This window comes from Malus sylvestris, chromosome 7 (genome assembly GCF_916048215.2).
Source record: "Malus sylvestris chromosome 7, drMalSylv7.2, whole genome shotgun sequence".
In the NCBI taxonomy this organism is placed as follows: Eukaryota; Viridiplantae; Streptophyta; class Magnoliopsida; order Rosales; family Rosaceae; genus Malus; species Malus sylvestris.
The window spans coordinates 21,823,822-21,968,000 of NC_062266.1; the positions used below are offsets into that span (position 1 = coordinate 21,823,822).

General features: G+C 38.0%; 9 protein-coding genes and 2 pseudogenes across 16 annotated transcripts; 2 read left to right on the forward strand and 9 right to left on the reverse strand.

The window, feature by feature from the left end:
* Nucleotides 1-5,735: 5,735 nt before the first annotated feature.
* Nucleotides 5,736-13,414, reverse strand: LOC126628225 (phragmoplastin DRP1B). Of its 2 annotated transcripts, XM_050297836.1 has the most exons (17): nt 13,143-13,414; nt 12,975-13,038; nt 12,786-12,890; nt 12,587-12,688; nt 12,272-12,322; nt 12,104-12,165; nt 11,864-11,954; nt 11,395-11,459; nt 10,883-11,077; nt 10,553-10,672; nt 10,321-10,391; nt 9,981-10,206; nt 9,570-9,620; nt 9,198-9,426; nt 6,271-6,410; nt 6,029-6,153; nt 5,736-5,988 (listed from the first exon to the last, which is right to left on the reverse strand). In XM_050297836.1, exons 1-17 carry the CDS (start codon nt 13,269-13,271, stop codon nt 5,961-5,963), a joined length of 1,854 nt encoding a protein of 617 aa, XP_050153793.1. In that variant the 5' UTR covers nt 13,272-13,414; the 3' UTR covers nt 5,736-5,960. The 2 variants fall into 2 exon arrangements, with proteins under 2 accessions (XP_050153793.1, XP_050153794.1); XM_050297837.1 differs by having other exon boundaries at nt 5,736-6,153.
* A 1,498-nt stretch (nt 13,415-14,912) lies between these two features.
* LOC126628229 (uncharacterized) lies at nt 14,913-15,608 on the forward strand (annotated as a pseudogene).
* A 3,760-nt stretch (nt 15,609-19,368) lies between these two features.
* Nucleotides 19,369-19,727, reverse strand: LOC126628230 (cytochrome b-c1 complex subunit 9, mitochondrial-like). Its single transcript, XM_050297843.1, has one exon. It carries the CDS (start codon nt 19,653-19,655, stop codon nt 19,467-19,469), a length of 189 nt encoding a protein of 62 aa, XP_050153800.1. The 5' UTR covers nt 19,656-19,727; the 3' UTR covers nt 19,369-19,466.
* A 20,247-nt stretch (nt 19,728-39,974) lies between these two features.
* On the forward strand, nt 39,975-42,751 carry LOC126628224 (phosphatidylinositol 4-kinase gamma 4-like). 2 transcript variants are annotated; one of them, XM_050297834.1, is made up of 3 exons: nt 39,975-40,234; nt 40,330-41,970; nt 42,185-42,751. In XM_050297834.1, the coding sequence occupies exons 2-3, from the start codon at nt 40,603-40,605 to the stop codon at nt 42,569-42,571; spliced, it is 1,755 nt and encodes a 584-aa protein (XP_050153791.1). In that variant the 5' UTR covers nt 39,975-40,234; nt 40,330-40,602; the 3' UTR covers nt 42,572-42,751. The 2 variants fall into 2 exon arrangements, with proteins under 2 accessions (XP_050153791.1, XP_050153790.1); XM_050297833.1 differs by having other exon boundaries at nt 39,975-41,970.
* A 1,132-nt stretch (nt 42,752-43,883) lies between these two features.
* LOC126628223 (uncharacterized) lies at nt 43,884-55,628 on the reverse strand (annotated as a pseudogene).
* A 1,649-nt stretch (nt 55,629-57,277) lies between these two features.
* Nucleotides 57,278-61,394, reverse strand: LOC126628227 (E3 ubiquitin-protein ligase SINAT3-like). Of its 5 annotated transcripts, none has more exons than XR_007625323.1 (5): nt 60,948-61,392; nt 59,436-59,822; nt 58,669-58,999; nt 58,053-58,152; nt 57,278-57,991 (listed from the first exon to the last, which is right to left on the reverse strand). XR_007625323.1 is itself a non-coding variant. In XM_050297839.1 (4 exons), the coding sequence occupies exons 1-4, from the start codon at nt 61,146-61,148 to the stop codon at nt 58,103-58,105; spliced, it is 969 nt and encodes a 322-aa protein (XP_050153796.1). In that variant the 5' UTR covers nt 61,149-61,392; the 3' UTR covers nt 57,278-58,102. The 5 variants fall into 5 exon arrangements, 3 of the variants coding, with proteins under 3 accessions (XP_050153796.1, XP_050153797.1, XP_050153798.1); XR_007625324.1 differs by having other exon boundaries at nt 58,636-58,999; XM_050297839.1 differs by having other exon boundaries at nt 57,278-58,152.
* Nucleotides 61,395-63,578: 2,184 nt separating this feature from the next.
* On the reverse strand, nt 63,579-66,252 carry LOC126630376 (UV-stimulated scaffold protein A homolog). The gene is made up of 2 exons (XM_050300493.1): nt 65,963-66,252; nt 63,579-65,579 (listed from the first exon to the last, which is right to left on the reverse strand). Exons 1-2 carry the CDS (start codon nt 66,140-66,142, stop codon nt 63,822-63,824), a joined length of 1,938 nt encoding a protein of 645 aa, XP_050156450.1. The 5' UTR covers nt 66,143-66,252; the 3' UTR covers nt 63,579-63,821.
* Nucleotides 66,253-71,778: 5,526 nt separating this feature from the next.
* Nucleotides 71,779-73,647, reverse strand: LOC126629888 (aspartyl protease family protein 2-like). The gene has a single exon (XM_050300035.1). The coding sequence runs from the start codon at nt 73,509-73,511 to the stop codon at nt 72,048-72,050; it is 1,464 nt and encodes a 487-aa protein (XP_050155992.1). The 5' UTR covers nt 73,512-73,647; the 3' UTR covers nt 71,779-72,047.
* An 11,378-nt stretch (nt 73,648-85,025) lies between these two features.
* LOC126627786 (cyclic pyranopterin monophosphate synthase, mitochondrial) lies at nt 85,026-86,877 on the reverse strand. Of its 2 annotated transcripts, none has more exons than XM_050297337.1 (3): nt 86,779-86,877; nt 86,256-86,389; nt 85,026-85,947 (listed from the first exon to the last, which is right to left on the reverse strand). In XM_050297337.1, the coding sequence occupies exons 2-3, from the start codon at nt 86,358-86,360 to the stop codon at nt 85,357-85,359; spliced, it is 696 nt and encodes a 231-aa protein (XP_050153294.1). In that variant the 5' UTR covers nt 86,361-86,389; nt 86,779-86,877; the 3' UTR covers nt 85,026-85,356. The 2 variants fall into 2 exon arrangements, with proteins under 2 accessions (XP_050153294.1, XP_050153293.1); XM_050297336.1 differs by lacking the exon at nt 86,779-86,877 and adding an exon at nt 86,461-86,750.
* Nucleotides 86,878-88,703: 1,826 nt separating this feature from the next.
* Nucleotides 88,704-92,073, reverse strand: LOC126630536 (protein DEFECTIVE IN MERISTEM SILENCING 3-like). The gene is made up of 7 exons (XM_050300650.1): nt 91,846-92,073; nt 90,927-91,017; nt 90,428-90,671; nt 89,835-90,026; nt 89,441-89,761; nt 89,150-89,351; nt 88,704-89,016 (listed from the first exon to the last, which is right to left on the reverse strand). Exons 1-6 carry the CDS (start codon nt 91,864-91,866, stop codon nt 89,174-89,176), a joined length of 1,047 nt encoding a protein of 348 aa, XP_050156607.1. The 5' UTR covers nt 91,867-92,073; the 3' UTR covers nt 88,704-89,016; nt 89,150-89,173.
* Nucleotides 92,074-117,967: 25,894 nt separating this feature from the next.
* Nucleotides 117,968-120,664, reverse strand: LOC126629563 (transcription factor MTB1). The gene has a single exon (XM_050299642.1). It carries the CDS (start codon nt 120,123-120,125, stop codon nt 118,284-118,286), a length of 1,842 nt encoding a protein of 613 aa, XP_050155599.1. The 5' UTR covers nt 120,126-120,664; the 3' UTR covers nt 117,968-118,283.
* Between the last annotated feature and the right edge of the window lie 23,515 nt (nt 120,665-144,179).

Sequence of the window (144,179 nt, forward strand, 5' to 3'; positions counted from 1 at the left end):
CATATTTCAATCTTGTCACTTAGTATTACGGTCTAATGTTATTCTTTTTCACTTGTAAGTAACAGGTCTTAGATTCAATTCTGGCCAAAAGCGAATTTGAACTACATTATTACTAGCCTATTGGGAGGCTAAACTCACTTCCTCCCTTTAATGTAGATAACACAATACAACAGGGATACGACAATTATAAATATATAAATATATCTAAAACATTATAAAATAAGCATTCAATTATTATACTACTCATGATCAAATTTATTTCAATAAACTTCAGATATTTAAAAGGATAATCCACCAAACAACCAAACTAGTTTCCAAACTTGAAAAACTAGAAAGAACATCCAAATGAAATTTAAAAAAAAAAAAGAAAGAGTATCATTTAACTTCCATGACGTTTCCCACTTTAACCAAAGTAGTATCCAGTGATGGTTCATCAAGTGAAAGGTTATTGTTGGAAGAATAATGCAAGCTTTTGTCTAGTTTTGATGGATAACAGCTCAGCTTTCAGCAGCTTTCGGCTAGTTTTAGTGCTAGTGTTAGCTGTTTGTTTTAGTCATGGTGCATTTCTTATTTAATGATTAGTTTAGGCATAGTTAAGTGATAATATTCCCTCATCATTGTAAAGCCAGTTAGTGGCTTAAGTTAGAGAGAGTGGAGGTCATCATTATGCTTGCTTAGCTGCCATTGTCCTCTACCTTTTGTCCTCCATTTTCTTTCCCGTTTCTTCTTCTATATATGTTTGATCTTGTAATTGTTTTATATATGAAATATACATAAAAATTTCAATATGGTATCAGAGCAGGAACTTTAAATTCCTGACTCTAGTAATCGTTTCCGCTAAGTTTCTTTTGCTCTAAGCCAAGATGGCTGAATAACTCTCTGAAACTGAAAGCTCGATGGATGCTCCAGCATTTTCTGACGTTGAGGTCAATCCTAATCAACGTCTCAGTTCTGTTTTGTTGAATGAATTCAACTACTTTCCCTGGAGTTGTGTAGTATCTCTTGCACTTGGAGGAAGATCAAAGATTGGCTATGTAAATGGTGCTATTGAAGCTCCAGTAATCACTTCTTCTATATACGAGTCGTGGCTGTGCAAAGATCAGTTGGTCATGTCTTGGTTGCTCAATTCAACAGAGATTGCTGAAATTTTTAGTTATTCCGAGTCATCCATGCATCTCTAGAAGCAAGTAGAAGAGATGTATGGAAATCAAAATAATGTTGCCCGTGTCTTCCAGCTTAAGAAGAATCTGGCAAGTCTACAACAAGGAAGCAAAGCATTTGTTCAACACCTTGGCAGTCTTACAAACATGTGGAATGAGCTCGATGTTTATCGTCCTCATACCACTGATGCCACTGTGTTGATCAAGAGAGCAAAAGAAGACAAGATTTTTCAACTCTTGGCAAGCTTAGGTCCAGAGTTCGAAGACCTCAAAAGTCACATCTTAATGAATGCTGAACTCCCTTCCTTCACTGGTGTGTGTGCCATAATCCAAAGGGAAGAAGTAAGGAGGAAAGTCATGAATCAAGAGACTAAAGACAGCGTTTCTGAGACTAAGGCTTATGTCTCTAGCAACAAACGTCCTAAAGGAAAAGTTTACAAGAGAAAAAGACCAGATTTAAAGTGCAGCTACTGTGATTCTCTTGGCCATATAAAAGATAGATGTTGGATTCTTCATACTGAATTGAAGCCTAAGTTCTTGAAGGAGACAAAAGGTCCAGAGATAAAGGGTACACAAAAATATCTGAACAACAATAGCTACAAGGCCAACCATGCAGCTACCTTGTCGACAAAAGGAATGGTGAATTTCACTACCAATCCTACTGCATTAATCAATGATTTTGCAGCATATCTCCACATCAAACAGGTGCTTAACAATAGAGATGAAGCTCCCGTAGCTGAAGAGAAGAATCACACAGCTTTACTTGGAAAATTTGCTGGTTTTCTGGCTAAACATGACCATGTTTCACAAAAAGATATCCCAGGTATTTTCAGTGCCTTCTCTACTGCCCTAAATGCTAATAATGAACATGATTATTGGATCATTGACTCAGGAGCCACGGATCACATGACAAATAAAATTAATAACTTACATGATTTTACAAAAATGACAAATTTTTATCAAGTGTCAGTAGCTAATGGGAAGGGTGCCACAGTTGTAGGAAAAGGAAAAATCAACTTATTGTCAAAACACATAGAGTTAGCAGCCCTTTACATACCTTTTTTTCCTTTTCAACTTCTATTAGTATGAGCTATCACCAATTCTCTAAACTGTCTAGTCATTTTCTCCCCTCACAATGTCATTTTTCAGGATATCATCACCAAGAGAACGATTGGTGAAGGTTTCTTGTTGAATGGGCTTTACTACTTGGCTAAAGACACTAAGAATCCCAAGTTTTTTCAAGTCAGTTCAAGTGTTTTTCAAGACCAACAACTTTGGCATCAACGTTTGGCACATCCTTCTGATAAAGTAATGTCTTTTTTGTTTCCAAAAATATGTAAGGACAAGTTAAAGTGTGATGTTTATCACTTGTCTAAGTTTTCTAGGTTGCCTTTTGATTCTTCCACTTCTATAGCTAGCCATCCTTTCGAAATCATTCATTCAGACATTTGGGGTCCAATACTAGAGTCCTTTGATATAAATACTTTGTAACCTTTGTTGATGATTTTACAAGGATGACTTGGTTGTATCTTTTGAAATTTAAGAGTGAACTTTCAAATGTTTTTCAAGATTTTCACAAACTGGTTGGTACTCAATTTGCATAAAAAATTCATATATTAAGATTCGACAATGGCACTGAATACATGTCCCATAACATGTCTCAATATCTTAGTATTCATGGCATACTACACCAAACAACATGTGTTGGCACACCTCAACAAAATGGGATTGCTGAGAGAAAGAATAGATACCTTCTTGAGAAAACAAGATCAATCATGTTTCATATGAATGTGCCAAAGAAATTTTGGTCACAAGGAGTACTTACAGCTGCCTACCTAATCAATAGATTGCCTAGTAAAGTACTCAGTTTCAAGTCTCCATATGAAGTGCTGAATGACAGACAGAGTGATCTCTCACACTTGAGAGTTTTTGGGTCCACTTGCTTTGTTCACAACCAATCTCTCCACCATGATAAACTGGATCCTCAAGCAACCAAATGTGTTTTCTTTGGTTACTCATCTACCCAAAAGGGCTACAAGTGTTAAAATCCAATCACAAAGAAAATAATGGTTTCAAGGGATGTGAGATTTGATGAAAACATGCTCTACTTCTCCAAGAAACTAAGTGATACAGATCAGGGTGAGTTTTTGAGTGACATGTTTCCATTACCTAGTGTTCCTCTCTATCAAGAAAGTCCCATTTCACGTAACCCACCAACTCTATTGCATGAGCTACCTTCATCTCAAACCACAGATATTGAACCTCAAGTTCCAATTCGCCGAAACCCTTCTAGGGTTCGACAGCCTCCACTTCGACTACATGATTATGTCACCTACACTTCTAGGTATCCTCTTACAAACTTTGTTTCCTATAAGCAGTTTTCCCCCTCTCATACTTCTTTTCTTAGTACCTTGGACAATACTCATGAACCACAAACATTTCAAGAAGCAAATAAACTTGAAATTTGGCAAAAAGCGATGAGGGATGAACTGCAAGCTCTTCATGACAACCGAACCTAGAGTGTAGTTAAACTTCCCGAAGGGAGTTGGCCGCCGTTGGGTGTACAAGACTAAGTTCAACTCAGATGGGACGATTGAAAAGCACAAAGCTCGTTTGGTGGCTCGTGGATTTACTCAGACTTATGGCTTGGATTACAAGGAAACATTTGCTCCCGTAGCCAAAATGAACATTGTAAGGGTTCTATTATCAGTTGTCGTAAATAAGTCTTGGCCTCTTTATCAAATGGATGTGAAGAATGCTTTTTTGCATGGGGAATTAGAGGAAGAAGTGTACATGAAACTACCACCCAGACATCCTCAATCAGATGACCCTGACATGGTTTGTAAACTGCACAAATCCATTTATGGATTGAAACAGTCTCCACGTGCATGGTATGCAAAACTGAGCTCCATTCTTGAAAAGTTTGGCTTTCAAAGAAGTAGTGTTGATTCCTCACTATTTGTTCGTGATGGCTTAGTTGGAAAAGTAATCGTTTTAATCTACGTTGATGATCTTATAGTGACAGGTGACAATGCTGAAGAAATTCACTCTCTCAAGCTCGCTCTTCAAAACAAATTTGCAATCAAAGATTTGGGACGTCTCAAATATTTCCAAGGTATTGAGCTTGCAAATTCACAGGAATGCCTCTTTCTCAATCAAAGGAAATACATTCTTGATCTTTTGAAGGACTCTGGCTTAATAGATGGTAAACCTGCACGTATTCCTTTGGATAGCAAGCTACAACTTAGTACTCACAGTGAAGCTCTCTCTGATATTACTAAGTATCAAAGACTTGTAGGAAAGCTTATTTATCTCACAATCACGCGTCCTGATATCTCTTATGCCGTGAGTATTGTGAGTCAATTTATGCATGCTCCTACATTAGCTCATATGCAAATTGTGAAGAGAATTCTTCGTTATCTAAAAGGGTCTATTGGTCGAGGACTCCTTATGACAAAAAATGATAGCACTGCCATCATGGGATATATAGATGCTGATTGGGTTGGGAATTCTCTTGATCGCAAGTCAACAACAGGTTTTTGCACCTTTGTAGGTGGCAATTTGGTAACATGGCGCAGCAAGAAGCAAACTGTCGTAGCTTGATCCAGTGCAGAGGCCGAGTATCGAGCTATGGCCTCCACTGCGTGTGAACTTATTTGGCTGAAAAGCCTTCTGTTGGATCTAGGCTTTCCCAGCAATGAACCTATGTCTATGTTCTGTGACAATCAAGCTGCCATGCACATTACTTCCAATCCAATCTTCCACGAGAGAACAAAGCATATTGAAGTGGATTGTCATTATGTTCAAGCACAGGTTCAATCCAAAATCATAACCACCTACTATACTCGCAGTCATGATCAGTTGGCTGATATTTTTACCAAATCTATTCCTACGGTTCTGTTTCTGTGCATTCTGTCCAAGCTTGGCTTAAGGGATCCCCTAGATCCAGCTTGAGGGGGAGTGTTGAAAGAATAATGCAAGCTTTTGTCTAGTTTTGATGGATAACAGCTCAGCTTTCGGCAGCTTTCGGCTAGTCTTAGTGCTAGTGTTAGCTGTTTGTTTTAGTCATGGTGCATCTCTTATTTAATGATTACTTTAGGCATAGTTAAGTGATAATATTCCCTTATCATTGTAAAGCCAGTTAGTGGCTTAAGTTAGAGAGAGTGGAGGTCATCATTATGCTTGCTTAGCTGCCATTGTCCTCTACCTTTTGTCCTCCATTTTCTTTCCCGTTTCTTCTTATATATATGTTTGATCTTGTAACTGTTTTATATATGAAATATACATCAAAAATTCAATAGTTATCAATTTCAAGCATCCCGACACTTTCTTCACCCAAGTTATCAAGGCCATCTCCTCAAACATCCCACAATTGAGTAATACCATCATTGTAGGTTGAGCTATTATTATTGGGCAAAGAAACTTACGTACGTAGGAGCAGAATCTAATTTAATAATTTTTCGTATGTTAAACTTTGATATGTAATGTTTTTTTTTCTGTTCTCACAACGACAAAAAGAAAAAAAAAGAAAAAAAAAAAGCGGAAAGGTGGAAGAAAATTTTAATTGCCGAAAAATGTCTAAACTATATCCCTTAACAGAAAATGATAACAAAACTTTAATAAGCTCTTTCTTAACAAGAAAGTTAACCCAATAGAATAGAATGAGCGTCATTAAGATGATGACAAAATTCCCTAACACACGAAGCCAAGGTAATTAATGAAAAAATAATTAGTAACTAATCATGAAGCAAACCAATTACTGCCAGCCTAATTACTATATTTTAACTCCTAACAAAGCAATTATTCTCCTCTCTCTCTCTCTCTCTCTCTCTCTCTCTCTCTCTCTCTCTCTCTCTCTCTCTCTCTACTTGGACCAAGCAACTGCTTCAATCTCAGACTGGGCACTTCTGTACAACTCTAGCCTCTTTGCAAGCAATGTACGCCTCTGCATGACCGCCGGATCCTCGTCCAGCAACTTAGCCAACTGCCTTGCCTGCAACGAAAAGAAAATAGTTTCGAAAATCTTATAACTCTAATTCTACCGGCCTTAGTTTCTTTGTTCTTTTCAAATATTTTCGTAAATTTCACTCTTCTAGGGAACAATCCTCACCTCCTTCGCACCCAACTCTGCAAAGAAATGATCGAGCAAGATGCGTTTGGCCTCCCGTACTTGACAGTAGACGATGGACTTTGGGATAGCAATCCTTAAACTCGAGCAAACCATGTTGACATAGTTTAACACATTGTGTCCTGTTTGTTTCAAACACAAAAGAACCACGATCATCAACGCAACCACATAAACTGATAAACCTAATGATGATGGTAGAATGAAATGGTTATCAAACAGGCCATTAATTGTTGTGATTGGCTCATAGTTTGAGTTGGCAACAATTTTGATAGTTTAGCTTTATGTGCTACAGGGAAATGGTTGTAGCAAAGTGTTGTCTTTGTGTTTGTTTGCACGTAAATATGTATGCTTTCTATGCATGAAAAAGGTCTTCTTTATGTTTTCCATTTGCATTCTTCACATGAAGGTGGCGTGTGGAATGATAAAGGAAAAGCAAGGTTTGCTTTTTACTTTGGAGACATAATCATCATGGAAGCCTTAATAGCTGGGGGATGAAAATGATGGCCTTTATTTAAATGCAAGGAATTGCTTGCATTGGATATAAAAGGAATGCTTTCCGAGTGTGAAGAAAAGAGGAGTGCATCCGGAAAACACAGAGGGAAAAGAAAATAGAGTGAGAGTGAGAAACTCTTGGGGAGAGTGAGGCTCTTGGAAAAATTCTGTGAGTGTACAAGAGATTGGGGTTTGGGTTATGTCAATTTAACTCATGTATATTTTGTATTAGTTATTCTCATAGTGAAGAGCAATATCTCTCCGGGGACGTAGGCAGGTTTTTGCCGAACCTCGTAATTCTCTTGGTGTCTTTATTTCTTGTATTTTAAATTGTTCAACTGTGGGTTTATAAGTTGGTGAGATAACAGGTCAAAGCACAACAATTGGTATCAGAGCTTTGTTGGAAGCTTTGGTTCATTGACGGTCCAGATTTGTTATTCACCATGATGACTACAAACATGTCATTTTCAGTTGAGAAGTTTAATGGGAAAGGTAGTTTTACTCTTTGGCAGATGAGAGTAAAGGATGTCTTGACTCAACAAGGCTTGGCTAGAGCTTTGAAGGGAAAAGATGGGAAGCCTCAAGAAATGACAGATGACCAGTGGGAGGAGCTGGAGGCGCGTTGTGTTAGCACGATTCGACACTGTATAGCTGATAACATTATCAATAATGTTATGGATGAAGATTCTGCGCCTACACTTTGGGAGAAGTTGGAAAAACTCTATATTGCTAAGAGTTTGACCAACAAGTTGCATTTGAAGCGGAAACTGTACAAGCTGAAGATGGATGAAGGCGGGAATCTCATGGACCACATGAATGAGTTCAACGGATACTTGGATCAATTGAGGAAAGTTGATGTCAAGGTTGAGGAAGAAGACAAAGCCCTCTTACTTCTTACCTCACTTCCAGATTCGTATGAAAATCTTGTGACAACCTTACTGCATGGAAAAGATACAGTAAGTTTGGAGCAGGTGCAAGCTTCTTTGGTGTCTTATGATACACAAAAGAAGAAGACCATTGTTGATGGTGGGCACGACACTGCTTTATCTGTTCAAGGTTGGAATCGTGGAAGAAAATTGGGAGAAGGATCTGAGAGAGACAACAGGTTCAAATCCGGTTCCGGAGGCAAGGGTCTACAATGCTACAACTGCAAAGAATTCGGGCATAAAAAGATAAATTGTCCTTTGAGAAAAAGAAAGGATGATCTTGGTCCGAGTAGTAGCAATTTTGTGGCAGAAGACTTCGAGTATGCCCTCTAGGTACTCGAAGCAACACTTCTCTTGGTGATGTTTAGTCTCGAGTGTTGCAAAGGATTTGCAGCAGGTGGAGCTATGAGATTCACAGGTGATGAGATGGTCTTGAAGGAAGAGAAGTGTGAGGAATATTTGTCTGGCTCGACGGGTGTTGCTGGAAATGGGTGCACTGACAAGTTTCCAGGTTGACAATGAAGAGGAGGAAAACCTGCTGGAGGAGACGAGGATATGTCGAGATCCTGTCTGAAGCTAAATGGTGATTTTTAGCTTGCAGCAGCTGCACATGCATTGGCAGTGACTGAATCGGAACAGGACCAACGAGGTTGATTCAGGGTGTGTATGCTGATACGTAAGGCCAATGAACTTTGGTGATGGGTGCAAGGATTTTTGCATGGTGTATTCGCCAAGGTGGAGATTGTTGTGATTGGCTCATAGTTTGAGTTGGCAACAATTTTGATAGTTTAGCTTTATGTGCTACAGGGAAATGGTTGTAGCAAAGTGTTGTCTTTGTGTTTGTTTGCACGTAAATATGTATGCTTTCTATGCATGAAAAAGGTCTTCTTTATGTTTTCCATTTGCATTCTTCACATGAAGGTGGCGTGTGGAATGATAAAGGAAAAGCAAGGTTTGCTTTTTACTTTGGAGACATAATCATCATGGAAGCCTTAATAGCTGGGGGATGAAAATGATGGCCTTTATTTAAATGCAAGGAATTGCTTGCATTGGATATAAAAGGAATGCTTTCCGAGTGTGAAGAAAAGAGGAGTGCATCCGGAAAACACAGAGGGAAAAGAAAATAGAGTGAGAGTGAGAAACTCTTGGGGAGAGTGAGGCTCTTGGAAAAATTCTGTGAGTGTACAAGAGATTGGGGTTTGGGTTATGTCAATTTAACTCATGTATATTTTGTATTAGTTATTCTCATAGTGAAGAGCAATATCTCTCCGGGGACGTAGGCAGGTTTTTGCCGAACCTCGTAATTCTCTTGGTGTCTTTATTTCTTGTATTTTAAATTGTTCAACTGTGGGTTTATAAGTTGGTGAGATAACAGGCCAAAGCACAACCCATTAATATGTATCGTTTTAAGATTCTACCTCCCAGTTCTTGTTAAGTGATTCAAATCTTGGATATGATTATAGAGGTATTTAGTATTAGAGAGCAACTCACCAACCCGCCGGAGGTACGAATCATTATATCTGTCGAAGAGTGAGTGTGTCGGATTTCCACCCTTGTCAATATCTTGAGGAAGCTTGCGGAAAAAGTCAACTGTTAGGTAGCCACATTCCATATCTACTAGCTGCAGAGTAGCTCTCTTGCTTTCTTCTTTCATCCTTTCCAGCGACTCAAATGCTGCATTCGCAACTTCTACCCTTAAAGTGGGATACTGCTTTAGTTCCTACATACCAAAGAAGAACCATCCATTAAGAGAAAAGATTAATCATGTTTAGGGACAAATAAGGAATGATAAGCAATGTTGACAAGCTGTCCTAAATTCCTAATTTATGGACAGAATTCAGGAATACAAGGTAATGAACTTACCGTAGTCTCGTTGATAGATTTCTGAGCCAAATCCTTCAATATGCCATGAACCTGATATCGTGACAAAAGAAAATCAAGCAAAATGATTTGAAGCACTGACACAGTATACATGTTTGCAATGAAAAAATATTATGCTAGCACCAGCAGCAGCACTGGCAATAACAGTTGGAGAATTAAAACAAACAAAAGATTGTGCGGAATGAAAATACAAAAATCAACATCTCCTTATTAACACATTCGTGTGCGCATCCCATGCTGCAAAGAAAGCATTTTCCCTCAGGTATGAAAATCTTTTGGCCACATGGAAACTAAGACACTAGCTTACTCGTGCACTATCAATCTAAGATGAAGAAAAAAAACTCCCAGGGTTTATTGCCTATGGAGATTACATGCAAAGATATGTATGCATACCGCATCAACAGCCGCCTCTGCAGGACCTCTGATGCAGAGCAATGAAGATTCGATAAGGCGACGGTAACCTTGTTCAGGAGCAACTAGATGAGGTTGGTATCCATCTGCTTCAGTAATTAGCTTTCGGATGTTATCCATTGAAAGATGCTTGTCAAACTGCAACCGCTTCAAAGCAGCTGGAAATTGATTGTCAAACACTCCATAAACTTTCTCACCACCAGAGCGCCTGGAGAAAATGGAAATTATCATAAATCCCAAGGTTGAATAAGGAAACCAAAATGAGATGAAAACAAACTTTCCAATTAACTTCAAATCGGACAATGATAGCACAAATACATACACGCCATCTAGATGTTCTTTAAATATCTGATCAAAAGTACGAGAGATCTCCATGATCACATATAATTTTCCCTGCATGTGAAAAAAAACCAATGAAACTGAAATTAGCAATGCTTATTGTACTACATACAATACAACAATACAGACCGCCCAAGAAATTTTTGCTAGGTCTACATATCATGGTGAAAAGTACAGGATAAGCCAAAAGGAACTATTTATATGTATATTCTTACCCCAGTATCAGCAGCAATAGGCTTCCCGAGTCGGCTTAGTTCTGCCTCTAGTTCACCAATAGTTTTGCTGACAAGAGACTGAAGGCCTGGAATTCGCGACTTTATGACAACTTCTAGATGCTGAAAGTTTGATGACATATAGCGATAGGTACGAAGTTCATCAGTAAAACAAAACAAAACTGACCCACCATTGCAAATATATCATTAAAAGGAAGCAGACTGGATTTCTTAAGTATGTTCTCTAACTTTATAATCTATAAGAGCATAATTGTGCGTGAAAGCTCAACAACTGAGCATGTAAAATGCATTTAGGATAACAAACCTGCATACCTTAGAAAGCACCCTGCCCAAATGCTCAGAGCCCATCCTGTTTGCAAGATGCCTGTACTCTGGGCTACTAGAAAAATATTCACGCTCTCTACGCCTAGCAGCAATCATATCAACACTCTTGTTTATATCGGCTTGGGAGCGATTGACAACGCCAATCCAGGGGAACTGTAGCTTATATGATCTTCCTTCCAAAATCTGAAAAGTAAAAGTAAAGTAAACCCTAGAAACTGGAAACTCTCAATGCAGGCAGCCATAATGATACTGTAACGAGACTTTTGAGTACAAAACATATCATGAAAACATGCTTGCAGCATTGATGATCTCAGAGCACCACCCTTACAATTTACTCAGAACATTAGGTTTCACAGAGGCCTAGAACAAGGGATCTGAAAACATGACAATAAAATGTCACCGAGCAGGTAAACTGCTTGATTCCACATCTTAAAAGCATTTGCTTTCTTATTTTTCTTTTCCTTTTTCCTCTTTTGTCTATGAATTCAGAAGTGACTTACATCAACTGCATTTGTACCCTGGTCCATAAGATCAATCTTCGTCAGAACTCCAAATGTCCTCTCCCCTGAGAAATGGGAAACCAAATTTAAAATCAATGTGTGTAAATAATACTCCTAATTAGTGAAATATGCCACTTTTGAAATGACATATGTTTTGATCAACCGAAGACGAGAGCATTTCTCAAAACCAGTGGAAACAGAACTTAAAACTTGAACATATGAAATCTTGATATCCTTTCACCTCACTGCTGCAAATTAAAACCATCTTCTTGTCTTTTTTGTTCCTTTTCACATCTTCCACCCTTCCAGTTTACAAGTTGTCAAATTTGTTCACCTGCTCAATCTTTTTTTTTTTTTTTTTTTTGATCTTTGGAATTAAGTAGGCTTATTAATCATCCGCACCATGTATTTTTGGCTAGAAGGTGAAAAATTCATGGCAATTCCATAAGGAAACATTTTATAATCTTACCTTTAGGGTCAACTTCACGAGAGATCTTAATTGCATCAGAAGTAGCGAGATCTTGGTTGGCAGGGGAAATTGCCAAAATAATACAGTTGGGCTGGCAAGAAAAGGCATATTATTCCAATAAATTAAGCATATTTCATCTCATGAAACATAAACTCACTCAATACCTCATAGAAACACAAAACGCAAGTCTCATAATCTAATAGCTCATAAATGTTCTCAACAAAACAGTAAGAAGATTACCTTCTCGATGAAGGACCTAACCATGTCGTCAATGTCCTTCACGGTGCTCTCTGGTTGACCATCTACAAGACCACAAAATTGACACAACGTCAACTTAACTAAGGTGCCAACTTCCAAGGGAATTTATCCAACGCCACTTGAAAATGCTTAAAAAGGAATTTAACTCACCAACAGCGACTTTCGTGAGCCCAGGAAGATCGATCAATGTCAAGTTCACAACTGCCAAGATAAACAAATCATATAGATAAATAGAACAGATTTGATAAAATCCTAGTGAAGATTACCGTGAAAAATTTAGTGAAAGAGAACTAAAGCGATTAGAAAAACTTTGTGAGCTCCAGAGTAAGTAACCTCTCTTTCTTTCCTTTTTTTTCTTAACCTTTATCTCTAAATTTGTTATGAGCAATCAAACCAGTTAGCTGCATTCTGATTTTTGGGAATGTCAAATCCAACGATTCAAGGTTTTCGACAATTCTGTCTCACCGTTAGGGGAGAAGATACTAAGATGGATAGGAACGGTAGAAATCGCCTTCGAGCGGCCCGTCTCTCTGTCGGTTTCATCAGATATCTCCTGCCTCACAGCAGCTACACATACACAACGAAACAAGATCAGCATTTGCAACGCAAGTCAAGAAACCAAAACAATTTGCAGGAACAACGAAGAAGAAGAGAAGGAAATTACCAAAATCAGTGAACCGCTTCCTCGGGAGGTGCATAAACTCAGCGTATTCTCTTCCTTCGTCGATCTTATGCAGCTGCAAAACCAGAGGACGCCTCGTAACAATTCCTGCACGCAACGTGTACGAATCAAAAGCAGGAAAACCAACGCGTCCGGGTAAGAAACAGAAAACGACGGCGTTTCATGCATTACCTGAACCGCGAGGAAGAAAGTCCTTGCCGACGACGCTCTCCAACACCGAAGACTTGCCGGAGCTCTGTCGAAGCAAGAAAGAAAACGAGAGACCAGAAACGAGAAATTCAATGAGATTGAATTCAAGAAAGCGTGAAATATGAGAGGGAGAAGTGAGAAATGAGAGACCTGGCCGCCGACAACGGCGATGGCGGGCAAGGAGTCCCAGAGAGTGGGCATGGCGCCCTCCTCACCGTGGTCGCCGAGGGCTGTGCACGCCCGCTGTATTTTGTTCACCAGCGATATCAGATTCTCCATCGTACGGACGATTCGGATCGCTGAGTCGAGTCGTTTTCGAGGATCAGTAGGAGATGGGAGCGTCGAGAGAGAGAAATAACCGGATTTTGGAGGTTGGAGGTTGGAGAAGGAAACGACGGGAAATTGAATTTTGGGTCGTTGGTGCGAAAATTTTCCAAAGATTTGAAAATTGGGCCAGTTTTGGATTAAAAGCCCAAAAAGATGCTTGACCGATTCTACCGGAGCTGATGCTTAATATGGACTTTAAACGAATTCAATTTTTGGCCCAACTCCTAACCTATCCAAAACCGCCTTGGAAAATTTTGGTTTTCCATATTCGTCTATTCAAATTATACGGTCTGGTGTTATTTTTTTTAATTGTAAGTGATAAGTTTTTTAAGTTCGATACTAATTTATTTTGCATCTCATACCTTGGCGTAAAATGTAGCGTATTGTTTATTGTATCAATGTCACAATTATAACCATTTATGTTTAATTATCATCTAAATCTCTGCAAGAAAAATCAACAAAGTTTAAGATCGTTTAATTGTTTACATATATTAAATAAATAAATGGTTCATCCTCAAAATTTAGTAGCTGCAAAAACTGTCAAATATGTACAAAAGACTATATGATATTCAGTTTGTTTTAAGTTTTATTTGCCAAAGCAATCCTTTAATAATAATAATAATAATAATAATAATAATAATAATAAACAATCTTTATTAGGCCATCTCCAATGGAGTACCATATCGCCCAAAATGGCTCCACCTAAAAACCATCTCCAATGAAGAGCCAAAAAGAATCTCCAAAAAAATTATATGCCAATTCCTAAGGGCTTGCCAAATGTAACCTCCCTTTCTGACATTGTGTTGGGGGTCCACCGTGTACAAACTGATTGGGCTGGTGCACTGGTTTTGCTTCAGCGAGGCATCGTACATCAAATATCATGCACTTCCAACAATTAAGCCATGAAATGTAATATAAAGAGGGTTAAAACCAACTCATGCACTGCCACTTAGTACTACAGTCTAGTGGTATTCCTCTTCCCTTGTAAGTGAGAGGTATTGGGTTCGATTATTGCCAAAAGAGAATTTGAACCACATTATTACTAGCCTATTATAGGGTTTAACCCAGTCCCAACAAAAAGTAACTCATGCACTACTAGAGATTGAAAATTATAATCCCACACTATGACGAAATATAGTCAAACCATTAGAGATGCTATAATAATTGAGTGCACATATGAACACATATATTGCCCATTTTGCAATAGGTGTCTATTCGCACACCCCTTTTTACTTCTCACACTCCTTGTTAATTTGTGTCCTTCGATCTCTTTTAATTCATTCAATCCAATAGCCGAAAATTGAGAGAATGTGTGGGAAATAAAAAGAAATGTGTAGATAGCACACCCTTTTTTTGCAATTTCCAATTATGGTTCCAATACCATTCATGTATCAGTGACAATGGACAAGAATGAAGTGCGGAACATTCATGTATCAATTTCCAAAATGTCAAAAAACTAGAAAAGGAAAAAGGTACTTGGACTCTCTCTCTAGCATATTCCTTCCTCATTTGGATGTCCAACGACAATACCATAAAATCTACCCAACCGACTTCTTCTCCGCCATAAATCTTATCCCATATAAATTCACCAGTCATTCACGACTCAGCTTCCACTTTCTCGCACCTTTTCACATCATCTCTCTCTCTCTCTCTGAAATGTTAACTGCAACCCAAATCTTCTGATGGACACAGCTGTAACGAAACACAAACTCACTTTCTTCAATCTCAGCCCCTTTCCCACCACCACTGCCCCAGCAACCTCCTCGTCCTCCTTCTTCAGACTCTCTCCATCTAGAAAACTCATAACTTCAACGTCTTCAATCTCATGCTCTCACAGACTGTCTTCCAATCTAAGATACCAAAACTCAAATGGGATTCTCTTAATTTTCCCCTAAATCTCATTTGGGTTTTGGTCCCGGTCCTCCAAAGCATCAGAGTCTTGGCCTCCTCACGGACCCAAAAGCGAGTTTCTTTCCTACAAGCTTACAGGGGGCCAGAGAGTTTCGTGGAAGCAAAAAGCAATGATTTTTTACACAACAGCGGGATTGGGGTGGCTCTGCTAAGTGCGACGACCAATGCCAAGGTGAAAATTAGTCCTTTTGTGGCATAATTGGATGCCAATCCGACCTTCGTTTTGGGGTTTTCGCATGGTTTATTGCGCAGTCTATGAAAGTTCTGCTGAATTTCTTTGTGGAAAGGAAGTGGGTGTAAGAGTTTTTCATATGTAAGTTGATCAAACTATTTATTTTGGTATGTCACACAAGAAGTAAATAAAGGATTATGATATATTAAGACTTAACACATGGTTTAATCAAGTGAACTAATATAATTAATTCTTCGAATTAGAGTTAGTTACAAACTATTAAAAACTGATGGTAATTGTCTCTACGATAGGAAAAGCAGTTGTCGTATAAGTGGCTTGATCCCTCTTCTCAAATCAACGTCTTTCTCTTATGATTGCTAGTCCTATTGAGAGCACTTAACGCTAAAGGATTTCAGAGAAGTGAAGATCAAACATTCATCAAAATTGTGATGTCTTCCACTGCAAGTAAGTCCCATAATAGCTTCTCCATTTAGGGTTTACTACTATATACACAAAGTTGTGAAAACGTAGATTAATTGTTTGATTGTTATGATCTCTGAATGATGATTAATAAAGGTTTACATGTGGTATCACAGCCACCAATTCAAGTATTAATTTCGTTTGGAATTTATTGGTTTTTACCTACATATTTCCGCTGCAATATGCTTAATTATGTATGAATTCAGTTTCTGCACTATGTATTCCGCTGCCTTCAATTTTTTACTATGCTTCTATGTTGGGGGTTCATGATTCATATATAATACAATATGCTTCCTTCTGTATGAGATTCCACACTAGTTTCCTTGGTTAAAATGCTATTGCCTACATAACATGCATGACATAGTTGTAGAATCGATAGGGCCAAAACCAAATTATTGACCTAAATAATAGATTTACGAAGAATTTGATCATTTCCTTCAAGAACATAAATACTGGGACCCTAAATATTCAAAACCCCCAAAAAGCACTGGAAATTTTGATCTTCATAGTGTCGTTCTCTTTTCGGAAAGGTATCATAAGCCCAAATCAGAGCACAGACAAACAATTTGGAAAATTAGCGTTGGGTCCTTCTACAAAATTTTTTTTTTTTTTTTGTAATTTTATGAAATCATTTGATGTTTAAATGAATCACCAAAGTGTTTTATTTATTCTTTTTCTCATATGATTTCAATAATGATGATCAGTTTGTGGTTTATATAATATTTCCAAAGAATGACTCTACTAGGTCGGTTATAAACCATTGTATTGTCAGTTATAAAAACATGTAGTGTGTTGATGCACAAAACTGGAGGGGTCTTGGAACAACGTAAATCTGACCGTGAATCTGCATGAAAGTAAAGAACACAAGATGTATCGTGGTTCACCCCAAGGTTTGGGCTACGTCCACACTGATATTGTATTTCTTGAGAGGATTGTGAGGGAGAGAGTATGAGGATCCTCATGGCCTAGGAATTGGCCTCTCCTAATGAGGAGAGGGAGGAGTCCTTTTATAGAATAAGGGCTCCTCACTTATTACATATTTGCCCCTTCCTTTATTACATAATTATATTTGAGTCCTCCGAGTATTTATACGAGATCTAAATACGGAGGCCCTAAGTATGGTACAAACAGTAGTCCCCCAAGTCTTCAGTCAAGAGAGTCTTTTGGCTGGAGACTTAAAATTCAGTCCATGTGTGGGCCGAAGTAACTAGATGTCGTCTTGAACTAATACTTGATATGAAGCGGTGCTCAAAGTGAAATGATGCTCAACTAGAAGTAGCACATGTTGCGACCCTGCTCTGCTTGTGGCTTATGTTGCCTTAGTTGGCTCGGCTTGTGGTGTTGAAGGTGAGAGATTCCCTTTTATAGAATAAGGGCTCGCTCCTCAATACATAAATGATGGGCTAGAGTTTATGCTCGTGGCGAGGCGATTGCTCAGTAGGTGGTGATGCTCTCTAATGATGGTAAGGGAGTCATTTTTATAGGATAAGGGCTCGCTCCTTAGTACATGAATAATGGGTTTGGAGTGATGCTCGCGGCGATGCTCTCTAATGAAGGTGAGGGAGTCCCTTTTTATAAAATAAGGGCTCGCTCCTCAGTACATGAATAATGGTTGCTCTCTAATGAAAGTGAGGGAGTCCCTTTTATAAAATAAGGGTTCGTTCCTCAATACATAAATAATGGGCTAAATCCCCCAAGTATTTTTCATGAGGCCCAGTTGAGGCCTAATATATGGTACATAATGTAGTCCCCCAAGTCTTCGGTCAATAGAGTCTGTTGGCTGGAGACTTCAAATTCAATCCATGTATGGGCCGAAGTGGCGGTTGTTCGAAGGCGGTATTTGTATACCCTGCACTGAATCTTTGTAGGTGAAGCTTTAAAGCTAGAGCTCTGTAAATGAAGCTTTCGAAGTTGGAGCTTTTGTAAATGAAGCTTTTGAAGTTGGAGCTCTGTAAATGACGTTTTTGAAGCTAGAGCTCTGTAAATGATGCTTTCAAAGCTGGAGCTTTTGTAAATGAAGCTTTTGAAGCTAGAGCTCTGTAAATGAAGCTTTTGAAGCTGATTGACATGAGTGATGCTCATGAATGTTTATATGAGTGATGCTCATGAATGTTGACATGAATAATGTTCATGAATGTTTATGTATGATTGACATGAGTGATGCTCATGAATGTTTATGTATGATTGACATGAGTGATGCTCATGTATAATTTTTTGGAGTACTAGGCGTACTTTTGATCACCTGGTTAGTGATAATAGCGGTAGGGTGCCGAATAAATTTTTTGGAGTACTGAGCGTACTTTTGATCACCTGGTTGGTGATAATAGCAGCAGTGTGCCGAATAAGTTTGAAGTACTGAACGTACTTTTGATCACCTGGTTGGTGATAATAAAGGGCTTGGCTCTTTTGGGCATATGGGCCTTTGCCCTCCACATAACATTCCAGCCCATTATTTTGGGCTTGATGTTTTTTTTTATTATTATTACCCTCTGATGGGGTTTATACAGATGTCTCCGAAAGATAAAAAAAATAAATCACATCATACAAAAACAAGAAAAGTAAATCACATCATTCTGGTGGGGTGTTTATTCCTTACTTTTGCTTTCTCTTGTGCTTTCTCTTTTCCCTTTTAGCAGATGGCAGACAACGCTTCCGTATTGGTTGAGGAAGTGCGCGGGCAATTCAATGCTCAGCATAGGATCCAAAAAGATCAAATCCCATACCAGTTATATCTCCAACATTGTCTCCGACATTATCAACTATCATAGCTAGGTTTCTTGGGTCATCCTCAAGAATATTTCTTTCAACCTTGCCGACAAGATTTGCACCGACATAAGCATCTTTGGTATATATGCCTCCTCCTTTTTCTTTTTCTGCTGTTTAAACACAAGCTGGTGTACTCCAGCTGTAAAAACCCCATCAGAGTGCTTTTCTTTCTTTCCATTTTACCTTTATTCCACTTTTGCTTTCCTCTTTTCTTTTCTGTTTTTGTTTCTCCCACTCCATTTCTTTGTCTTCAGGACCCCACCTCAATGACCATTTGTTATCACGTCGTGCTTCATGTGCAAAGGTATGGCCATCATGCCACCTTTCAGATGCAGGCAGTGGCCTATTGTCAGTTGTGTCTCTCACTGGAACACTGTCAACACGGCGTTCTGGTTTCCTTCGGTCTCGTCTACCACCAAGCAAGCTAATTTCTCTTTCCTATTCAAACCAACGACGGCTATTTTCACTTTCAGTGGCAGGCTACCTCCAATCTTTTTTGTCATCAGATCCTTCCAAACGCCAACCTTCATTCTGGTTGCTATCAGCAGAGTTTCCGAAGGAACTTAGGCCACGCATTTCCAACTTAGACTCATCAACAAGTTATTTAAAAAAATCAAGGGCAGTCCGTAAATCCGTTGTAAGTTGGGGGTTCGGCTGAGTAGTTCTAATGGAACATCTGTAGGTGGTTTCAACCCTACCGAGTGCAAGAGTGTTCCTAAAGCATAATTGCATGCTCCAACCTTCGATTATGAGAACTTTAGAACGGTTAAAGAGAAGCATCTGTAATCTCATTCTTCTGATTGCTTTGTCCCCAGAACTTAAATATCTTCATATCGTTTCCTAACATTCTTGTACTCCCACAGCTTATGAACTTCATAATCTACAGCCCGCTCGCCAAGGAAGGCTCCAGCGATGACGAAGGTGACGTAGATGGAGTTACGGCGCATGATGACCCTGTATAGACTTTCGAAGAGGCCTCCGCCACTCCTTCGAGCAGCTGAATCCATGGCGATCTGCGCGAATCTGTTTCCGCCTCCTTCTGATATAATCTGAGCTGCGAGGTGGAAGATTTTGTTCACAACTCTCGCGTCGTCCTCGAAATTTAGGGCCAAAACTAAGGTGGGTTTCTTCATTTGATGTTGTTTGGAGGTCGAATCCGCCAAAATTTGAAGATAAATGAGACTGCCATTGGTTTGGTGAGGTGGGTTTAAAGGCTTGAGCTTGTGGGGAATGTTGGGAGGCGAGGAGAGGCTCAAAATGTGCTGTAGGAGAGAGTCTATAGGAAATGGTGAAGCTCGCGACTGAGGAGACGGTGGCAGCATTGTTGAGTTGAATTTCACAGGAGAGTTTGGCTGCATTGGTCTGTTTGCTGGGATGAGATATACAGGTCGAGATGGAAAGAGTGTACCTTCCATTGTTCCAGATACATGGGATATCTGGGTTTTGTTATTGTGGATGAGATGAAGCTACATGGGTGTGGAGTTGAGGACGGGCCAGAGGAGATTGGATTTGGACAGGAGGAGAGATGAGGAGAGCATTTCTACAAAGAGAAAGAGAGAGAGAGATATATGTATATCTGAGAATTGTGAAGCTTGTTCGTAGTTGTTGCCATGATGGGAAGCTGGAGCGGAAATCACGGGTTTTCTTGATTTTGAAAATTCACGGTGAAGGTGAAAAAATGAAAGAGAACCGACACAACTTTTAGTATCGTTTCCCACAGACGATGCACAAAATCGAAGGGGTCTTGGAACAACGTAAATCCGACCGTGAATCTGCATGAAAGTAAAGAACATAAGATGTATCGTGGTTCACCCCAAGGTTTGGACTATGTCCACACTGATATTGTATTTCTTGAGAGGATTGTGAGGGAGAAAGTGTGAGGATCCTCATGGCCTAGAAATTAGCCTCTCCTAATAAGGAGAGTGAGGAGTCCTTTTATAGAATAAGGGCTCATCACTTATTACATATTTGCCCTTTCCTTTATTACATAACTACATTTGAGTCCCCTGAGTATTTATATGAGATCTAAATATGGAGGCCCTAAGTATGGTACAAACAAAGTGCATGTAAATCTTCTTGCCTAAAGGTGTGGTATTTATATAGTGTTACATAATTTTGTGCTTGGCTATACAAAATAAGAAACCTAATGTTGCTATATAGACAATTTCTTACCTAAAGGTGTAATTGGTTCTATAGATTTTGAGTGACACCATGTCACTAACTTATGAATCATAATGCAGATTTCAATATGTTGAGTCTTATCAACATAGAGAAACTGAATGGAAACAATTTCAAAGCTTGGAAGCAGAAGATTGAAATTCATTTGGGGATGTTGGAGTTTGACCTAGCTTTCAGGTTACCTCAACCAACTGCAATCACTGAAGAAAGCACACCGCTGCAAATGGATAGTTTTGCTAAGTGGGAAAGGGCTAATCAAATGTCCATTCTCATAATGCAAAATGCCATGGAAGATCACATGTGATTTGGCTAAGGATTACATGGAAAAGATCGAGGAGAAATTCAAAAGGTTTGACAAGGTTGAAACTAGAATGTATCTCTTCGAACTCTTCAATGCCAAGTATGATGGAGTTGGAAGCGTCAAGGAGCACCTGCTCAAGCTTGTTAATCTTTCCAACAAGCTTAATGCCATGGACATAGGAATAACATATCAGTTCTTAGTTCACATGGCATTGTTCTCACAGTCGAATGATTATAAGCAGATCAAAGTGAGTTACAACACTCAAAATAAGACCTGGGATATAAATGAATTGATTGCCATTTGCTGCCAAGAAGAGGAAATGATGAAGAATGCTAAGCATGATACTATCCATCTTGTCCATGTTGGGAATATGAATGGAAAGATGCCTGCAAGCTACCATAGTTCCAACTACAAAGGCTCCAAGCCATTTGCACAAAATCCAGGTTCTTCTTTTCCTCCAAAGAAAATTATTAAAAGATGGTTTTTCTTATGTTGGTAATGACAATCAAATTTAGTTTTTCTTTAAAAATCAGTTTGACAATCTCCTTGGATATGCATTTCTCAATGGTGATATTTGGCAAATTCAGTGCACTTACTTTCATGAATGTCTTAATATTGAACACTCTGCATCAAAAAATTGCTCACTAATTAAACTTCTTCCATGCTTTGGCATAGAAGACTTGGGCACATTTCGAAAGAGATGATGATAAGATTAATGAAAGAAGGTGTTTTGTCAAAACTTGAACTTAATGAACTTGAGAATTGCATAGACTGTTATGAAGGAAAAATGACCAATTCAACCAAGAAGTCGAAAGCCAATAGATGTAATGATCTCTTAGAGATTATCCACATTGATGTGTGTGGACCATTTCCAACAAGAAAATATGTGGAAATTCTTACTTTGTTCTCTTCATTGATGATTTTTCAAGATCTACATATCTATATTTAATTTCAGAAAAATCCCAAGTTCTTAACTGTTTTAAAATTTTCAAACTTGAAAAAAAATTAATAAGAAAATAAATATTGTGAGATCAGATCGTGGAAGGGAATTTTTTTGGCAGATATACTGAAAGTGGACAACACAAAGGTCCATTTGCACTGTTTTTACAACAAGAAAGGATAATAGTAGAGTACACCACGCCTGGAACCCCATCTCAAAACGAAGTTGCAGAAATGAGGAATCAAACCTTGAATGACATGGTTCGAAGTATGTTGTCACATTCTCAGTTGCCTGAATTTTTTTTTGGGGGGGGGGGAGGGAAGCTATCAAAACAGCTAACTACATATTGAATAGAGTACCAACTAAGGCAATGAAAACCACTCCATTGGAGGCTTAGACAAGGACAAAACCAAGTTTCAATCATTTTCACACTTGGGGATGCACTTGTGAGGCACAATTGTACAATCTTAATGAAAATAGGCTGGACTTGAAGACTACAAGTTGTTTCTTTGTTGGATATTCTGAAAAGTCAAAGGGCTTTAAGTTCTATTGCCCATATTCACATACAAGGTTGGCTGATAGCAACAATGCAAAATTTATAGAAGATTTTGGTTTGCCTCATTCACAATCGAGGCAATCATATGTATTTGAGGAGAAGAAATAGTCACCAACTCAACCATTACTTAATTCAATCACTATTCCATTGTCAATGTATAGTGCTGCAATTCCAGTTTCATCATAAGTTCGTGATCTCCCTAATGAATTTGAAACAGTGGCTTTTACATCTCAAAATGTTGGTGAATTGGAACCTTTGACTATTTCACATCCACCAATAATAGTGACGGAAACACCAGCCATTTCTTCCCACAACCCTCCACCTATGTTGAGGAAATCCACAAGAAACAAGAAATCTGCCCTCCCTAGTGATTATTTGTGTTATCTGCAAGAAGTTGAATATGACATAGGTGACCATGACGATCTGGTGACTTATAAATAAGCAATTGAGAGTGTTGATGCACAAAACCAGAGGTCTTGGTACAACGTAAATCCGACCGTGAATCTGCAAGTAATGTAAATAACACAAGATGTATAGTGGTTCACCCCAAGGTTTGGGCTACGTCCACACTGATTATGTATTTCTGAGAGGATTGTGAGGGAGAGAACCTCTGTAATGTGAGAGGGGATGTGAAAGGGTGAGGGGGCTTCAGGCCTAAGAGTTGGCTTTCTCCAATTGTGAGGGTGAAGGGTCCTTTTATAGAATAAGGACTTCTCACTTATTACATTTGCCCCTTCCTTTATCACATAATTACATTTAAGTCCCCCGAATATTTGTACGAGATCTAAATACGAGGCCCTAAATATGGTATAAACAGAGAGTTCACAAAGTGTTCTTTGGAAAGCTACAATGGTAGACGAACTGGATTCAATGGCAAAGAATGATGTTTGGTCTTTGGTTGAAGGTTCTCTCGTCCTTAAACCAATTGGCTGCAAATGGGTGTTTAAAACAAAACATGATGCACAATGAAAAGTTGAAAGGTTTAAGGCCCAACTTGTGGCTAAAGGTTTTACACAAAGGGAATGTGTTGATTATACTAAAACTTTTTCCCCTCTGTCTACCAAAGATTCATTTCAAGTTATCATGGCCCTCATGGTTCATTTTAATCTAGAGTTGCACCAAATGGATGTTAAAACTACATTTATCAATAGGAGTCCTAATGAGGACATCTACATGAAGTAGCCACGAGGATTTGTTGAAAGGGGGAAAGAGAATCAGGTATGTAAATTCAAAAAGTCTATTTATGGACTAAAACAGGCTTCTAGGCAATGGCATATAAGGTTTGATCAAGTTGCGTAATCATTTGGTTTTGTGGAAAACAAGATTGATAACTGCATTTACATGAAGCAGCATAAGTCCCATTTCATATTTATGGTTCTTTATGTTGATGATATACTATTGGCAAGTTCAAATATGCAGTTGTTAAATGAGACTAAGAAAATGTGTCCAATAGTTTTGATATGAAATAATTGGGGTGAGGCCTACTATGTTTTAGGCATTGAGATTATAAGGGATATGATGAAGACAATGTTGGGGTTATCGCAAAAGAATTACATTGATTGAGTTCTCAAAAGGTTTAATATGGAGAATTCCAGTGGTGGTGATGTTACCATTGCCAAAGGTGACAAGTTTTCTCTTTTACAAAGTCCCGTGACTGATCATGACATCCAAGCTATGAAAGACAAGTCTTATGCCTCTCTAGTTGGTAGTGTGATGTACGCACAAGTTTGCACTATGCCTGATTTGGCTTTTGCACTAAGTGTGTTGGGGAGATTTCACTAGGACTGATCATGAAAACATTCCCCATGATGCATAAACCCCTCTATGTTAATATTTTCCTTACAATATATATATATATATATATATATATATATATATTTGTTTCATGCATTACACAATTATATTTGTTATGTGGAATTTGAGAGTAAATGTATATAAAATAAACTATAAGCAAATCTAGGGTTTGTAAAACCCTACTTATGTCGAAAACAATTTTAAATTTCATGGGCACCATGTGGCACCACCATTGAAGCACCCACCGTGGCACCATGGACCACCGATGGCCTGAAGCCCAGTCGAGTGGATCACACGACAGCACTATTTGGGTTTGCTGCACTAACCCAGACATCTCAAGGCCCTAGGGCCTGATCTGACTAATGGACCTACAATTCATTCACACAAAACCAAAAGCCAGCAGCCTTTGGCTCGACGTCCCGCAAGTCCCTAGCCCACTAGGCTTCGTTCCCCTTGCCCCGGCCTACATGTCGTAGCCTTTTTGGTTGTAAGGCCTACGCCATAGCCCATTGGACTCGGCTCCAGCCTCGGCTGGGCCTCGTGTAACCCAAAGCCACAAGCCAGCTTTGCTGGGTTTGCCTTCCTACGCGAACCTACAGACCAGTAATCTGTTAAGCCTGAAACCGTGCCACCCCATTCGGCCCAACACACTAGCCTTCACGACTGGGCTTACCCACTTGAACTAGCGGCCTGCTATTGCAACTAACCCAAGCTCTTTTGCTCATGGCATCCAGCCTTAAAAATGACCTGCAGCCCATTAATCTGATAATGAATCCAAAATTATTGACCAGAAGATCACTTTTGGACATTAACAATTCAATAATTTATTTTTATATTTTGAACCGTTGACATACTTTTGTAGTAACGAAGCTCTCACACTTGAGTTCCCGAAGAAACTTAAACCCACTATATTTAAATTAGTATATTTTATTTTGTGTTTCTTGCAGGAACCTCTCATTATGAGCTAATTGTTCATAAAACTAAATTGAACCTGTAGTTTCAAATTTAGTGCTTTTGAAACCTGAAGTTTTCATTCAAAACATACCACATGAAACCTATAGTTTTCATGCATAAATTAAACCAATACATGTATGTAGAACCTATATGTTCTATGATATATGTCTATGGCTTACCATATGACTAATCACGTTTTTTCCCTCCGTTTTAAGGACATGTCGAACTTGAACAAGCTCGATTTCTCCGCTCTAGAAGTCTCGAAAAGAAACTATCTGAAATGGGTTCAAGACATGAAGCTCCATCTTACTGCAAAGGGTATTAGAGCCACCATCGAGGCACCCGTCACCAACAAACCTGTCGACGAAGCTCAGAAGGCTAATGCAATGATTTTCATTCGAAGACATATCCATGATGCACTGCAAATCGAGTACCTCTCTGAGGTGGACCCACGCACCATCTGGCTTGCTCTGGCCGACCATTTTGATCATCAAAAGACACATACTTGCCTAAAGCAAGACACGATTGGCAACACCCTCGCTTCCAGGACTTTAAGTCCGTGAATGAATACAACTCTGAAGTTTGTAGAATCCGTTCACTGTTGAAATTCTGCAAAGTGGAACTAACCGAATCAGATCTCCTGGAGAATACCTATCCGACCTTCCATGCCACCAATATTGTCCTGCAGCAACAATATAGGGCACAGAAATTCACCAAGTTTTCGTATTTGATCTATATTTTACTTCTTGTTGAAAAGAAAAACTAGATTTTGATGAAGAATCATCAAGATCGACCGACTGGCTCGAAATGTCGCACCTGAAGCGCATGCGACCAATTCTAGCAACCATAAACGACGAAAGAATCATCGTGGATGTGGCAATGGCTTATGGTCAATAGAGTGCCGCACCTAAAGGAGGAAATGTGCTACCGTTGTGATCAAGGGATCATTGGTCACATGTATGCCGAGCTTCCCCTGAGGCTATTGCCAAGTATCATTCCCATCGTGAATCTAACTTTGCACATGTGGATCATCCGGAAAATGCAACTACATCAATGAAGATATCGAATTTTTAGGAGGTGTCATCTCTTATGGATGAATAAATTAGACATGTTTTTAGGTTGTTTACCCTTAATGGCCGAACCCACTAGGAGTGGCCGGCCCTTTCCCCCCTATTTTTCTAGGTTTATGGTTTAATTTTGAACTATTTTTCTAAGTATTTGGAATCATTTGTTTGGTTTTGGTTTGTTTTGAATTATGAATTGTTATTTGAATGGATTTTATTTTCTTGAATTGCTTAATTGAATGAAATGGAAAGTCCCTGTGTGTCAACCTCGGTGCTTCGTGGCAAGGTAGACTAGCAAACATGCCCAACCTTTACTCACAGTCGAGAAAACACTCCCAACAAGATTGCTTGCTCCAAAATCGAAGAGGCACCGCCCTCCGAATCTCGAGAGCCAGACTCCCAACATGATTACTTTCTCAAAAATCGAAGAGACACCGCTCTCCGAATCTCGAGAGTCAGACCCCCAGCAGGATTGCTTTCTCAAAAATCGAAGAGGCATCGTTCTCCGAATCTCGAGAGCCAAATCCCCGACAGGATTGCTTGTTCGAAAACCGAAGAGGCACCACTTTCCCAACTTCAAGAGCTGGATCTCCTTGGATAAAGCTTGTCTGTAATCTTCACACGCAACATCAGCTTTCCAGATACCACAGACCACTTTTTCAAAGTGCTCTGACAGAGTTAAAACATGTGAAGCTGGCAGCTCCCACTACCGTGCTATGACCAAGCAGGGTAAAGGAATAGCATTATTACTTGATGTTAAGGAGACTCCTATATATGTCGACCTCCATCCCCAACGGACAGGCAGATCTGCAAAAATGCTCAACCCTTCCTCTTATCTGAGAGGGCACTCCAAACGAAGCCTTTCGAAATATTCAGCTTTCTTTCCCCCTGATAATACCTCTGTAAACAAGCTATACTAGAGCAAGAATATCTCATATCATCAGGGTTAAAAGCAAGAGTATCCCATATCATGCTTTTTCCCTGTCTTTTCCTTTGGCCTTGTTCTTACCTGCAAGACAAGGAGAAAGAGAGCAATCAGTCAGCACTTGGAATCAAGCTTCCAGCCAGGAACTGACTGCCTGGAACCCCTTACCTGATTACTTACCTGGCATTGCTCTCGAGTACTCATCTTCATCATCTTATGCTTCCAGGGAAGATACCGCATCTGCCTGAGGAACAGATAGGGCAAGTGAGAAGGATACAAGGAAGCATGTGGAGACAAGCGTAACAGCACACACGTGCCGATACATCCACTACTCTGTCAAAAGCAAAAGTATCCCATATCAGCAGGGTCGAACGTACTCTAGATTTGATAGACTTGTTTTGACCCTTAAATTCTTCAGTCGGCCTTATACTCTGGAGGAAACCAGAAAACCCTCCAGCCCAGTTCAAGAATAAGCATGTGGAAAGTTACTTCTTCAAAAGCAAAAGTATCCCATATCATCTCTTCTCATTTTTCTTCTCTTTATCCTTCATGCTGCCTGCAAGATAGGGAGAATGTGAACAATCAGTCGGAGCTCTGATTGCTTACCTTGTCTGTCACCTCTTTCAGCAGATCCCCTAGCTCGGCGACTTGGGGGACTCCTACCACATGGTTTGTATCGCGCTTGACCGAGCCTGAAACTACAAGTAAGCTTCAAGTGAAATTGATACATTACCTTGTGCATCTCCACCAGTTACAGATACCACCCCTGGATGGAGGAAGAGTACTTCCAGAGAAGATGTTACATCTACCTATGAGACAGATAAGGCAAGTCAAGACGATACCACACTCCGGTACTTAGAAGTTTCGTGGTTACGAGATCATTCTCCTACAATATTTCCTAATGTCATTTGTACTAAATCATTCACTTGTACTCACTAAAGGAGAGCTTGAACCTATGTACTTGTGTAAACCCTTCACAATTAATGAGAACTCCTCTATTCCGTGGACGTAGCCAATATGGGTGAACCACGTACATCTTGTGTTTGCTTTCCTGTCTCTATCCATTTATATACTTATCCACACTAATGACCGGAGCAATCTAGCGAAGATCACAAAAAGTGACCGCTTTCGCTACCTAGGATCTATCTTGCAAGAGAACGGAGAATTAGATGGAGATCTCAACCATAGAATACAAGCTGGATGGATGAAGTGTAAGAGTGCATCCGGCGTGTTGTGTGACCGTCGTAGGCCACTGAAGCTCAAAGGAAAATTTTATAGGACGGCAATAAGGCCAGCGATGTTGTATGGCACAGAATGTTGGGCGGTGAAGCATCAACACGTACACAAAATGGGTGTAGCGGATATGAGGATGCCTCGTGGGATGTATGGGCACACGAGAAAGGATAAGATTGGGAATGAGGATATCCGAGGTAAAGTAGGAGTAGCCAAAATTGAAGGAAATATGAGAGAAAATCGGTCCCGGTGGTTTGGACATGTGCAAAGAAGGCCTACTGACACTCCGGTTCGAAAATGTGACTACGGGACAGAGGTTCAGGGTCGAAGGGGTAGAGGAAGACCTAGGAAAACTTTGGAAGAGACCCTAAGAAAAGACTTGAGTACTTGGATCTAACGGAGGACATGACACAAAACCGAGCGCAATGACGTTCTAGGATTCATATAGCCGACCCCACTTAGTGGGACAAGGCTTTGTTGTTGTTGTTGTTGTTGCTTAATTGAATGAATGGACTTATATTTCTAGGCATGTGACCAATTCAATCAATTTATTTCTAGGTATGTCTAGTGGGGAAGCTAGTTGTCTGGTAGATAATGTAACCACGCACACCATCTTGCGTGAACAACACTATTTTACTAACTTAGTACCCAAGAAAGCTCATTTGACAACTCTCTCATACCCATCCAACATAATTGAAGGATACGGAAAGGCCCGTATCATGTTGTCCAATGGTATTATCTTAACCATTAAAGAGGCACTCTATTCTCCATGTTCTGGAAGAACGTTGATAAGTTTTAGAGATGTTCGAGATAATCAATATCATATTAAAACCACTGAAGATAATGGTTCTGAATTTCTTTATATCATTTCGTATGAATATGGCTAGAAACGTATTCACGAGAAGTTAGAACGTCTGCTAAGTGGGTTGTACATCACAAAAATTCGCGGCATAGAAGCCCACAGTGTGGCCGGCCATATGCTTGAGTTCCAGGACACTTTATTGTTTTGGCATGACTGTTTGGGACATCCTAGACGTGACATGATGCGAAGTATCTTCAAATCATCTCATAGGCATTGGTTACATCCCTATGTTGGACTCCTGCCAAGCAAACCATGTTCTTTAGGGAAGTTGAATACTCAACCCTCACATACAAAGATTATTCACGACCCCCATAAGTTTCTTCAGATGATTCAATGAGACATTTGTGGACCTATCCAACCAACTTGCGGACTATTTAGATACTTTATGGTGTTAGTTGATGCATCAACCCCAAGGCCATATGTTTGCCTGCTGTCCACACGCAACGCTGCTTTTGCTAAACTCCTAGCTCAAATCATTAAGCTAAGGGTTCACCACCCTGCTTATCTGATTAAGTCGATTTGACTGGATAACGTTTGAGAGTTTACTTCACAAACTTTTGACGATTATTGCATGTCAGTAGGGATTAATGTGGAACATCCTGTACCCCATGTTCACACCCAAAATAGCATGGAATAAGCTTTCATAAAGAGCCTTCAATTGATAGCTCAGACTTTGGTTATGAGAACCAAACTGCCAATATCTACCTAGGGCTATGCAATATTACACGTAGCTATGTTGGTCCACCTGAGGCCCACCGCTACTCAACCACATTCACCGTTACAGTTGGTCACTGGATACGAGCCTGACGTCTCACATTTACGGATGTTTGGGTGTGCCATTTATGTGCTAATAGCGCCGCCACTACGTATCACAATGGGTCCTCAGAGAAAAATGGGAATCTATGTCGGTTATGATTCGCCACCAATTGTTCGCTATTTAGAATCCTTGACAGGAGATATCTTTACCGCACATTTTGCGGATTGTCACTTTGATAAGACAATCTTCTCATTGTTAGGGGGAGATAAGTATGCTAACATTCCTGTAGAACACCGCGAATTGTCGTGGTATGCTCCCACTATGTCTTATTTAAACCCCCACACTGCCCAGTCAAAAACTGAGGTGCACCAAATTATAGATTTTCAGAGCATTGCTCAAAGCATGTCAGATGCTTTTAATGATCTAGCAAAGGTGACAACATCACATATACCCGCTGCAAACACACCTACAAGGATAGATGTACCCCGCGTACGTCAACAACCCGTCTAGGAAGGTTGGACCATCCCCAAAGGTGGGGAGACCGCACCTTTTACGCGGCAAAGTACATTGGCGGCTAGCCAATCATCTACTTCAACCTTGAAGCGTGGCAAACCGCTTGGTTCAAAGGATTCACAACCCCGGAATAGGAAAATGGCACCAACTAGCGACCCTAATTTGAATCCGACCATCGCTCACTTATCCGTTTCAACGCATGAGGTTATTCTAGATTACGGTGATTAGGCGTGGCAAACGGGTCGTGTCAGTCGTGTTCGTGTCGTTTTCATGTAACACATGTTATCTTAACGGGTCGTGTTGTGTCACACATGTTATCTTAACGGGTCCTTAACAGGTCGGGTCACTTAACCCAACGGGTAAAGTGACCCGACCCATTACGACCCGTTAAAAAAAAAAAATTCTTAAATTTGCACATACCACACATTGTCACATAAATATTACTTCAAAACATTAAAACACATTTGTCGTTTAAGTACTACATCTACACTCGAAAATAAGAGCCTCATAAAAATACATCCATACACTACTAATCTATTACAAATATTAAATGTGCAAGGATATGCAAAATGCAAGCGTTTTTGTTTTCAAGGTTGTGAAGCCTTTCTCAAAAGTTTAAACCTTGCCAAAGGAACTCAAAGCTTAATGAAAGTGATCCACTAGTGTGTTTATTCGTACTTTCATTAAGTATAACATAAGATTTTGTGGTATCCACTAGTGTAAATATTTTAAATTGAAGATCGAATTCATTCATTGTATTCATATAGGTTCAATGAGTGTAGTTGTAAAAAATCATCAAAATCGGAGTTAAAATAACCATTAAATTGTGATTTTTCATTTATAACCGTCGAAAAGTTTTGTCCTGTTACTTAATCTTTAAATGTTTGTTTTTTGCAATTTTTGGCGTATGCGATCTCGAAGCATATACAAAAAAGTTTGACGGTTGGATCGTTGAAACTAGTTTCGTAGAATGCGTATCCCATCAAAACAATAGATTCACTAACACTTAAGAGTTTATTCTTACTTTCATTAAGTATAACATAAGATTTTGTGGTATCCACTAGTGTAAATATTTTAAATTGAAGATCGAATTCATTCATTGTATTCATATAGGTTCAATGAGTGTAGTTGTAAAAAATCATCAAAATCGGAGTTAAAATAACCGTTAAATCGTGATTTTTCGTTTATAACCGTCGAAAAGTTTTGTCTCGTTACTTGATCTCTGAATGTTTGTTTTTTGCAATTTTTGGCATATGCAATCTCGAAGTATATACAAACATGTTTGACGGTTGGATCGTTGAAACTAGTTTCGTAGAATGCGTATCCCATCAAAACAATAGATTCACTGACACTTAAGATTTTATTCATACTTTCATCAAGTATAACATAAGATTTTGTGGTATCCACTAGTGTAAATATTTTAAATTGAAGATCGAATTCATTCATTGTATTTATATAGGATCAAGGAGTGTAGCTGTAAAAAAATCATCAAAATCGAAGTTAAAATAACCGTTAAATCGTGATTTTTTGTTTATAACCGTCGAAAAGTTTTGTCCCGTTACTTGATCTCTGAATGTTTGTTTTTTGCAATTTTTGGCATATGCGATCTCGAAGCATATACAAACAAGTTTGACGGTTGGATCGTTGAAACTAGTTTTGCAAAATGCGTATCTCATCAAAACAATATATTCACTAACACTTAAGAATTTATTCATATTTTCATTAAGTATAACATAAGATTTTGTGGTATCCACTAGTGTAAATATTTTAAATTGAAGATCGAATTCATTCATTGTATTCATATAGGGTCAAGGAGTGTAGCTGTAAAAAAGTTTCAAAATCGGAGTTAAAATAACCGTTAAATCGTGATTTTTTGTTTATAACCGTCGAAAAGTTTTGTCTCGTTACTTGATCTCTGAATGTTTGTTTTTTGCAATTTTTGGCATATGTGATCTCGAAGTATATACAAACATGTTTGACGGTTGAATCGTTGAAACTAGTTTCGTAGAATGCATATTCCATCAAAACAATAGATTCACTAACACTTAAGAGTTTTTTCATACTTTCATCAAGTATAACATAAGATTTTGTGGTATCCACTAGTGTAAATATTTTAAATTGAAGATCGAATTCATTCATTGTATTCATATAAGGTCAAGGAGTGTAGATGTAAAAAATCATCAAAATCGGAGTTAAAATAACCGTTAAATCGTGATTTTTTGTTTATAACCGTCGAAAAGTTTTGTCCTGTTACTTGATCTCTGAATGTTTGTTTTTTGCAATTTTTGGCGTATGCGATCTTGAAGCATATACAAACAAGTTTGACAGTTGGATCGTTGAAACTAGTTTCACAAAATGCGTATCTCATCAAAACAATAGATTCACTAACACTTAAGAGTTTATTCATATTTTCATTAAGTATAACATAAGATTTTGTGGTATCCACTAGTGTAAATATTTTAAATTGAAGATCGAATTCATTCATTGTATTCATATAAGGTCAAGGAGTGTAGTTGTAAAAAATTATCAAAATTGGAGTTAAAATAACCGTTAAATCGTGATTTTTCGTTTATAACTGTCGAAAAGTTTTGTCTCGTTACTTGATCTCTAAATGTTTGTTTTTTGCAATTTTTGGCGTATGCGATCTCGAAGTATATACAAACATGTTTGACGGTTGGATCGTTGAAACTAGTTTTGTAGAATGCGTATCCCATCAAAACAATAGATTCACAAACACTTAAGAGTTTATTCATACTTTCATCAAGTATAACATAAGATTTTGTGGTATCCCCTAGTGTAAATATTTTAAATTGAAGATCGAATTCATTCATTGTATTCATATAGGGTCAATGAGTGTAGCTGTAAAAAATCATCAAAATCGAAGTTAAAATAATCGTTAAATTGTGATTTTTCGTTTATAACCGTCGGAAAGTTTTGTCTAGTTACTTGATCTGTGAATGTTTTTTTTGTAATTTTTTGCTGATGCAATCTCGAAGCATATACAAACAAGTTTGACGGTTGGATCGTTGAAATTAGTTTCGTATGATTCGTATCCCATGAAGTTCAATGGGGTGTGTGTGTGTATATATATTTATTTATTAAGTAGATTTAAATCTATTTATTTTGTATGTATAATTATTATAGTTTTTAGGGGTATAAAATTTAATATATATATATATATATAACTATTATAGTTAATATTTTGGGGGTATAATTATTATAGTATATATAATTATTATAATTATTATAGTTAATTTAATATATATATAATTATTATAGTTTTTAGGGGTATAAAATTGTTAAATTAATATATATATAATTATTATAGTAGTTTTTTTAGGGTTATAAAATTATTAAATTAATATTCTGCTTATCGTGTATCGTGTTACCCACGTGTATATCCGAACCAACCCGTTATCTTAACAGGTGCTTATCGGGTTACCCGATAACGACCCGTTTCGTTATCGTGTCGACCCGAACACCTGTTAATTTCGTGTCGTGTCGTGTCGAGTTATCGGGTCGTGTCAGGAATTACCAGGCCTAACGGTGATGTTGTAGACAAAACATGTCGGCCTCCCGAGAATCGTGAGATTTCGGTCCACTATGCAGTATTTGATGAGATTTGGAATAGGAATAAGATGATCTTCGATGATGCATTTACGTACTCAACAGCTACTGACATCATGCTTAGCAATGACATTGAACCATGTTCCGTCGATGAATGTCGACGTAGAACTGATTAGTCAAACTGGAAATAAGCAATCCAGGTCGAACTCGATTCGCTCCTGAAACGTAAAGTATTTGGATCTATCGTTCCTACACCACCACGTGTGAAGCCCGTTGGCTACAAGTGGGTTTTCATGATGAAGGGTAATGAGAAGAATGAATTAGTGCGATACAAAGCACACCTCGTAGTGGAAGGCTTCTCTTAGCGCCCTATGATTGATTACGAGGGGACGTATTCCCTTATAATGGACGTTATAATGTTCCGCTACCTTATCAATTTGGTAGTTTCCGAAAAACTGAACATGCAGCTTATGGATGTGGTAACTGCGTATCTCTATGAGGATCTAGATACAGAAATATACATGAAAGTTCCAGAAGGACTTCCATTGACTGGTTCAAATAGTTCTAGACCACAGAACACTCTCTCAATTAGGTTGAAGAGGTCACTCTACGAATTGAAAGAATTCGGACGAATGTTGTATAACCGTATGAATGAATATTTGACAAGTCAAGGTTATGTGAACAATGAATTATGCTTATGCGTGTTCATAAAGAAGTCATATTCCGGATTTGCAATCGTTGCAGTTTATGTCGATGACATGAACCTCATCGGGACTCACGCAAAGCTTGAGGAAATTGTTGTACACTTGAAATCAAAAGTTGAGAAAATGATCTTGGGAAAAGTCGATCATGTCTCAGCCTAGAGATTGAGCATTGTTCGGATGGAATCCTAGTATGTCAATTGAACTACACCCAAAAGGTGTTGCGTCGTTTTAATGAGGATAAAGCGAAGCCTTCGAGTACACACATGGTCATTCGGACTCTAGATGCTAAATGAGCTCCCTTCCGTCCAAAGGAGGATGAGGAAGAGATTTTGGAACCCGAAGTTCCTTACCTAAGTGCAATTGGGGCTTTATTGTACTTGGTTCAATGCACTAGACCCGACATCTCCTTCACTGTTAATTTTTTGGCTAGATATAGCAATACGCCCACACGCAGGCACTGGATTGGTGTTAAAGACATTTTCTGCTACCTCAAGGGTACTACGGATTTGGGCTTGTTCTATACCCGTGAATCTTCGAGTGTTGCCGCCCCCTATAGTTCTCGAATTGATTATTGCCTTGTTGGTTACACAAATGTTGGATATCTGTCTAACCCACATAAGGCACGTTCTTAAACGGGTTATGTCTTTACTATTGAAGACATCGTTATACCTTGGAGGTCTACCAAGCAAACGCTAGTTGCGATTTCCTCAAACCATGCTGAGATTCTCGTCCTACATGAAGCATCGCGTGAATGCTTTTAGCTAAGAGAAGTTATGGAACATATTCAAAACACTAGTGGTCTTACATCAGTTGTTGACCTTCATACGACGATCTTTGAAGACAATGCAGCATGTATCGAGCAGTTAAAAAATGGATACATCAAGGGAGACAACACCAAACACATAGCGCCGAAATTCTTTTACTTACACTAGCAGCAGCAGCATCAGAACATTGAAGTCAAGCAAATCCGTTCCCAGGAAAACTTGGCCGATCTCTTCACCAAGTCATTGCCCAAGTCTACTTTTCAGAAGCTCGTCCAAGGAATCGGTATGCATAAATTATCTGAGTTGAATCGCTTGTAGTTCTCTTGAAGTTATGTCTAACTTAGAGGGAGTATCTAGAAGCATACTCACATGATCTTAATGTACTCGTTTTCCTACGATTAGGAGCATTTTTCCCACTAGGTTTTTGTTACCTAACAAGGTTTTAACGAGGCACCCATCATGGAATGATCATACTCCGTTAAGTTCACTACTTTCGTCCTGTTTGACGTTTGTTTTAGACATTATGCAAACTTATCACTTTTCTCCTTAGTCTATAGGTTTTCCCCATGCCTTGGGTTTTACTATAGCGAGGTTTTATGAGTTTTACTACAAATGCATGCTTTCTTAAAGTTGAGACTTGCGTTCACCCGTTGTGCCAATGACTTCATCAACTATTCAACCTTATCTGCTGAATATATGATGCGATGGTTTGTTGAGTATTTACACACTCAAGGGGGAGTGTTGCAGTCATATTCAGAATATGAATGTAATTGTGTAAATCCTAGTAGATATGGGAATGTATCTTATATTCCTATTAGGAGTTGATTACCTATTAAATATTGCAATCTAAAGGGAAATGTTTTTAACTATCCTACTACTATAAATAAAGTCACAATGGGGTGATACAAATACACCTCACAATTAAATCACTCTCTCATCTCTCTAATTGTCACCGGCCCTCTCTCTAAACCTTAAGATCGTTCAATCAAATAGGCCTACAACACTTTTAAGATTTTGGACTGAAATTAAACATTTGGCCTACTTAAGGTCCCATCCATTATTTTTCAACTAAAGGCCATAATGGGTAGTTAATTTGAATGGAATGAACAGTGGGCAAGCTCAAAGATTTCAAAAGTGCTTTACATGTGGCATTGTGGGCGGCAAACACTCTTTAACATTGAATAAGTTATCTCAGTCAATTTTTACAGAATAAAAGATGCTTTTGGATGGCATTGTATTAGCTTTGAGAGGATAAATGCTTAAGTTGCATTGTAAATTCTTATCCTGTGGTAGAAGTCACATTAGCAATTAGGAACAGAGATGATTGTTTTGAGAATAAAAAGCTAAATTGAAAGAAATACATGTTTTATAAAAGGTAGCAAAAAGGCAAAAGACAAGGACACTCAACTCACAACACAAAAAGACTTTAAAACTCTACAGCCTACGTTTTCCAATTTTCTTTTATAATTCAACACCTTTGCAATTGTATTTATGTTTAAAGCATCACAAGTACTGACAATGGGTCCACGTCGAAAAATCTTTGGAATAAAAACTTATACATGTACTTATTTCATTGGCATGGTATGCCACCTTGGCAGTGTACACATGCTATGTGAGTCATTCTCATTTATTTCTCTCATCACGTAACTGAGTGTAAAAGAAATATACATCAATAGAAAGGTAATCCATCGATGTGAGAAATTAAGAGGGTAATCACAAAGTCTTGAGACCATGTGATGAGAGAGACAGAGAAACGAAAATGACAATTTTTTAATGTAATTTAGGAGTATATTCTTCTTAAACTTTCTCTTATCACGTGACTTTTGACGAAACATATGCAAGCAAGTGTGTTACTCATTTTACCCAAGCCCAAATTCTTTCCAAAATTGGACTAATAAGGCCCAATTAGTCCTGATTACAAAGTCCAAAATGATAATTATACTTGATCCACCCACTTTAACATATTCTCAAAAGACTAATGTTATGTAGACTAACTAAACAAATTATGTAATGTGTCACTAATAGGAAATAAGTACATTAATTAACACTTAAATAATAATCCAATCATTAACGATCATGTCATATGATTTACAAAACTTAGTTTAAATAATTAATCTCCCTAATATTACCCTTCTCAAAAATTATTATCATAACTTTTTAGTCGAACACAAAGTTGTTTTATATATAATCAAATACGAACAAATACATTAACAACGACGGTGGAAGTACTGAAAAGTCAAATTGGTTCATGGAGTTGAATATCAGAGTGCGCAACGAACAAGACTAACAAATAATAAGAATATCAGAGTGCACAACGAACAAGACTAACAAATAATAAGAATATTCTTAAACAAACTGAGAATGCCGAAACGGCTACAAAACCCTAAGAAACTACATTGTGGCTAACTTATTCTCTAATGAATAACAAAGCACCCTATTTATAATAAACTAACCCTAATCTCTAACAAAACCTAATTCTAACGGGCTAAGCCCATAAAACCAAACATTCAAATAAACCAAAATACTAATATTTTCTAACACCCCCTGTCAAACTCATGGCGGTACACGACATGAGTTTGCCAAGAAGCAGATGTGGATGCAAGCCTCCAAATTCCGATGCCAATGCCGATGTCGATGTCGATGCCAATACCAATGCCGATGCCGATGCCAATACCAATGTCGATGCCGATGCCAATGCCAATACCAATGCCGATGCCAATACCAATGTCGATGCCAACTTCCGAACAAACAAACAAAAAATCCAACCAAAATTTGTTTTTCCCTTTGCCCGCATGGGCCTCAAACAAGCAACCAATTTTTTCTTGTTTCTTCCTTTTTTTTTACTCCCCTTTTTTTCCTTTGCAGCAATACAGACTTGCGGATACTCTTGCAGGTTGCGACGTTTAAAGGTGCAGAAGCAGAGTCACGGGACAAAAAACGAACGAACAATTTTTTTCTTCTTGCAAACAATCAATACCAACTAATAATCTGAACATGAACGACAACGGAAACGAGCAAACAGATACCAACCCGAAGCAGATTAAATCCCGAAGGATCAAACCTGCTCTGATACCAAGTTGAATATCAGAGTGCGCAACGAACAAGACTAACAAATAATAAGAATATCAGAGTGCACAACAAACAAGACTAACAAATAATAAGAATATTCTTAAACAAACTGAGAATGCCGAAACGGCTGCAAAACCCTAAGAGACTACATTGTGGCTAACTTATTCTCTAATGAATAACAAAGCACCCTATTTATAATAAACTAACTCTAATTTCTAACAAAACCTAATTCTAATGGGCTAAGCCCATAAAACCAAACATTCAAATAAACCAAAATACTAATATTTTCCAACACATGGACCCGAATGTCATGGATGATCCCTTCTACTGACATCACCTCATCAGTCACGAACATGATCTCTAAAGCTAATTATTATTCTAATTCTCTAAAAGCTTTCGGGAAAATAAAATAATAAAAGAACTCAATTCTTTTCTCAAATAATGGCAAGTCATGGATTGGTGGCCTCTCCTCAGTGCCAGCCAGCGGGGGGATTAGGTCATCCAAAATTTTATTTTCTATTGTTTCTGGTAAAATAGGGCAACTTTGTATTTCAAATTTCAAATAATGTGGCAATAGGACCCTACCAATCACTAAACGTTTGAATTTGAAATCTGACTTTCTTATATTCAAGTTCAACAAAAATGATAATTGAATCCGACGGTCTTTGTCTTCTACGCACTCATTTTTACTTTATATAATTTTTTAATTTTCGACTATCGAATCAAATAAATTAAAAAGGATAAATGATTAAAATTAATAAAAATATATGAGAGACAAAAATAAGTATGAATATAATTTTTTTTTTTTTTACCCGGTCGTTTATGGTTATTTTCAAACAAACTCATTGGAAATGGATTCTCTCTTGAGCATCTGCTCAGGATCATACTGACCCACATATAAGGGCCGTTGATTGAAAATCCAACGGCTACAATTATTATAACTTTAAAAAAATTCTCATATTTATAGCCGTTAGATTTTCATCTAATGGTCCTTGTGTATGGATCAGTAGGATCGTAAGCAAATGCTCAGGAGAATCCATTTCCAAACTCATTCACCGATTAATCAGGTGTAATACACGTGGCCCCACGCAACTGAAAGGGATTTTAACTTGGTGAGCACTGCAACCATCTGTTCTGTAGTAATGCTTCTGCGAACATTCCCAGGGCACTTTGATAAAGTCATTATTCGTCGTCAAAATCCAACTCCTCACATCTCACAGGCTGCTACACGCGTCTTCCTACCCTTTCCTCTCTCCCATTTTCCCTCGGTTTTACAGACCCTAGCTGCTACACGACAAATCGCCAATCGAGCTGAATTCTTCTCGGTCACTCCCTGCTTTCCGGTTCTTCCTTCTTGCTAAGAATCGTGATCCATCTTTGTTGTTCATTTACCCCTTTTTTTTTGGTATTTTGTTGGGTCCGATTTCAAGGGTTTTTGTTTTGCCGATTGGTTTGTGGGTTCTTGGATTTTTACTTGGGATTTGTAATTTTGGTTTGCAGGTGATGGATTTATAGGGGTTGGATCCGTGGGTACTTTTTCCCTTCCCGTTTGGAGGGGAGGAGGGTATTCAAGTTTGTTCCTTTTGCTGTATGGTTTGAGAAAATTGAATCTAGGGTTTGTTTGATCATCTGGGTATCGATCGGGTGGTCAATTTAGGGTTAGATGTGGCTGCATTCTTGTAAATATGTGTATAGTTTTTGTAGGGTTTGAAAGTTCTGCATTGATTTGAAGAGCTCTTTGACTTTCTTGGAAAATTTAGAATTAAGAGCATAATGTCGTCGGCCGTTATTGCTGCTCTTACTCCGGTTCACAGTGAGCCCGCGTTTCCCCAATCGTGTATGTCTTCGGATGAATCGATATTGATATATCTCTCTGTGTCTGGGTCAACTACTCCTCTGAGTGTTTTGGGATCGGACTCTATTGAATCAGTGAAGCTTAGGATACAAACCTATAGAGGGTTTGTTGCTAAGAAGCAAAAGTTAGTTTGTGGAGGTAGAGAGCTGGCTAGGAGCAATTCCATACTCCGGGAATACGGGGTCACTGATGGGAATATTCTACATTTGGTCCTTAGGCTTTCTGACCTTCAAGAGATCAATGTCCGAACGACTTGCGGTAAAGAGTTTACCTTCCATGTGGAACGTGGTCAAGATGTTGGATATGTGAAGCAAAAGATTGCGAAGAAGAGTAAAGAGTTTGTTGATCTAGAAGAACAAGAAGTTGTGTATGATGGAAAACTACTTGAAGATCAGAGACTTATTGATGACATATGTAAGCATAATGATGCTGTCTTACATCTGTTGGTCCGGAAGTCTGCAAAAGTTAGGGCCAGACCAGTTGTGAAGAACTTTGAATTGTCAGTTGTGGCGTCACAGTTGGATGATGGGAAAAATTATGAAGTTGGTGGAGATAATGTGAAGCGACAATATGATGAGCATGACTTTAAGAGAGATTATGAAGTTGTGCTGAGAAAACCTCCTGACAGGGGATTTTTGTTGGAGCCTGTCATTGTTAACCGCAAGATTGAATTACCTTCCCAGATTCGGGATATGGTTCATGACACGTCTGTCGGACTAGATAGTGGGAGTTATCCAATCAGGTCCATGGAGGGTACAGGAGGAGCGTACTTTATGCTAGACTCGTCAGGTCAAAAGTATGTATCTGTTTTTAAGCCGATTGATGAGGAGCCTATGGCTCAAAACAATCCGAGGGGGCTGCCATTGTCATTGGATGGTGAAGGATTGAAAAAGGGAACAAGAGTTGGAGAAGGAGCATTTAGGGAAGTGGCAGCTTACCTCTTGGATCATCCAATGGGTGGATATCGCATGCCCTTTGGCAATGCAAAGGGCTTTGCTGGGGTCCCCCCTACATTTATTGTCAAGTGCTTCCATAAAGTGTTCAACCATCCTGGGGATGCCACTGTTAAGATCGGGTCCTTGCAGAAGTTCATGGAGAATAGTGGAAGTTGCGAAGACATGGGCCCTGCTGCTTTCCCAACTGAGGAAGTGCATAAGATTTCTGTTTTAGATATCAGATTGGCAAATGCGGACAGGCATGCTGGAAACATTTTGCTGGGCAAAGAGGGTGAAGATGGCCAGACTGTGCTGATTCCAATTGATCATGGCTACTGCTTACCTGAAACAGTAAGTACATTCGCTGCAACTTTTATTAACTGGCAGTGATTTGTCTTTGTTGTCATTGTTGTTTTGTGTTTGGAGTTTCTTTTCTCGTTTTCATGAAGTTTGTCGCATCTTATATTCATCAGCTCATTGCCATGATATTATCTAGGAGATTTATTTTCATTTTATTTTCTGATATTGTAATACTAATTTCTTGTGTATTATCTTGTTCCCGCAGTTTGAAGACATTACATTTGACTGGTTGTATTGGCCACAAGCACGCAAGCCTTATGCTGACGAGGTCATCGATTACATCAAATCACTGGATGCAGAAGAAGATATTGCCATTTTGAAGTTCCATGGATGGGACATGCCCCGAAAATGTGCCCGCACACTTCGCATTTCAACCATGCTGTTGAAGAAAGGGGCAGAGAGACAGTTCACTCCCTTTGCTATAGGAAACATAATGTGCAGAAAAACCCTGAACAAGGAATCCATCATTGAGGAGATAGTGCAAGAAGCAGAGGATTCTGTGCTCCCGGATTCAAGTGAAGATTCTTTTCTTGAGACCGTGTCCCAAATTATGGACCGTCGCCTTGAAGAGATTGCAAGATCACTTTCGTAATGGGATGCTGAATCATGTGGAGAACATAGGTATATAAAGCGTGTATATGACCATGTGATTAGCGTACATATGTTTGCCCATACACCTTCAATTCGCATCCGTTTTCTCATTATAGACCACAGTTCCTTTCGTATTCGTGCTTTTCATTACAGACCAAAATCCAGTTTCGTTTGACTTGTACTCAAGTTTGTGGTTCGTTTCGTGATAATCTCTAATCCGTTTGTGTTGAAGACAGAAATTTCATTCGTTAGGTTTGGGATGTTTTTTTGTTTCATATGAGATGAGACAAGTATTTTATATTTTGATAAATGTTTAAGAATAAAATAGGAAAATGGCAACGTGTTGGCATTGGGTTTTTTTTTTTTTTTTAATAAATAAATTTTGTAAAAAAGGATAAGACGAGATTAGCTCTTCGTTAACAGTTGCGTGTCAGGAGGTGGTTGATACAATTAGAACTGTTTCGGTTTTAATGAGTTAAATGAGCTTTCTGATTTTGTTGGAAATCTGCATGTTGATGCGGAAAATCTACAATCCAATGCTATAGTGAAACGTATCATATACGCTCATCACTTTTATCTACTCCGTTAAAACTCCGGTGCACTAAACACTGTAAGTTGAATTCTGAGAAACCTGAAAATAACCCTGTAAGTTGAATTCTGAGTATTGGTTTGGTACTGAGGTGCTTTTGAAAAAAGTGAGTGTCAAAAAAGCTAGAAGCTAGGAGCTTTTTTGTGTTTTGGTAATCTTTCAATTTCAGTTTTTTTTCACATTTTTGGGTATGATGCACGGATACTTCTGTTTCGTCCCGTATCCCGTATCCGATACTTGATCGGATACGATACTTGCCCGATACTCTCGGATACTCGTCTGAAATGTATCCTAGTTGATGGACACGAATTTGACATGATGGATACGTGTATCTTACATTTAGGATACATGTATCCGGCTTTTAGGATACATTTACACTTTCAAAAAAGGTAATGAGGAGGAGAAAGTTAATAAGAGACATCTATAATTGAAAGTTGTTGAATACAAAGAGCTTCCCTCTAATTAAAATCATGAATACGACTCTCACACTTCTTCTACTGTATAAAAAGGATTAGATTTTGAACTTTTCTTCTCTAACAACTCAAATTGTACTTAAATTTGAATGATGAATTATCTTTTAAAATGTATATTTTTGTTGCTACATACATTTTTATTTGCCGTATCCATAGCGTATCGTATCTTAATTTTTAGAGATTTTCCGTATCGCCGTGTCGTGTCGTATCGTATCGCCGTATCTATATCCGTATCCATGCTTCATAAAGGTAATTGCTTGGCACCAAGTCATGGAGCTCCGGCTACTTGTACAGAGTTTGTCAGGCGTTTGTGCGTGCATCCAGAGTAAGAATGTGGAGTTTGACATTACCATGAACTTCTTTCATGGTTGAGTACTATTGTCTCTCGGAATATGTAAATGATGAAGCATCACCTTTCTTTCTTGTTGGGCTTCTTCAGCATTTTCTTTGATCTTTTTCTGCAATCAAAGATATAGAGATGTAAGAAAATGTTCATACTCACAAAATAAAATGCAATGATATAAAATAGCACGAATCAATGCTTTGGTGTTCTGTGCTTGTTAAGTATTGCATGGAAACAACCCCATCAGAATGAAGGACTTCTTAGCGGGCTTGCCACTGAAACCAATTGCACTCTTCATTGTTTGTGTTGGTCTTTTTCTGCCATCAAGACAGTCAGGATACAAAAATGTGACCACTTCAAAACAGAATACAATGAAATCGTGTCCCATGGACCCGGTAAGTATTGTATGGAAACAACTTTATTAGAGTTAAGAAATTACTTCATAATAGGTTTGCCGCTGAACTCGAATACACCCTTCATCAACGAGCTTATATCCATAGAGCGTTCCCGCATGATACTATCATGGTGGATTTTGCTCCCAATCTCACTGATCTGTTCCTCTACTTCTTCCAAAGTTTGGTCCACATTGAGCGGAAGCTCTCCTTTCCTAATGACAGTTACACCGAAGCCATTTGTTTTGGCTTCCCGAAAAACATCCTGGAGAGAAGATAAGTGGACATTCAGATAAATCGGTCACCCACCTCAACAACAACAACAACAACAAAGCCTTTTCCCACTAAGTGGGGTCAGCTATATGAATCCTAGAACGCCATTGCACTCGGTTTTGTGTCATGTCCTCCATTAGATCCAAGTACTCTAAGTCTTTTCTTAGGGCCTCTTCCAAAGTTTTCCTAGGTCTTCCTCTACCCTTTCGGCCCTGAACCTCTGTCCCGTAGTCACATTTTCGAACCGGAGCGTCAGTAGGCCTTCTTTGCACATGTCCAAACCACCGTAACCGATTTTCTCTCATCTTTCCTTCAATTTCGGCTACTCCTACTTTACCTCGGATATCCTCATTCCTAATCTTATCCTTTCTCGTGTGCCCACACGTCTAACGAAACATCCTCATCTCCGCTACACCTACGTGTTGATGCTTCACCGCCTAACATTCTGTGCCATACAGCATCGCCGGCCTTATTGCCGTCCTGTAAAATTTTCCCTTGAGCTTTAGTGGCCTACGACGGTCACACAACACGTCGGATGCACTCTTCCACTTCATCCATCCAGCTTGTATTCTATGGTTGAGATCTCCATCAAATTCTCCGTTCTTTTGCAAGATAGATCTTAGGTAGCGAAATGGTCGCTCTTTGGTATTTCCTGATCTTCGATCCTCACCCCTAACTCATTTTGACCTCCGTTTGCATTGAACTTGCACTCCATATATTCTGTCTTTGATTGGCTTAGGCGAAGACCTTTAGATTCCAACACTTCTCTCCAAAGGTTAAGCTTCGCATTTACCCCTTCCTGAGTTTCATCTATCAACACTATATCGTTTGCGAAAAGCATACACCAAGGAATATCATCTTAAATATGTCATGTTAACTCATCCATTACCAACACAAAAAGGTAAGAACTTACGGATTGTTAATGCACAAAAGCAGTGAGGACTTTAGTACAACAGAAAGTATTAAGTTTGTGATCTTCGCTAGATTGCTCCGGTCATTAGTGTGGATAAGTATGTAAATGGATAGAAACAGGAAAGCAAACACAAGATGTACGTGGTTCACCCAGATTGGCTACGTCCACGGAGTAGAGGAGTTTTCATTAATTGTGAAGGGTTTACACAGTACATAGGTTCAAGCTCTCCTTTAGTGAGTACCAGTGAATGATTTAGTACAAATGACATTAGGAAATATTGTGGGAGAATGATCTCGTAATCACGAAACTTCTAAATACCGAAGTGCGGTATCGTCTTCACTTGCCTTATCTGTCTCATAAGTAGATGTGGCATCTTCTCTAGAAGTACTCTTCCTCCATCCAGGGGTGGTATCTTTAACTGGTGGAGATGCACAAGGTAATGTATCAATTTCACTTGAAGTTTACTTGTAGTTTCAGGCTTGGTCAAGCGCGATACAAACCATGTAGTAGGAGTCCCCTAAGTCGCCGAGCTAGGGGATCTGCTGAAAGAGGTGACAGATAAGGTAAGCAATTAGAGCTCCAAGCAATCAATCCCAGATCAGAAGTTTGATTTCGAGTTCCGGCTGATTGTTCTCGTTCTCCCTATCTTGCAGGCAGCATAAAGGATAAAGAGAAGAAAATGAGATGAGGTGATATGAGATACTTTCGCTTTTGAAGAAGTAACTTTCCACATGCTTATTCTTGAACTGGGCTGGATGGTTTTCTGGTTTCCTCCAGAATATAAGGCCGACTGAAGAATTTGAGGGTCAAAACAAGTTCATCAAATCTAGAGTACGTTCGACCCTGCTGATATGGGATACTTTTGTTGTTGACAAAGTAGTGGATGTATCGGCACATGTTCTGTTACCATTTTCTCCACATGCTTCCTTGTATCCTTCTCACTTGCCCTATCTGTTCCTCAGGCAGATGTGGTATCTTCTCTGGAAGCATAAGATGTTGAAGATGACTACTCGAGAGCAATGCCAGGTAAGTAATCAGGTAAGGGGTTCCAGGCAGTCAGTTCCTGACTGGAAGCTTGATTCCAAGTGATGACTGATTGCTCTCTTTCTCCTTGTCTTGCAGGTAAGAACAAGGCCAAAGGAAAAGACAGGGAAAAAGCATGATATGGGATACTCTTGCTTTTAACCCTGATGATATGAGATATTCTTGCTCTGGTGTAGCTTGTTTGCAGAGGTATTCTCGGGGGGAAAGAAAGCTGAGTATTTCGAGAGGCTTCGTTGGGAGTGCCCTCTCAGATATGAGGAAGGGTTGATCATTTTTGCAGGTCTGCCTGTCCATTGAGGATGGAGGTCGACATATATAGGAGTCTCCCTAACAACAAGTAGTAATATTATTCCTTTACCCTGCTTGGTCATAGCACGGTAGTGGGAGCTGCCAGCTTCACGTGTTTTAACTCTATCAGAGCACTTTGAAAAAGTGGTCTGTGATATCTGGAAAGCTGATGTTGCGTGTGAAGATTACAAACAAGCTTTATCCAAGGAGATCTAGCTCTCGAAGTTGAGAAAGCGGTGCCTCTTCGGTTTTCGAACAAGCAATCATGTCGGGGATCTGTCTTTCGAGATTCGGAGAACAGTGGCTCTTCGATTTTTGAGAAAGCAATCCTGCTAGGAGTCTGGCTCTCGAGATTCGGAGAGCGGTGTCTCTTCGATTTTTGAGAAAGTAATCATGTTGGGAGTCTGGCTCTCGAGATTCGGAGGGCGGTGCCTCTTCAATCTTGAAGCAAGCAATCTTGTTAGGAGTGTTTTCTCGAATGTGAGTAAAGGTTGGGCCTGTTTGCTAGTCTACCTTGCCACAGAGCACAGAGGTTGACACACAGGGACTTTCCAATTATCCAGTAGTGGTCCTGTTCCTTTACCCTTGTGGGTAATAATATGGTAGCTAGACCTTCAAAATTTATGTGTCTAAACTTTGTTAGTGCTGTTTCTTTGCTATTCTTTTACCCTTCTTGGTCATAGCGATGTAATGGGAGCTGCAAACTTCACGTCTCTAAACTTTGTCAGAGATCTTTGGCAAAGTTATATGTGGTACCCGTGAGCTGATGTTGCGTGTGGAAAGTGGATGATTGAACAGTAACATTCACGTGCTTTCTACTTCACCAGAAATCTTCGACAGAATGCCCATAATTTCCGCAAAGTTGAGTGCATGTGACAGGTGCTGACAAGGCTGAAAAAGCAGGTGCCTCTTCGATTTCTGAGTCAGCCCTCGTGGTCTCTGAGCAGCACAGCTTTTGAGAAAGCAAACGCCTCTTCGATTTCTACGATCGGCCTTCGTGGACTTTGAGCAGCCCAGTTTTTGAGAAAGCAAACGTCTCTTCAATTTCTGAGATCAGCCCTCGTGGTCTCTGAGCAGCCCAGCTTTTGAGAAAGCAAACGCCTTTTCGATTTCTGAGCAGGCGCCTCTTCGATTTCTTAAGCTCCGTCGAGTGCAGATTTTTATAGAGGCTGGCATTAAGTTCCAAAACACACTTGAATCTCCACCAGTAGAAGCTCCCTTCTTGCATTTCTAAGATCTTGATTTGTCCGACCTCTTCTCTCTTCAACATCTTTGAAAATGTCTGGCCCCTCCGACCGTCGTTTTGACTTGAACCTTGTTGAAGAGGCAGCCACGCCTTCTCCAGACAACATATGGCGCCCATCCTTCTTATCCCCTACTGGTCCTCTTACCGTTGGGGATTCCGTAATGAAGAATGATATGACCGCTGCGGTGGTGGCCAGGAACCTTCTCACTCCCAAAGATAACAGACTACTTTCCAAACGGTCTGATGAGTTGGTTGTTAAGGATTCTCTGGCTCTCAGTGTTCAGTGTGCAGGTTCTGTGTCTAATATGGCCCAACGCCTATTTGCTCGAATCCGCTAAGTTAAATCATTGGCGGCTGAAATGATGAGTCTCAAACAGGAGGTTAGAGGGCTCAAGCATGAGAATAAACAGTTGCACCGGCTCGCACATGACTATGCTACAAACATGAAGAGGAAGCTTGACCAGATGAAGGAATCTGATGGTCAGATTTTACATGATCATCAAAGGTTTGTGGGTTTGTTCCAAATGCATTTATTGCCTTCGTCTTCTGGGGCTGTACCGCATAATGAAGCTTCAAATGATCAATCTCCGATGCCTCCTCCTTCTAGGGTTCTGTCCAGTACTGAGGCTCCGAATGATCCCCCTTCGGTGCCTTCTCTTTCTAGGGCTCTACCGACTGTTGAGACTTCTCCTAAGCAATCTTTGTGAAGGCTCCCTCTTGTTTGTTTATTTTGACTCATGTATATGTACATATTTGCAACTTATCGAAGATATCAATAAATAAGCTTTGTTTCATTTCAACGTATTGTGTTAAATACACCAAAGCCTTCTTCACTAAGTTCTTTGAATTTTTCTTTTGTTGAAGCTTTGTGAGTGGAGCATGTAGATTGAGGTAGTGTTCCCTTAATTTCCCGAGTGAGGAAAACTTCTCGGTTGGAGACTTGAAAAATCCAAGTCACTGAGTAGGGTCGGCTATATGAATCTTAGAACGTCATTGTGCTCGATCCTGTGTCATGTCCTCCGTTAGATCCAAGTACTCTAAGTCTTTTCTTAGAGTCTCTTCCAAAGTTTTCCTAGGTCTTCCTCTACCCCTTCGGCCCTAAACCTCTGTCCCGTAGTCGCATCTTCTAACCGGAGCGTCAGTAGGCCTTCTTTGCACATGTCCAAACCACCGTAACCAATTTTCTCTCAGCTTTCCTATAATTTCGGCTACTCCTACTTTACCTCGGATATCCTCATTCCTAATCTTATCCTTTCTCGTGTGCCCACACATCCAACGAAGCATCCTTATCTCCGCTACACCCATTTTGTGTACGTGTTGATGCTTCACCGCCCAACATTCTGTGCCATACAGCATCGCCGGCCTTATTGTCGTCCTATAAAATTTTCCCTTGAGCTTTAGTGGCATACGACGATCACACAACACGCCGGATGCACTCTTCCACTTCATCCATCCAGCTTGTATTCTATGGTTGAGATCTCCATCTAATTCTCCGTTCTTTTGCAAGATAGATCCTAGGTAGCGAAAACGGTCGCTCTTTGGTATTTCCTGATCTCCGATCCTCACCCCTAACTCATTTTGGCTTCCATTTGCACTGAACTTGCACTCCATATATTCTGTCTTTGATCGGCTTAGGCGAAGACCTTTAGATTCCAACACTTCTCTCCAAAGGTTAAGCTTCGCATTTACCCCTTCCTGAGTTTCATTTATTAACACTATATCGTCTGCGAAAAGCATACACCAAGGGATATCATCTTGAATATGTCCTGTTAACTCATCCATTACCAACGCAAAAAGGTAAGGACTTAATGATGAGCCTTGATGTAATCCTACAGTTATGGGGAAGCTTTCGGTTTGTCCTTCATGAGTTCTTACGGCAGTCTTTACTCCTTCATACATATCATTTATAGCTTGGATATATGCTACTCGTACTCCTTTCTTCTCTAAAATCCTCCAAAAAATGTCTCTTGGGACCCTATCATACGCTTTTTCCAAATCTATAAAGACCATGTGTAAATCCTTTTTCCCATCTCTATATCTTTCCATCAATCTTCGTAAGAGATAGATTGCCTCACAAAATAAAATGCAATGATATAAAATAGCACGAATCAATGCTTTGGTGTTTTGTGCTTGTTAAGTATTGCATGGAAACAACCCCATCAGAATGAAAGACTTCTTAGCGGGCTTGCCACTGAAACCAATTGCACTCTTCATTGTTTGTGTTGGTCTTTTTCTGCCATCAAGACAGCCAGGATACAAAAATGTGACCACTTCCAAACACACCATGAAAACCTCCATAGTTGCCTATCTCCCTGCTCACGTGTCCATTTAAATCTCATCCTATAAATAACTTCTCCATCTGAGCAATTCCTTGCACCAAGTCTCCAAGGTCTTCCCAAAATTTCTCCTTCGAACTCGTATCTAACCCTACTTGAGGTGCGTACGCACTAATCACATTGATGAGTTCTTGTCCTATTACAATCTTGATTGCCATGATTCTATCTCCTACCCTCTTGACATCAACAACATCTTGTGTCAAGGTCTTGTTCACGATGATACCAACACCGTTTCTCGTTCTATTTGTGCCCGAATACCAAAGCTTAAACCCTGAGTTTTCTAGATCCTTTGCCTTAAGACCAACCCACTTAATTTCTTGTAGGCACATAATATTTATCCTTCTCCTCACCATAACTTCCACTACTTCCATAGATTTTCCCGTTAAGGTTCCTATATTCCATGTTCCTAAACGCATTCTACTCTCTTGAACTCTACCCTTCTGTCCTAGCTTCTTCACCCTCCCCCGTCTAATATGATCAAAGTACTTCTTTTGTGTGTCCTGTGTAAAGTTGATAGGAGCATATGCTCCCAAACAACTTTGAGTGGAGTCGTTAGAAAAGAAGTTTCTATGGCCCCCTTGCTCATTTAACACTGCATCTAGGTGCCGATAGAGATACAGCGACCCTTGCTCACTTATCACTGTGCTCGGGCCACACAGCGCGCCACTTACGGGTGACGTCCTAGCTTTAGCGCGATTTCGTTCTGGATTCATTTTCATAAGGATTCGACGTAACCGAGGAGTGCCGGCTATCGACTACGTGACGCCCTCCCCCTCCTCCTTTATCCGGGCTTGGGACCGGCAATGTAAGATAAACTTACACATGCGGAGTTGTCACCCACCTCAACATATCAATAAAAATTAGACTGAACAATTGCAAAGGTAGAATTGAACATATGAAAACTATAGAGCATTAGATCTCAAGTCTCGACTTAAAATGAAAAAACATTACAAGTACTGTTAACCGAGTGATATTGAAAACACAAATCGCAGTTCCACCTAAGTTGGAGAGAGAGAAGAAATAAAATTGTGAATTGTATTTCTCAATAATATTACACTTGGTATATATATACCATCATTTACATATATCCTCACTACTTATCTTACTAGCTAAGTAAAGTAAAACAAACTTTACTTACATATATCCTCACTACTTATCTTACTAGCTAAGTAAAGTAAAACAAACTTTACTTAACTACCCTTAACAGGCCTCTCTTGAGAGAAGATAATTTGCTAAGACTATGAAGTATGAATTGCACGGAAATTTCCAATAGCTGCAACTGAAGAATGATGATCTACCGGAAACATTACATTCAGAACTGAAAACAAATTAATTCTTTACCTTAGGTTGCTGGGCAACAACAAAGGCATGGCCATTCCCAAGTGTTTCCATTTGAGCCTGGATGACATAACCAAGATTTTTGCAATCATTACAGTCCAATCACATGGTATGGCTTTGGTTCCAATTCAAGATCCGCAGCCATCTCCACTGAATATAATCCAATCCCTTATTCTTCATTATCAACTGTGTACAGCTCAATGCACTGGAAAATACAAGAGAATTAACTACTGGTTGAGTATCGGTAAAAATATCTATATAAAGCTTAGAATCAAGGCGGACAAATATATTGGGAATAAGGATTAGAGGTTTGAAACTCAGGACCTCCTGGAACTTTAATATAGTGTGTTAGACAACTACTTTCAGAAGATGAAACTATCAGGGAATGAACTAACAGCATAAATCAAGCTTAAAAAAATTGCAGAAAACTCGAAGTGCATATCTAGCTTACCAGCACATAAGGAAGATCTAACCACCACAAGTAATCTTCTTTCTTATCTTCTGCATATTCATGGTATTTGCTCACAACAGCTTGTGGCCCAAACAATTCCATCTCTCTCTTAAGCTTGCTGAGTTTCTTTTCCATGAATTCCTTACTTTTTTCAGGCATTCTGTCCATCAGATCAGCACTTCCTGTATTTCTTTTTCAGTGATCCATCGATCTAAACCCTTCCCCATGTCCCTCATAGTGGATTTAATTTCTGGGTCTGTCTCCGCGTTGTAGGATTCCAAAAACCCCTGAGACCATTTTTCTGTGTGTTGCCAAAACTCCTTTCCTGATTTTTTTCCAGCTCTAACAGAACCATCACTCCCTTCTATAATTGTCTTTGGACTTCTAATATCCTTCTTATTTGGGTCATTGGTTATGGGAGTGGGAGCAATATTCTCATGGGATTGGGATCCTGTTGAGTTTTGAAGAAAGTTCTGCTCGTCTTTATTCACCGAAATCCCATCATTCTCAGCAAAAATTGCCTTCCGCTGCTCTTGGAAATAATTCAAGAATTCGGGACTCTTTTCTAATGGGGGACCTTTCCAGCGGGGTATAATTTTCTCTAGTGGATCATAGATGCTGATACCGTCTACAAGGAAAGCAAAATATTAGTCCAGGCAAAATATGTGTATTCAAGAAAAAATCACATATTTAATCTTCTATTTAGTTGGCAGGATTTAAACCTAAAAGCTACCATGACTACAGCCCTCCATTTTCATGTCCAAGAGAAATATCATATTAACAAACAATTGGCCTGACAAGCGGTCAATGAATCTAGTTATGTAAGGAACCGGTTTAGCTAACAAATACAGAGAGAAAAGTAAATTACAATCAGAAAAACCTATGAGGCCGATCAAACTGGTTGCAGTAAAAACTTGAAACATCTCACCATGGTTAGAATGCTATACAATTAAATGACCCCTTTCTGAATTCATAAAATTTCAAAATCAAAACAAAAGCATCTATATCTTCCTCAATGCTGAAAACTAGAGCAATAGGTATGAGTCGAAAAATTACCTGCACCATAAGTGAGGTTTTCAATGTTCGAATGGAGTAACTCATGCAGTTTCGTCAGGTTTGTACTCTCTTTCTCAACTTTCTTCTCAAGACCCTTAAAAAATGCATCCTTATCTTCAGCATCCATCATATGAAACGGATCCCTTCCTGCCAACTCATTGTCTCGGACTTGAAGGACAATTTCCCTAAGACTATCATCTTTCATCCATTCAAGTTCACTGTCATCTTCTTCGTTAGATCCAAGCTGTGTCATGTCCGAACTCATAATTGATTCTTCATCTGCTTTTCCTCTTGAAACCATGTAATTATCTCTAAAACCAACTCCAATCTTCTTAGCTATAGGTTCAAATTCATTAAAGTTTTCCTCCATCCACTTCTCATATTTAACAGATGATTCTATCATTGAATCACTGTTACTATTTTCAGTAGATGGAGGATCTGATGTTTCATCTGGAACCACAGAAGCTAAAACATTGTTGACCACGAACTCTCCCTGGCTTCCATTGTTACCAAAGTCTTTAGCACTTTGTAGCCTTCCAAGAACATCACTTCTAGGGACAGGTTCAAACCGGAGCTCTTCATTTAGCTTTGTTTTGTCATCTTTTGTAGAAAGATACTCCCTAGCTTCTTTCACTGACCTTATGACCCTTGGTTTTACTTGCAGGGAATCATTGCTGGACTTTCTGGACTCCCTAAAAGGAGCATTGTCTGGTAAGTGTAAATTCTGTTCAGACTCTGTTACATCCTGGTTAGTGCTTTCCCGATCATCTGAAACCTCTATATTTGAAATACTAAAAGTTTGATTATTCCCATCCTCAACAAAGTCTAACTTTTTACTAGAAGAAGTATCATCACTACCCTCATTTTGCCTGAAATCTCCATTTACAAGGTTGGGTAGAATATTTTCTTGCGTCTCCATGCCGTTTGACAGCTTCTGTTTCATCCGAAATTTCATTTACAGTTTCATCTGAAATTTCATCATTTAGAGTCTGAATATTGTTTCTGTCCCTATCCCTGCTCTCAATTTCTCGTGCTTGCCTGGCCATATTTCTGATTTCCTGAACTTTATCATCAAAATCTGTATACACAGCAGTGGTCATGGAACTTGTAGAAACTTATAGAGCCAGGTTACCATTTGAAGATTTTCCTCTCCCAATAACTTTCATACGTTCTTGCTCTCAAGGCTAGGCTTTTTAAAGGAACCCAGTGGCAGTTCCAGAGCTGCTTGAACAACTTCCACACTGCTCGGTTCTAACATCTCTTTCCCCTTTCTTGCTTTGATCTTTCTCCTCATCATTTCCTTCTCCAATTCCGAGTACCGCTCTTCTTTATTTCCAAAAGTGAATAACTTCTTCAATGCCCACAACACAATGAAACCATACAACACCAATCTCCCAACTCGAGATAGCTTTGGTATCAACTCCGGTCCGAGAGTAAAACCCTGAATCACCTTCACAAGACCCTCATCCTCATTAACGAACTTGGCTATGGAACTATTCCTCGGAATCCCATTGTTCCCTCTTTCCATCTCTCTAGCTAAACTCTCCGACTGCAAAATTTTCAAGTTCACCTCTGCCGAGCCCTCCAGTTCCCCTCACTCAGCTCCGCTTCTCCTCAAGATTTCATCCTCATTAACCGAAACTGCTTTCACATTACCATCAGAATCGTGCACAACAGTGAAAATATGACCCGAACCGATGCCCCAGTACTCAGTATCCCTCACTGTTATACTGCTCCATCCAACTCTCCAATTTACTCAACAAAACCGAATCACCAAGACGTTTCGAATTCAATTCTTCTGCATTACCCGTTTCAGCAACACTATCATCAACAACCCCATTACCAAATTTACTCTCTTTCACACTCTACACTGACTCTCAGAATCAACAACATTACTATTCAAAAACTGAAATTCAGAACTTGGGGTTAAAGGAATGGAATTCTGGTTCACCCTTGGGCCGTCAGTGATCTTCTTCCTCAGCGAGTTTCTGCGGCTGGTAAGCCCACCGAACTGCGCGAAAGCTTGAAACTTTCTGCTGTTACAGGAGAGTAAATAGATGGAAAATGATGGGGTTCTGTAGACATCGAAGGTGGGAATGTTGTATCGAAATTGGGTCTTCTTGTTCGGAGAATTGGCGGGAAATTTGGAAGGGAAAGGTGAAGAAAGAGAGGGAAACTCCATGGATGAAGATTGAGAGGTTACATAAAGTGAAGGGATTCAGAGCTTTGGCGGAGAATTTGGAGAGGTTTTTCAGCATGTCGTCACACGTCGTTCTGGAAGGAGAACGACATGTAACATATGTCGTTTAATTAGAGATTTCAAAAGCTTTATAGCAAGTTTTCGGTGAACAAATATGATGTTTACTTTACCTTTTATACACTCAACACATTACTATGCCATATGTGGAGAAGTAGTTGCAGTAAAGAACTTACATATAATATAACGGGAATGATATTGTATTAGTATTTTAAGTTTATCCTTTACTATTATGTGTTTACATGATTAGTTTGAAATACCGCCACAATGACATCTCGTTGCATGTAAGTTTTTCTCGTAAAATTTATGTATATAGTGCTCACAATGCAAAAACGTCAAATTCTCCTGCCCACATGGACAACTAACGAAGATGAAATACATGTGAAGGATTGCCAATTAAGTAAAAACATTCTCCCTGTTACTGGTGTAGATTTTGTGGTCTTATCTTACAGCTTAAACTCCACACCTAGGGCTAGCAACCATGGCCTCAACTCTGATATTCTCCCTCCTCATTTGATCACCATACCTCCGTCGTCCAAGTCTTCTCCTGAGACACCAGTCCAAGGTTTCGAGGCATCAGCGCACCGATCGATAGAGACCATGGAGAACTGATTGATAGAGACTATGGAGGCTACATCATGAGGTACAAAGTTGATCCTGCAAACACAGACATGGCCAGGGAGACCATGATGCTTGAACATGATGGATTAAGTGGTAACATTAACTAATGTCGAAACCATACCACCATCCACCAGGAGTTGTGGGACTTAGCAGAGAGCCTTCTTCACTTGTCTGTCAGATTTCGTACCCCCACCTCTCGTATAGCATTTCATCCGAAAATAATGGCACCTACAACAACAGCAACGTGAAATTTGGTCTGTACTATCTTAAGCTTAGAGGGCATTAGCGTCGATGGCGCAATGCTAAATGTTTCGAGTTCAGTTTTTAATATGACCGCAGGTGGAGATGGAGGTGTTTTCGTGGACTTATACCATATGCTTGCATTTGAAGCTTTTCGTGAGCTGGAGAAGGTAATCGTAAATGCCTTATCCGATTTCCATAGTTTGTTACGATGATAGCCGGTTTCAAGTGGATAAAACGCCGGATATTGTGTTTCATTTCACGGGACCGGAGTTTCCGGTGAGTGCGGATAACGCTTGGGCTATGAATTCTCAAGGACAATACTGCCTGGTTCCAATGAAGTTTGGCCTTTCGTGGCAGATCTTTGCTACTTACACAAATGGTTCCCAAATCTTGCCTGTACTCAGCAAACATGGCCTGATACGGTACAGCGCAATCTACTCCGATGCCTTCGCATCAACATCATCATCTGCCGATCAAGTGACGATCACAGATTGATCTAGTGGGGGAAAGAGAAGCTACTGACGTTTGATCCAATCGAACGATGTTTGAGTCATGAGATCATGGATAATAACATGGGGATTAGATCCTTTGTTGCAACCATGCAATACTGCCCATCAACGACCACGATGATGCCAACAACCGTGGCAGCAAGATCGAGTGGTCGTTTTGTTTGTGATCCAATTCAAGGATGGAGATTTGAAGACTTTTGTATCATGTGTTGGCTCTTCTCTCCAACACATTATATTGGGGGTGGGAATTGGGCTATGACATCCAATTGGAGGTCATAATTTGGTGTCGCACTCGCTATTCAGGAAAACGGAATTTGAAATCTCTCCCTTACAAGTAAAGAGAAATGTGAGCCTTTTGTATATACAAATCGAAATTTGGAAACACATTAAGTTCGAATATCATTAAAGCTGTGACCTAATCTGAATTGTTTATGATCTATTTATATTTCAGGCCTAGTGTTTTCCAGCAAAAAGAAACAAATTCCAACCTCACACAGACGTACATATATTTTCAAGTTCCTTTTTCTTGTTTCTCTCAACCTCCCACGGAAAAAGAAGCACGTAGAGTCATCAAAATGGCAAGGAAAACACTCTCGGAATAGAGGGAGTCCCCGGCCAACCCAGTCCGATCCACTACTGTACAGCAACACCATCTGATGATCATGAGACGATCGACCTATATCAACTGCACTAAACAAACGCTGCTGCTGATGAAACATACGGTATTTGAGCTTCGAGATCGTTTGCCATCAAAGACTGCAATGGCAACCCCAAAGGATGCAACATTGAGTGCTGGAGAGACTTAAAGATTACGTATCTTATCTCCGCTTTTGCCCCCAACTCATAGCAAACATGATGGTTGAAAGTGAAACGATGACTCCTCACTGATCTACTTGTTTAGGTTTCATCTGACTCAACTTGAGCTTTGTATATCAAATAAAGTCAAGTAATTCCAAGACAAGCAAAGGAGTAATTTCCCTGTTGAGTATTTGTAGATCATAGGATAAAAGCTTATGGTTTTTCTATCTTTGGCATTGATACATACCTACCAAGTATATAAACTGATACCCCAAGCTCTAGCTGTCTCACCAACTGCTTATCAGTCAGTTTCAAGTATATAAACTGATACCCCAAGCTCTAGCTGTCTCACCAACTGCTTATCAGTCAGTTTGAACTGCAATCGTACACGGTACTTCACAAACTTTCGCCCCTGAAACGTAGAAAAAATTATAAGCCTAGGGGACATAATGGATTGTTTCATAACTTAGGAACTAAAGTGAAAGCTGTCAAGGTTCTAATCATCATAATTTTCCCTTCGTTTTACCTTAACAAGCTTTACCCTAGGATACACCTGTCTGTCTCACCCCCTTCCTTATCTCTCCAGTTAAACAACGGCGGCATGAGCCGTGCTTTGACTATAATGCCATTGAGCAAAGTTCAATTGGTTTTTGAGAAATTATGGACAGCTGTCATGATTGTTAATCTAATACAAATATCAAACTCTAACCAAGACTCCATCAAGACAACAGTTTCGTGTTTCAGCTTTAAGAGGATAACTGGAAGCTTAACAGACTAAGTACAAAGCCTCCAGCATTGAAACGTTATAATCCAATAAAAGAATCCTTAAAATCTAAATTCACTAATAACATTAAGATAAAATTTAGCACACAAATGAGGGAAAGAGATATCCAACCAGGCTAGCTACAGAGAGGTATGCAGGTCCCACCTTCTGGGTTCTGCTGTTCCTTCAATATTCGTCCTGTGACCCGCAGCTTCAGCTCTTTCCTATCCCCACCAGAGAAGAAAAGCGCCATGTTGCGCTGTATTATGAGGCCATCATGGCTGTCTCTAACCTTCTTGTGGCTATCCCTTATGCTTCTTGGGTTGCCCTCCCAAATCAGCTTTCGGCCATTTCCTCCAACCTCCAGGCTGTAGCTGTAGTTCCGAGCTTCTGCTTCATCCCCCATGAACCGGAGAAATGCCATGTAAACAGGAGCCATACCAAGCTGGAAGGCTTCAAAATGTAGACAGAAATACTGACCAAAACAGTGGAAGACCTATCAAGGATGAAAAATAAGACAATTAGTTTGCTACCATAACAAAAACCAAAGCCTACATCTTCAATCTGCAATATAGTCACAGTTGATCCATCTCAAGTATTGCTATCAAAGGTCCCATGATTCCTATCGTCCCATATTAACTGGGAAAGTTAAACCAATCAACTAATTCATGCACTTTTAATTGGGATAGTTAAACTAATCAATTAAGTATTTATATTCTAATTGGGAAAGTTAAACTAAACAAAGTCTTATTCTCAATGGCTAATGATGCAATTCCAGTATTAACTTCACTTATTGCCCCCATAGTGAAAGTGATGGTTTCTTGATTTATGCAACCTCTGCCTACTAATATCTAACGTGAGGTGAGCAAACCAAGCAATTTTCATTCAGCCACGAGTTTTATACAAAGAGGGAGAAACACGTATGTACTTACAGTTAACATCCATGTGGCATTTTCTACTTCACGAGGATTAGACTTTACATAACGATGATTAAAAGTGCATCCGGAATGCATGTCCACCTTGTGATCATCCCGGAGGTGAGAAACAAGGAATGGAATATCCCCAACAGTGGAGCAGTCTGATCCAGCATATGGACAGTTGTATGGTCTGAAGTTACAGACAGCCTCGTGTTTGAGTTTACTATAATAGGGAAATATCTCTGGGCACCCTAGAGAGCAATACTTGCAGGGCAGTTCAAGCGATTCAGCAACCTTCTCCAGTGCTAGACACCTTATGTCACCAAGCTCCTGTCTACAAGTTGGGCACCGGTTATGCACCCTTGCTTTACAGGTGGAACAAAGGGTATGCCCATTGTGACACTGCAGAAACAAATAGTTTAGATTTATAAGCCATAAAGGTCAACTAATCCTAGATGAATTTTACAAGCAGCTACATATTATTAAAAGAATCCCCACGCTTAGCCATCCCAAATAAATCTAAGGATAGCGATTCAGTGAGTATCCCTTGATTTCAATAAGCTCCAGAGTAGGTGGGGTAGGTCTACTCATCCGAACTAAGCTACATAAACATCAAAACATGTCAACACCCCCAACACTTAAAATGAAGCCCGTGCGATGTATTACACCCCCAGCATAAAGTTATGTGACTCTATAGCCTCTACAGCCATGAGAGATGTAAGAGTATGTGTGTGAGGCAGAGCAAAGTGCTCTAACAAAACAACTAATAAACTTCTGTCCTAAACCCTATTAATGAATATATAGAACGGATCGGTGCACCCAATTTCAAGCATGATAGCTTTACACAGATAAAATTTCTGTCCTAAACCCTATTAATGAATAAATAGCATGAACTTGGTGTACCCAATTTCAAGCACGATAGCTTTACACAGATAAAGCACCCAAAGCATCTCTATCAATTGGTGGTAGTGTTACCGCTCCCCACCTGTCAGCCTGCTTCACTTGACAAACTAACTGATAAATATGTCCAAACTAGCATATTCACCAACTCCAGGAAGTATCACGTAGACAAAATATTTTGAACGAAATCTGATTCTGTTCTTTGGTATTCCCTGTTACTAGGAACTCCGGAAAAGCACTTATAAGTGAAGCAAGTTTCAAAATCTTACTAGCCAAACCAGAATTATTTTCGATTGTTGTTTGCCTAAACAAATAATAGAATCCTAATTAACAAGGATTCATTTTTCTTTTCTTTATAACCAAATTCAGAAACTGAATATTATCTTTCACCTTCTAAATAATAGAATCCAATAAACCTACCAACCAAAACCCAGAAACACAATCACCCCTTAAAATTAAATCCCACAAAAAAAAAAAAAAAAAAAAAAAAAAACTAATCAAACTCAATAAATCATAATTCCCTAGCATTGACCCCAAAAATTCAAAATCTTCAAAAAACAAAACAGGCAAAACAAAGATCAAAAGAAAAAAGGAAACCAATTGAGGAAATTGCAAGAAGGGGCGAACCTGATGGATTGGAGGGTACATTGAATTGGTACAAACAGGGCATTCAAGAAGCTCGTGGACGCTGGTGGTGCCGGGAATGTTACTGCCGGTGTTGCTGTGCGCCTTCGGAACTGAAACAAACTGGTGAATCGGACGGCTATGGATCTCGTCATCGTCAATCAAATCCAAAGACGCAAAACTTTCAATGATGTCTGATTCCATTCTTCAATGGAGACAAAAAAAAAACAGCAACAATTTGGAAACCCAAAATTTAAAAAATCAAAATTTGGGAAAAAGATGAAATCTTTCGATTCTTTGACTGATGGGTATGATTCCCCAATACACAATTATACAATATTGAATAAAAAATTGGAAGGGTAAAAAAAAAAAAGGGAAAATCCTGGATTGCAATGTGTAATAAGAAACCCAAAATTTTTATTCTTTTTCCACAAAAAGGTGCGCTTCTTCTTCTTCGTTGGTTTTACAGATAGAGAGACAAGAGATGGGTCACCGTCTAGATGACATCAACCGTCTGATTAAGATCAGACGGGTATCAAGTGTCCGTTCAATATTCGGTTAAGGGTTTCTGAGTAGCGGTTTGATATGATTGGTAGGTTAATAGAATAGCGAGGGGATTTAATAGTAGGGTAGGTTAATTTAGGGAACTTAATTTTTAACTTTTCTGATTTGGTAATTAGCTGTTGTTAATGTGGAATTATGGGTTTTGTTTTAAGTTTTAACTGATTTTTTTTTTTTTTGGATGAGTAGTAAAAGACCACTAGCAAAAGGGCTGTTTTTATAACTCGAATTGAACTTGTGATCTTTCAATCACAAAAAAAATAACTTTTATGTAACGTCAAACTCGATCATCATAAAATGAGAAGCCTTGTTAATTAGGTTCGGCCTTTTTAGTAAAAGAGCAGGGAGACAAGGGGATGAATCTCCGGTTTATGTGGTGTCATTTCACTAACTCTAATTAACTTTCACATTAAATGTTAATTTTTCAATTTTGAAAAAAAAATTAATCAAGATTAAGTGAAATAACATGTATTAATTGATTAGGTGTATGGTGAGCATACATTATAGTTTATGGTGGTGAGCAAAAATGCTCCATTTTTTTTGAATTTTTTGGCCGACTGTGGGTCCTATTTTATCCTTATAAAAGTTGCACACTTGTTTGTGTTATTAGGCATAATTTTTTATATAAATTTTTTTACATATGGATGTTATGATGGCAGATTTGGTAACACATTGTTTTGTGATTAATTTTGAAGCATGAGTTGATTATGGTTTGTAAAGTGATACCTTGTTGAATAAGGAATGTGGACTTTTTCACAATTTTATAATGACTTGGAAATGATGTTGAAATGCAGCTCTATTGAATTTATCATGTCAAATATAAATACAGATATAAGTGTACTATGAACATAGAAAATACAAGCAAATAATGTGAAAATTACAGCCAAAATACTAACCAATCATGCCAGCCAATTAGCTACTACAACCCTCAAACAACAAGTGAAAAATAAAATCGAAAGGTTCATCGAACCAAAAGCAACGGGCAACGCCATGTGGCTTATCAACCAACTTCAGTGATCTCCGACAAAAAAACTTTCAAATATCCAACATGAACAAAAGAATTACTCCTCCAATGGTGCTCACAACACAAATATGTTGTAAACTTATATCCAACAATTCAAGGTTGAATTGGATCCTACTGTAAACCATGGATACTCATTAGTTTCAAAATCGATTGAAGCAATTATGTAATTTAATTAGGGTTTAAGTTTTAAGAGATCCAACGTATCTTGCATGGTGACACACACACACAACTTGGTGACAATTTTGTTTGCCAATGATATCTTCATATTATTGCATAAATTAAGAGTTAGTGCTGCAAAGGTGACTTGAACGTTTCTAAATTCATGGTCACATGCTTGGAAGCCTTTTTTTTTTATCTCATTCATGACGTAATCAGATCAAACTTATCAATTGGAAATTATTTAACTAAAGGAATTTTCTCTTTCCGTACCGTTTGACATGTTTGTTGTCAAACAGAGAATCTTAACTAAATATCATACACAATTTACCTAATTAACGGTTAATACATAGGCTGACAACATAACATTTCAAATTACTTGATCAAGCAAAAATCGAGACATGATTTTCATGGGAGAAGACAAATACATAATGTTGATCAAAGTTAAAAAAATAAATAAATAAATAAATAACAAAGGCGTAAAAGGATGACTTGACCTCAACGTTACTACCATTTTGTTTTGTGCCGCCATAACAAGTAACTATCCAAAAAGTAGGTGAAGCCGAATATTCTGTACCTTCTGTCTGGTTATGATTCATTGATTCTTGTCGGCAGACAGGATAACCAAACTGGAACAAGCCACACTTTACACATGCTTGTATTAGCTGTTATTGTCTATGATATGCAGCAGCAGCCACGGGAAGCTGCCACACCTTTTCATCGAGAGCAACTTGTATAGCATGGGCGGTCACGTGCCAATAATACAAGGACACATGAAGAGAAATTACGATATATATTTGTATTATTAGCATGTGACAGTATGCCCGTGCAGCCGTGCTATACAAGTCATCCTGTCCATTTAGAACAAACCACAACAGATATTGCACATGAAATAAAATCAAACTTCTTATTTATTAACCTCCCTTTTATGCATACATTTTGAAAGAATTCAAATCCGAAAATTAACATATGTTACAAAACCGGCCGAAAGACAGCTTCCCTAATCATTCACTAATTAGGGGAAGTCCCTAATTGCTTAAGTCAAGAAAATGTGTGTAACAATTTACAAAAAGCATGTAAATCAATCAGTAACAATCCTCTTAATTAGCCAAGAAGCAGAGAAATAGGGCGACCATTTACCACTGATTCGGGAAGGCTTCTCGGTAATTTGCATCCTCGCCCAATGTAAGTTGTCTTACAGTTGCAGCACTTGCTCGTGTATTCAAAATCCTCCGAGCTAATCTATCTTTTGGTGTCTCTTTCTTCTGCAGCATGGAGGCAAGGGTTTTCTTTTTGTTTCTGAATGACGGGTTCCTACTAGTACTTGGCTCCCAATCTTCTCCAATAAATGCAGATTTAGAAGTTGAAGCGATTGCAGAATCCCGTAAAACCGCTTCATTGTGTTCTCTTATTTTGGCAAGCTTGGCACGCTTCAGTGCCTTTTTATCTATTTCTCTCTTCCTTGCCAACTCTTTATCTTTCTCACGAACATTATGCACGGCTTGTTTCGTTAACTGCTCTACTAAATTGGTCCCTAAATCAGGAGCTTTCTCATCTTTTGGAGGGTTCTGATTCAGTGGCTTTCCCTCATCATCTCTGGGAATAACAGGTCCATGAAATGGGCAAATTCTCAAGTCTCTTCTCGGACAAAGTTTTCCATTGCTTAATGGTGCTCGGCATGGCTGAATTTCAACCTGCTTTTCTTTGTACACAGTAGCCTGAAGATTTAATTCCGCAATCTTTTCTGCTGGAATAACTGCATCCTGATCCACCCTGCCCCAATGACTTTCAAGCTCCAACCCCCGATGGTTAGCCAATACATCCATCTTTGAACCCCAACTGGCCAAATGATTGCTCCAGGTCACCTCAGGAGCTTCAGCCAGAAGCTTACTTCTCAGAGGGTCTGAATTGCTTCCCCCACCTTCATGACTGAGCCTCTTATTGGCATCGCTCTCCTTATCATGGCGTTTAGGAATGCTACCTTGCACCTCCTTGGATGTTGATGCCACAGCAAGACCTCCAGTTCTGTTATTGGGAAGATTAAAATTCCCACCCTCAGTTGTTTCGATCTTGCCTTCCTCCCAAAAATCTTCTTCCTCATGCTTTGCAATGTTTGAAAGATTGCATCCCGATTCTTCACACTTCTTCTTGACTGATTGAATATTATTCCGGATATCGATGAACTCCTTCAAATATGAATCCCTGGATCTGTTATCAGTCAGTTCAACTTTTACAAGAACAAGGATCCATTCTTGCACTGCAGTCAAATGCTTTACCAATATCTTGTAAAGCTCCCGCAGGGCATCAAAAACCACTTTGTTTTCACTATTCTCATGAAGCTTTTCTCCTTCTTCCAATGCTTGTAAGCGCAACTGCCGGAACTCATAAGAATGAAACTCTTCGATATCTTCCTCATCTAATGGACAAAACGGCACACCTTCCTCTTTAGGGCGTACAATTTCTAAACACTCCCCAATCTCATCAACAGTAGATTGAATTTCTTCCTTAATTGACACAAAATTCTTTTCCAAAATCTCAAACTTTTTCAACAAGATCTTTCTTGTCTTCCTCTCCCTTTCCCTTCTCTCCTGCTGAAGCCGAGTCGCAGTTTCTTGTAGATTCGGGAACTGATACTTAAGGGTGTTCTTAAGGTAATCAAACCCTAACCTAATCTGCTTATAGTGAACCCCAAACGAAGAATTCCACTTCTCCAAAAACTCTATTGCCTTCTTACGCAGAGCAGTTGCAACATTTGCCGGAGGTGGGAGTGACAAATGTATTCTAAATCCAACACTTAAAGTCAATAACTGATCCAAATTTTCCACAACAAGGGTTCTAAATAGCTTTGATCTCATAAAAAGCTCATCAATGATAAGAAGTGTGAGGTAGCGCACCTGCAAAATTTATATATTTCATCAAAAACTTCTCTCCCATAATTCAACTGATAGTACCAATCTGAATCCCTAAACTTTTAACACCCACCCAAACAAACAGAGATTAAACAACAATTTCTAACCAAATTGAACAGCTTACTATCCAATTTTTTACCATTATTTCCTATAATTTCAGAAAAATGAAAAGGATACGTAATTTAACAAGATGTTGATTGGTAAATCGAATTTTCCCTTTCAAATTTTCAAAATTTCTCGGCAACCAAACACAAGCTAGAAAATAAACCCTAGAAAAATACACTACAAACTACAAACAGCAACGGAGAAATTAAATATAAGGATTCGAATTTTTACGGAAGAAAGAGAGTTTCTATGCACAAAAGGACCTGAGAGTGTTCGCGCTTCATAAGATCCATGAGAATACGAGCGGCGAGTCGGAGCTCCGAATCGGAGTATCGGACAACCGACTTGATGGCCTTGAGGAGGCGTGGGTCGACATCCGGTTCGGTCGAGATCGTCGCCGTCTCTATCAAAACCCTAACCTTCCCTCCTTCCTCTTCTTCCATTGTTTCTCAATTCAACCACGCAGAGATTGGAAGCTTCTTTGAATTTTCAAAGTCGAGGATAATATACTTTGTGGATTTGGGTATTTTTCGCGCTGAGCAAGAAAGGGTAAAATGTCACAATCTGAATTTATGAGGGGCACTATATATATAAGAGACTTTGCTATTTAGATCCTCCAAATTTTTTTAAATTATTTTGTTGGATAAGATGTTTTAGAAATTTGCAAATCCGAAAGTCCGCTTATTCCAGTTCTTCGACCCAAAAGAATCTAAGGCCCATCTTAAATCAAAAGAATGTGAATTTAATTTAAGGATTTTAGTAAAAAAGGCTTCAGAAGTTTGAATCTTAATCAAAAGAATTCAAACAATTTTATTTAATAGTTAGGCAAAACTCAATATCAAACCAGCCCAACTAAAATAACTGACTAAGTTTTCAATTTTTCCCCTGACAATTTTTGGCCTAGTTCATTTTCTTTTCCATTAGTTGTGTGACGTCGCACAACTAACTTGTATATAAAGTGTGATTGTTTTCAAATAGCTCAGAGCTTAATAGATTTGGGCTCACGAACTGTACCAAACACTTCATTGTTCTTATCTTGCTTAATCCAAGCCAAGTCAATCAAGCTTAATTTTTGAAGCTAATCCAGTCTGAACTAGTTCACTGTAATTAACGAGGCCTACAAGACTTGGGGACCAAGGCACACCTCTCTTGAAAGTTAGTGGACCTAGAAATGGTTGGTCCAATCCAGACTCGTTTGGTTTGGGCCCGTTAGTTAATAAGGGTACTCGGGACGGCAAAAACAAAAAATGTGTCCCGCTATTTCCGACATGGATCTGGTGAAATTGAATTCCCCATGAAGGTGCAGAGTCGCAATGGCTAGACGCTAAGACCCTTCTTACTCAAATGTGTATGATAGGTGTGAGGTAGTGACAGGTGTGAGGTAGTGACACACTATAACCAATCCGAAAAGACCACTGTTTCATATAAGGATGCCTAACTTATGCATCGATAATTTGCGCAGGGAGAGGCGGTGACTGTTTTAGATTTTAAGGAAAACTAATGAAAATGGCTTGAAAACTTTAAGTTTTAACGATAAAGACAAAATAAAGGGTAAAGTGAATAGTACCATGATTGACTTTTTAGTGTAAAAATATAGTTTTTCATTAAAATAAACAATATCGGGATCTTTTCATTAAAGTTCTCTAGATTTTAATGTTGCAGGTTAGTATTTAACATGGTATAAAATATCAATGATATCGGAAATATCGGTAGTCCAAAAACATGGAAATTTCGAGATATTATCGATATTGATAAAAATTGAATAAAAACCACGGAAATTGTAAGAAAAACTTGGAAATTTTTATTAAAACTTTGGAGAATGTTTATTTAGTCAATTATCTATTAGTTTATCAAAAAAAATAGAAGGAAATGCATTACATGATGGATTTAACTTATTTAAGTTTATTATACAGCGAGCTGGCAAACACTGTGAGTGTAGAAAATATATAGTAATTAATGAAAAAAAGATTAAACACACCATAATCATTTATATATAATGATTTACTACAATATTTTACACTTTATACATTGCATATATGAGTGATTTAGTAACACATAAAGTTCCTATGAGGTTCAAAATATTCACTATCTTCATCATCTCTATGTGTAGAGTAAGTTTATTGTGAAGAGTATTCATCAAATGATAAATCCCCAAAATAATTTTGCATGTAATTGTTAACATGTCACTCATATAAAAGTGATATATGGTGGTTACGGTGTTGGATGAGTAAAATGGGAGGGGTTCAAATCCCCTTTGTGTTTTTTTTTTCCTCCCTTTTTCCCTTTTTTTTTCCTTTTTTTTTCTTCTTTTTTTCCCTTTTTTTTCTTTTTTTTCTTTTTTTTTCCTCCTTTACATCAATATTTTCGATATTTTAGCGATATTACACTGATATTTTGACAAAATATTGCTGAAGTGTGAGCGAAATTATCAACATCGATATTTTCCGATATTATCGATATTTGTACGATATGTACATGTATATATTCCGAAATATTCGTGATTCGAAAAAACTGATATATCCTCGATATTTCGTCGATATTATCGATATTTCAGACTATGGTATTTAAAGAATGATTTAGTTGGTGTTTTAGATTTTAATGCAGCAGCCTGCAGGAGATTAGTACTTTGTTGGCTCATCAAAGATCGGATCAGGTTCACATGTGTTGGGGACAGAATACTAGGTTGATGCATGTATGCTGTTCTTCCACGTTTCTCTAATAAACAATACAAAAATGAAAATAATAAATAAATAAAATTAAGGCTTAATTGAGTTTTATTAGAGATCGTCTCATAATATAAAACCCGCTCCCTAATCTCTCAACACTGTCCGTGGACCGTGATGATGGTGTTGAAACAAAAGAAAAGCCATGTGCTCATAAATGCATACATCAAATTTTATGTTTTGCCTTATTGCTTCTCTCTCCTCCGAATCTCGCTCATCTTCATTCTTCTCTTATTTAAACGGTTACGATTAAGTCACTTAAATATCTTATTTTGAATTTTTTTATTTAAAAAAAAAAGACAGAAGGGAAAGTGTGAGAGGAGGGAGCCCGCTCAAACTCGCCTAAGTTGCGATTCTCACTTAGAGAGTAATTACATAACTTTCATTTTGCATTTTTTTTTCAATAAATTTTAAGAGACTTGTGAAATACTTAGATGAGCACACATTATATACTTGTTCTCCATGTTTTCATTATATTATAATATTTTATGATCTACATGTCATTCTATTTTTGCAGTTTATGTATCCCAATGAAATCATGTATTTTTTAAGTATAAACAAACACTTATTTATATGATGTATAATAAATTTACCTAAATCCACATAGTCTACCTAGACCCTCGCTTAGACCCGCCTAACCACTTAGGCGTTGTGCCCCAGCCCACCGCCCGACTAGCACCTAGCGTTTTTTAGAACCTTGATTGGTATTTATCGAAAAATCGAAGTATTGTGTAATTTACTAACTATTAAGATTCATGTGAGAGTTCATATTCTACAAAACAACACTAAATCATACGTACCATACACTTAACGTTTTGGTGAAATATTAATAGCAAATTTATTTTAAGTATGGGTGTAATTTTGGAAATTGGATCCGCTTCAGACCTTAGTGTTCGGAGCCTAGAGATCAATTCATCTGGGCCGCACATCCAACGGTCCTCATTAACTCGTTTTTTTTGCCCACCACACAAAACCAACGGCTCTAATTTCCTTTATACACCAATCAGCGGTCCAAATGATTTGATCCATAGGCTCTGGACACTAACGTCATGAGCGAATCCAATTCCGTAATTTTTTACTTAAGATGGGTGTTTGTACATATATCTACCTATCTACGGACTACAACGACTGTCACTAACTTAGTCCATGATCCAGTTTGCAACTAGACAAGGAGGGGAGGACAGTGGGCACCACCAAAAAACAAACCCTTTAATAGCATTAAAATATCAAGCGTAGGGTCATCACCAAAAAACACAACCCATGTTCCAATGTTGCCTGCACATAAATAATTACTATGCTTTGTATTCACCCTAGGGATGGGCACGGGCCCAAAATTGGAGGGACTGGATCGAACCCGCTTGAAAATACAATGGGTCGGGACGAGGCGGATTATACTATTTTAAAACTGAGAATCGAACCTAGCATGGCCCGTATAAAACAGGTCGAATCCTACAGGTCCAACGAGTACATTTTTTTCTTCTTCTAATTTTCAGTTACCTGATTCCCAATCTAATTTCACTCGATCAAGTTCTGATTCAAGTTCGAAATCAAATTGTTGAATAGGAAGAGGGCGCTGTCGGAGACAAATCAGAGATGGTGATTACTGCAGAGGAGAGGGGAAGGAGATAAAAATAACATTTCATAAAACGATTGACTCGATCACCATCAATCTTTCGTCCTTCAAAACCCTAATTTCTCCCCCTCAATTTTCATTAATGGTGGAATCCACCGTCGCCAAATCCAACACCTACAACCTATTCATGACCTTTTTGGAGGGAAAAATCCTAACCCTAAAATTCACAACCCTGGAGATTCCCGCCACTTCCATCAAGCACCTCCTATACAAAATCACCAAAATACCCATCTAGCACCAGCGCCTCGTCATCGGGACTCGACAACTTTAGGATGATTTCGTCATCTCGTGTTCCTCCTCCGACGCGCCGTACTTCCCAACAGTGCATCTTCTGCTCCGGCTCGTCGGTGGAAAAAGGTGGTTTCGAGTTGTTACTGCATGTTAATGCGGAGAAAAAGCTTGAGGAGTGGAGGGCTGCGGAAGAAGAGAGAATGCTCGAAAAGATGGCGGAGGATTATTTGAAGCGTATTGAGAAGAAGGGGAAAGTGGGAACTGGGGACGATAAGTATGGGAATGGGAGAAACGGGTCAGGCCGGGGCCCTATTTCTTGGGACTTTTGGAACCGCCCCGCCTCGTTAATTTCTTGAACCCGTCTTGCCCCGTTTGTGTTTCATAATTTTCAGATTCGCCCTATGCTCGACCCGCCCTGCGGGTGTAGTGTAGTACTCGTTTGCCCACCTCTAATTCACCCTCCCCACCACTTTTAACTTTTAATTTTCTTTTACACCTACAATAAACCCAACATATCTTCGAGGAGATAATGTTTCTTTCCTCTTTACTATCCATCCTAGCTTACGTGTAATATTTCGGGACACATACGCTTATGTGACATAATTATTTAATTAAATTGAAAATTTTGAAATTTATTGTGAAATACGGTGTGAATGCAACACATATAAATGTAGAAGGGAGCAAATTAAAATAAACTTAGGTGAAAATTAAAAGTTTTAGATGAAAAAGTATTATAAAGATGAAAAGTTTTCTTCATGCATGTAAAATGTTGTCGAATTAAAACGTTTATATATAGAGATATGTTTTTTTGTATGCTCAGAACAAATACAAAATAAAAAATGATAATACAATCTCTCTCCTTTCTCTTTATTTGTATTTTCATTATCTGATACAATTACAAAAACAAACGTTCTCTTTCATGCTTTCCTACTATAACAAATTTTCTTGTTCAATTATTCATAACATTAAATATTATCGACTAATCTAATCATAGCGCGTAAAATAATAAAACATGACGTGACCTTTTATTCTACCACAAGGGAGAATTTTGCGAAGTTTCCATGTGAAAGCCAGTAAGCAGGAAAGAAATGGAGGAAGAAATAAACAATGGGAGGAAGTTGGCACACAACACAAGGAAGGAGACAAGCCAAAGGTACCGTACGTGATCGTATTGCATCTTAATCTTTGGAAAATGACACCGTCTTTTCTTCTGCTCACACTCCAATCAGCAATCAATCACTAGGTGCATCCATGTGCTCCTCTTGACTTGTGTAACTCAGATGACACCTATTTTGTCATTCTCTCATATCCAAACGCCCCCACATCCCAGAAAATCTTCCCTACTCCATAAACCGCCTCATGATTTTTCATGTAATCGGAACACAAGTTGATAAGTAAAAAGAAAATAATACCGCTAAACTACCACTAAACTAAAAACTAATTGCAAACGAATTCTAATCCCATGACCCATTAAAAAACGAAGCGTGTCAAATAATATCGAATTTGAATTACCCATATATATTAGAGTAATAATTCATGAGTAGATAATACATGGGAAAAAAAACACGTGGGCATTGTAACTTGTAACCTGTAATAAGCAACACAAAACATCTCAAATCCTACTCTTTCAACAAAGCAAATCATCATCCTAATTCCAGCAAGGAAGGTTTGCTTTTCCCCGCTTTGATTTATATTAAATTAAAAATATAAAAATAAAACTCAGGGAAATTGGGCATTTCCTGTTGCCGCTACCAAAATTAATTAAGCGCACCCACGTGGAGAAAACCCGACCCGGGAGCCCGCCAGGTCATACACCACCCGGAAACCTTGCTGCTGGATGTTACCAATTATGGACAACCCGCCCATCGTACCCGCGAAAGCAAAGCAGAAGCTGCCGCTACTGTCCACTGGGATCAGGTAGTTGGTTGCCGGAAGTGAAACGTCCGCGTTTCGGAAATGCAGCACGACCGTGGGGACTTTGACTTCGGTCTTTCCGGACAAGTCGAAACACGTGTCGAACAGAGAGAACTCGGGCCCACGCTTAAGCCCCGAAGTACCGGCCCGGAAAGCATCGCGGAGAGCATTGTAAGCCGATCGGGTCAATCGGGTCACGGAAGTGCCCGAATCGAGGATGACCCCTCCGTTTCCTGCCGGGTCGAGATTGAAAAGCGATGCCGTGATACCCCGGACACGTGTCCCACCGACACTGATACCGATGAGCTCGACGTAGTAAAACGTGTCGAGTTTTGGGTTCGCGAGGAGGGGGGTGAACCGGGCGGTCCGGGAAACGGCCGAGTCACCGAAGAGGACTGAGGACGGTTTGGAAGAAGAGGACCGGTCCACTAGGCAGTAGGAGAATTTCCGGTTGAATTGGGAGCCGGTCTGGGCCGGAAATGATAACTTCCCCCGGCCGAGTCCCAAAAGCCCCGCCGCACCGACGAAGAGGCCCTCGTTGTCGTGACCGCATCCGATCGCCACGCGTCCCACTTTGGTGCCGCGAAACGTCAGCGTTTCGGTGGAGAACTCGCCGACAGTGAAGGAACCGTCCCCGTAGGAGACTTGGTAGAGGCAGGTCTTCTTGGAATTGCAGCCCGGCGAGTCGAGTTTCCGGCAGAGGGGGGACCCACAGGGGATTGTGGCGAAGGATCCGGATTTACGTGGATCGAAAATGGGGTCGGTCTGGGTGTAGCACCGCTTGCAGGGGGCGCATTGGAGCCAAACGACGTCGCTTCCGGTGTCGAGGACCATGTAGACGTACCTGGGAGGCGTGCCGACGCCAAGGCGCGTGAAGTACTCGCCGCTGCCCTGAGAGAGTCCGGAGACGACGGAGCTGCTGAAGCCCGTGACAGGCACGTGACCACCGCCTCTGGTTGTTCTGTTTGGGGACGCCGCGGCGGCGGCGAGGGTGGTAAGGGCTTTGACACGGAAGGCGTCGCGCTGGAGGCGGAGGTGGAAGAGTTGGGTGGGGGTTTTGTTAAGCGCCATGGCGTCGATGTGGTGTAATTGTACGGAGAGAGTGTTTGGGGTTGTGGCGGTGGCGGAGGGGGAGTTGGGGTGGAGTTGGGCGGAATCGGATTCGGAGACGGTGTCGGACCATGAGAGGGTGGTGGGTGGGGAGGGGAGGGGGTTGAGGAGGAGGGTCTGGTGGTCGAGGGCGGAGGAGAGGGAGAGGAAAATGGCGGAGAGGGAAAGGAAGAGAAGGGGAAGTATTGCTTTCCCTTCCATTTTGGAGACTGGAGTGTTAGAGAGAGAGAGAGAGAGAGGAAATGGGAGTTTATAGGAAAGTGGGGGTGGAGAGAGGAGGCGTATAAATAATTGGAGTGCGAGAGTGCGGGTGTGAATAGTGAAAAAGGCGGTTGTGAGAATGGAGGAGGGAGTGAAGTTAAATCAGTTTTTTTGGTGGGGAGGGTAGAGATGTGAGATTATGAGATCTATTATGTTATCTAGGAGGGAAATAATGGATAAAGATCCTTTTCAAATTCTTTTTGCGGAGATTTGGAGGATTAATTTATTGTGTTCGTTTATCGTATATCGTACGATTAATTTTCATTTGGTACGGTTAATTTTCATTTGGTACTGTTTATATTTAACTTTAAATACAAAATTTAAAATGATTTCTGACCGTACGATGTACGATGAACGGATACAATTGATTAATCCTCTAAATTTGTACAAAGAGAATCCGGTAATAACATAATCATATAATGTGTTATACCAGAATTTCAGCAGAATTTATATATTATTAAATTTAATTATAAAATCAGAGTTGGTAATTTCATATCTCTACTAATTAATAAAACACTCATTGTCAACCAAAACTCTATAAAATTATCAGTTTAACCCTCTAATTAAAATAAAACATGAATAAGAAATATGGGGTAGAAATGTAATTTCACACAGCCAAATTTTGCCTTTTTTTTCAAAGCCTCATCTACATTAATCCTGTAACATCCCACATCGCCCAGAGGAGTGGATCCTGTAAACCTTATATGTATATTATCATATCTACCTAGCACGAGGCCTTTTAGGAGCTCACTTGACACACTCCGACCGAAATCGAGACTTGCTAGCCGTCATGTGAGAGTGACATAGCCATATGCGCAAAGCAGAAGCGATAAAGAGTAAGGGAATACTAACAATTTAAAACCAAGCAACTAACAATCCCAATTAAGAAATGATGCTATTGAGAATTTAAGTGTATAAATACACTTTCAGAGCAATAAGAAAGTCTAGTTACAGTCAAGTAGGACAATTACTAAAATACAACACCCGAAGGTGAATCCTACTTTCTCGGATTCTGTCAGAACACCATTGGATTCCTCGTGGCCACCAAACTCTGCTACCTAAGACCTGAAGGGGCGAAAAACAAAGTTGAGTGAGTCAGTAAAACACATTTACACGAAAACCTTATTTTCCTTTGAATATACTAACCCCTCACCGTAAAACAAGTATATAGTTACTTTTCCAGAAAATATAATACATAAATATGTATATAAATATATCACTTCAATCATGCTTTACATAATCATAATAATATGTATGCCATGCCAAGATAAAGTAAGCCATTCAAGTAAGAATAATTTCATAGAAATATAACATGCTAGCCGGAACCCCTGTGGTAGTCTGTACGGCTGAATTCATAGCTCAAAAGTCAATCTAGCCGGAGTCACTACAATGACCTATACAGCAATGAACTGCACAAGAGTCGGAACCAAATGAAAAGGTTTGTACGACAATAATGGGTGTAATATAGTTATGCTCAATACTACTTTCACATAATAGTCGGGCGATAAATCGATAGTCACCTACGAGTCGGAACAGTAAATAAAGTCTGTACGACAAGACTGTGCACTTAAATTGGATCCCATATGAGCATATAATGCGAGAGGTGACATAATAAACATGCATGTATCATATCTTTGGCTAATTCACAATCACCCTAGGTGTAGTTTTATAAGCTCAACATTATTCAATCACATATTACATCATCGACAATTCACATAACCAAACATACTTACCTGGGCTTACCTGAGTCTCCACAGCACCATGCAACAATATGCATAGTTATGATAATGCATATACTAAAATATGAGGCATATATGACATGGCATTTAAATCACATTTCCTTTAAATATGTTTTCTAGGAAAAACGTCAAGTATATATATATATATATATATATATATATATATACTGAAAATAACTGCCCACTCACTGATATGTCGATGGGTCGTAGCCCCCGAGCCTCGATTGATTACGCTTGTCCTGAGAATAGGCCTCACTTATAGGCGTAATAACCGAATAAACGTTATTTAACGTACATAATCAACAATAAGTAATAATTTCTCATATATTGCTCAATTTGGGTATATGAATATACCATGGTGACCTACACAATCTCAAGATCATCCCCAAATTTTTAGAATATTTTTCTGAGCTCCCACGCGCTGGCCAAGGCACTGCCAGATGCGCCCCCCCACGTGCGGCCATGTGCCAGGCACACTGACGGTGTCAACTGACGCCGTCAAGTATATTCCGGAATATTTCGTTTATTCTTTAACAAAACTTAACGGCATGACCTAACGCCGTTAGAATATTCCGTTAAACTTAACGGAATATCCTCTCGTCTTCTACCTTCAGCTCCAGCGACTGTCGCCGTCGCCGGATAACTGGGTAATTTTCAAAACTCTATAACTCATTCGTTTTTCATCCATTTTCTACGAAATTACCACCAAAATGAAGCTTAGGACATAAGGAAGAGAAATATACCACTTTAAAGCCCCAAAGTCGACTAAATCACACCGGAAAAATTCCACAAAAATCGGCCAACCCTTGAACTCGTGATCCCGACGTCCAAAACACTCAAACGATACACCCCGAGCTTCGTGACAACTTTCTAAAGCTCCTTGTGAGCTTGAAATCCCCTAAAAACCTCATAATAAAGTGCATGAATAGTACCTCATTCGGGGTTAAGGTGTTGATGCACAAAACCATAGGGGTCTTGGAACAACGTAAATCTGACCGTGAATCTGCAAGAAAGTAAATAACACAATATGTATCGTGGTTCATCCCAATGTTTGGGCTACGTCCACACTGATTATTGTATTTCTCTGAGATGTTGAAGAGGGAGAGAGAGAGCTTCACTGTGAGGATGAGAGCTCTAAGAGGGTGAGGGTATGACCTAAGAATTAGCCTCCCTTAATGAGGAGAGTGAGGGGTCCTTTTATAGAATAAGGGCTCCTCACTTATTACATATTTGCCCTTACCTTTATTACATAATTACATTTGAGTCCCCTGAGTATTTATACGAGATCTAAATACGGAGGCTTTAAGTATGGTACAAACAGTAGTCTCCCAAGTTTTCAGTCAAGAAAGTCTTTTGGCTGGAGACTTGAAATTCAGTCCATGTGTGGGCCGAAGTAACTAGATGTCGTCTATAACTGATACTCGATATGAGACGGTGCTCAATCTAAAATGATGCTTAACTAGAAGTAACATATGTTGCGAGGCTGCTCTGTTTGTGGCTTATATTGCCTTAGTTGGCTTGGCTTGTGGCGTTAAAGGTGAGAAAGTCCCTTTTATAAAATAATGGCTCACTCCTCAATACAAAAATGATGGGCTAGAGTTGATGCTCGTGGCGAAACGGTTGCTCAGTAAGGTGGCGATGCTCTCTAATGATGGTGAGGGAGTCCCTTTTATAAGATAAGGGCTCGCTCTTCAATACATAAGTGATGAGTTAGGAGTGATGCTCGCAGCGAGGCGGTTGCTTAACTGGCGACGATGCTCTCTAATAAAGGTGATGAAGTCCATTTTATAAAATAAGGGCTCGCTCATCAGTACATGAATAGTGGGTGCTCTCTAATGATGGTGAGGGAGTCCCTTTTATAAAATAAGGGCTTGCTCCTCGGTACATGAATAATGGGTTAAGTCCCCCGAGTATTTTTCATGAGGCCTAGTTGAGGCCCAATATATGGTACATAGTGTAATCTCCCAAGTCTTCGGTCAATAGAGTCTATTGGCTGAAGACTTCAAATTGAATCCATGTATGGGCCGAAGAGGCGGTTGTTCGGAGGCGGTATTTGTATACTCTGTACTGAAGCTTTGTAGGTGAAGCTTTGCAAGTGAAGCTTTGAAGCTGGAGCTCTGTAAATGAAGCTTTTGAAGCTAGAGATTTTGTAAATGAAGTTTTTGAAGCTAGAGCTCTGTAAATGAAGCTTTTGAAGCTAGAGCTTTTGTAAATGAAGCTTTTGAAGCTAGAGCTCTGTAAATGAAGCTTTTGAAGCTGATTGACATGAGTGATGCTTATAAATGTTTATGTTGATTGATATGAGTGATGCTCATGGATGTTGACATGAGAGTGATGTTCATAAATGTTGACATGAGTGATGCTCATGAATGTTTATGTATGATTGATATGAGTAATGCTCATGAATGTTTATGTATGATTGACATGGGTAATGCTCATGTATAATTTGAAATACTGTGCGTACTTTTGATCACCTGGTTGGTGATAATAGCGACAGGCTGTCGAATAATTTGGAGTATTAGGCGTACTTTTGATCACCTGGTTGGCGATAATAGATGCGGGGTGCCAAATAATTTTTTGTAGTATTAGGCGTTCTTTTGGTCACCTGGTTGGTACTATTTTGGGCTTATGGGTCTTCGCCCTCCACACAACATTCCAGCCCATTTATTTTGGGCTTTGCCGTTTTTTTTATTACCCTCTGATGGGGTTTATACAGATGTCTCCGAAAGATAAGAAAAATAAATTACATCATACAAAAAAAAAAAACAAGAAAAGTAAATCACATCATTCTGGTGGGGTGTTTATTCTTTGCTTTTGCTTTCTCTTTTCTTTTCTGCTTTTGTTTTTTTTTCTTTTGCTTTCGTTTTCTGCTTTGCTTTTGCTTTCGTTTTTTCTCAGCTCACTTGATTGCTTTTGCCTTCTTCTTTTCTCTTTTCTGCTGCACCTATCTCCGTCTCTTCACCTGACAGACAAAAGGAATCACGATAGAAATAATAATATGAAGCTTTATCTTTTTAGAGTGGGCATCTTCTCAAAGGCAACTCTGTTCCCCTTTCCAGCGAGACCGACATGTCATCCAAAGAAATCAAAGGCAACTTTGTTCCCCTTAGTCATGGCTCACAACTCTCCCAACGTGAACTTGTCAGGCACAGTATGGGCATACTTACTAAACATGTTCTCAATGTTGGCTGGGCTATACCTTCCTTATATGTCATATGTCTCGGAATCGCTACCGTGCTTTGCCTTGTGAATGTTATAGATGTATATGGGAAAGAAAGGAGAAGAAATCCACCCTAGTAAAAGATTCCCACTGATAGACGATGCTGTTGTCGTCCTGGTCGAAAAACGCAATATGCTGCTGAAGAACACTCATGTTATGGTGCTGATGGCCAACTGTTCCTGTTGGATGGTTTGTGTCTGGAGTAACCAATGCTCTGGGCATATCTGAAGTTGGGGGTGTGTCAAAGATAAAATAGAGGGTGCATAGGTTGCCCGGACCTAGTTCTATTTGAATGTGAAGGCCGAACCCGACTGCAACGAAGAACCTCAACGGCTAGAGCTCCGGCGGCAGAGAACCGATTCAAAACGGTACCCTTGGCAGGAACTGGAGCCTCGAAGGGAGATCCAAAACCTGAAGAGGGAACAATCGCGGGGGACGACGATGGGGGAGAAGGTGGGGAGTCAACGACGGGAGATGAGGAATGCGAGGTCGATGATGCAGTGCTCGATGGAGAAGAAGCAGCGGAAGCTTGTTTGGGAGAAAGCGCAAGAGACTTGGCTGGAGACGATGCAGAGGATTGCGCCCCCGTCGAGGCCAGCAAGAATGACGCCATTAGGACCCAAAACGACGCCGCTGAAACAAGCCATTTGTAGAGAGAGAAACTCAAACAGAGATTTAGAGAGAGAAAGAGGAGAATCTAGTGAGGGTGAGAGTTGAGAGGCGAAATGCTGATGGTGTTCGGATCAAATGTGATTTCTGACATGCTTGTGGTCCTTTTCATCGGAGGCCTTGGTCTCTTCCCCAACAACATTTTTTCTCTTCTCTGTTGAGATTTCTAGCAACGTCAAAAGGCTACAACTACAATTCTCTCTAAAATCTAGAGAGAGAGAAAGAAGCAAGACGAAGAGACAGAGAGGATAAGGGAATGTGACTGTGTTTCCATCGATGCCGCCGTGACCGGGGGCTGAAACGAAAGATCTGGGTTTTGCAGTGACTGTGCAGGTGTTTGGTTCTTGGGTTTCTGCAGATTCACGGTGGAGGTGAAAAATTGAGAGAGAACCGACATAACTTTTCGTGTTGGTTCCCACAGACGGCGTCAAATGTTGATGCACAAAACCGGAGGGGTCTTGGAATAACGTAAATCCGACGTGAATTTGCAAGAAAGTAAACAACATAAGATGTATCGTGGTTCACCCTAATGTTTGGGCTATGTCCACACTGATTATTGTATTTATCTGAGATGTTGAAGAGGGAGAGAGAGAGCTTCTCTGTGAGGATGAGAGCTCTAAGAGGGTGAGGGTATAGCCTAAGAATTGGCTTCCCTTAATGAGGAAAGTGAGGGGTCATTTTATAGAATAAGGGCTCATCACTTATTACATATTTGCCCCTACCTTTATTACATAATTACATTTGAGTCCCCCGAGTATTTATACGAGATCTAAATACGGAGGCCCTAAGTATGGTACAAACATAAGGTTTTCACGTGATTTTGAAGTATTTCTTACCTGAAAAATGGTATAGATGAACTCAGGAGGTTACAAGGATTCTAAATCTCACCTTTTTACCTTCGATCCGTGCTTGAAAGTTTGGTCTCTAGATTGTCCGTACGTTTTGTACGGAAAAGAAACAGAAAATCGAGAGGGATGAGAGAGAGAGAAGACACGGGGAAGAGAGAGAGAGATGATGTATGTGTGTCTAAAGTCACTAACCAAACCTAAGAAAATCTTAGTTCTAATTGGGTCACCAATCCCAAATAATTAAACCAATACATATCACACACGTATTATTCAACGTCCGAGGGTATTTCCGTCTTTTCACAATTTCAAAAATAACTTCCCGGGACGGGCTGTGACATCACTAGCTTCGGGTTTCATACGAACTTCGAAGTTAAGCGAGTTCGAGCAAAAACATTCCCATGATGGGTGGCCCACTGGGAAGTTCTCGTGTGAGTTCCCATAAACAAAACTGTGAGGGCGTGGTCATAACCCAAAGCGGACAATATCGTGCTAGGCAGAGTGGAGTCGGGTTGGAATGTGACAAATCCTAACATATCTCTAATTAAAAAAATAAAAATAAAAATAAAAATAAAAACTTCCCACTTCCACATTCTTTATCACTATCTTCATTTCTCCTTCTATTTCAAAAACACAAAATAAAAAAATTTCTTACACATTTTGTGTGTGCCCATATGCTAGTATATGTTATGAGCATGTTATTTATGGACAGATGCCCTCATCACAAAATTTATTTTCCAAGACAAAAAAGGATTTGAAATAGACAGAAGTGATCCTAGCGTTTAAGTGGTTCATTCGTTTGGGTTGGTAAAAGTCGGGTTTGTATTAAAAGTGAAGTTATAGAGACTATTTATTCGAATTGAATTATGTAGATCGCGTCATGTGACAATTGATAATTGAAATTTTTGTATAAATCATTAAGAAGGTATTCAACCATATTTTTTGTTTAAATCATTAAAAGAATGTATTCAACCATTAATCATCATATTACGTGGTTTACAAAATACGGTCTAAAAAAATGAGCTACCTTCCATTTTTCTTGTATTATGATTGTTAATGAATGCTTATATCAACAATAATTAATTGAGGTAATTAGATTGAGTTCACCTTGCCGGAATAATAGAGAAAATTTCCCTAATATGGTGTGGTTGCATAAGACATTGTGTGATAAAAAGCAAAATCCTTTCATTACCTTGCTTTTAATCACATGGAACCTTTGTCCCATATTTTCTCTCATCTAATCTTATATATAGGCAGTTGATGATAGGATTAAAAACCGTTGGACCATATTTTTCACCTTTTCAGAACAGTGATTCACATGGCAGTGGGTTTTCGTTTCAGTGCGTGTTCTCATCTCAACCCTGGTCCCATTCCGAAATGAGTAAGGCGACCTGGATCATACAAGGACAATCCGCTCCGACTCGAGGTGGTTACCGAAAGGGTCCTAAACGGGTCAGACTGAAGTACTAATAAGAGTATGTGATCCTAAACAAGTTCTTTAGAGCACTAGCACTAAAGATTTGTTTTTTCAATAACTTCAACGGTAATTGATAAGTTAACGGGATATATTCAATATAATATTTCTTCGTGTATGTTTTTTACAGATGATATAGTGATGATAGATAAAACGCATGAGGGAGTAAATGTGAGGCTTAACCTTTGGGGGAATGTATTGAAATCTAAAGGTCTTCACCTAAGTAGGTCAAAAACAGAGTATATAGAGTGCAAGTTTAATGAGAATTAGTGGTTCAAATCAGATAGGGGTAAGGATTGGGGATCATAAAGTATAAAGAGTGAACGCTTTCGTTATCTTGGATCTATCTTACCAAATAATTGAGAATTGGATGAAGATCTCAACCATAGAATATAAGCTGGATGAATGATGTGGAAGAGTGCATCAAGTGTATTGTGCGACTTTCTTATGCCAATAATGCTCGAGGAATTTTTTTGTAGGACGACAATAAGGCCATAAATGCTTTATGGCAAGGAATGTCAGGTGATTAAGCATCAAAACATTCTAAAAATGAGTGCAGCAGAGATTAGAATGCTTCGTTGATGAGAAGGCACATGAGGAAAGATAGGATTAAAGACGAGAATATCCAAGGTAAAGTACGAGTGGCTGCAATTGAAGATAAGATGAGAGAAAATTGGTTAAGGTGGTTTGAACATGTGAAATAAAGACCTACAGATGCTCCAGTTAGAAAATATGATTATAAAATAGAGGCTCGAGGCAAAAGGGTAGATGAAGGCGTAGGAAGATAGGCAGAAACTTTAAGAAAAGACATGGATCACTTGGAGCTAACAAAGGACTTGGTGCAAAACCAAGCACAATAGCGCTCTAAAATTCGTCAACTGACCCCACTTAGTGGGATATACTTTATTGTTGTTATTATTGTAACTCCGACAGTAGGAGATAGGCTTTATTCATTAATGAAATAAAAAACATGAGTTAGACGTAATACTTCGCCCCAATTACATATGTTATTTAAAAGAGCATCCTGAATAATATTAAATAGCTCTTCAAACCATTTCAAACGCAGTTTGTTAGTTAAAGAGAATCTTGTCTTTTGATGTGTGACTCTGTTATATTTTTATTTATTTATTTGTTAAATTGGATACTTCATACTAGGACCGAAGTCAAGAGAGAACAAACGAAAACCAACGGCAGGCTAACAAGAAACAACATAAAAACGAGAAGTGGGGGAAAGGATAGAGACATAGCGTGCAAGGCCAGCGTCGTCCCCTTACATACTCCAAAACCAAGAAACTAGCTAGGGGACATGGAAGACCGTTCTTGTTTGGGATTCTCGCAAACGAAGATGGGTGGTCTTTCAACCCAAACATAATCTTTCGTCTCATAATACAACACAACAAAATCTACTGCTTCATTGGCTGATCTTGGAACCCAAGACCAGATGCAAGCTCGGAAAGATTTATTCATGAGTTACACAATGCTTGACTTGGAGAAGTTTTTCATTGTGACGGGAATACCGGGTGGTACACCACGTGTTTTTATAGAAGTGGTGAGAAATTTTATCTTTTAAGTTATTAACTTGTTAACACACATATTACACAATTTGTATAATGACACATGATGTACTACCCCGTCTACATATCACATTGAAAAATCACTCCTCGACTTTAACGTGATAATGAAAATCATGGGTGCATGTGGATTACCCAGGACCAAAATCCAACAATCTCGGCAAGATTTAATGTTGGTTGGTTGGTCATATATAAATATGACTCGTGAATCATTTAACAAAAAAAAAAAAAAAAAAAAACGACTCGTGAATTCTGATGCATCATTCAATTTAATCATCTTCATATCTAACTAATCCATTCCCTCCAAATTGTTCATTATTTGTTTGACTTCGAATTAAAAAGAAAAAAAGAAACATGAAATTTCCATGTAGCTATTACGATTATTCTTGTGATGGAGCTTCTTGCAAGTTGAAAAACGACGTTGGTGCTTCCCGTGGTTCTCTCTCTCTCTCTCTCTCTCTCTCTCTCTCTCTCTCTCTCTCTCTCTCATAATATAGTATATTTTTATAATTGACGGTTAACTCAAAACAAATATATCTGATGTTGTATTTGTATGAGTCGAACTTAAAACATCCTCAATCAAGTAGAGACCAAATATTACTTGATCAACTCGGTTGTAAGCAAAGATTAAGTAAACTAAGAACCAAGGGTCATAAGGCTCACTTCAAATTTCATTTCTATCAATGCATTTCTGATTTTGAAGTTTTGAATTTTTTTTAATATATTGAGCCTCATCAAAACTATAATTTGTTTTTTATCAAAAACTTTTATGCAAAAATTATGAAGCCTTCACATGTAAGAAGCCATTATTATGTGCAAACAAGTTTAACATATGTGCAATTTATTTTTCTTAATAAATTATATATATATATATAAATAAATTATATATATATATATATATATATATATATATATATATATATATAACTACTATTAGCACTCAAAAAAAATCTTATTCTACACTTCTTACGAGTGTATTTTAATTTCTAATTATACAAAACTTAGAGTGAAAAATGAAAATTTTAAAATATCAATAGCAATTTCTAATATATATATATATATATATATATATATATATATATATATATAATTCAAACTGTAATTTACAGATAAATAGAATTCTCTCTTTAGTTTAGATGCAAAAGTGTCCTTTTAATGAGCATCAAGTATTTTTGCAAGATTATACCTAAAATTCTAGAAGTTGTTTGACTGAAGTGAATTTTTATATATTTTTTTCCGTATGAAAACAGTGTAACTACTGAGGTGTAAGTGTAACATCTGTTCTCTTGATTCCGGACAAAAAGGCCTGGATAAAAGAAACACACTCTGAAAAAGAAGAAATAAGGCTTACCAGATTGGACAAAATTTGCTTGAGATATTAACTTCTTTTCAGATGAAGCCTGCTTACATAAAACCGTGTGGGGGCAAAAGCAGGCACTTGAGCTAAAAAGAGCAGGCGAGAAAAGAGGAATCATCAACTGGAAAGAGCACTAAAGCGTGGCAGAGACCATAAAACCATTCTTACACTTCCAAGTTTACCCAACTAGATAAGCTTTCTAAACCAGCCAAGCCCTAATTCAATAAGAACACTACGTCTTTTAACTGCAAATCATAGTCCGACACATGAACAAGAAGACTGTCAAGTTGCACTAATAGTTCTTGTAATTTACTTTTTCGTCTCTGTAGTCTTTGTTATTACTCATTTTCGTGGCTTTGTAGTTTCATTTTGTTTTCACTTTAGTTCAATCCATCGGTTAGGTTGATTCTTCCATTCAATTTGTTACACATCCTCTCGTTTGAAAAACCCAAGTTGGAAGGAACTTTGTCTCATTTGACAGATTGGACTTGCAATGCTAACTGAACGAAACTACAAGGACTAAAGTGCAACAGAAAAACCTATAAGAATGAAAGTGAAAATCCGAGTAAACAAGAAGGATTATTAATGCAATTCAGCCAAATAAAAATACCTCATTAAAATCACCATTCAAAAAATTTATGCACATACGTCAAACTCCAATTCGTGTACGATGAATGACTCCTTACAATAATGAGCCAAAAGTATTGCAGCTAGCCATTTATTTTTTTCATTTTGTTTGGTCACAACTCACAACTAGCTTTCACTTGAGAAAGGAAAGATACCCAATTCATACTCCACGTTACCCAAAAATGGAGTGCTTTCATTACAATGTGGCATCTTGCACAAAAGCATTAAGTTGCAGACAGTGACATCCTGCACTATAATCTTCTGCACACACATCACTGCAGCATTACTCCTCCCTGGACCAGTCCCCACTCTTCCCACCAGTTTTACTCTCGAGTCGAATATCCGTGATCTGTATAGATTTCGAAGCAGCCTTGCACATATCATACACTGTTAGCCCAGCAACACTCACTGCTGTCATTGCTTCCATTTCAACCCCTGTTTTCCCTGTTGAACTGGCTTCCGCTTCAATGTCCACGCTGAAATCCTGCGGATTTAGTGACAGATTAATGCTAACATGGGTCAGTGGTATGTTGTGGCATAGCGGGATGAGATTACTTGTGTGCTTTGCTCCACTTATTCCAGCAATTTTCGCCACGCTAAGGACGTCACCCTTGGCCATCTGGTTAGCTACAACCAAATCAAACACCTGCTTTCCAAGAATTACCTTGCCGCTCGAAATGGCAGTTCTCTTACTGCTTTGTTTGGGAGAAACATCCACCATTTGCGCTTCCCCTGTACTGCCAATGTGAGTTAGGACAAGTTCGTTTTCGCCCTCTTCTTGAGGTGCTAATTGGGGTTCTTGAGCCATAGAATCGTTATTTGGAAAACTTGGGGGTCCACTTGCTGGATGTTCACCAAATACCGATTCCATTTCCTGAAACCAGGATATTGTTAATACATGGAATTATGTTGCAAGATGCCTTATTGAAGTTCTTCAAAAGAGAGTTTTCGACATAAGGTATCGAGTAGAACAACTACGAAATACTTGTCGAGATCAATAAGAAAGCTCAAATTGAAGTTCTGAATATAAGATAAATTTTATGGCAGTGGATTTCATTTTCCAATCCCCATTGTCTGCCACCGTGGGCGTAATTGGTTGAATCTAATAGCAAAGCGAAAAAGGAAGGCAGTTCATTTTCGTAACTCAGCATTCGTAAATAAGAAGCATACACAATACATTACCTTATTAAGCTCAGCAATAGTTCTTGCAAGATCATTGTTAACGCTGTTACTACTAAAAAACCTTCTCGAGCAGAAAGATGATACCGCGAGCCTCCGAAGAAACATTTCTGGTACAACTCGACTTCAAATTCCAGCTGCAAGTAGTGGAACAATATCAAACTCTATTTGGCCTTTCAACAATGTAGAAAGACAAAATCATACTCACATCAGTTGCCTAACGTTTTGGAAGACATTAAACTTCATTTGAATGCAACATTTTTGCTAAAAATATGAATGATTGAGTGAGAGAGATGCATAAATTACAAAACCCAGTTCTCAGTCAGGCAATTCATCAAACACGTTATGGTCATCAGGTTAAAAACTACGGAAATCGGGAATTCACACGGAAAAAAACAACTTAAGCATCTGTGTTCATTGGAAGTGAAAAGAAAGTGCGAGGAAATTATAGTTAGCCACGCTTAGTTCGTCGTGTCTACCGCTCTGCGCAATAACATGGAGCTATGTAGTAAAAGCACGCACGTACCTGAGAGGAAGAGAAAGCAGCGATTGGCCAAGAACACGGTCTTTGCTGGGTTTGCTTCGCTTTTTTCATGAGGGCTTTGCCAAATGGGCATCACGAAAAGGCCCAAGTTTTTTTTTCCCTTTTTTTTTTTTTTCTTTTTGTAATGTTATTGGCACTGCAAAATGTCTTTTTTTGTTCTTCTAAATATCGAAAATTTAGAGTGACAATAATAATACTTTTTTTTTTTACAACAATAAAATATTTACGAATATACTTATACAATAAAACGTTCATCCACTCACAACAAACCATAATACCCACAATTTCGTGTGAAGACCACTAAAAATTCATGTCGTTTTTTCCTATGTGAAAGTCGAACCACTAAAAACAGAGCAATGCTATTTACACACCTCTTATTACCTTTCACATATATCAATTAATTTAGGTCTTTTGATCATTTTCAATTTATTTGATTCGAGGATAAGAAATTGAGAGTGTGAAAGATAAAAACAAGCGTGTGGATAGTACCACCCACCAATGAAAGCGGAATGAGAGTAGGCTGAGTGTTGTGTTATTCCAAAACAAATTCTTACAATTGTAAGAAAACTTTAATTCAGGGAAGAATTTAAGAATTCTAATCAATTGCTGAAAAATAGAGGAGGGATGTATGGGAATTTTATTAAACTACGTTACTTAGGTATAAAAAACCAACTACTTCACGGATTGTTAGAAAAAACAATTTTGAGAGATAATTTCCAAGAAATCTGGCATGCTCTTTTTAGTTAATGTTGCATATAGTTAGGATTGTTGATGTTTTTGCATCTTTGTTGTAATTTATGCCCCGTGACCGTGAGAGTAATCAGACAATGTGTGTTTCTTAAATATACAGCAAAGGTTCTCGATATTCATGGCTATAATTTGTATTATCTTTTGCTGACTAATAAGCAATCTATTAAAAAATGTATGAATATTTCAAATGCAGTTAATTTATAATAAAATTAAAACAAAAAAAATTCTCCCATACAATCAATTTTTTCTTAAAAAAGATTGTTTTATTGGCATCTCACATATTATTGAATACTCCTCACGTAAAAATTCATTGCGAATGACTTGCATGCTCGAATATGAAATGACCATTTGGACTCCATAAGGTTTTGAAAACCAATTTTTCCTTTTTCTAAGTACACCCCAAAGTTGTCACTTAGTGCTATGATCTAGTGGTATTCCTCTTCACATTTAAGTGAGAGGTCTTAGGTTCGATTCTAGCCAAAGACAAATTTGAAGTACATTATTGCTAACCCATTGTAAAGCTCAACTTACCCCCTCTCCTATAGTGCCGATAATATCGTTTGTTAAAAAAAAAAAAAAAAACACCCCAAAGTTAGATAACCTATATCCTAATATTCTCTTTCTTCAAGCTCTCAAATCCATTCACACCTTCCATTGTAGTACAAAACCCTAATCACTAAAACCACAAACACAGTAATGAAGAAAAGCTTACTTTCAAACGAATGGAATATGAAATTGACTATTTAGAGGCTCTGGATGACGTATATTTTTTTCTTAAAAAAAAAAATTCAATCAATTTATAAATTATTTAAGAATGTTTTCTATTTTTTTCTTAAGATGGTGGGGGTGCAAATTCATTCAGGTTTTAAGTAGGAAGATTGAAGATGCTATCCTCCAGACTCGTCATCCATGGAGATTATCACATGGTACTTGGTTAAGAAAAGCCAAGTAATGCATTATATTGGACTTATATGACCGTAACAATCCTCTACTCAGGATAAGGAAACCAAATGACAGAATTAAGATATTTTTTCAAGGCGTGCGTGGAGTGTGAAGGTAGTTTCGGTAAATAAATCGCGTGTGTTAAAATATTTTTAACTGAAAAGTAAGCATGGGGTATTTTTACCGAAAAAGTAAACGTGGGGTGTATTAAAGAGTTTGAGGCGAAAAATACTGATGCCAGTGTATGTTTTTATTCTTCATGGAAATGGAAAAAGAATCCATAATTTCTAAGGTTACAATACGATTACAAACCAAACATGATTTGAGGATGAACACAGTACAGGTTCAAGCCAACCGATAAGCAACGGACGGAGAAAATCCACACTTTGCTGCTTTTCCAATGTGGTACAAAGAAGGCACAAGAGGCAGCAATTGAAAACAAAACAATCCAACCGATCTGCGGATGCCTCCGTCGTGGCCTAAAAACCGACCAATCTGCCGATGCCTGCCATCTTGGCCTGAATGCATCTGTTATAACCGATACACGAAAAAGTTAGCGAGTAACATCCAGTCTATAACGGTGGTACACATGAATAAATTTGCAATGATAAAAGCTCATGAATTATATGTTACAGTTTTCAAGACATCCTTGGGGCAGTACCAGCGGAAAGGAAAATTCTTGGAATCACACTTGTGCCAAGTTTGCCTTTGCGAAGTCCAACAATTCTTGTTCTCTTTGCATATCCTCAGCAACATGCTTTCGCTTGAACTTCAGCTTCTTGATCATATCCTCAGTTTCGTCGTAGTTTGCAGTCATACTAGATTCTCCGGATTTTGCAAGAAATTTGATCTCTGTATCTTTGCTGATGAGAGTAGATAACAATTTTATAAGAAAAATCAGTATTACCATTAGACAAAAGTTTTGTGAGTTTTATTTTAAATCCAAACTAACCTGCTTCCCAGGATGAACACGCCACTCTTTTTAATAATCCCGCCATCTAAAGACAGTGCTCCATGATTTATGCATGGGAGAGCGAGAAGCATCTCTGCTCTGGTTCTGAATATTTGGAGGCGAGAAAAGAGACTATAGAATAGTGTCTCTCTGAGACCATGCCCACTGCTGGTAACATTAACTAAGTTATTGCCATCCAAATTGATCGTGTTCACTGCATAATCAAGAAAGCCGCGCGGACACTCCCCATTTGGTAGCTGTGGTTTGGGAAGAGCAAGCTTCCTTTGTGGATCATCAGCTACAAATCCCCCAACATATGGACTAAAAACAAACAACGGTTAAAAATGTGGTAAGTAATAGCAACTTGAAAGAAAACGTTGAACGGGTTTCTTGCCTCAAATCATCTAGACATATGACCAGAAACCGCCCTTTTATGCTCTTCCCAATAGAAGCTCCTAGACCATGTATGCCAGCGCTGGTGAGTACTGTCCCATCCCCATCATACTTCTCTAGAACCATAACGGCTTCACTTGTCCTGCATACAATTGCTAGCATAGTTTCCAGTCCCAAGTACTCCGACAGAAGCCTAGTTCAAAGTTACAGGGAAGCACATATCAGACAAGGTTGTAAATAGTGGCCTTCATGGGTCAAAGGTTAAATCATAAAAGCAGGCCGTTAGTTTTCAAAAGGCCCCCATATGCACCCGACATACTAGTTTGGCCTATTATTTGTCTGGTTAAACAAGACCAATGATGTTTCTTTTTTAAATCAGAAATTATATCAGTTACAGTAAGTTTGAGCAGTGGCAGAACCTAAAGCAGGAATGAACTCGACAATGCAACCTACTAATCCGTTATCACGAATCCTTTAATTTGGACGATCAATAAAGCCAGTCAAGGAATATAATGTGAAGAAATTTTGACTCAATCCAGCGAAAAAGTTCTGTTTTATACCAGGAGAAAGAAATGGATAATAAGAAAATCTGACCTGCTAAGGTTGTCATCCTCGACTCTGCCAAGTGTGGCAACAATGCCAACAATACCCAGCACATCCTTTGTCAGAGCCAAATTCAATGCCTGACTCGCATGCTGTGATTTTAACAGTTTCAGCCTGCACAATAAGCCAGCCGCGGATTTTTCGTGCCGCAATATTTGGTCTTCCTCCTCAGCAGTAGGACCGTTTTCATTTGTTGTTACAGTACCATTGGCCGACTGATGCTTTGCAAGACTCACTGGAAAGACAGTCGAGGTTTGGTAGTGTCATATCTAGAACATACTAGACAGAAAAGAACAGATGAATTGTGTAGAACACGGTTATGTCCTGCTAATTTAACACTAGGCCGAGCTGGAACTTACTCAATGTGACAGAACTTTCTTTTCGACAAAATCAAAATGAATAACCCTAGTTTATTACAGAAAGTACCCGAAGCATCGTACTTCAAACTGCGATTTGGATGGATAATTAGAAGGAGAGGGAGGGCGTTTACCTTGCAATTCCAGTATAGATTCACCTAAGCAGTTTATCTCATTCTGAAGGAACTTAATATTATCCTCGTGCCGCTTGATTTCTAGATTATTCTGAAGAATTTGTTAAAATGAAATAATGAGAAATTGGTTGTTATCGATTCAGCATATGGCAGAAGTTTGCAGAAATCATTTGTGCATATCCAACAACGACTCAAAACCGAGTATCAGTAACACACACACATATATATAAATATACAAAAGTACACAACTTTACATATCACAATTCACATTGCATTGCCACATTCTCACACCATGCTACCTCCCGGACATGGCTACGGTACATGCATTTATGTAATACATTTACCATCTAACGGTCATATATGCAACCAAAATAAAGAATTATCATATCTGACCGTTGTATGGTGAATGTATAGATTCACCTTCCATTTACTTACCGATATTCCAATTTTTTTTTAAGTTTAAACCAAAACCCATATGAATCTCAAGCATATATTTCTGCTATTCCTTTTCAAATTTAATCATATCTGACCGTTAGATGGTGAATATATAGATTCACCTTCCATTGCTCACCCATATTCCATTTTTTTTTTAATTTAAACCAAAACCCATATGATCAAGCATATATTTCTGCTATTACATTCCAAATTTTATCTAGGTTTTACACTCCAAGTAAATAAATCACCTTAAAATTGTCCACACAATAACCAACTTGCAAATACCCATAAAATTTTTTATACCACGAGACTAAATTACAGCAAAAAAATTACAGTGAAACATTCTGGGCACTTAATAATCCAAAAAGAAAAGCTTTTACTTCAGTTCATGGTAAAAATTGAGAACTCTGCAGCAAGAAAGATTCAAAAGCGAAAGCAGTGGAGAAATAGGAAATAAGAGCAACAAAATAGGCAGATATATAACCTGGTGGTTGGGTTTTGACATGCCGAAGGCGAAGAAATTGACTCTCAGCGGCTCTCTGATTTTTGCTCTGTTGAGGTCTCGGGCAGCTCAGAGTAGAATGGCAGCTTTGTGGGTTTTCTGGAACTTGCTTGGCATTTTTCTTAGAGCAAGTTCACCGGTTTTAGGGGTAATGCAAGGCCAAGGACAAGCATTGAGATTTGTCCTCTAAAAATAATTATTTTGTGCAAGTTCACCTTTTTCAAAGAAGAAAGAGTATGGACAATAACGATTACTATTTATAAATATATTTTTTATTTTACGTTTTTTGGGTTTTGGGTTTTCTTTATGAGTCATTATTACCTAAGATTTTTAACCACTTTCGATGTGTCATTTGTCATTATCCATTAATAACATTAGCTAAGATTTTGTTAAGATTATCGACCATTTATGTAGTATTATAACACACCCTGACTTAGATCAAGGCGTGACGGCCAACACGCCTTGATTTAGGCCCGGGCCGGAATGTGACAATTACGTGTTCTTATCCAATCTACTGATTCCACATATTTTTTTTTCCATAAAAGCCCTTTAAACCACCACATCTACTTCATCCTCCGAACTCTCAACTCATAGATTTTTTAAAAAGAAAGTTATTTCAACAATGGATAACCTAAGTAGGTTGCAAGAAAATGAGCAAGAAGAAGAACAACAAAGAAGGAGACGTGCCCAAAACTAAGGGCATAAAGAAGCATCAACTCGTCAAGTGCTGCAAGTGGTCGTAACAATTGATCAACACATTGGAGAAGCAAGTGGTTCAATTAAGAGAGAGTGAAAATGAAGCATGCTTGATAACGTGTTGTGAGCAATTTACTGAAAGGAGAGAGGGAGGTGCAGCAATAGAGAGAGAAAATGAGAGAATACGGCTTAGAGAATTTGTAGATGTATTGGTGCCTTTATTTATAAACTATGAGGAGAGAGAAACTTACTCACCAAATAATACAAAAACCTAATAGGAAAGCATCACTTTACATATGAATCCTAAACCAAATTTACCGTGAATTTATACAATCACACATTGTTAAATATTAGTTAAACAATTTTGAAGTTTTTATGATTTTTTAAGAGAACAATTAAGGGTTTAGTGTTTTTATTTTTTTATTTTTTATTTTTATTTTTTATTTTTATTTTTTTAAATTAGAGTTTAGTGTTCATAAAAAGCTATAAATAAATACAATGGCTTACCATCAGTTGTATCCTTTTTATTTAAAAAAAAAGACAAAAAAAAAAAAAAAAAAAAAACAAGAAAAGTACTTGTAAACAAAGATTTGTAGATAATGTTGATAGAGACAGATGATCCATAAAATCAAGGGAAAACTAATGGAAACACCCTAGAAAACTTTTATTTAACCATAAGGACAAGTAATTTCAAAAAATGGCAATGTTGCCCTTGAAAACCTTCTGACAGAACAAATAAAAAATATCCCAATCTCCATCATCCATAAGAAGTCACATGCTCTTCATCAAAGCAAATACAAAAACTCCAGGAGAAAAACTATGTAGCAAGTTCACATGCAAAGCAAAAGGAGACAAGCAAGTTCACATGCATTAATCAAACAAAGCAAAAGTCAGACCACGTTCCAGAAATAGTGTTGACATTTTCAGCAATAGTAGAAGCAAAGTGACAAATACCAAGGAGATGTCCACACCATTCATTTTTAAAATTTTTATACCACTGTATACTCATTTAGTCTATATAAGAGGAATTCCATTCATTATAAAAACCACCTCAACATCTCAACACCTCAACACAATACTCATATCATACTTCAACCTGCAAACATTCAAGCATCCAAAACCTTCATAGCATACTTTGTAAACACTTCTTTGCAAACATTCTATATATCAATAAAAGTTCAAGTGTACTAGTCTTAAGTAAACTTTCTTTTATTTCTTTAGTGTGTTTGTTTAATTAAGACTTCTAGTCCAAAATAGGGAAACACTATTGTAGTTATATTATTAACCTGTTAAACTGATGATCATATTTTGTTCGAGTATTTTGTTATAGCTGAATGTTTGCCATACAAATAACTGGACATTAATCAGGGTACCTCTGAGTTCAGCCTTTAAGTACTGTGAGTGGTCGTCATGCTGAAACACGTCGAGTTCCATGTGCAAGGTTTTATGTCTAGTTGTTATAATGGCCATTCGACTATTTAACAGGGTCTGCTATCCGAATCTGGTATTAGAGCCAAGTTTAGCATTTTAATAGTATAATTATAATAGTAAAGTACATTGAGGACGAAAGTCATTGAAACAACTGATATCACACTTGTTTATTTTGTATGAACAACATATACTATTGTCCTTGTAGACCTTGTCAACCACAATCACCAGGTATTTATTGTCCCAGACACCCAACTATAACTAGCATAAAGAGAAGATTAGCATATATATCCAAAAGAATTAGCAGGTCCTTGAAGAAGCATAAGTTTTATCTTGGTTATCTTGAACATCCTTCATTTATTCGTAATTATAACTAGTTGTAAATATAACTAGTTTAGAGACATATCAAGTTTTAGAGACATTGAGAGAAGAAATAGAGTTTCTAAGAAACCAGTTAGCAGTAATTTTAGAAAAAGGTAGACTGTAGTTTATGATAGATTATCTTAATTTTGAAATTAGTGAACCTCAAAAAAGAAAAATAACCTTGGACCAAAATAGTTTAGTTTGTTATTTTCAATTGAGAAAACATAATCATATTTTGCATAGTGAAGAAAATCCACAAGCTAATAGTATTGTAGATCTTATTATTAGTCAAGCAGAAAATATAAAATTAGAAAATAATAAGCATAATTATTTGTTAAACCAGTTGTTAGAGTATTTTCAGAAAAATTTCATAAAAACAATTAGACAAAATTTAGATTATTTTACATCTTAGTTAGAAGATAATAATAAAAATATTCAAATGTTTCCTAGCTAAAGAGAGATAAAAAAGCTTGTTGATCTCATAGATAGTAAGCCTAAGCAGGTAGAACTTAGATTATTAGAAATAGTTGAGCAGTTAAAATTAGAAGTTCAAAAAATTCAATTAGTGCAAAAAGAGTTGAGTGAACGAGTAGATAAGTTGCATAATAAAGTAGATAAATTATTAGTTTAATGACCGATTCTAGAACTAGTAGAAAATATATCCAAACTTTGAAAGAAACTAGTAAGCTAGATAAAGAACCAGTAGGTTTAACAGATTTTTCAACACAAGTAGCCAGTAGTAATATTCCCATTAGGCAAAATAATTTAATTATTCAATTAGTTTTAAGTTTGGCTGAAAAATTAGATCAAGTTGAAGAACAAATAGCATAAATAAATCAAGTCTTACATAAAGCATCTTCATCGCTTCCACCATCTTTGTTTAAAAAATTAGAAAATTTAACTTTAAGTACAAATAATCATATTAGAAGACCTAAGATAAATCCTTTTGATAACAGAAAATGGAACTTTTTAGGAGAAAAGGAAAAGAAGTAGTTAGAGCTGAAGATATTTATCCAAATGAAGAAGAAACATAAGAATTTATTAGAAGAAGTTTTGAGAGAACACAGAAAAATAAATATAATTTGTATGAATTAGGCTTATTTGAAAATAGAAGCAGAATTGTAAGTAGAATCAGTCAACATGAAGTCAACTGTATTGATAAAGAAGTTACACTTAATTTAATTAGTAAAGAATCAGTTACTCATTTGAGAAAATCACATTTCAGTCTGATTCACATAGGAACAATATTAATTGGAATATCAGGATTAACCAGAGCATAAGTAGGCACAAAAGCTTTAGTATACATATATGATGATAGATGAGATAATCACCAACAAGCAGCAATAGCAACAACTGAAGTATACTTAAGTTCAAACTTAGCAATCATATGATGTATTCCAAATTATGTTATGACAATTAATGAATTTAGTAAATATATTAAAGTAAGCATAAGAACAAAAAATTATAATATGAAAGGAGAGTATAAAAATTTGTGTATTAGCTTAATGTATATTGGTAAAGTGTCTGATAGATATAATCATAAGTTTAATTTAGAATTTCAAATTTTAGTTCAAACATTTGGTAGTAAACATGTAAATATAATAGAAGCAAAACTCGTAGATAATAGCTTTTTAGAATGAACTCAGTGGACATTACCTAATTTACAAGTAGCAATAAATAGACAACCAGATAAAGTTCAAATATATGAAACTAGTGCAAGTCAAGCAACAATTAGGTTTAGTAATTACAAGCAACTAGAAAAAATAGAAGAGGATGAAAGTGAGATCGAAAATGAGAATATTTATATGGCTTTTGATAATTTAGATATTAATTTAGTTGAGCAAAATTTTGACCATATTGTAGATAAGTTTATAGAAGATATTGATTATTTAGATGAAGAACAATACTTAGAAAAATATAAGACATATGATTTAGGACTATATAGAATTTCAAATGAAGAGATGAAAAAATTAATCGTAGAAATAAGAGTAGAACATATTTTAGGATCAAAAGAATATAATAATTTATTAGAATTGAAAGCAAAATGTAATCCAGCAGAAGAAAGTAGTACATCAGGAGTACAAAATCCAGGATACACAGGTAGAATTGATCAACAATTTTTGAGACCAATAAATGAACAATATAAAGAACAAGCTGGAATAGATTATGTTGAAGAAACTATGATAAAAACCACCTAGAAAAAATAGGATTCCATATCTGAGAGAATTAGAACAAATTAATATAGCAGGAAATATATTAAATTTAGATAATGTAGATCCACAAGATTAAGAAAGAACGATTGAGAGATGAGAGAAATGTTGCGTACATGTAGCATTAATGCTAGATTTTAGTAATTCACAAAATATGTTAGATTACTTTGAGCATACTTTAGATGATTTAATTTTTGATTATTTTTAGTCATGGAAAGTTCAAAATCCAGAATAGCATCAGACAGCTAAAACACATTTTAACATTGATGGTTTTGTTACTTTGATTAAACAGGAATTTTTAGATCATAATAGGTTAGATGGCAGAAGCAAATAAGAACAAATAAGAGCAATTAGAAATTTAGAACAATTACAAATTTGTGATTTACAATATATAGCTGAATATACAATAGACTTCTTTAAATATTTAGAAAGAACATGTAGAATTAGTGATATTAATTTACTAGATACTTATATGACAAAAATAAAAGGATCAATAGGAGAAAAGATTTGGAATGAATGACAAAAGCATCCAAAGAAAAAATGATATTGCAGTAGGCCCTAGAATTCAACAAGTATATGATATACTTAGACAATAGTGTAATCAAATAAAAGCTAAGAAACAAATTAGGAAGCAATTTTACATGAATTGTAAAAATATAGATTTACCACAACAATATGGTTGTCATAAGGAAAATAAGCATAAGAAAATATACAAAAAGAAATATAGGTTATACAAACCCTACAAACAATATAAGAATTTCAGCATAAAATCTTCAAGAACATATAGGAAAATAAAATATATTTCAAAACAATTTAGGAAAAGAAGTGCCAGACCTTGGATTAGAAAATATAAAGCACCAAAATATAAGAGTAGTTGTAAATGTTATTCATGTGGAGAGACTTGACACATTAGACCTAAATGTCCAAAATTAGGAAAACAATCAAGAGAAAAAGTACATTTGATGGAGTTGTTTAAGTTAGAAGAAGATGAAGATATTTAGTCAGTATACATTTTAGATGATTTAAGTGATAATGAGAGTATTTTTAGTATAGAGAGCATTAACATGATAGACTCATATTCTGAAGATTCAAGTAGCACAAATAGTGATTTAGAATATTATATGTGTGCATTCATAGAAGAACAACATGAAGAAAAATATATATACATTCATTTAGGTTGGCCAGAAAAATGTCATAAGTGTAGTAAATTAGTTGCAAATAAATATTATAATACATATTCAATATTGTGCGAAAAGTGTTATAATAATAAGTTATTAGAAATTAATTCAGCAGAATCACAAGAAAGTACTGAAATATTAGGAAATACTTTTCATAGTATAGAAAAGCCAAAAAATAGTTCTTTAATTACCATAAATTGTGAAATAGAATTAACAAAAGAATATAAGATACAAATAACAGTTATGATAGATATAGGAAGCACAAAAAGTGTCATAAGAGAAGAGTTAGTACTAGAAAAATATAGAGAAAAATTAGCAAAACTAGTGAGAATAACACAGTTTGATGAAAGACCAGTTTATTTAACAAATTGTATTAATAATGGGTCTATTAAAGTAGAAAAACAACAATTTAATTTACCATTAACATTTGTTTCACAAGTAGGACTGTGAACACGTATTTTTCTTGAAACAAACGAGACAAGAACACGTGCACAAAATAATATTTTGTATTTGATGATTTTGGGTTACAATCTCTCTCAATTTTGATCATCTGATTCGATCTTCGTAAGATGTTGATTTGTGGATGTGCGATTGATCCAAAGGGCCGTTGGGCTTGATCTAAGGATGAACGTTCTTCAAGGGCTGTGGGCTTGATCTTGAAGGTGGATTTGAGCGGATCTTCAAGGAGTCGTTGGGGCTTGATCTTGAGGATGAGCGTTTCTTCAAGGGCCGTTGAGGCTTGATCTTGAATAACGGTAATGAATGGATCTTTAAGGGCTTTTGGGCTTGATCTTGAAGAACAATGATTGACGGATCTTCGAGGGCTTTTGGGCTTGATCTTGAATAACTATGATGAACGGACCTTCAAGGGCTTTTGGGCTTTGATCTTGAAGGACGGTTGAATGTGTGGATTTGTCGACGTTGTTGATCCAAAGGGGCTGTTGGGGCTTGATCTTAGGATGAACGGATGATGAACGATGAACACTTTCTTCAAGGGCCGTCGGGGCATGATCTTGAATTGGTGGAAGTTCTTCAAGGGCCTTTGAGGCTTGATCTTGAAGGTGGATGATTGTTGATCCAAGGGCCATCGGGGCTTGATCTTGGAAGAACGATGAACGAAGAACGAAGAGGGCTTTCTTGATTCTTCGGGAACCTGGATGCTTGAGAGCTTCGGAGTTTCAGAGCTTCAGAGCTTCAAGGTTTTGGTGTAATATGAATTGGTTATAAATTGGTTCTGAATTCCCCTAAAATGAATGCATTGGCTTTCTATTTATAGAATTTTCTAAGGCCTAATTTTGAATATAATATGTAGATGAAATAAATCGTTTTCTGCTAGGTGTTGACATGCGTCCTATTTGATGACTTTTCCGATTTATTTTGATTTTTTCGTTTAGTCATACGCTACGTGTAAAATTTATGTGACACGTGAGCGTTAAAATTGTAACTATTGGTCAACATTTATTTCACCGAAATTTCGATGTCTACAAGGACCATATCCATTCATTTTAGGTTTAAATTTTTTGAAAAGTTTACAAGATTTTTTATTTATGAATCCTAACATAACATTTTTCAAAAGAGATATCACAATAACTGACCAAAGTAATACTGTAGAAGTTTACAAAAATATAAGTATAGAAGAGCCTAGTGGCCAAGATAGTTATTATTTAGAAAACTCAAAAGAAAATTATGAGCATAATAACATAGAAGGGTTTGATGAAGAAATATTTGAACATGAATATCCGATTTTAGAAGAAGGAACCCGTATAGAAATATTACAGTTAGATAAACCAAAAAGTTTAGAAGAATTATTACAATTGGCGAACAAACTAGAATCATAGGAGAAGATCCACAGTTACATTAAAGTAAAAATAAAATACTAGCAAAATTAGATATAATTAATCCATATTTAACCATTAAGACAGCTGATATGCCTTATAATTTAACAGATAAACAAGAGTATGAGTAGCAAATTAAAGAGTTGTTAAATTTAAAAGTTATTCGACCCTCTAAGTCTAGACATAGATCAGCAGCATTTATTGTGAGAAAACATTCAGAGCTTAAGAGAGGTAATGCTAGAATAGTTTATAATTACAAGAGATTAAATGATAATACATATAAAGATAGTTATAAGTTACCAAATAAGGATAAGTTTATAAATAAAATTCAAGAGGGTAAATATTTTAGTAAATTTGATTGTAAATCATGATTTTGGCAAATACGATTAGCAGAAGAATCAATTGAGTGAATAACTTTTACTTGTCCAAAAGGACATTTTGAATGGCTTGTTATGCTATTTGGACTTAAAAATGCTCTGTCGATCTTTCAAAGAAAGATTGATCAAATTTTCAAGAAATGTGATAATTTTTGTAGTGTTTATGTAGATGATATTTTAGTACATAGTAAAAATAGAAATGAACATAGAAAGCACTTAGAGATAGTTTTATAAGAATTTATCAATAATGAAATTGTGATTAGCAAAAATAAATGGTATATGTGATGTTAGAGTTTTAAGTATAGTACGATGTGGTCTTAAGGAGGAGAAAGTCTAAAAAAATCCCCCTCTCTACTTAGGATTTCCAAAAAAAACAATTTAATTTTTAAGAATAAAATAATAAAATAAGATATTTTGAATAAAATTAGTATTTAATGTTTTCTTAAATCCCTCCACCCAACCTCCTTCACATCATCTAACGTTCCAATCCGTGGAGCCACACCAAAAATTCATCCCACGGTTCCCAACCTCTCTCACATAACCCCAGCCCTAATCTATGTCAGACATAATGTAAAAAAATTAAAAACAATTGAATGCTAAGTGTTGGGACACACACACCAACACATCTGATGCATTGGAAAGCTTAAAGCCTTTATTTTGGTTTTTTTTTAGCGTTTCTTCTTCCTCCTCTCACTTCTTCATCTTTTATCTTTCTTTTGCTATGTAATTTTCCTCCTCAGATGTGGTGCAAGTTTGCAACCTTAACTGTTCTCTCTCTCTCATCCTCCCTCTTCTCTTTAGATCTTTCATTTTCTACTAAAGATACAACACCGATTGGAAACGAAAGATACGACGCCGACAACCACCGAAGACCAAAGATTCAATTCGCTAGAAAAAAACCTACCGCCTTGGCCACCACCTAGGTCGCCGTCTAGGCCACTTAGACCGCCTAGAGAGCGTCTAGGCGGGCGCCTAATTCCTACCCGATTAAGCCGGACAATTTGGCCCAAATCGCGGCGGCACTCCCCGCCTAGCGCCTAGGCCGATTTTGAGAACATTGGAATTTTCAGATAAGTTAGAAGATAAAAAACAGTTACAAGCATTTTTAGGATTTTTAAATTATGCAAGAAATTTTATCCCTGATTTAGGAAGAAAAATAGCAGTATAACACAGTAAAACTAGCAAAACTGGACAAAAGTATTTTAATATAAGGGAAGAAATTACTAAACTTAAGCCATTAACATTACCATTAAATGATAATTACAAAATAGTTGAAACAGATGCTTCATTATTAGGATGGGCATGTATACTATACCAAAAAAAGCATAAGGAGTCTCCAAAGTCTGACGAACAAGTTTGTAGATATTCATCAGGAAAATTTAGTGATGTATAGTCAGGAAAATTAACTCACTTGAGGCATTTTATTTATTTTTACATAATGAAATATTTACTATTAGAATAGATTGTCAAAATATAGTTTATCATTATAACAAAATACATGTTAATAAACAGACGGCCCGAAGATGGGTTAATTTTATTGATTCAATTACAGGAAATGGTTTTAAACCAAATTTTGAACATATAAAAGGTAATGACAATACATTAGCTAATATCTTATCAAGATTAATTTGTTAAACATGAATGAAATATCGTGGACCATCATCCTTAAATGGCACAAGACCACAAGGCAGAAGATCACATTTCAATAACAGAATGATGCACCATGGACCTCCACCATTCAATGGTTTCCAAAATAGCATAAACAGATTAACATAACCACAAATACCAACTTTCAACTTTAATAGCAATATTGTTGAAGGAATCAGAAATCCAACTCTGAGGTATAGGTCAAGAGTATTAGGACTTTCTGATAGGCAGCAGGTTCTCCTATATAATTTTTAGAATATCCAAATCAAACAGCCAAGCATGAGGTTAGGTCATGAAAAATTAATTAGAGCTTTAGAACTAGAGTTTGATAGTTTTAATTTTAGTATCCATTAAAAGCCAACATCATATTCATTCTCTTGAGCACAACCTTCAAGTCATTTCTAGGGACCATGAGTTATTACTTAGTAAGTTTACCAAAATGAACCAAGAACTCCAATATCTTATAATGCAGCAGAAGGCAAGTGACACCCTGAAAAGAGAATTGAAAATATGTTTAGAAACTAATCAGCATAAGAATAAAGAAAAAGATGTTATTGAACCCATAGAACAAGAGGCTAATGAGCCCATAGAAGAGATTAAGATTGAACTCTTAGAAAAAGACAAGCATCATCAAAATAATGAGCAGTATTAGCATCTGAGTGACAAAGAAAAACAAGAAATATATAAAAGTTTTCTTAGGAATATATCTTTAGACTTAATAATAGATGATATCCTATTAGAAGAAATTTCAAAAGCAAAATTAAGAATAATGCCACCAGATATGCAAAATGAGATCATGAGCAGAGCATTACAGTCCATAAAAGAGTTACAATTACAATTAAAATGTGCTTTGTATCAATCCATCTTTGATCCAAAATCAGGGATAGATAAAATTATTACAAAGATGTATCCACCATGTCTTTGTGATAGTACATAAAATTGTATTTGTAAACCAGAGGTTAGCATAGCTGTGGCCAGGATTAACATGAGAGATTTTAGACCATGGCATTTTAGTTATGAGCATTAGAAAAAGCATAATGTGGTAGAAGTTACCCCTGCCTTATTATTAGAGTTTGACTATCTTAATAAAATATTCATTAACCATATTTCCCAACTAGAATTATTTCCTAAATAACTTATAAAAGTAGCAGAAGATTATCTGGAAAAGTGGAAAAAAAATTGCATAAGTTTTATTAGTAGTCATGCAGATTGGTATGTACATATGCATAAGGAGAAAGCTAGGCATATAGCCATGATCAATAAAGAGTCTTTTAGACTATCCCCTATCTTCTCATATAGGTGGACTCATTCATACAAAAATATTCTAAAATTTCGAGGGATCCACATGCTAGCCTTAGATGAGTTTGAAGATTTTAGGTATGATATGGTATTAGTAGCAGAAGAAGAAGAAATGTATATTTACAGCAAGACAAAGATCAATCATTAACCCTATTGGAAGCCTCAAAATTTTAAAGAAGAAACAGCAAAAATGTACTGCAAGGTGAAAGAAGATAGAGAAAGAGACGCAGAGGTAGTAGAAAGCGATGAACAGCACTGGAACAATTTGACAGAAAAATAGCTGCATAACATTGACAACATGATAGAAGCATTAAGAACTTGCAACAGATTAACATAAGTTGAATAGCATAATGTAAAATAATGTATTTCCAGACAGAAATGTCAACATCATTGTGAACCCCGCTACAATAATAAAATAATGGTATAAGAGTAAATAAAGAAAAAAGCTTGATTCATCATAGACTTTTCATACAAAAAATGTCATTTTGATTAAAAATGAATAGTGTTAGGCCCTTTTCGTTATAACTCCCTAAAATCATTGCATCATGTGCTGTAAGATGATGTAAAAAATGAAAATGCTCACACCAATGCATTCAATGGTCGTTAGACTTTGTTTGTACCATACTTGACCAATCCCGAAACTACTAAGCACCGGTCATTGTTATACCGTCAAGGATCCGGAAGAGTTTCCCTCCAACCAGGAGGCCAATCACAGCGCGACACGTGTTGACATCAGAAGCCAATCATAGGCGACACGTGTCAACATCAGAAGCCAATCATAACATGACACGTGTCAATGTCAGAATGAAACTAGAAACTCTCTTCTATAAATAGAGATCATTCTCTCACAATATTTCTTAAGGTCATTTGTACTAAATCATTCACTAGTACTCACAAAAGGAGAGCTTGAACCTATATACTTGTGTAAACCCTTCATAATGAATGAGAACTCCTCTACTCCATTGACGTAGCCAATCTGGGTGAACCATGTACATTTTGTGTTTGCTTTCCTGTCTCTATCCATTTACATACTTATCCACACTAGTGACTGGAGCAATCTAGCGAAGGTCACAAACTTAACACTTTCTGTTGTACTAAAGTCTTCGCTAATTTTGTGCATCAACATTTGACATCGTCTGTGGGAACGACACTTATTCCCATTCTCTTCAGCTTTGCCAAGCTGGTTTCCACCATCCGCACATTCTCTTTTGACCAGGCATCCCTTTCCAACATGGGGAGCGAAGGAAGCCACAACACATAGAATGACACCTCTCTTGCACCTAGTGCGAAGCAACGAAAGAAGGAAGGAAAAATGGTTGCTCTTCAAGCTAAAGTCGATAAGCTAGAAGCTCAGAACAACAAGATAACAATACAGAATGAGGTCATCTAGGAGCAGTATGAGAAGCTTTTTGAGACGCTCCACGAAACTAGGCGTACTCAAACACGCGAGCTCGTTGCCCCTATGGATATCAACCATCATTTGGGTGCCTCCCAACACGAAGGGTCACCTCCCTTCGACATGGGTATCCCTGATGAGGAGTGAGCTAATCATCAAAACATTGATCAACATGAGACTTCTCTCAACCCAGATGCTTCGACCCGAAATAGAAAAAGTGGAGGAAGACACCTACTTGCAGAAGGGTTGGAAGGATCAAAAGTCGTTTATCGTGACTGCTGAGACTTCCTAAAGCAATGTCGAGAGAATCCCCTCCACATATGCTCGAAGATCAATGACCCAAGGGTTTCTGAAAGACTCGGTCCCCTCCCACGACCCAGGCCAGCTGCCAATCTAGGGAAGGAATATGAAGGTACGGGGGACTCTGAGGTATTCCGACAGACTCGCCCTAGAAGTCAGTACGGCGAGTCTAAGAAAAAACCACACGCCCATGCTCAAACTTTCCTACTTATAATAGGCGATAGAGACTTAAGAAAGAAAATTCCAGTGGTACATAACTCCACTCATGACCCACTTGTCCTACAGCTCATTGAGGAAGTAAACAAGTTGAAGGCCGAACGTCAGACCGAGATACCTGACTGTAACCAACCCAGGCTTGGCCCTCTCACAAGAAGGATCCTCGACACCCCTTTCAAGCGAAGACAAAACAAAAGCTTGGTTTACAACTCTATACTGGAAGGGATGACCCAATTGAATACCTTAACTTCTTTGAGTCCACCATGGCATATCGGATGCACACCGACGAAGAGCGATGTCTTCTCTTCCCCTCTACCTTCTCTGGTGGAGCTCTAAACTGGTATTGCCGTCTTTCACCTGAGACAGTAGACTCATTTGAGGAATTGAGGAAACTGTTTGTCTCTCAACACATCTTCCAGACCATCACTTGCATTCTGCAGATGACTTGTACACTATTCGCCAGAAGCCGAATGAGTCACTACGAGAGTATGCCGGTCGCTTCAGCCATGAGTATTCTCGCTGCACTAAGGCAGATGACAAGACCGCCCTCAAGGCATTCACGGCAGACCTACATGATTGTTTCTTCAAGTACATGATCAATGCCAACACTTGGAAGACTTACTCTGAGATGATGGCACATGCTTACAACCACGCCTCCGCCGAAGCAAGGACATACCAATGGAACCTCCATATGGTTAACCCTTATCAACAAATGGAAAGTGGAAGTCAAGTTTTACTAAGTGAGGAGATATTGGCCATTCAAACACCCATTGCATCATTTCTTGCCTCATTTAGCTACTCGTTAAGTCACCAAACGTATCTGTCTCTAGGTAAGAGGAAGGATTTTTACTCTCAGCAAGCCCATTACAACAAGAGGGATAAAAGTTCGTATCAAGACAACCAGGGGTGAACGTACCGTTGACTATTATGACTATAGGGCCAAGCCTCACTCTTTCAAAGTGGAGGACTAGGTACTGAAGGAAATGCTATTATAAGAAGGTATACACATTACAAATGTTTTGACTCTTAACCGCTTAAGATCTTTTGTCACACAAGCCATTCTGTAAATATTTAAAGAATAGGGAATTCAGACAACTTCTTCTGAGTCTTTTACGTTCCTAGCACTGGAACACTTGGTCTACGTTGACCTACCCTTATACTCCAACTCAGAGATTCAACATGCGTACTTTGACACAAAGTATATGATACTAAGTGTTACAACCAACATGGTTCACATATCAAAAGCATGGATCCCTTCATGCATAGCAAAACATTCATAAGCATCACTCATATCAATCAACATAAACATTATACATTCCAACACATTCATACATAAACATCATACATTCCAACATATTCATACATAAACATCATACATTCCAACACATCCATACATAAGCCAACTGTGCTTCGAAAGGGTTCAACATACTTTGTGTCTTCGACACTTGCTACAAAGTGCCTCGACACCTGGCCCTTATTCTCACAAACCAGGTGATGAAATGTAAAGAAGGAACTCATCTTCATGCCACCAACTAGGTGATGAAATGTACAACCCGTACTCTCCTTCATGCCACCAACCAGGTGATGAAATGTACAACCCGTACTCTAATATCATTTGGAAACTTGCCACTCATGCCACCAACCATGTGAAGAAGGAACTCATCTTCGTGCCACCAACCAGGTGATGAAATGTACAACACGTACTCTCCTTCATGCCACCAACCAGGTGATGAAATGTACAACCCGTACTCTAATATCATTTGGCAACTTGCCATTCATGCCACCAACCAGGTGAAGAAAGAACTCATCTTTGTGCCACCAACCAGGTGATGAAATGTACAACCCGTACTCTCCTTCATGCCACTAACCATATGATGAAATGTACAACCCGTACTCTAATATCATTTGGCAACTTGTCATTCATGCCACCAACCAAGAGAATAAGGAACTCATCTTCGTGCCACCAACTAGGTGATGAAATGTACAACCCGTACTCTCCTTCATGCCACTAACCAGGTGATGAAATGTACAACCAGTACTCTAATATCATTTGGCAACTTGCCACTCATGCCACCAACCAGGTGAAGAAGGAACTCATTCTCATGTCACCAACCAGGTGATGAAATGTGATGAAAGGTGATGAAGGAACTCACTTTCGTACCACCAACAAAGTGATGAAAGCAACTCACCATTCATTCCACCTACTAGAAAACGAGTGGTACAACTTGTACATGTGAACTCCTAGCATTCACAAATAATAAAAAACCCTCAAGCTTGACAACTCAACTAGGGGATCACTTATGCCCAACAAGAGTTATAGTCACCAACAAAGTCTTATTGCAAGCCAACAACAACTTCAGTGCATGGCATACGAAGATCAAGCTATTCAGCCCTCTTGCATCTACTTCAGACATTTCCCCTCTGTAACAATGCAAACATTACAACTCGTAGAAAGCTTCACACTTTTGATCAAGACAGTGTGAAGCAAAACCAATTTATGGTGCCAACAAGAGCTTCATCAAAGGAGTTTAACCACAATTCTCAAAAGCTTCACACATTCTTGATCAAGACAATGTGAAGCAAAACCAATTTATGGTCCCAACAAAAGCTTCATCAAAAGAGTTCAACTACAATTCTGAAAAGCTTCACACACTCTTGATCAAGACAGTGTGAAGCAAAACCAATTAATGGTGCCAACAAGAGCTTCATCTATGGAGGGCAACCACAATTCTCAAAAGTTTCACACACTCTTAATCAAGACAGTGTGAAGCAAAACCAATTTATGGTGCCAATAAAAGCTTTATCAAAGGAGTTCAACCACAATTCTCAAAAGCTTCACACACTCTTCATCAAGACAGTGTGAAGCAAAACTAATTTATGGTGCCAACAAGAGCTTCATCAATGGAGGGCAACCACAATTCTCAAAAGCTTCACACACTCTTGATCAAGATAGTGTGAAGCAAAACCAATTTATGGCGTCAACAAAAACTTCATCAATGGAGGGCAACTACAATTCTCAAACCTTCGAGGCAAATTCAAGACTGTTCGAAACAAATTCAATTTATATGGTTTATCCAAACCTTCGACTACTACAAGGTGTGGCTTGCATCACAATCTCTTGCTCAACAGTATAGAAGCAAAATTTGTATATGTTGTCTCTCCCACATTTTCAAATTTCTAGTTTCCCTAACAAAAAAAAGGAAATTCGACAAAGCTTCATCAATGGAGGACAATTACAAATTCTCAAAAGCTTCACACTATCTTGATCAAGATAGTGTGAAGCAAAATCAATTCGTGGTACCCAACAAAGCTTCACCACAAAAGCTTCATCAACAAAAGTTTCATCAATGGAGGACAACTACAAATTCTCAAAAGCTTCACACTATCTTGATCAATTAATGGTACCTGACAAAAGCTTCAACTCCAAAGCTTCACCTACAAAGCTTCAACTCCAAAGCTTCACCTACAAAAGCTTCAACACAAAAGCTTCACCTACAAAGCTTCAACTCCAAGGCTTCACCTACAAAGCTTCAACACAAAAGCTTCACCTATAAAAGCTTCACCAATAAAAACTTCACCACAAAAACTTCACCAACAAAAGCTTCATCAATGGAGGACAACTACAAATTCTCAAAAGCTTCACACTATCTTGATCAAGATAGTGTGAAGCAAAATTAATTCATGGTACCCAACAAAAGCTTCAACTCCAAAGCTTCACTTACAAAGCTTCAACTCCAAAGCTTCACCTACAAAAGCTTCAACACAAAAGCTTCACCTACAAAGCTTCAACTCCAAAGCTTCACCTACAAAGCTTCAACACAAAAGTTTCACCCATTAAAGCTTCACCAACAAAAGCTTCACCCACAAAAGCTTCACCCACTTCACCTACAAAGCTTCAACACAAAAGCTTCACCCACCACAAAAGCTTCACCCACAAAAGCTTCACCCACCTACAAAAGCTTCACCCATAAAAGCTTCACCAACAAAAGCTTCACCCACAAAAGCTTCACCCACAAAAGCTTCACCCACCACAAAAGCTTCACCCACAAAAACTTCACCCACCTACAAAAGCTTCACCCACCACAAAAGCTTCACCTATAAAAGCTTCACCAACAAAAGCTTCACCCATAAAAGCTTCCCCCACCACAAAAGCTTCACCTACAAAGCTTCAACACAAAAGCTTCACCTACAAAGCTTCAACACAAAAGCTTCACCTACAAAAGCTTCACACTATCTTGATCAAGATAGTGTGAAGCAAAATCAATTCATGGTACCCAACAAAGCTTCAACCTCAAACCTTCACCTACAAAACTTCACCTATAAAGCTTAATATATATACACACTTTTTTTTTTTGGAAATTCGAAAATTTAAAAATTTGGAAATTCGAAAATTCAAAAAAAAAAAAAAAATTGCCTAGGCCTCATCTTCTTTGGGCCTAACAACTTTCATAACAAATATATATGAAGGAGGAGTTTTGGGCTACCACTTAGAAAGGAAAATGGTGAAGTTTTGTTACTTTGGAAACTTGGCTACTAACAAGACACCTCCTTCGTTAACTCCCTCGACCGGAAACTTGGGGGACTCCTACCATATGCTACTGCACCTTGATACTCGGAAGTCTCACGACTACTCAGTGACTTGGATTTTTTCAAGTTTCCAACCGAGAAGTTTTCCTCACTCGGGAAATTAAGGGAGCACTACCTCAACCTACATGCTTCACTCACAAAGCTTCAACATACAAGCTTCAACAAAAGGAAAAATTCAAAGAACTTAGTGAAGAAGACCTTGGTGTATTTAACACAATACGTTGAAATGAAGCAAAGCTTGTTTATTGATATCTCCGATAAGTTACAAATATGTACATATACATGAATCAAAATAAACAAATAAAAGGGAGCCTTCACAAAGGTTGCTCAGGAGAAGTCTCAGCAGTCCGCAGAGCCCTAGAAAGAGGAAGCACCAGAGGGTGATTATTCAGAGCCTCAGTACTAGGCAGAACCCCAGAAGGAGGAGGCATCGAAGGTTGATCATTTGGAGCTTCATTACGCGGTACAGCCCTAGAAGACGAAGGCAATAAATGCATTTGGAACAAACCCACAAACCTACCTCTGATGATCAAGTAAAATCTGACCATCAGATTCTTGCAGCTGGTCGAGCTTCCTTTTCATGTTTGTAGCATAGTCATGTGCGAGCCTGTGCAACATTTTATTCTCATGCTTGAGCCCTCTGATCTCCTGTTTGAGACTTATCACTTCAGCCGCCAATGATTCAACTTGGCGGGTTCGAATAAATAGGCGTTGGGCCATATTAGACACAGAACCTGCACACTGAACACTAAGAGCCAGAGAATCCTTAACAGCCAACTCATCAGACCGTTTGGAAAGTAGTCTGTTATCTTTGGGAGTGAGAAGATTCCTGGCCACCACCGCAGTGGTAATATCATTCTTCATCACAGAGTCCCTAACGGTAAGAGGACTAGTAGGGGATAAGAAAGATGGGCGTCATATGTTGTCTTGAGAAGGCATGGCTACTTCTTCACCAAAGTTCAAGTCAAAACGACGGTCGGATGGGCCAGACATTCTCAGAATTGATGAAGGAGAAATGAGGTGCAATAAATCTCTGAAGTAAGGGGAAAATTCCTACAAGCATTAACTCTCTAAATGTACTTCTTGCACACAATTGGTGCCCTTACAAAAGAAAGGGCAATAGAGCCGTTGGTTCAAAAATCGAAGAGGCACCACTCTCCAGATTCCGAAGAGGTACCATTTTCCACACGCAACATCAGCTCTTCGTGTACCAACGATAACTTTGCCAAAGATCTCTGACAAAGTTTAGACACATAAATTTTGAAGGTCCAGCTACCCTACTATTACCCATAAGTGTAAAGGAATAGCACCACTGCTTGATAACTAGAAAGTCCCAATGTGTGTCAACCTTCATGCTCTGTGGCAAGGCAGACTGGCAAAAATGCATAACCTTTACTCACATTCGAGAAAACATTCCCAACAAGATTACTTGCTTAAAAATCGAAGAGGCACCACTCTCCGAATCTTGAGAGCCAGACTCCTAACAGGATTACTTTCTCAAAAATCGAAGAGACACTGCTTTCCAAATCTCAAGAGTTAGACTCCCAACAGGATTACTTTCTTAAAAATCGAAGAGACTCCTAAAATGATTGCTTTCTCAAAAATCGAAGAGGCACCGCTTTCCGAATCTCGAGAGCCAGACTCCCAACAGGATTACGTGCTAAAAATTTGAAGAGGCACCACCTTCCGAATCTCGAGAGCCAGACTCCCAACAGGATTACTTTCTCAAAAATCGAAGAGACACTGCTCTCCAAATCTTAAGAGTCAGACTCCCAACAGGATTACTTTCTCAAAAATCGAAGAGACACTGCTTTTCGAATCTCAAGAGTCAGACTCCCAACATGATTGCTTTCTCAAAAATCGAAGATGCACCGCTTTCCGAATCTCGAGAGTCAGACTCCCAACAAGATTAATTGCTCAAAAATCGAAGAGGTACCGCCCTCCGAATCTCGAGAGCCAGACTCCCAACATGATTACTTTCTAAAAATCGAAGAGACACTGCTATCCGAATCTCAAGAGTCAGACTCCCAACAGGATTGCTTTCTCAAAAATCGAAGAAGCACCGTTCTCTGAATCTCGAAAGCCAAATCCCTGACAGGATTGCTTGTTCGAAAATCAAAGAGGCACCGCTCTCCGAACTTCGAGAGCCAGATTTCCTTGGATAAAACTTATCTACAATCTTCACACGCAACATCAGCTTTCCAGATACCATAGACCACTTTTTCAAAGTGCTCTGACAAAGTTAAAACACGTGAAGATTGCAGCTCTCACTACATTGCTATGACAAAGAAGGGTAAAGGAATAGCACTACTACTTGTTATTAGAGAGACTCCTATATATGTTGACCTTCATCCTCCACAGCCAGGCAAACCTGCAAATAAAAAAAAATGCTCAACTTTTCTTCACATCCAAGAGGGCACTCTCAGCAGAGTCTCTCGAAATACTCAGCTTCTTTTCCTCCCGATAATACCTCTGCAAACAAGCCACACCAGAGTAATAGTATCTCATATCATCAGGGTTAAAAGCAAGAGTATCCCATGTCATGCTTTTTCCCTGTCTTTTCCTTTGGCCTTGTTCTTACCTACAAGACAAGGAGAAAGAGAGCAATCAGTCAGCATTTAGAATCAAGTTTCTAGTCAGGAACTGACTGCCTAGAACCTCTTGCCTGATTACTTACCTGGCATTGCTTTCGAGTAATCATCTTCAATATCTTATACTTCCAGAGAAGATACCACATCTGCCTGAGGAACAGATAGGGCAAGTGAGAAGGATACATGGAAGCATGTGGAGACAAGCGTAACAGAACACGTGCCGATACATCCACTACTTTGTCAATAGCAAAAGTATCCCATATCATCAGGGTCGAACGTTCTTTAGATTTGATGGACTTGTTTTGACCCTCAAATTCTTGAGTCGGCCTTATACTCTGGAGGAAACCAGAAAACCCTTAAACCCAGTTCAAGAATAAGCCTGTGGAAAGTTACTTCTTCAAAAGCAAAAGTATCTCATATCATCTATTCTCCATTTGCTTCTCCTTATCTTTGTTGCTGTTTACGACAAAAGGAGAAGGAGAACAATCAACCGGAAGCCAAAGTCGAACCTTCAATCTAGGTTTCTTGCTTGAAAATCTGATTGCTTACCTTGTCTGTTACCTCATTCGACAAATCTCCTAGCTCGGCGACTTGGGGGACTCCTACTATAGGGTTTGTATCGCACTTGACCAAGCCCGAAACTACAAGTAAGCTTCAAGTGAAATTGATACATTACCTTGTGCATCTTCATCGGTTAAAGATACCACCCCTGGATGGAGGAAAAGTACTTCCAGAGAAGATGCCACATCTACATATGAGACAGATAAGGCAAGTGAAAATGATACCACACTTCGGTACTTAGAAGTTTCGTGATTACTTAATGGCTTGGATCTTGCAAGTCCTCAACCGAGGAGCTTCCCTCACTTGGGAACTTAGGGGAGCACTGTTTGTACCATACTTGTCCAATCCCGAAACTACTGAGCACCAGTCAACGTTATATCGTCAAGGACCCAGAAAAGTTTCCCTCCAACTAGGAGGCCAATCATAGAACGACACGTGTCGACATCAGAAGCCAATCATAGCGCGACACGTGTCAACATCAGAAGCCAATCACAACACGACACGTGTCAATGTCAGAATGAAACTAGAAACTCTCTTCTATAAATAGAGATCATTCTCTCACAATATTTCCTAAGGTCATTTGTACTAAATCATTCACTAGTACTCACAAAAGAAGAGCTTGAACCTATGTACTTGTGTAAACCCTTCACAATTAATGAGAACTCCTCTACTCCATGGACGTAGCCAATCTAGGTGAACCACGTACATCTTGTGTTTGTTTCCCTGTCTCTATCCATTTACATACTTATCCACACTAGTGACCGGAACAATCTAGCGAAGGTCACAAACTTAACACTTTCTGTTGTACCAAAGTCCTCACTGATTTTGTGCATCAACAAACTTTATAAACGTAAGAATAAATATGGTTTAGGATGGGTTGCTTCGAATAAGCATTGTTTGATAGAGTTCCAACTTTTAAATGTGAGAGAAAATTAAAAGTAGTGCAATAGATGAGATTCTAAAATTAGAAATAAGTGAAAGACAATTATAGAAAACTCAATTCCACTACAATTGCTTATTGTTTCGCCAAAACTCTATTTTCACGATTTAGGCTTCTTTTATTTCGCTCGTGGTTAAGGTATTTCAGCTTGCAATGTTGTCTCCATTACGTAGTTTTAAAATTTTGACCCATTTAGGGATCTCCAAAAATAAGCTTATTTTCACCTCCTTGAGTACTGGTTTGGTACTGATGTGCTTTTATAAAAAGTGGGTATCAGAAAAAGTTAAGCTCAAAAAGGTGTTTGGTAAACACTTAAAAGCAACTTATTTTGATAGTTTTGGGTGAAAAAAAAAAATGAAAGTGTGAAACAGCAAAAATGAGCTTATTCTCACAGCATAGCAGAAGCAGTTTTTTTTTTCCAAAGCACAACAATACCAAACCAACCCTAAATCATGTCATAACTAAATGCAATATTTCTCGTCTCAAAATGTCTCTGAGCTGGCCCGGCTAGATTGTAGAATTGGGCTTTATTCAAGCCTTTTCTAAAAAATGAGTAGTGCATGGGCCTTGCATATTAGGCCATGAGCCAGCCCATTGTTCTGTCCTAAGGGTCGAGCCTAATTTGGCCAGATATAATGATTTTGTTTTTTTGGTGAGACAATAGATTTGTTAGATTAGATGATAGAGTAGGAAGCTGACATGGTTTGAACCTCTGCCATGGTGTAAGAACAACACTCCTCTTCACCACCGTAGTAAAGGGCCACTTGCATGAAAATTTATTAATTTGGTGTAAGCTTATTTATCTGTACGGTTTAATTAATTTGTTTAACAATTTAAGACTATTAATTGAATGGTAATGTATAAAATTGAATTAGAGCTCTTAGGTTCAATTATCAACATCAGTAAAATATTAGGAAAACCAATGAAAATAGCTTGAAAACTTTGAGTTTTAACAATAAAGACAAAATAAAGGGTAAAGTGAATAGTACCATAATTGACTTTTTAGTGTAAAAATGTGATTTTTCGTTAAAGTGAACAGTATCGGGAGTTTTTCGTTAAAGTTCCCAAAAATATTTAGTTGAGTTCAATAAAGAAATATTGTGGCCCAAAATAGGGTTGGGCCGGCGGCCCATTTATAGGCTCGAATTGAATCGGCATTTAGGTTGGACTTGGGCCTAATATCTCATAAAAGGCCTGGTTGAGTTGGCCCGTTTTACTCTTAGGGAGAAAAGTTTAGGGTCGGGTAGGGCAAGGGACCTCACTTCTTAGGCCCAGGCCGGTCAGGTCTGGCCCAATTTACAGGCCTAACTGATGGAAATGGAGTGTTCGACTTCTTCAGAAAAGCCGTCACCGTGGATCTGTTGGGTGAGAAGAGAAATAATAATAGGGTAAAATTTACTTTTATTTTGAAGAATAGTTTAAGAGGTTATGAATTGATGTTCCAATCTCAAAGTTGGTTAGTTTTGAAAATGTAATGGTCGTTTACGAACATTCTCTTCATGGTTTCAAACTTTTCTCGCTTTCTACTCGACCAACTCTTTGAAAGTTGAAAATTTGGTGTAGTTTGATCTTAATAAGGTCACATTAAAATATCGCACGAGATGCCATTGTGTTCTTCTCTTTACGTGAGAACTCAAACTACGTATTTTATTGGGGTCAAATTTTTTCCTTGTTTGGTTTCAAAAGAAAATTGCTTTTTTTTTTTTTTTCCGTTTTATATTCCAAATGTAATTAGCATCAAGATAATGATTTTTATTCTTCAGACTGGAAACAATTCAAACACGCTAACTGGGCAGATATTTGTATTAATAAAGATTTTTATTGACTAAAAGTTTAGAACTTGCTTGTCAAGTAACAACTTAGTTGCTAAAAGTCTGCATAAAATCTGTCAAAATCTTCATTATCTCCGGCACTTTCTTTTTTCCTTTCAACCAATGGACTTGTGGACTAGTGGTAGGCATGCAATCAAGCTACACGTTCTCTTGATAATATAACATTATAATCGTGTGTATATATCTATTATATACAGTATGTATATATATATATATATATATAAAATACATTTTCTTCTTCACTGGTCATGGTCATGCAGTACCATGCTACGACTATCCAGGACACATACCATGGAATTGGGAAGGCTCCATTTCTTTTTATCAAGTGGAACCATATAATTAGGAGGAAAACTTGCCAATTACGGTTTTTTAAAATTTCTAATCGCTCTTTTAATGATAATGATTGAGAGCGATAAAGAGAAGAGTTACATAAACCAACTTCATTTAAATATTTCACCAATTTAACTTTTAAATTATGAATTTACGAGTTTAATAGACACATAGATCGCATGTATCGTGTCATGAAAGTTTTCACAAGTTCTCTTCTATCTCCCGGCCCTCATCTCATCCGTACATTAACCATGCATGCACCACGATCTTCACATGACATGCACTGCCCTTTAAATGCTCTAATAAAACGACAACACACACCAAAAACAACATACTTTTGCTATTTTGGAAGTTTCAATACTTTGACTTTGAGGAAGCCAGATAGCTAGCAAGTTCCGAAACTGGGGCAAAAGCAAACACTGCAAATGCCTAAACCACACATGGGCAGTTGCAATTGTTGTCAATCCTCCATTTTTGACCACATGTTTTTAGCATTTTTGCAATTTGCAACCATACGTATTTTTCATATACCAAATAGAAAAAATTAGGCACATAAAGCACAAAAGTGGGAGGGTGTGTCTGTGTTTTAGAGTTCAAATTTATCCAAACTCCTAATCCTAACCAAGGAAGATGGCATTTGATGTTATTATTGCACATAAGTGTTAGATTGTTTGAGTGTTTCTCTTTATTATTGTTTGTTCTCAATGTGATTAATCATAACGTTTTTAAAATTTTATTGTGCACTAATGTATGTCATGCACCAAAACAACACATAGTTGAACGTTATACCTTAAACCAGTAGCATACTAAAATTCTCCACCATGTCATTGCTTTTGTTTTTTCTCTCAGTTTTGCTTTAACTTTTCATGTCCTTGGCCTTTTTTTGAGCACACATGGAGAACATGGCTTCTGTCATAATCTGCCTCCCTGGTCAAGCCAATTGTCGAATGCACATACCATATGCACCACATTCTTCTATTGAGTTTTTATGGTAATTATATATATGTGTGTGTATGTGTGTGTTGATTTCTTGGAACCATGGCCTCAATTTTTCTTACTTTTTCTCTCAAATTCTGTTATGGTAAAGGTTTTGAGATGCCTCAGTTTCTTTATAGAAAGGAGAACTATAAAAAGCGATGGCCTAGAATTTGAGAACAGGATCTATTCCTCTGCTCCTTTTCATGTACATGTATGAAAACCTCACTTGGCTTGTCGAGATCGAAAATTCTATTACGTTCCAATGTATTTTTGGCTATTAAGTCTTAGAAATTGGATCCCAGATCAAAGATTTAACGACAAAACATATCAATGTCTAATATACTGGAAATTATGCGTTCAAATTATAAGCAACCTTGTCCCAACGTGGATGTATATTAAAAAAAAAAAAAAAAAAAAAGGTTTTTAAAAAAATTCAAAAATAGTTCGAGTAGCTGGCCGTTGTGAAAAGCATATCGAGGTACCCGTGACAGCAGTTACAATTGCAGGAACAAACGAGGAAAATGCCGACAAGAGCAGTGAAGGCACACCAATCCCATGTTATCTCAATTATGCAAGAAGCATGAAATATATGTATACCGAAGGTCCACCTCTGAGTTCTCAAAAAAGAAATAAAAGTCCACCTCCGTTGCTGTCCCTGGACCCAAAGACTTCACACGTATTGTCACATCCCACCAATTGACATTTTCTAATTTGACATAACTATTTTCTCCATATGGAAGAATTGGTAAAAGAAATTACTTGGTAGTTGGTACAGGGAAACACGTTTCTTATTTTTTTTCTACTGAATTATCCCCAAAAATCAAAGCAAAATCTAGGGTGCAACCGGATTTTTATCTCCCTTTCTGTATCTCTCACATCAGGTCATTTGTCAAATCATCAGGATGTCAGAGATACAGAGAGGGGATAGATAATGGGTTACAATCCCTGCAGAGAAAACAAGAGGACCCAAAATTTGGAAGCAGAGCAAGAAGAGAATAAACTAGTTCGTAGTTTCACATGCAGTCAGAAGAGATTAGAAGGAGGTAAACCAAAAACGAAGGCAAAGAAAGACCGAGGAAGCCTTCAAAACTTTCTGTCCACAGGAAGAACAAATTTACCTTGCCATGGGAACAAAATTTCCCACCATATCGATTCGCAAACCAGAAAGGAAAAATAAAAAAGAGATCCTAAAGCCTGAACAATGTAATCGAATTTGAATGCAGAATCTGGGTACAACTTTCGTCTAGTCCCTCACAAAACAGAAGAAGAATATAGTACATTTATACAACACCAGTGTCATCCAGTAAAAATAACAGTAGCGATGATAGATCAGATGCAAATGAAGGGAAAATAATGAAACTAACATTTAAGAAACAAAACAAATCTATCAGCTTCTTCATAACCAACAACTTGAGGGTCGATTAAACTTACAAATGAAATCGACCTTGCAAGAATACTTACACCAAAATATGTATGCTATAAAATAATCACAGAAATTTTGCTCCCTACTTGGTCATTAGGTAGTTATTTGTCTAACTCTAGATAGCAATGCTATTCCTTTTCGGATTCCCTGCTGTATATCAAAAACATCTGAAGACACTTTTAAATGGATTCTTCAGTATATACCTATGGATTATGTTAACTGCAGTTCTCGCACTACCCGACTGATGACAGTGACTGTAGCGAGTTGGATTCCCGGGAAAATGCTGCAATCAACTTCTCCTTCGTCAACTGCTCCGATCCTTGAGACTTGACTACAAAAGTATGGGAGACAGTATCGTTTGCTGCTGCAAGTTTTGACTCAACAACTGTGATTTGTGCCTCTTTGAATGCTTCGATGACTCTTGATGCAGGGTGTGAATCCAAAGGGCAGGTCACCCTTACGATAACCTCATCGTTAACAGCTTGAACATCAACATCAGGTGCCTGGTTCTGAATTTCCATACCTGAGCTAGCCCCCAAAGCTGACACATCTCTTGAAGTGCCACCGAGGTTCTCCCTCTCTGCTTCCATGACTTTAAGCTTCGCCTGGAGCTCGTTGATGTAAGCAATGGCATCTCCCAACAAGGATGCTTTGTCCATCTTGGATATATTGGGAACAACAGCTCTTAAAGCATAAAACCGCTGGTTTAGCTTCTCACGCCGCTGCCTCTCTGCCTCCACATGATTGAGTGGTTCTTCTCTTCCATTTGCAGGCTTCCTACCCCTTTTCCGCGGCCTCCTTTCATCAGCTGTGCCTGGCTGGTCTTCCTTGCATGGAGCTTCAGCATCTGAATTTTCAGAATCCACAACAATGGGTCGGGAAACCACAGAAGGCCTTGAGGTGGCCCCTGAAAAGTCAATTTGCAGTGGCACCTGCTTCTGTGGATGATAAAGGTTATGACAAAAATCATCCCTGCCCCCGTTGACAAGCTCCTGTAAATTATTCACCGGACTTTGAGAAACATACATCTCAATTGGGCTCCCATGTTTCACATCATGAATATTCGGCCAACTTGAACCATGAATACCATTTCGGGGACTTGAAAATGCAATCCTATTTCGATTTGAGTACACATCGCACGACCTCTCCTCCAACTTTCTAACAGCAAGTTTTTCTCTATAACGAGGCCGGACTGAGTTCCCCGAGTTCAAATCTTGCCCGAAAATCTTGGGAACTACTTCCCCTCTCTCCACAGGGCTCAAATTAGTTAGTTGGACATTTTCATCTATCCTCCTTCCAATCACCGGCACACCTGCCACTGGCTTGGCCCTCAAGAGCGAGGACTGTGTAGAAAACAGTGACCTTATGGACTGCAACAACTCCAATCGCTCCCCTATGCATCTCACTGAACCCAATTCAACTACACCAACATCCGTTGGGACTAAAACAATGGTCTGAATTCCAGCAGACTCGGCAAGAAACGATCGAACACAATACTCCGACCCTGATTTCAACAAGTCCAAGAGCCAGACATGCTTCCCAGATGCCAAGCACTTGCCAGGACCCCCTTCTCCTCTTGGAAATGAAAAATACATCGACGCAAGCAAGAACATCTCCATATCAGTGACCCGGTCTAATCCAAGCGCACCATTATACTCATCCGAGCTCCCAAACAAATTGTGTAACTTTTGCAGCACTATCTTCCTCATCCTTTGCTGGGTCCCATCCTCAAGCCTAAGACCGAGAATCCTCGTGGTTTCGGACTCTTCATCTTCCTTAGGCTCTCTACAAGAACCATCACCCCAACACAAAACCCAATCCCCAGACTTGGACCTAGAAATCTGCCAGAAAATGGCATAATTCCAGCTAAAATTCGATGCATTCGGGCGCTCCACAAGATCCGAGAGCTTGTTGTGCAAATTCTCATCAGTCCCTATCCCCATACACGAATTCTCAATCGAAGAAACCGAGCTCGAAATCAAGTAATCGACAGCTCGAGTTCCTAAAACTGCAGCAACCATGGCCTTATCTTCATCATTCCAAACCCCTCCTCCTAAACCCATCTCAATCTTCATCTCCAAAATCCAGAAAAATCAACAACCCTACAAAAACCAAGCTAAATTTTCGAAACCCAGATCAAATCTCAGCCTCAAATACCCCCAAAACCATGAAAATCCAAACTTTTTTTGCTAAAACCAAAACTTTATACATTCAACCAAATCAAACAACCCAGCAGGGCTACAATTTCAGATCTCAAACATCCATAATTCCAAGTAAAAAGCAAAACCCAAAAAAAAAATATAACAAATCAACCCAGAAAACACAAGGGTTAGGAGAAAACTACACACACCAGCTTCAGCAAGCGAAATGGGATCATGAGAAGATGATTGGGTAAGGCAGCCAAGGAAAAAGAGTGTTGGGCACAGCAACCAGTCCCGGGAAAGTGAGAGAGTTCAACTGCCGGAAAAAAAATTTCCCGGAAACCAAACAGGCAGCTATTTCAGAAGCAACAACGAAAGCCCAGAAAATAGGTCTGGCCTTTGGTCTGTTTAAAGCAAAGGTGTGGAGGTTAGAGAGAGAGAGAGTTGAGAAACTGGGTTTTGTAACGTATGTTTTGTGTTCTTTCTCCTAAATCCAAACAGCATGAGTAAACCGTGGTTAAAAGCTTAAGCTTTGATTTGGGGTTAATTTTGAACCGTGGTTAAAGCATTTTGTCGCGGGTTTTGATTGACAAAGATTCTCGTGTGTGTTTGCCAAATGAGAAGCACATGTAAATGGCACATCGAATTCACACTAAACAAATTTATTACTGTTATTATATTATTATATTATTACTCTAAACATTTTATTTTGCATTTTAAATTTTATATAATTAAAAAAATACACTCAAAAGTGAAATAAAAATTTTCATAATGTTAATAATAATTATCTTGTTATTTATTTATATAATTTTTTTTTTTACCAAAAGATATTATTTACCTTAAGGAGAGTAGGTGAGTTTAGCCTCACAACGGAGTTGGACTAATAATAATGTGATTCAAATTTGTTTTTGTAAAAAATCAAACTTAAAACGTTTCACTTACAAATAAAAAAGAACGTCATTCAATGTAGTACTAAATGCTTATAGAATGTGATTTATTAGGATAAGCATAGTTAGCAAGAGCTTTTAATTTCGGGAGTTTTAACAAAACGCTTACGGTCCTGTTTATTTAAAAAAAATGATATTTTTACTCTAAAAAATCACTTATAGTATTATTCATTTACAATAACTTTTTATCATTTTAATTAAAACTCAAAAATTTTTAACTCTTTTAAGTAATTTTCCTTTTAATTTTTTGGTCAAAAGGAAAAACATGATAGAAATGATGATCTGTGTGAGTGAAAAAGCGGGTTTTATGTCAGACCCAAAAAAAGAAAAAAAAGAGCGACTTTTGTGATTCTCATGTCCAATATTGGCACGAAATAACGTGTGGTTGTGGTTCACGGACAACCTGCGACTCACATCCTTTTTTATTTTTATTATTTTCGGAGATGGAGTGTCTGCCCTCCCCTCTCTATACCCTCCTCATATCCTCCTGTTTTGTACCTTCAAGGTTAAGCTACGTTAACATTTGTTTTTTATCTTATTATTTTTATAAAAAAATTAATATAAAATATTGACGTAACTTAACCGTGACCGCACAAAACAAGAGGGCATGAGGAGGGTACAGGAAGGGGAGGGCAAACAAACCATCTCCATTATTTTCATTTTCTTGTTTTAGGGGTGTCTTTCAATGAAACTTACTTTTTATTTTATTTTTATATAACTTAGTTTTTTTATTGCTGAACAATAGTACAAAGAGTTTTTGAGAGCAAGGAGAGCTCCATTAAAAAAATAGAAAACTAAAAAAAATAATTTGAAGATTTTGAGTTTTAACGATAATGGCAAAATAAAGGGTAAAATGAATAGTACAAGGATTGAATTTTTAATATAAAAATATAGTTTTTCGTTACTGTGATCAGTACCGGGAGCTTTTCATTAAAATTCTCTTAAAAAAAGCCTCCATTATAAAAGGGCAAAAATGTTGAACCAGCTTACTCACTAGTTACAATCAATTATCATTTAATTAGCCTCATCCATCCATATATTTGTTGTTTTATTATTATTATTATTATTATTATTATTATTATTATTATGATACAGATTTAGGCGCGAAAGAAAGACGTTTGAACTTACTACTTATTTTATATTTGTTGTTTTACTATTGATATTCATATCTCGTGACCTACTTTCATGATATTATCTGCACGTATGATTACCTACAATGTATGTATATGAGACAGATTTAGGCATGAAAGAAATGCATCTGAACTTACTACTTATTTTATAATTGTTGTTTTACTATTGATATTCATACTTCGTGACCTACCTTCATCATGTTATATGCATGTGTAATTACCTACAAGGTATGCATACGAGACAGCTTCAAACGCAAAAGTAAGACGTTTGAACTTAACACTTATTTTCTATCAATTTTTTTTGTTATTGATACTCTTATCTCGTGGTGTACTGTCATGAAATTTTCTACACATGTAGTCACCAATAAGCTATATATATAAGATAGATCCATGCATAAAACAAAGATGTTTGAGCTTACTTGTTATTCCATATTGTTGGTTTGCTATTGATATTCATGGTTCATAATCCACTGTATTATGACTCCTCAAACATGTAATCAACGACAAACTATATTTATCAAATAGATTTGAGAGCGAAACAAGACGTTTGAGCTTGCAACTAATTCTGTACTCGTTTAATTATAATTGACAAACTATATGGTTAAGATAAACCTGAATGGAAACCAATTCATTTTCCATATTTGGTTGTTTTACCATTGTCAAATTTTCAATTTGGGATTGACTTTTTAGCTAAAATGGTTCATTGAGATTGTCATTGACACACCCCGATCCTAGAATCAAGGCGTGCTGGCCGTCACGTGAGCGTGACGTAGCCAAAAGTGCGACACGGAAGCAAGATATAACAGAAATATGAAGGAATTTAAACCAACCACTAGCAGAATAACCTACTAGCATACAAGAGAGAGTTATAAAGTAAAACACACGAATTCAGAGCGTAGGTATAAGTGCAGTCAAGTAGGACCATAATTAAAGTACAACACCCGCAGGTGAGTCCTACATGCAGAACGTCTGTCAAAATGCCGAAAAAGACCTCGTGAGCCACCAACTGCTAACTAGAACCTGGAGGGGCGCAAAACAAGGATGAGTGGGTCAGTAAAACCAAAGATTTTCCAAAAACATTTCATTTAAAACGTTTCTAACCCCTCACCGTAAAACCTGTATACTTTCCCAAAAAAATAGTATATAAACGTATATATACATATATCATCAAAACTCCGCTCACCATCTATCAACATAACATCTCAGAAAGAATATGCCATGCCATGCCAAAATATAATATGAATGCATCAATATAAATCAGGTGAAATAATAAATCAACTGGAGACCCTACAGTGGTCCTGTACGGCTGATTCTATAGCTCACTATCCCATCCAACCGGAGTCACCAACTGTGACCTGTACGGCCCTGCCGGAGTCACCAACTGTGACTTGTACGGCACTACACTGCACATAAGTCGGAACTACCTATAGTAGTCTGTACAACTAAGATGGTGAAATAATACGCTATAGTGCTTCTCTCATCAATCATTTGTGCACATAATCTAAGGTCACCCACCAGTCGGAACCCCTCTAATGGTCTGTACAACTGGCATGTCGGAACCACCTCTAGTGGTCTGTACGACATCCACCTACTTGGATCCAAGGCGAGCGTGCGGTGTGGTGAATAATATAAGCACTATCACCTAGGGTGCAGGTTATGAGCTTCCAATGCAATTCACATAAAATAAATCGTATGAATAATGTAAAAACTCACATGTGCGTCAACGGCGTCAATTCACATATATATGCATCAATTATCAATTCAAATATCTCATCGATTGAATGCATGGCATTTTAAAACATATTTTCATATAAATGCATTTTTTGGGAAAAAACAGTAGTATATAGGTAATACGAAAACAAAACTGCCCACTCACTGATAAGTCGATGGGTCGTAACCCCTGTGACGTCCCTGGATGCGCTCGTCCTCGGGATAGGTGTCACCTATATGCGAAACAACTATAAAAACATTAATTTAAACACATAACCAACAATTCGAAATAACTTCTCATACGATGCTCAATTTGGGTATATGAATATACCACATCGACCTACTCGACGTCACGGACGTCGAGGAATTTTTAGAAAAAAATTTAGGCTTGCCACGTGCCCTCACGCGCCGTGGGTGGCACGGGCCTACGCGCCCCCACGCGCATCATCTTCCTCAGCCAGTCGCCAGACTGGTTTTTCCGGTGGCCGGATTCCTGCGAGTTTTAAAAATGCTTGTTCTCCTTCGTTTCTCAACCGATTTCTTTGAATTTTATATCAATTTGAAGCCCTCAACATGTAGAATCACGATGGACTAGTTTCAAGGTTTAAAATTCACTAGATTTTACCTGGGGAAGCACGATAGTTCGGAAATTTTTGAGAACCTTTGTTCTCGGTCCTCCGACGTCCAAATATCACCAACGAAGTACCCCGAAGCTCGTGAGGATGTCCTTAAGCTCACTATGAGCTTGAAATTCCCTTAAATGCAAGATTTCACATGTGCATGAACAGTGCACATTTTCGGGGTTAGGGTTTCACGACGATTCCGAGGGTTTCACTTCCTAAAACTAGTACCAATCAACTCAGAACATCAAGAGGGTGAAAAATCATACCTTATTTGCTTCGATCCACGAAGTTTTGGAGGGTTTTGGTGTTGTCCGTACGATCGAGGGTGAGAGAGGGTGAGAGAGTCGTGAGGGAGGAGAGAGAGAGACACGGGGAAGAGAGGGAAGGAAAGGTGAGTCCGTGTGTGAGGGTGTGGTCCAATCAAAACAATCCCACTTCAATCCCTAACCACACAAATTTACAACTCAATTTTCTCCAAAAGTTTAGGGATGATAATTAATCCATAAAATATATACATATGTCAAACACGTACCTTAATACCCGTCAAGGGTATTTTCGTCATTTCATGCTCCCGATAAAAAATTTTCGGGACGGGCTGTGACAGTCATAACTTATTACTTTAGTCCTTAAGATTTGAAATCGATAAAAGTGGTCCCTAAATTTGTCCACTATCAATCATTTTGATCATTATGTGAAATATTCTAATAAATAAACAACCAAAATGGCACAAATAACCTCAATTTAATAAACAATGGACAAAAATGATTTGACAAAAATTGAGGGTTTTTTGTCATTTTATCATTATTTAATAGAGATTTTTCACGGAATGAACAAAATAATTGATGGTAAAAAAACTCAGGGACCACTTCTATTGATTTCAAATTTCAAGGACCAAAGTGAGAAGTTATATCAATCTCAGGGATCATTTTGACTAGTGGGATTTACTAACTTTTAGGGCCCGTTTGGTGGGTTGAATGAAATTGAGCATTGGGAACAATGAACTGGACTCAAGTTCATTTTAATTAGTCTCAAGGGGTGTGCTATCCACACACCCCTTTTTACTTTTCACACACCCCTTGATAATTTATATCCGTTGATCTTCTTCAATTCATCTGATCCGACGGCCGAAAATTAAAAAAGTGTGTGAGAAGTAAAATGGGATGTGTGGATATCACATCCCTAATCACAACTTATTCCAACATGGCACCAAACATGTTAGAGACTTACCAATATGCTAATAGGTTTAATATCATAGATTAGACATTAGTTTTCAAGAATTATTGGAGATTGGAAAGAAATTGTTGGAGGTTGGGAAAGGTGATTGTGGTTCCTTTAATTTTTGTTTTAAAAGATTTATGCAGATATAGAAAAAATAGTACTGTTGATTTTATTTAAAGCTTCAATTGCATTAGGATTCTTTGTCTAAGTAACATCATGCTTTCTTTTTCCATAGAATACATAAATAAGTTCATCATGTTGAAAGTCCTTAGCTAAACAAAGACTTGTCTGCAGTATCAAAACAAATAAATTAGTTAAACACACATCCAGCATGCTAACTCATATTTGGGCATCACACAATTTAAGTTCCACTCACTTACTACATTACACACTAATATTAGTAAGGTAACCTATTATTAGAGTCACTCATTAAAATTTGTAGACATACAAGTGACACTATTGAATTTCACTTATTATTGACGACCAGTTGTGAATTTACTAAAGGAAGAGAGAGGTGCGGCAAAGAGAAAGGGGAGAGTATAGGGCTTAGGGAAATGGTAGGATGATATTTTCTCTATGTCGGTGTCTTTACTTATAGTAAACCAAGATGAGAGAGAAACCAAATAATACAAACCCAATAGTATAGAATCACTAGATTACATAAACCAATGATTACGCAATCACACAATGTTAAATATTAATTACAACACTGCTCCTTGAGTGTGTAAATACTCAAGTTGATATCACATCAAATCTTGCACATATAGTTGACGATGTTGTTTCTTAGGCAATAATAAAGTAACACACTAGTTTCAAACAAGGAACTCACATATGGAAATAAGTCTAACAAAATCTGGCTATAGTAAAACCGAAGGAGGGACAAAAACTTATAGTCTAAGGTGAAAAGTGAGTTAATGCAAAGTCAATAATAAATGTCTATAGGACATACACAAGAGTATGACCATCCAGGATATGTGTCTTGTTAAAACCTCATTATGTAGCAAAAATCCAAGGGAAAAATACTCCTAATCGTGGGAAAAAAAAATACATTATTTTAGGATATTATCCTTAAGTTTGAAAAAAAAAATCCAAATGAGAACTAACAATGTTGCAAATCAGACAGTTTGTGCATATCAATCCCTCGAACAATCTTTTGGAAGTATGCTTTGACAATGACTTGGAGAAGATCTCAACTAGGTTGTCTTAGGATCAAATTTCTTTGACTTCAATCTTCTAATGTTCTTGCTGTTGATGGGAGAAGAAGAATTTCGACGTAATATAATTGGTATTGTCTTCCTTGACATATCTTTTCTTGATATGGATACATATAATACTTCAATATTTCGAATCTTATTGAACATACAATTCAATCTTCGTGTAATACTTCGAGATGTAATAGAGAGACGAGAAAATCAAACGAGAAGTTATTAACAATCCCCGACTTTGAAATTAATTGAATATGATACCTGTAGCATGGGTAAAATACTTTACAAGAAAAAGTGTGATGTGTGATGACTATGTTGTCTGCTCTAATGAGATTAAATTATCTTCATTCATGTCCTTAACAGTTCTTGGTGGGGTCCAAAAAGAAAGTAAAACGAGGTTGACCCATGTGGGTCCCCCAAGACATGGACAACCGAAGATAATTACCGAAAGAAAGCACAATCCAAGTTATCCAACGGTGTAGTAGCCATTTGATTGTGTTTCGTCATTAGGCATCAGAGATTCATGATGGTTTTGATAAGTTCGAGGTTAGAAGCTTAATTAGGATTAGGAGATACAATAATCACGATGGTGGACCTTAATTGAGTAGAATCAAAGGCAGATGAAAGTTGAAAGCGATTCTTGGCTAAATGCCTTGGTGGGTTCATAGTCACTGTTTTTCTTTTTGGTCACAACTATATATTTTTTTATTTATATTTATATTTTTATTAGGATGTACAAGCATAGTTCGAAACTATTATAATCATTTAAGAAATGAGAGTTTCGAACAAGGGATATATGAGTAGAAACCAACACATTATCTATTAAGATATTGGATTAGAACTATATATTTACATTATAACCAAACATAATAATATGATATTAAACACGCATTTATAAAAGTTGAGTCTACGTTTCTTACTTAGAAGTTGTACTTAAAACCAATTCCACATTCTTTACTGTTATAAAACAAATGCATTTTAATCTAGTTTAACTGACTTTATTAGGGTTCAATGACGTACCAAACAATAGAATGAAGTCTTGTTTAATAGAGAGGATTGACTTGTGTATGACTATTCACTATATTGATGACATTTTAAAGGAAGAAAGGGATGACAAATTCCTTATTTTGTCCAAGTTAAATTTACTATATCTGTATTAATATCCACAAAAATTGTAGGATTAAAATTGACAACTATTTTTATCAGTAACCCTCAACTTGGACAAAATAAAGAATTTGTCATTAATTTTAGGGTAAATTACATTTTACCCTCCTCAGGTTTTGGGTCGATTGCAACCTCATACTACATCTTTAAAATATTTCAATTTCATATCTCACCTACTAGTTTATTTCAATATAGTACCTCCGTTACATTTTCCATCAATTGGTCCGTTAAGTGCTGATGTGGCTGCCACATTTGTGCTGATGTGGCTACCAAATTTGTGACACGTGGTAAAAAAATAATTTTTTATGCATTTAAAAATATTTCATTAAAGAAAAGTTATTTAAAAAAAAAAGACCAAAACCCATCTTGCCCCCCCCAACCCACCTCCATTTCCTCCACTATCTTCACCTTCCCCGCAACCCCCCACCTTCTCCCTATCCTCCCTCTTCACCTTCCCGACCTTCGTCCCTTCCCTTCACCACCAAAACCTCAACTTCTCCCTCTCTATCACTTTCCCCGACCGTAAGCCCTTCCTCAACTACCTTATCGGAAAGATCTCCTCCTCCGACTCCATCGAGTTCCTCCTCCTTCCCTAGAATGACGCCATACACCACCCCAAAATCCCAACCGCTCTCGATTCCGCCAGCAACAGCAACCACATCAACAAGGACAACGGCAATTACTTCGCTTTGGATTATAGGGTTTTTGTTGGAAGTATGCCCACAAAGCCACTCATTTGATGTAATAGCTTTTGGAATACTTATTGTATTAAACTATTATATGTTTAATGAAGGGCAAAGCTTATTGTTAATCACTATTTATTGTATCATGTGTTTAAGCAATAAGGGAATCCAAGGAAAGTATTTAATCTGAGAAAGAAGTGATCTAAGTAAGTTAGATTAATGAGACCTTTCTCTTATGTTCATTCCTAAAACGTTCCTAGCCATAGGATTGCCAATTGGGCATTGACAATCCGTTAAGGTTAGTATGTGTTATGTCAACTCAAGCGTGAGTATGACTAGTCTCAAGTCATTTAGTGTTGGACACTAAGACAAACACGCAGGTGCTCGAAAGGGTAATCGAGTACACTGAACAACGATCAAAAGAGAGTTCAAACATACATGTCATGTAAGAACTCGTTAGTTGTAATATGCAAAGTAGTCATTTGACTTGAGGCATCATAAATGTCTAATTGTTAGGTCCTTGATCTTTGATCATGTCAAAGGCATTCCATCGAGAGTGTCCACGACATTATTGGGGTCAAGATATCTAGTCATGTAGGCATATGAATGCACAACAAGAGATCTCTAGCCTTCCATGATGGAGGGAGAATACTCTAAGATATGATTCGGGAGTCTTTGGCCAAAGCATATGAATATGACTTAGGAAGTTTGTTCCAAATCATATTCAATTGAATCATATAAAGAAGTATCACATTGGATAGTAGACATGAAACAAATTATCACTCAAATAATGTGATTAAGAGTATTGTATTAGAGAATGACTGTATTGCATTGTAATTGTAACTAGATAGGTTCTCCAACCAGTTCTACTTAGCTTGGGTAGCCATGACATACTGTTAGGTGTCACTCATGGTTTGTGGAAGCCCTGAAGATTAGCAAACACTAATCTTCAACAAGGGGAGAATTGAAATGTTGTTTCAATTCACAATCGATTGTTAAGAGTAACAATCGCCCACTGCCTCGCTAATTGGAACCTAATGGATTGTACACCGAGTAAGGATGAAAGTGAACAAATATAAATGAGATGGGTAAGTGATTAAATGGTTTAATTGAGAATGGTCAAGATTAATTAATTAGTTAATTAATTTTACGAAAGGTTCGTATTGGGCTTTTAAGTTGGTTTTGGGTTTCGAGGCTCAAAAGTGTTTTGGTCCACAAGGCCCATTATGTTTAAGTTGTATGACAACTAAAACAAAATGGGCAATTAGCCCAATAACAAAGACAAGGCCGGCCATAAGGGTGAGTGGATGCAAACTTGAATTAATTACAAGTTTGCCACTCATATGTGATGTAGTATAGAGTCAACTTTATAGCTTTTTCTCATTAGGGTTTTCTTGAGGTAAAAAAGAGAAACACTTTCTCTCTTTTTCTCTAAAAGGAGGCCGGCTACTTAGGGAAGAATTAGCTAGCAATCGTTTCTTCTCTAAGTCATACATTTCATCTTCACACCTCATCCTTGGTGTGGAGACTTAGATACACCAAATCTTTGGTGTTTTTGGAGATCCTTTCCTCACATCCTCAAGGAGCAAAGGAGCATCAAAAGGAAGAAAAATACAAGGAAAATCCAAGGAGCTAGGAGGTGACTTGAAGGCCCTCCACTTGGGTGAATCCCTTGTGTAAACAAGGATGAGCTTCAAGGGTAATAAATCTCTAAATCCTTCATTCTCTTTAATATTGTTAAAGAGTCTTGTGGTTCACCATTTACTAGGCTTTGAAAGTCATGGGTTTTAGAATTGTTTTTGAATGCATGCCTACTTTAATGTGTTATTAGTTTGCGTATGTGTTCAAATGTTCTCACATGTTCTTAGCTAGGACAAATTTTTTCCTTCAAGTGGTATCAAGAGCCTAGGTCTAGTTTATGGTAAATCCTTTTGGGTTTTGTGTTTTTCATGGTATTTAAATGTTGTAAATGTTACAAGCTTTGTTCTTGCTTTTGAATATAAATTTTGCTTGAAAATTTAGCATCTCAAATGTTGTAGATGTAGTTCATTTAAGCATGAATATTGGAACTAAAATTTGGTGCCATGTATGTGGGGAAATTCGGCCAAATCCAAAGGGTGGATTTTTGGGTTCATGTTTGTCTTGTTAAAAGTGTTTTAAAGTGACTTTAGGAACCCCTAAATGCCCTAGGATGTTAACCCTCTTTTGTGTAGTGAAAATTTGAGTTTTATTGAGTGAAAACATTCATGGAGCTCTTATGAGTTTTCATGTGTGTTCTTCAAAGTTCTTGAAGTTCTTACCAAGAACAAAAAGGTTTGGTGTTTTGATTCAAAGTGTTTGATGTTTTTCATAAAGTTTTGTTTATGGTGGTTGGGGTGACTTTATTGTGATAATTGGTATGACATGATTTGTCATTTTCCAATCAATTTTTCCACCCATCCCTTTCAATTTTTTTCAACACTCTTTAAAATTTTGAATTTTCACCAAAACCATTCCCCCCATTTTTCACTACCAAAACCAGCCACCCTACAAAGTATGGTACTTTTAGGGCTTTTATTCAATTACATAAAGTTTTAATACTTTTGTGTATTTATACTTTGGCCCAAAAGTTTACGTTTTTACGTAAAGGCCCAAAATCATTAAAAGACAAATTGTTTTGCTCCTTTAATGAAGTTTTTGTTATTGTTGAAATTTTTGGATTCTAGTTGTAATTACATGAAGTTGTGGACTCTTGTGTTTTTACAAAGTGACCCCAAAAGTTTATGTTTTAACATTGTGGCCCAATAGTTGTGGTCATTGTTTTTCGGCCCAAAAGATGATGAGAACAAAATGGTTTTGTCTCTTTAATGAGAATTGGATTTTCATTTCATTTAGTTCCATTTAAATCAATTCTATGAATCCGAAAACCAATTGTTTAAGTTGCTTTCTTAGTTAATATGATTGATTAAGAACATGGTGATTATGAACCAAAGGCCTCGATAATTAAGCTATGTGATTGGCTGCTTTACATTATGAATGCTTGGGTTAAGTAGTTTAGATTTGAATGTAATTTGATTAGTTCAAATTTGTTGTAAATGGATATAAGTCCATCAAATGTGTTGTAAAAGGGCATAAGCCCTTCTCTTTATTTCAAGTATTCCTATTTGTTTATTTGTATGCAAATTGGAATAGTTGGGTCCAACGCCCAATAGGAAATAACGGTTTAATTAGATTAAACGCGTAACTAAAATCAACAACTACCTACCTTAGACTCAAGGTCCAACATAAGGCTCGTGTTTGATTAAATCAAACGGTTCATAATCATCCTAAGACCTAATATGACTATATAGTCCATATGAGGATGCAAGGCATTCGTTAGTAGTTCCATATAGTCTCGCTTGTTTCATCGAAATAGTGGGAGTATTATATACTACTAATTCATATTAACTTGGACCAATGGTTGTGATAGGTCCAAGTTCTTTTAATAAGATTAAAATAAAATTGATGTAGCCCAACACTACTCCCTCAACAAAACGAATGTTAAGTTGATAAGTGAGAGATGCTTTGAACATCTCTTCATAGGCCTTCCACCATGGTGGGCTCCAATCGTTTGTGACTCCTACACCGGCTTCACCCTATCATGGGGAAATTCAAAGTATGTGCTTACATTCAGGAGGAGTCCATATGTACATACATGATGTGGTGAGGTAGGCAACGAGGATGGCCAACATCATATCATTGTGAGACTATTCTTGAACCCCTACACGAACTAGCATGGTGGGAATAACTTAACTAAGTGTAATAGTGCCAACATTATATCATTGTGAGACATCATTCTCTAAAGGCCAAACTAGATGGGTAATTACAAGAGTTGTAAATGACTAAAGCGTTATTCTCTCATCATTATTTTTGCTAACCAACATCGTATCATCGTGAGATGGGCTTGGTAATGGTGAGCCTCCCATACCCCGCTAAGAGTTCAACATAACTCTCGAATTCCATTGAGGGATGTGGAATTTGCCAAAAATAGTGGGTGGTACTATTTCATTTAAGACCTAATCAAGTAGTTTTAAAATCAACAATCTAAAATTATTTCTGATTTCTGTTATGTTATGTAGTTAACGACATGCCTAAAATTACACCCACCATTATACTTGACAAAAGGAGCCTTAAGGGCCAACGTTTCCTTGCTTGGTATCGCCACATTGAGAATGTCTCAAAGGTTAAAGACATATTGTATGTGCTTAAGCAATCCCTTCCTCATGTACCTCCTACGAAACTAGCTTCAAAGGAGGAGTGTCAAAATTATGCTAGACACTATGAGGATGACTTATAAGCCAAATGCTTAATCCTCACTTCACTTAGTGAGGAGCTTATGAAGCTACATAAGCACATGGACACTTCTTGTGCCATGGTTGAAAGTTTGCATAAGATGCATAACATTGAGACTAGTAATGTACGATTCTCAAATGTTTGTAGTCTATTGAATGCCAAAATGGCAAAGGGGACATCGGTCCATAAACATGGACAAAAGATGGAAATGATCTTTCAAGATCTTGAGAGTTTAGGAACTTCCATCGATGGGAAAATGGCCACTTTTTCCTTGCATCTCTCTCGGATGATTTCACTAAGTTTATTGTAAACTATAAAGTGAATAGATTCGATCATACTTTTACCGAGATGATTGACATGTGCTGTAAGTTTGAACAAGGTTTAAAAAAGGACAGTGGGAGTGAGAATTCAATCACAAGGAAAATGTTACATAAGAACAAGGCAATAAAATCCAAAGGAACATGCTTTCATTGTGGAAAGGATGAACGTTGGAAGAAGAAATACATGGTGCGTATTGCGAGCCTTATGACACGAACTTTTGAAGGGACTATTTCTATCATAGAGAGTGCTTTTACAGTGAGCTATTACAGTGAGCTATTACCTTATGACACAAACTTTTGAAAGGACTATTTTTGTCATAGAGAGTGCTTTTACAGTGAGCTATTACCTTATTGTACTTTTTTTATTAGGTTCGATCTCACGATGGTTTAGACTTATAACATTCAGAAACCCAGACCCACCCACTGACCTATTACCTTCATGAATTTCAGAAGCAAATTCTAGCCATCTCCGATGGAATTGGTTGACGCCACCACCATCATCTTGAAACCATCACTTCTTTACAAAACCCACCGAAGAACTACCTCGATTAATAGATACACGTGGCGGAACGAGGCCATGAAGTTCTAGGGCTCTAACAACCATTTTTAATTTTTCGACGAATTCGGTAAATGGCGACCAACGCCACCACTTGGCCCTTGTAGCTCATCATTCCAAGACTTAACTGATGTATGCAAATATCTCAAAATTATGGCATTAGACACTAAATTTGGACAAAAAAAAAACTTTATGTATTTTCAAAGGACTAAAACACAAGGCTATATTTAGCCCTCAGAACGGACGCATGACTTTCTCCACCATTTGGCACGAGAGAAAAACAACAAAAAGAAATACACGTTACAATCAGTGCTGCAACCGAAGGAGAAATTTTTAGTTATGACAGGAATACAAGTGGTACATCACGTGTTTTAATAGGAGTAGTGAAAAAAATTTAATTTTTAAGTTATTAACTTTTTAGCACACACATCTCATCATTTATATAGTAACACATGATGTATCATTCCGTATACCGATCACACTGAAAAATCTCTTCAACTAAAGGGCGTGGAGCACACGCAGCCACATCATTCCCAAATTCACACCTTTCACGCACTCCCCCAAGCGTGAGTAATTATCTACCACGAGATCTCAATTCACCCATTAAACACGCAAACCACGAGCCAGCTCGTCCTTTTCACGCGTTTTGCCTGCAACGGCCACCCATCAGACTCCAGCCACGTGTCAACATAGAAGTGGACCAAGACACGTGGCTTGATCTGATTGATCATTGGTCTTATCGGACAACAGATAAAGCTTGGTGATAAAGCATGCGCTAGAGAACAGCGATGAAGCTCGTGAAGGGCATGTGACAGTATCTTGAACCGAGGAGTGGATTTACGTGTTTGCGTGTGGCTTGATTGACAGTGAAACCATTTGGCAGCTATTTGATTGACATTGTACCGCGCTACTACTGCGTTAAACTCTTATGACGGAGATATTTTTTTAGTGTGACCAGAACACAGATGATAATCAAGTTTCATTATACTCATAGTAGAATATGTATGTTAAAAAATTAGTAACTTAAAAAATAAAAATTTTCACCACTTATATAAAAGCACGTGATGTACCACTTGTGTTCCCGTCACAATGAAAATTTTCTCTACTTGACGAGAAAGTCAAGACTCTTTTGATGGGTTCAATGACTTTAGTCAAATTGGTTTTTCTCAAGGTTTTAAAAAACGCTAGGCGCTAGTCGGTCTAGGCGGATTTTGGTAAATTTTTTGTATATCTTGTAAATAAGTGCATATTGACACTTACAAAAAATTATACTTGTATGAAATCCATGGATAAGATAATAAAAGAATGATAAAATGCAGAAAGAGTATTCAACAAGTCCAAAATTTAAAAACACATTAAGCATATATGCCATATATGATATAACCATAGTGAGAAGTATTGTAGGATAACACATGTACAATAAGTTCACAATTTAAAACCACATAAAATGCAAAATAGGAGGGAAATAAGGAAATATAGTAATGTAGATAGGAATATATATTTTTTAATTTAGAAAAAAAAAGCGCCTAGCACCGCCCCGCCTAGGACTCCCTAGCCCGCCTAGGCGGCCGTCTAGAGTCCATCTGATTTTTCCAACCGATTTGCCAGAAAACGTCTCGGATCACCACGGCCCAGAGAACATTGATTTTTCTTGTTGTATTATTGTTAAAAAAAATTTCTTGTTATATTATCGTTCAAAGGTTCTGTAGTTCAAAATTTTTTGTTATTAATTTTCAAATTGCTTTTAATACATTAACACTACGTATGTGAAACTGTACTAAATCTTAAATGGAATATGCCATGACAATTTGATTTGGATTCTACTGAAAATTAAATATAAAGTCATTTACTTACAAGTGAAGATGAATATGACTAGAGAACAGAACCATATGACCACTGTTTATGTAAAGAAAAAAATAGTGTAAACGATATGGGTTCTTTCGAACACTATTGGATCGCGATTTTATAATTGATGAACTTGTGTCATGTAAATCATTTTCTTACATAAGTAATTTGTTAAAATTGCGAACTCAATATCAAAATAAGACCTTATTGAGAGTACCAACCCTACATCGGAGAAAGCATGGATCTTGCATGTGTTTATAAGTGGGTTGCTTCTCACATTGTCAATTGATTTTATAGTAAAACCTCAATTTTCTTCAGACACATCAGAATTTTGTGTCTTGAAGAAGAAACGAATAAAGAGATTTTCGCGAGTGATACTTCACTTGGGCAATAGTAATGTTTTCTCCAATGCCTTAAATGTTATAGCCATAAAGATATTTTGCATGTTCTTGTTAATAGTAATTTTTTTTTCCAAACCTAGTGGTATTCTATTCTTTTTTATCAATAGTAATTGTGGGACCATGATTTTTCAGGGTCGGAATAAGGCAGAACAGCACACGAGTACAAAAATTCGAATAGACTCAACAGCTTCAGCTGCAAAGCTATACACACGGAGCAACGATGTAACCATCAACCTGTTTTGGAGCAATGGGTGAAGTGTGATGACTTCATTGAGCATGACCATGCTTGTTGCGCAAGAAACAAAAACCTGATCCATTAAAGAATCAGTAGATTTCCTATATTCTTGGAATCCTTACAATCTAAGGATTCGTGTGTATTGCAAGTAATCATACTCTTAAGAAGATGCAATATTTACTCCAAGATATCTTCTAAGATTCTCTTGGTTTAATACAGATTTCATATTTTAAAATGTCTCTATCTCAACTGGTTCAAGTGCACCCTTCTAAGGTTCATCTTTGGTAACGCGATTATCACACGCTTATTCTCTTCCCTCTACTTATATTTTCTTATTAACTTGATTGTCGAAGAGACTTTGGTTGGCACCCCTAGTAATTGGTTGCTTACGGTTGTTTGCTGTTTACAAATTATCGAGTTTGTGCATTTCCACCATTCACGACGATTCCTGAATTTGGTTACAACATTAACTTTTTTTTTTTTAAACATTTGATATTATACACTAAGAGATTGGAAAGTGGGTTAAACTACTAGTTAAATTGTATTAACATCCTTTGAAGTAGATTTTGTTTTCAAAAAACCCTCTTAGGCCTAAGAAATAACACTAACAACCCCGAAGTTTTAATTCACTTTCACACAACCCTTAAGAACAAATTTAACTCTTGTATTTAATTACTTAAATAATTTTAAAGAACCTTTACAAAAATGTAAAAAAAAAAAAAAAAAAAAAAAAAAAAAAGTTTACCTAGAAAATTAGATAAAAAAAGGCCGAATTGTAGAAAATTCAAATTCATATGTTTGTGTAGTTTTAGGTTTTGAATTGAAAATCCCCAATTCATCATCTTCATCTTTTGGGTTGGATTAAAAACTGAAACAATATGATTGCTTTTGGTGTGATTAGGTTGGCCAAGATGATGAACAACAACGCCTAACCTGACACCGAAATCGGGCCATTAGTACATGAGCCCTTGTGCGCTTGAGAATCAAAAGAGCAACAAAACGTGGCTTTTTTTTTTTTTGTGTTTTTTTGTCAAGTCGAAGATATGGCTATGAAGAAGCAAGAAAAAGTAATGGAAAGGGACCGACGAACCACCCTTTTTTCACGTAATTTAACCGAGGGTATTTATGTCTATTTGCATCTCGGGTCGGTGTACGACATCAAAGGATACGCGTTCACGTGCTCGTAAAGACCCAATCCCATTGTGACGCGGATGTTTTCGGACTTTAAGTCCAATAAGTGGGCCCCACTCGTTAGAAGTCAGAGGCTCCGAGCCCAAAACCAAACAAGCACCGGTCTGCAGCCGCCACCGCCTCCCTATCCCCACCGGCTGTGGCTTGATTGGCTGAGCGTTGAGTGAGTGAATTTGTAAGGTTTGTCTTCGTCGGAAAGTCCAAAGTAAACAGTAAACACGCTTAGCCACTGCCACTCCACATGGTGGTGGTCCTGGCGGACCATATGCATTCAACTTTAAGAGTAAGTCCACCTCTAAGGACTTTGCGCTAGCACCTAGCGCATTTATTCACTCAAGTGAACAGTAATAGACTAGAGTGAATAGTAATAGGCCAAAGCATTTCCACCCCTAAAAAAATGCGCTGGCACCCAGCGCATTTATTTGGTGTGTTTTTTTTTTAAGTTTATTTCGGATAAGATTTTTAACCAATTTCAAATAAAATTTCAAATAAACTTAAAAAAAAACAATACACACTAAAATAAAATTACATACTCATCAAATAAACTATAAAAAAACACACACTAAAATGAAATTACATAAACTCATCAAATACACTTTATTCTTCAACCACAAGCTTTTTGGTATTTTTTTTTCACACAAAAAGTATATGAAAGCTTTGGTAGAAAGTGTAGAAAATATTGAAATGTGGTGTAAGGTGGAAGATGAGAGTTAGGTATTTATAGAAAAAATAAATATTTTTTTTTTAATTTTCTATATTTTTAAATATTTTTTCTGTATTTTTAATAAATTTTAATTTAGTTAATTAACGTATACCGTTGATCTGTCATCAAACGGTCTATTTTAAAAGTAAAATTTAAATTTTTTTTATCGTTGGAAATTCAACGGTCTAGAAAAACTAGCCGTTGGAAATCCAACGACTATGAGCATGCCACGTCGTTGATGGGATCCGGAACATAAGTGGGCTGACAGCCCCTCTGCAGCCTGTCGGCTACTCGCGCCCAGGCGCGCTTGTCGTGCATGCGCCAGCCAAATAGGCCAGCTTCTTGGTCTGTCAAAATTGGACTGGCCTGTTGCCTGGCATGGGCTGGGTGCCAGACAACTTTGTGGGCTGGAGCAATTTGACCGAGGGCCAGGCTGTTTTTTGTGCAGGGGGCTGGGCAAAGTAAGCCCCGGTGGACTTGCTCTAAGGTTACGGAATGTGCACAGAAGATGGTTGCTACCATCAGTTGCTGCAACAGCTGCTCCCTCCCTGCTCCAACTGCTTAAGGGTGGGTAAAAAGTCGCCTGAGCTGCTCAAACCAAACGAAATTAATCAATTCGAGCAGTTTGATTCAGTTTTTACGCTAATGAGTAGCATAATTTTGGACCAAATCGAATTGAGTAGCGTTTAGAAATGCCTAAATTTGGTATCAGTTATCATAATTTACAAATTGAATATATTTCATTTCTCATATTGACATCAATCATGTGACACTAAAAATTAAAACTCACAAACACTTTAACTTCACGTCATCTTTCTCTCAAAGCTTTCTCACCAATTGTTTATGATGAGAAATAACATAACCAAATCTGTCACTAGATGAATTTATTTGATTCAATCCTTCTATTATAGTTTGTGACCTAAGCCGACCAATCCGAATCGAAATTCTGAAATTCTTAATTAAAGTTTGGTATGATTACAACAATTATCAAACCTCTTCGATACTACAGATCCAAAAGGATGCTAACTAATATTAATCAAGATGATTAATTTATGTTTTATTAGAATATTATTGAAGATGGTATCCAAGTTTACGTTACTCAAGTACTATATTAGTGTATAAAATTGAGATTTAGAAAGAGGATTTGTTGTATGAACTACGTACTAAACCTAGTAGCTTGTGCATGGAAAATGGTCAAACACCTTGCTTGGTCAATGGTCAATGGTCAATGGTCAGTGGTCAGTGGTCAGTGGTCAGCACACCTAATAAAAGGCAGTGAAAGAGGGGGGGGGGGGGGAAGGTGCAATTGCATTGGCTGCCCAATATAATTGAAAAATCTGAATGTTGTACCGTGCGAATCCCCCCACGTTCTGCTTCTCTATCTCTCTCTGCCGAAATATATTCAGACTTATTTATACAAAAACAATGGGACCATTTGGTCCTTAAATTTTATTCTAATCGGGCAATTTCATGAGGTCTTTTGTCCTTCATCTGCTTCTCAAACTCTTTATTTTTATGAATCCTTTCTGTATTAAGGAACAAAATTTTATTCCACCACTAATTTACATATCAAAGGCCCACATACAAATATTAACAAAACAAAAGGGGCATTCCAAGCTAACCTAAAAGAGCCCAACCAGGGCCCAAAGCTAGATACAAAACAAAAGAAAGTTTGAGATTCCTGCTACCACCGCCGCAATAGTGCTTCCTGATTCCAATTTGATTTTCCCATCAGATGCTAATAATCCAACCAAGCAGCACCTAGAGATGAAATGAAGTAATATCCCATCATTCAGCCACGAATGCCATGCCAATCTCAGCTAGAAATTGAAAGAAGGCTATGAAATTACCACGAACAACACTACCAGCAAAGGCAGACAAAGAGAAGGAGGTGGTGTTGCAAACACCCGAACCGACGTGACCAGAACTCTACGCACCCTCTCGAATGATCACAACAAATTGCATTGAAAACTTACCGCATATCAGATTGAAAGTGGTCGAGGAAGATGGACGCCGATGAGGTTTGAAGAACAGGGGAAATCGGGAAGGAAAGTTGGGGGAAAAGGTAGCAAAACGAACAAAAGGAGGAAACAGAGAGAAAAAAAAAGAGAAAGATTTGCCACTGGCCTTTGCCACAGCGAGGCCCGGTGATGACTGAATTAGACGGAAGGAAAACTGTCTCACACTGACGGGGGGAGAGACTCTTAAGAAGAGAGAGCCTCTCACACACAGAGAGAACAACATTTTCAAACTCTTTATTTTGAATAAGAATTTTAACGGAATTACTAAAAAAGAACCACACTCAAACTATGACAAATTCAGAAAACATACTTATGAATTGTTTATTTCAAGGGTTTTTTTTTTGGATATATATATTGTTTTTTTTCTTCTGAAATAATAGTATTATCTACATTAATAGGGAGAAAGTGAAATCGATGAGTTTAGCCTCATAATGGGCTTGTATATAATTTGTTATTCGATATAGTAAATTATCATATATCCATATCTTAAACATGTGACATTCAGATCCTGCTACCAGAAACTTCTAAAATATTAGATAAATTGTAGGCATACCTAATAATTTGCATTAGGGTATATTTATGTTTCCAATTGTTACAATCAAGGACAAAACGCAGAATTTAACCAATTGACTTGACATATGACAATACCTGCTTGTCTTAGTTAATCAGTTTTATCCTCCGGTCCAAAATTTACTTTTGGAGTCTTTCATTACAGGTATGAAGAAATAATCGAGGCTAGCTGACGGTAAAATAAAATAGTTTGTGAGAACTACAGCGGTAATGTTAGTGGTGACAGCAATGAGAAAATAGTCGTTGTAAAAATTAAGAGATAAAAATTAATAAAGAGTGTGCAGATAACATCACTTTTTATTTTTATTTTGTTTTTTTAAAAGGAAAATTAATGAAAAGGGTTTGAAAACTTTAAGTTTTAACGATAAGGACAAAATAAAGGGTAAAGTGAATAGTACCGGTTTGACTTTTTAGTGTAAAAATATGATTTTTCGTTAAAGTGAACAATACCGCAGATTTTTCATTAAAACTCTCATTCTTAAATCCTATTCTTTTATACAACCAAAGTGGCTACAACTTTCCACCATTTTTCGTTTCTTTTTTAGTGAAAAACAAGTTACAATTTAAATAGGGGGTCCACTGTTCAAGATTTTAAAATGATGAGTCTGCTTGATTGTGGCCAGAGAAATGTTGAAATGCATTTGTGAGTCTTCTCAGGTGGATAACCGTGGCTGTGGAGCCAAAAATAATCACAAGGTGACACGTGAATTTTTGGATATAAGAGGACAAAAATACCCTTGAGATACAATGTGATTCCTACGCACGAGCAGCATGCAATCATCCTTTCAACTAAATCAAAAGTGCCCAAAATAAATAACAAATTCAAAGTTATTTCATTCATCCTCATCCTTTATTTTCCACAAGGTAATTATTTCATAACCTTCAAAACAACCAATATAAATTACATAACCCCCAAAATATTTATTCCAAAAATGTGTTGATTAACCAATTAATGGATTAATTGCCTAATTAATCCATTAAATCACACATTAAACCATAAGTTACACCCTATCCCTATAAATAGACTCCCATTTTCACCAAAAGATCATTCCAACACACTTGCAAAATTTCCAATACTCTCCAAACACTTTTCTCTCTAAATTCTAACTTTGACATCAGAGGTTCTTCGGCCAAAGCCCCCCCATTCATCGTAGGCGCATGAGGCTCTTGACCTTGATCATAAGGTGTTAATTGTTTTGTAGGTGCAATTTTGTCCAAGATTAAGGAGGAAGAAATTTGCATCCACAAATTGGTGCTTTCATTGAAAGAAGAAATCCACACTCGTAGAAGACTTTCGCATAGAAAAGGTTTTTCTCTATTTTCTAGTCTACTTGTATTTTTTCGTACGTTCTTATTATTAGAATTTTTTATTTGCAAAGATTCTTTGATAAAACGTAAAAGAAGAATACAATGGCTAGAAAATTAGAAAATTCCACAAGTGAAAATTTCAATATTCAAGAAATGGGACTACGGTGATCCACGAGGCTAAATGTGATCATAGGAATGGCACCATCGCTACAAGGCTCCACCATGGCAACCACCACGGTCACCATTACTCGCGGTGAGGTGCATGGCACCGCTAGCACGGCCTGAGCCGTGCCATCCAAGGCTCACGACACCAAGGCCACGACCCAAGCCATGTCACTCCAAGCCCAACGGGAACTCAATGTGTTGCCAAGCCGAGCCTAAGCCTCGCACCCATGTGCATCACACTCTGAGCAGCTTGCTCTAGCCGAGCAGCCCACTCTCGCGGCCCAGCCTGTTCCCGCCGAGCAACCCACTCTCATGGCCTAGCTTGCTCCCATGGCCCAACTTGCTTCTGCGACCAAGTTTACTTTCGTGGCCCAACCTGTTTCCATGGCTAAGTTTGCTCTTATGGCCTTCCAAGTGGCCCAAATCGATCCAAGATTAGTTTAACCGTCCTGGTTTCAAATTTCTGGATCGACGATTGAACTGGGAGCATTTTCACCACATTTTTCTTCGAATTTTACGTTTCCCAACTCAAATATCGCGCCCGAAGTTTACCACACTTCCACTGCTTAATGAGACGCATTCCTTCCAAGCTATTCCAACCCAAATGGAGAACAATACTTGTCTCGACAAGTTATAGAGTTGACGAGCGCCCTCACACATCAGACGACCTTGGTGAACCAGTTCTTGCAGCGCACCGAGATGCAACGTGCCCCAGACGAGGTGTCCCGAAGTAGGACAAAGGCAGACAAAGAACCTATATAGTAGCGTCCCAGCAAACAGCCATTCGACCAGCCACGAACTGAGCGTTCAGGCAGTGTACACTCCTGATTGGGCCTCCGAGATAACGTATACTCCCGTCTTAGAGTGCGGAGGAGCGTGCATTCTCGACTAGGCCCACAAACGAGCATACATTCACGGTTGGTCACACTCCGATAATCAACATGAGCAACCTTCCAAGCGAAGTGTTCATTCGCGGCTAAGCCTGTAAGGAGCATCATCTACCTCACATCGGAGTAGGCAGCACGACAGACGGAAAGAAGCAGTCACTCAATATGGCTCGAGTTCAACCGGCAGCCTGCAAATAACTCGTTCGTCTACTAGGAACGCACTACACGCACTGCATCTGCGGTATAAATGAGCCAAACACGTGGAAGAGCATCCTAGACCAGCAAGTCACGGTTAGGGGCAGCCAAGAGCTCCACTACCTCAACAAAGCCAAATTCAGGAAGAAGTAGAGAGACTCTTGACCAAGCGATTGTGCAATTTCCAACGCAACGAGGTCACTGACGAGGCACGATAACGGAACATGACCAACATAAGCAGGTCACCTTTCACGGACGAGATCGAGTAGGCAGAGCCTCTATGCGAGTTTAGCATGCCACATTTCACATCTTTCAAAGGGGATGAAGACCCGGAGAGACACCTAAAGCACTACCGAAGTGCAATGATCCTATATCGAAACGCATGCGATCTCATGTGCAAGATATTCGCCACCACTTTACAAGGCGAGGTGCAAGATTGGTTCTACACCCTGCCACCACAATCTATCCAGAATTTCAATGAACTTTCTTTTGTTTTCACCAAAGAATATTCATCCTGTCGCTCGATCAAAAAGAAGTTCGACCATTTGTTTGACGTTAAGAAAAACACAAAGGAGTCGCTTCGCGACTATGTGAGGAGGT

Excerpts from the sequence above, each read along its gene's own strand:
- LOC126628225 (XM_050297836.1), bottom strand. The coding sequence starts at position 13,271 with ATGGAGAATCTGATATCGCTGGTGAACAAAATACAGCGGGCGTGCACA. Across the intron at positions 9,427-9,569 it reads AATCTATCAACGAGACTACG|GAACTAAAGCAGTATCCCAC; the intron begins GTAAGTTCATTA and ends TTTGGTATGTAG. Across the intron at positions 6,154-6,270 it reads CAGAGTTGGGTGCGAAGGAG|GCAAGGCAGTTGGCTAAGTT; the intron begins GTGAGGATTGTT and ends TTTTCGTTGCAG.
- LOC126628230 (XM_050297843.1), bottom strand. The coding sequence starts at position 19,655 with ATGGATTCAGCTGCTCGAAGGAGTGGCGGAGGCCTCTTCGAAAGTCTA.
- LOC126628224 (XM_050297833.1), top strand. The coding sequence starts at position 40,603 with ATGTCGTCGGCCGTTATTGCTGCTCTTACTCCGGTTCACAGTGAGCCC. Across the intron at positions 41,971-42,184 it reads GCTACTGCTTACCTGAAACA|TTTGAAGACATTACATTTGA; the intron begins GTAAGTACATTC and ends TTGTTCCCGCAG.
- LOC126628227 (XM_050297839.1), bottom strand. The coding sequence starts at position 61,148 with ATGGAATCAGACATCATTGAAAGTTTTGCGTCTTTGGATTTGATTGAC. Across the intron at positions 59,823-60,947 it reads TGTACCCTCCAATCCATCAG|TGTCACAATGGGCATACCCT; the intron begins GTTCGCCCCTTC and ends TTGTTTCTGCAG. Across the intron at positions 58,153-58,668 it reads GGAACAGCAGAACCCAGAAG|GGGCGAAAGTTTGTGAAGTA; the intron begins GTGGGACCTGCA and ends TCTACGTTTCAG.
- LOC126630376 (XM_050300493.1), bottom strand. The coding sequence starts at position 66,142 with ATGGAAGAAGAGGAAGGAGGGAAGGTTAGGGTTTTGATAGAGACGGCG. Across the intron at positions 65,580-65,962 it reads TGAAGCGCGAACACTCTCAG|GTGCGCTACCTCACACTTCT; the intron begins GTCCTTTTGTGC and ends TAAATTTTGCAG.
- LOC126629888 (XM_050300035.1), bottom strand. The coding sequence starts at position 73,511 with ATGGAAGGGAAAGCAATACTTCCCCTTCTCTTCCTTTCCCTCTCCGCC.
- LOC126627786 (XM_050297337.1), bottom strand. The coding sequence starts at position 86,360 with ATGTTTCTTCGGAGGCTCGCGGTATCATCTTTCTGCTCGAGAAGGTTT. Across the intron at positions 85,948-86,255 it reads CTATTGCTGAGCTTAATAAG|GAAATGGAATCGGTATTTGG; the intron begins GTAATGTATTGT and ends TCCTGGTTTCAG.
- LOC126630536 (XM_050300650.1), bottom strand. The coding sequence starts at position 91,866 with ATGTCAAAACCCAACCACCAG. Across the intron at positions 91,018-91,845 it reads TGTCAAAACCCAACCACCAG|AATAATCTAGAAATCAAGCG; the intron begins GTTATATATCTG and ends CAAATTCTTCAG. Across the intron at positions 89,762-89,834 it reads ATATGTCTAGATGATTTGAG|TCCATATGTTGGGGGATTTG; the intron begins GCAAGAAACCCG and ends GTTTGTTTTTAG.
- LOC126629563 (XM_050299642.1), bottom strand. The coding sequence starts at position 120,125 with ATGAAGATTGAGATGGGTTTAGGAGGAGGGGTTTGGAATGATGAAGAT.